We start from the raw sequence: 144,179 nt of genomic DNA on the forward strand, positions 1-144,179 counted from the left end.
CGTGAGGAAATGGCGATATAGGAAACAGGAAAATCGAGGAATCTGTCCTATGCTGTTAAACTAAGTACTAAACAAGTGAACAATCAAACTCAAGTTAATATTGGACTTTTGCCCTCAGAATAAGAAATGGTCCATTGCAACTGATAATCCATTTCCAAACATTATACATTATATTAGATGTGCCTGGAATTTCTACTTAGAGTTTTCAACAGTAACACCATGGAATACAGATTTTAGAAGACGAAACAAACAAAAAAACACGATTACACAGACCTGGGATAAGTAGTATACCATATTTTTTGTCCCATCCCTTTGGAAGTCACAATAGACACAAAGATATTAAAAGCTCAGTGGATTCTTACAGAAAAGAAACCTATTTAATGTTGTTTATACTAGCTTTTCTCAAATCTATTTGACCCTTTGTCCCATTATTGAATTTACACTATTAAGTTCACTGGACAATATTTTAGGAAATGCATCTTCTTATATGTAGAAAGATTGGGACTGGAAATGTAGCAAGTCAGTTAAAGGAGTGAAGGACACTGTCCATCACGTCATTTTATACTTTCTTCTTGTTCTTGATTTTGTAGACAAAGGCAAAGAAATCTGTGGATGCTTTGCTGAGAACTCTCACAATTAATTCTTAGACACTAACATACTCAAGAAAACTTGATCTGGGGAAGACTTTTTAACCTTTTATTATACATACTGTCGGACTTATTTCAATCTACATGGATACAACCAATCGATTAAATAATTAATCAACACACATTTTCTTTGTTTACATTTAACTCTGCAAGACTGACGTGAAATCTGACTCAAAAAACTTGCAATTTAATTGAGATGGCTAGGGCACGGATACACTGGCAAATTATAAAACTATGAAATGTTAAATATACATTATAGGAAATGTCACAAGCAGGAATGATTAATTACCGAGTGAGTGTTATGCTGTGAGTTCGGAAGCAGTGAGATCACAGTGGGCTGGTTGTGACCTGGACTGGTGGTGAGGTTTCTGAGATTCATATATGCTAAACCATATATTTATGGCTAAGTTCAGGCACAGTTTTGCAAAATGGCAGAATGCTAAAAAGCAAGCAAGTATACTTATAGATTTGCATTTTTGAATTAGAAAAGACATTTACTGGTATGAAAAAAAAAAAAAAAGAAGCTAGGAAATTGGCCACTCCGCAGAACTTCAAGAAGATGTTTTTGAATTAAAACAGTAAAACAAATGGAATGAGGGACTAAAACATGTGTATTAATTAGTTGAGCACATTACTCAATCACAGTTCGTCATCTTTGCCCACTGTTAAAGGAAGAAATGCACAAATAGGTCTCCATTTAGATGGTGCTGAGAGTTAGGAAAGGAATGGAAATTTCCCAGTGAGGCAATTCTAAGTTTTGGCTCAAGGATTTTAAGTAAAATTAGACATTAGAAATTCATACAGAGATATTTCTCTGAATCTATAAGTCAGGAATTAATTTGGATAACAAAACTGCTTAGAAAAATAAGGAATGTAGCTAGATGGAATAAATCTAACAATGCAGGATTTGCTATATTGTTTGTATCTGGAAGTTGATACGGGTTTATAATCTCAAATATATAGGTATCATTGCTTGGCATACTTTAATGAAATCTGTATTTTCACAAATATGAATATAGGCCACACAGGTTACTTTCCCCAGAATTTTAAAGCATAAAGGAAATTACATCTTATTGAGTCAACCATCCTTTTCTTCATGTAACATATGAGGGTACTAGGCAGAAATAACTTGGTATATACAAAGAGTTCTCCCAATTCTGCCTCCTACATTATTTTGACAACACTGTAATCCAAAAAAATAGACATTAAGCCCCAGAATAGTGCATTTAAATAAATATTAATATTTAAAACATAAGATATATATATATGTTTTTCTTATATATACTCATATAAGTTTGCTCAAAGAAGCATGCTGAAATGTAGTTTATCATTAGGAAACATGATCTGAAAACTGTTAGTTAAAAACTGAACTACTTAAATGCTCCTCTTTTACTGAATCCCAAACCATATCACAGTTCAAGACATTTTTACAGAACAATTAAAAATGCTAATCCAATAATAATTTGCCAAACCTAACCATGATCTAAACTGTTTCAAATCTTTTCTGAACCAAAATCATCTACAGTGAGTCAGTAGCTCTAATTCCCTTGCTTAGTTCAGACTACTCTGAGCTGTGTTATTTCCAGTCATGAGAATGAGCCAGACTCATCAAGGAACCAGCAACTCATTGAAATAAAAGGACTTAAATTAAGCAGTTGGATGATCTTCTTTTTGCTTCTTCTGAGAAAGCTGATGACATGTCTCATGTATTCATTTGTTCATTAAAAAATATTTATTGAACACCTACTATATGCTCTGTTCTGAACAGGGCACTGGGAAATATAGGGGAAAAGTTGACAATGATGTTGCCCTTGTGGAACTTACTAGTTTAGGGGAAGAAAATAGACACTAAGCAAATATTTTCCCCAAAATTAGGGCATTTGATTGTGATATGCATGCAGAAAAAGAAACAAAAGTACTTATAAGAGTAAATGATACAAGGGTCTCCTAAGCAAGTGTTGCAGTTAGAAACTGGAAGCTGAATCCAAAAGCAATAGTCTGTTAAACTGAATTTGGCTGGTGAGTAAAATTTTTTTGAATGTGTAAGTGATGCAAATCTATGCAAATACTTTATATCCTGACTCTTCACACCCCTTTCCATATAATTTCTGTATTGGGCTCATTGCAGTTAAAATAATGTTTATACTATAGAGAATGGCTTACAACTGCATGAGCTATGGAATGATGAGAAGATCTAGAGCCAAATTTTTGTCTTGGCAGCTTTACAAGCCTGTAATTTTTCAGATTGCTTAAAAATGTGATTATTATGTTTATTTTAGCAAATCTACTATTTTAATCTGACATAATCTCTGGGTCATATTTACGTTTCATATTTAAGTTAAGTCTGACTTAACTTATTTGACAGTGTTTAATTATTGTCTAATTAATTTTACTTCTTAGTTTGACTAGTGGAGATCAAACTATGTATTACGAGAACATTGAAATATTATCATGTTTAGAGAAAAAATACCAAGGGAAACTAAGAAAAGCATAAACCTGAGCATCATTCCATGCTGGAAAAATATAGTAAATTTGAAACCATTTGTCATCTCTAAGTTACAAATTTGAAGAATTTAAAATTATATATAATTTAATATGTTAAAAACATATGGGTATAGACGCATTTCACTGATTTATTTTGCATTTATTTATGTTTCCATTCTTCAGAGCACCTTTCTCTTTGTATTCGTTTCTTGAATGGCAGGCCGTTTTTCATTACACCTTGCTTTGTAAGACTTACCAAAAAAAAAAAAAAAAAAACAGAAAAGAAAAGAACAACTCCTACGCATCACGAATATAAAGGGATGTAATTTGTGAGGTTATAAACGTCATCTTTTTACTGTAATAAAATAAGCAAAGAATAAATAAAACAGAATTAAACTGAAGCTCATTAGTGAGATATGAAACAACACAAAAAGGGACTCAAAGGATTTCATAGCAAATCTTCAAAGAGCGTTCTTTTGTGTAATAAATGTTTGACTAAGGAGGAAAAACTCCTCAAAGTGCCCTTCAGCCTCCCAGGATTTCCACTGCAGGTAGATGGGGGAGAACCGTGTTTTCCACATAAGAAGTAGCGGCTTCCTTGTATCTATTTGAATTCAGAAAAGGGAAATTGGGAAGCACTGAAATAAAGTCTAATTCTAACATAATTTATTTTTAGTTCTGTCAATGACTTAGAAAGTTACTTAACTTTCCAAACCTCAGTTTTCTCATCTTGAATGAGTACAACAATAGTCTACTGCATAAAGTGATTGTGAAGATTTTTTTGAAATGCAGCATGTAAAGTGCATTACACAGTGCAGCATACAGTAAGCTGTCTATTATGAGGAACATTAAAACGAAGACATTATATGCTAAACACAAAAGAAGTAGTAAATACAGATACAGTGATTAAATAGAAGTCAAGCGAAGAGGGGACTGTAAACATAGTAGCGTTTGATATATTTTTGTGGTTTCAACACATAAAGAATGGAACCATATTTAATAGTCTTTTGAAGTCATATTTTGTTTTCAGAATCTATGTAATCCAGAATCTGTCCCTCAACCCCCAGCACCACCCCAAGTTTTATATTATGCTCTCAATTAAAAAATGTGCTTTGTTGTTAAAGAATATCTTATTGGTTAAAAAACTCACATGGGTGTTGCTAGTCACTACCAGGTGCTAGAAATAATGAAGAGGGTTTGAAAGCATCTAATTTGGGATTGAGACTGCAATAGTTTCTTAGTAACTGTATAATATCCTGTGGTGGAACTTTATATTGTAATTGATATTTGAGGAAGAGTCAGACATTCTGGGGCTAAAACTTCTATGCTCAATGATTTATTATGTTAAATATTTTTGAGAGTTTCAGTTCTAAACATTTTAATGCATCGGACAAATTATCATTGCCTAACCCTGTTCTGTCAGTCAGTTAGGTAAATCGGTAGTCATCAATTGGATGATAAGGTACAAATGAATTGTTCTGTTCGCTCTGAACATAAATGCAGCTGACTCTCCTTAGTGACAGAGTATAAATAGATCATGTTATATAAGGCACATTGAGGTTTTTTTTTAACCTTTCAAAAGAATTAGCATTGCACATAGCATTACTATTTAGGAATTTCCTCCACATAGAACATGGTGTTTAAAAGTCTACTCCTACTGACACCCATCAAAACCAAGAGAGCAAACAGAGATTGAGAATCTGTATTTTCAGGAGTCTTTATAGGTGAACATAGATTTATGTAGTCATAGGCACAGATACCTTGCCCAACACTGCAAATTGGAAGCTGGTTAAGTGAAATTTCTATTTAAGAGAGAGACTAGCACAAACTATTTCCTTAGTTGCCTGTCAGGTGGCTATTTTTACTGACTTAGTAAAAAGACAGATGGCTATTTTTACCTACTTAGGAAATAGAGTAGTACACAGTACAGTCCTTAAATTTCATACCTACTTTGAAAGTCCTAACTGCATTGTTATATGCTTCTAGTAGTAGTGACAGCCAAGAGATATAAATCTGTTTAATATGCAGAGGGAAGACCTCAGCCTACTGAGGATGCAATGCTTTAGAAATTCATGATTCACCCGGAAATTCATGAATCATAGTTATACTAGTGGTTCTCCATAATTTGCCCCAATGAGCATTTCTGTAAGTGTCTAGAAAGACACTGTGAAGATCCAGGAGAGTGTAATCCTCCTTTATCCCATGCCAATCAACATGATAATGACAAGACCAAGCTTCTTGAAGAAGACAGAAGCTTTACATGAATCTCTTCGTTCTTTGGCAAGTGGGAACCATATTGGACACTTGAGGATCTGGGCAGTTTTCCCTGCAGACAGAGATGCAGCGTTCCTGTGATCTATGTGTGCTTTGTGTGAGCCAGGTTGTTATCTCACCCACATGAAGGAACATCTGATCATTTCCCTGTATCTATGGTATCTTTCTATCAATCTCTCTCACCACTACATGTAACAAGTTTGTATTATCTGGAAACTTTGGTGGAATCCAGATATTATATTCTGTTCCTATCATCTTACTGCCTTGGCAATACCACTGACATGAGAGACAGGTGGTAATTGTGGATTCAGAAATATTGGAAACTGGAAGAGTTATATTTTCTCACCTGGAGCACATTTTATTAATACTTGGAAATGTCTGGACATATTTTAACTTCATATTTGTCCTTCCAGAAAATAAATTGAATAGTCCTTTAGGAATTATAAGGCCAAAGTGAGGGAAAATAAACCAGAGTACTGAGTGAATCTCGTTTTATTATAGAATCTGGGACTGACTGTCCATATAATTAGGTAACTAATTAGGAAAAATAATTAACATCTGAAGACTCTCAGTTCATCATCTGTACATTGGAGACTATATTTCTCTGGAACATGTTTTAGATAATTTTTAATTTCTAAGAAAATGTATATCAAATAGACATTTGAAGATTATAAAATACTATCTTGTAAGAAATAGTTAGCTACAATTATTTGTACATAAATTAAGAATAAATGGCTAAGAAAGAAGTTAATTACATTATAGTCTGAAATTATTTGATAATTAACCAACTGCAAGTGCATTTATTCATGTATGACGAAATGACATATGAGGATAAAATATAATTGGAATATGTTGATTTGTTTATTAATATTTTTAACTGAACTTATCCTGAGTAAAAACATGATAAGAATGTAACTGTTTTTTGATTACCACAGGGTTAAATTTGTCAATTCCATGACTCTTTCTTTTATTCAAGACCTTGGAATAAAATAGGAAAAAAATGGGTTAAGGTTTAGGAATAAAGTGAGCATACTTTTGAGCTGATGAAAGAAAATATCAGTATAGAGATGAAAATACAAAACAATAGAAAAATAAATTAAAGTCCAAATCATTCAATTCCTTTTGAACAGTCTATTTTAATGGCAATTGTGAGACATTAACCTGAGAAGAAAGGAATTAGTGAAGCAAAGGTGATTAGATAAAGGTGCTTTAACTAGTCATTTTTCAGCTGCCACAAGATATAGCAGTTCACGAACATTAGCAATTCATCTAGTCTTTTTCCTTGCTTTTAACAGTATTCAACATAAAGTCTTTTATCCGTGGATATAAGTTAGAGTCGCAAGATCCAGAGAAGGCTGGGGTTTCAGTAGAATAAATGTTTGGATTCATTCTTGTATCTCTACCAATGATGGGAATGAGGTCCAGAATTGCTCTATGCTTTACCTGAGGCAAGTCTCCTGACAACTGGTGTTTCCTTTCCAATACACTATGCTGATAAGTTTTGAAACTTCTTAATAAAATATTTATCAATGAAGTCTCTGGTGGGTTCACCAGTGATTTTCCTAGAAATTAAGATATGACAATGTAGTTTTCTAAGGAAATAGCGAAAGAGTATACTATTGAAAAAACTTTTTTCTAATACTTCCATTTTTTTACATTTAAACACAAAGCAATACATCTCTACTAAGTGTTCAGAAAGAAGTATATTGAATAAAAAGTAAAGAACTCTCTTATTTTATCCCAATCCCACTTTTTCCATGTTTTCTTTCTTAATTCGGGTATATTCTTCCAATCTTCCTTTAATGAATTGATGTGGCCATACATATATATATCCACATACAAATCCTCAGAAAGACTTTGGCTGCAACAAGCTAAATATGTTAAAGAAGGCAACTTGTGCACTAAGAAGATTCATCAGTTCATTTTATCTAAAAGTTTAGATAAAAGTAGCCTTCGAGGATAAACTAATTCAGTGCCTTGGACTACGTCTCCTCGTGATTTTCTGTTAAGCTCTGCCTCCCCTGCGAATTGAGCTATTAGCAGGATGGTTTCAGCAGTTCTCTGTCTTACAGTCCCATACAGCAACATCCTGAGAAAGAGAGGGTTGCTTTAATAAACTATCCCAGAAGGGAAAGAACTTTCCTAGAAGGTCCCCAAGAAACTTCTTTTTATAACACATAGGCCTATATTGGGGCACTTTCCTGAACCAATCCCTGTCAAGGAAGATGGGCTTGGAGAATTTTGGGTGAGACTACTTTCTACAGAGGCATGTGATACATGAAGAAATGTGAATTCCTCAAGATTATTTGGATGATCAAGAAGGAGAAAGAAAGGTATGGATGATAAGTAGACAATTTATCATGTTCACTACACACATACAAATAAATAGTTCTTTCTCTTTTCCTGTGTCTCTCTGTATATATAAACATGATAACATATCTTGAACACCTTTTGTGCCATTGTATACAACTCTACCTTATTATTTTTAATTACTTTATAGTAGGCTATAGTTCAAATATACCACAATATCTAACCAATCTCCTAGAGATGTGAATCACTTTTTGTATTTATCAAGCCTTTCTCTTAAATTTGAAGGATGCTTGAGTTAAAAACTTCTCAAAATTTGGAAGATGCTCAAGTAAAAATTTTTAAAATGACACTCATTGCCATACTAAAACCAAACGTAAAATACAATCCTAGGTTATCTGCATCTTATAAACATTTATATGAAACTACTGTAAGGAACAGCAATGTGTGCCTGGTCCTGTGAGCTTAAAATGCATACTGTAAACAGTTGTTGACAAAGTTTCAGGCACCATATTTCTCTGGATCTCATGTACAGCAAAATAATAATTCATTGGCAGTGAAAAAAAGGAAAATGAGTGTGGTGAAATGCTTTATTCAAAAAGCATAAAGATCCAGCTGAAGCCAGTCATAGCAGTACACACCTGCGGTCCTAGCTATTTGGGAGGCTGAGTAGGAGCATCCCTTGAGGCCAGCCCAGCCTGAGCAGCAAAGTGAGACCTTGCCTCTGAAAAAGGAGAAAAAGATCTAATTGAGACGTAATTTCTTCCTAGGAATTCATTTTAGATAAAATATTATGAAACCAACTTTGAACTAATTAAATATCTAACTTTCCCAACTAAATGAACAACATTTAATTTATCCCTTATCTAATGTCAATGCCTGGAATTTACTTCCCTTCAATGGACTGTAAGTCTCATGTGATCAAGGACAATGACTGTCTTGTCGATTATTGTATCCCCAGAGTCTAGCACCATGTTTGGCCCTGGAAAACAGTAGTCCCTCAATGAATATTTATTGACCGAATAAATAAAGGAATGAAATCAAGAGCAGTGAAGAATGGTATTGACCTTGTCTTTTCCTGGGGGTGACAGAATAAAAATAGTTGTATATCAAGATCAAATTCTAAGTGCTCTATAAGGAAGGGCTAAAGTCCTATGTAACAAGTTAAATTAATAACAGTTAAAAATTAATAACAGTTAAAATTAATAGAAACAAGGACTCACTAAATGTTTAAATGATCATACTCCTGTATCCTACCTATATGAACTATTACTTATTTTACTTAGGGTTATTTGGTTGCAAGGAATAGTGAAATACTTAAGTAATCTCAAATAAATAGGAGAGAATTTGCTGTAATGGGAGGTGTATTTCAAGGGGATTGAGTTATAGAGACCACTATTCGTCTGGGAATCGCAGAAACAGAGCCAGTTCTCTGTCTAGCCCTACTACTCATGCCCAGTCATCCTCTCTCACACTGACAAATTACTAATTCGGCTTCTTCATGCTCTGAATATATCATGGCTAGAGATTCCTTCTCCCTCCTTGTGTCCTTTTGCCTCTTTCTTTATCAATTTATTTGAGACAAGATCTCACTCTGTCACCCAGGCTGGAGTGCAGTGTCATGATCTTGGCTCACTGTAGCCTCTGCCTCCCGGGTTCAAGCAATTCTCCTGCCTCAGCCTCCCAAGTAGTTGGGATTACAGGCGTGCACCACCAAGCCCAGCTACTGTTTGTATTTTTAGTGGAGACAGGGTTTCGCCATGTCGCTCAAGCTGATCTTGAACTCCTGAGCTCAAGCAATCCACCCGCTTCGGCCTCCTAAAGTTCTGGGATTACAGGCATGAGCCACTGCACCCGGCTGCCTCTTTTTAAAATATAGTAATGGTACTTTGTTCCAAAGTTTCACTGATCAACACCTTCAATATCCTATTTTTAAAATGCAAACTAAAATATATTTTTTACTAAGCTTCTATTTTCTGTTCAAGCAGTAAGTAGCCAGCCACCCTCTGTAGGCTACATCTAGGGCAATGTATGGCTCAGAGTCATGTAACATACTAACCTTTCAGCAGGGTTGTAAACTGACAGCCTTTCTGAAGAGTTCGTGGGAAAGTGAACAGGCACAAAATAGATACGGTGCAAACATTTCCTTATTGGCTATTTTTTCAAATTATAAAATCAATATATGTTTATCTCTATATTTATATTTCATTGTATGTACTTGTATATTTTCTTCCAGTCTGATTTTATTTATATAATTCCAATAGCATATAAAATTTTTAAAAGGAGATGTAGGTTCACACTTTACTTGTTTTTATAGATCTCTCTTTTTCTGGTTGCTTATGTATATTACTTACTCCCTCAGAAAACATTAGTTTAAATGACTGTATAATGGTCTGTCTTATGAATGCATCCCATCTTTATATACTTACCTGCAAATCTCCTACCATCAGACTTGTAGACACAATAACAAAGTAGTAAATATCATTTTACCTTAATATTTCTATGTACTCTCATTAGATTCTTAGGATAGATTCCTAGAAATAAATTTTTGAATAAACTTTCATGAACTTTTTAAAGACCATCAAAATATATTGTCAAATTGCTTTTATAAAAGTTTGTATTTACTTTTGGCAAAAGTGAAAGATGCTGTTATTTCATCTTCAGTAATTATCCCTAGCATGAGGCTAATGACCTTATCTAGTAACTAGACTATTTCTATAAAGTACAAAGAAGGAATTTCTAAATAGTAAAAGAAGGCATTGATAGTGCTTGCAATACTGAAGTCTAGACTTCATTGAGAATGTTTATTATTTTGAAGTTGCTTTCAAATTTACTTTTAGAATTTGTAACTTATGTAGGCTAACTACATAATCAAAATTGTCTTAAAATTTGTATCATGGAATGTGTTAGACCCCAGACCATCAATACAATCCTAATAATTTTAATTAATTAATTAATTAGTTTATATTTTTCAATCTCAAATATTAGATATGCAGGCTAACCCTAGGCAGTGCTAAGGTAGTGGGGATGCAAATATGAATAAAATGTTTTTCCACACCTCCAAATTACAAGGTAGGAAATAGGAAAAAACCATTGCATTGCAAAAAGTCACATAGAAGAAGAATACACACAGAGCTATGGGTGTTGAAAGGAAGAAATGAGTAACTGCCACTAGAGACAAGCAAGAGCGTCTTCCTAGAGAAAATGACATTTCTCTAAGTATTAATACAGAAACTCTTATTAGAAAGCAAACAGTAACTGAGTAAGCCCATGGCTGGAAAAGAGAAAAAAGAGATAGATTTGGCCAGATAGTAAAGTGTCTCTATGTCAAATAGCTTGGAATTTATTGTGAGAGAAAGAACAAGACACTGAAGGCAGAGGCAAATTAGAGGTTGTTGGAACTATCTAGGGAAAGATGAAGAGGTGCTGATAACGCTGAGTCCCTGGAAAGCAGTGAAGAGACTTGGCGATATTCAGGAGATAAAATCAATGATGCTTATCGACCAATTAGATGTGGATGCTAGAGAATGGAGAGCTGAGTCTTTTTCAATGGGTTTATTAGTAGATGGTGAATCTGTGAACATAATACAGAGCCATCTGGGGGCAGTTTGAACTTTATTAAGTTTTCAGTGATCAAAAGATATGGTGTGTGTATAAATTTGGAACGCTTGTGGGGAAGTTGAAACTGGTGAAAAAAATTTCAGAGTCAATTTGAGAAGAAAATCACCTAATGTTTGACAGATCAATAGGATGACTATTGTTTACAATAATCTATCACGTATTTTGAAATAGGTAGAAGAGAATAATTTGAGTGTTTCTAGCATAAAGAAAGGCATATTTAAGGTAATAGATATCTAAATTACACTGATTTGATACTTATGAGTTCTATGAATATATTAAATTATTACATGTACCCCCAAAATATGTACATATGTTTAAATAAAAAATTAAAGTAGATAAGAAATTTGAAAGTCAAAACCAAATACACGGAATATAAATCATATTCAAAAATATCAACTGGAGAGAGTATAAAAGGAAAGAATATAAGATATGAAATGGAACACTGACAAGAATAAATGTCTTAAAAATTATACAGGACAAAGGAACTATTAAAGGGACAGAATCAATGTTTCTAAAATATCAGTGCAGTGTCACTAAGGAAGAGAGTTAGTGTTTCAGAAGCTCAAAGATAGGAAGTGATCAACTTTGTCAAACACAGCAGAGAGAGCAAGTCAAATGAGAGCTAAACTTTGCACAGGGCAGTGTCACAACTAATGAGGTTTATCCAAAGTGCAATTATTGCTAATTAAAAAATTTTCCAATGCCCCACCATGACAGCTTAAAACATACTCAGCATTGACAATTTTTTCTCATTTGGAGAAATAAAAATAAAATATCAGGACTAAAATTGCCCAGTAGACTTTGTAATTATGGACCATTGCTGACCCGAACCATTTACATTAGCTTTTTGAGGAGGAATAAGCCAGATTGTACTAGATGAACTAGAGAATAGTGATATTTAGATAGTGGAAATATAAACTACTATCTCAAGAATTTGATGATGGGATGAAGACTACAATAGATGTAAGAAACTTCATTGTAGACTGAAAATATAGATTGAGAATGCTTCTGAGGGTGAAGAGTTTGAACATAGAGGAAATAAACAGTGATGAGAAATAGGTGAGTCTGGCAACTCAACGCTTTAACCCAAGATGACAATGTGAGAGTGAATTTTTATTCAAAATGGCAGTTATATGTTTTTAAAATTCCATAGAGTTAAGATTTAGTAGTTTTATATGGCATTTCTAGTTGACAAAATGAATTTTCTTTCCTACCTGTTCAAATATACAAACCCCTGCAACTTGCCACCATAGTCAACATGCCCAAAGCATTTGGTGAATCTTTTTTCTTTTTTTCTTTCTTCTTCTTCTTTTTTTTTTTTTTTTTTTTTTTTTTTTTGAGACAGAGTCTTGCTGTCTTGCCCAGGCTGGAGTGCACTGGCGCGATCTTGGCTCACCGCAACCTCCACCTCCCAGGTTCAAGCAATTCTCCTACCTCAGCCTCCCGGGTAGCTGAGACTACAGGTGCATGCTGCCATGCCCGGCTAATTTTTGTATTTTTATTAGAGATGGGGTTTCACCATATTGGCCAGGCTGGTCTTGAACTCCTGACCTTGTGATCTGCCCGCCTTGGCCTCCCAAAGGGCTGAGATTACAGATGTGAGCCACCGTGGCCAGCCCCATTTGGTGAATCTTATCCATGTATACTTTGTACATTTCAAATGCCATGAGTGTGGCCAAGAATAAAATGTAGAAAAGCATAACACTCCATTGGATAAAAATTATCCTAGTACAGCATGCCTCTTGGAGACCTATTAGAATATAAAATCTATGAGTGGAGAAATCCTGTCTATCTTTTTCATTACTTATCTCCATAACCTAGCACAATTTCTGGTACATGCTGGACATAATAAAGTGAATTGAGCAAGTGACTTGGGAGCACTAGATTGGAAACCTTAGATCCATGGAAAACTGAGTTATTCATATGTGTATTGTAACAGGGAACAGGAGAAGAAATGAAAAGGTAAAAGCCAAATAGCTGGTTTCTAAAAGCAAATTAGCACTGGAGAAAAGATAACAATCAAGGATTAAACAGAGGAGAGGTGAAGCAGGCATAGAGACCTTTATATTGTAATCATTCACATGTTTCCTCTGCTTTTCTATATCTGTTTCCTATATTATTTTCTATAATCATAAATTTACTACCCCCTTCCTTTTCTCCTTTCCGTCTTTGCTAGTGAAATTTTAGCATTTAGTTTTGTAAAGTAACAGCTTCTTGGCTGATATCCTTCTGTGTATTAGATAAAGAACAACCAATGTCATTTTTTCCAAATTATAACTTATGTCCTGCTCCACACTGTTTTCAGGAACAAGTCTAAAATCCTTTAGTTTTTTAAGCCCATGCTTAATTTGACCATACCTACTTCCCCAGGATTATTCTATGTCTCTTTTCTCTCTTCCTTATCATGTTTTTCAATTGTTCTCATTTTCCTTACTAGAGTATTTGTAGCAGCCATGCCTAAAATGCTTTGTTCAATCCACTTTCCTTTTTACAATTAACTGCTACTGACCACATACACCATGGCTGTTTCCCTAATTCTAAAACGTTACTCCAGGCTATGCTCTTTGTAACAAATCTTCTACATTTGTTAATTAACTGTGTGTTTTTTCTTGTGTAATATTATTTGCTCCTATAGAATATAAACTTCACAATGTCAAGGGTTTGCTCATTTGTTTATCTCTGTTTTCCCATTGTCTGATATAGTGCCTGAACATAATAGGTACTTAGTAAATAGTTGTTGGAAAAAGAAATAAATTGGCTGGGCATGGTGGCTCATACCTGTACTCCCAATGTTTTGGAAGGCCATGGTGTGTAGATTGCTTGAGCCCAGGAGTTTGAATGCACCTGGGCAACATGGCGAAACCCCGTCTCTACAAAAAACACAAAAATTAGTCTGGCATGGTGGTGCATGCCTGTAGTCCCAGGTACTCAGGAGGCTGAAGTGGGAGGATCGCCTGAACCCAGGAAGTCAAGGCTGCAGTAAGCCAAGATTGGGCCTTAGCACTGCAACCTGGGCAACAGCGTGAGACCCTGTCTTGATTGATAGATGATAGATAGATGATAGATAGATATAGATAGATAGATAGATATATAGATGATTGATAGATACATACATACATACATACATACATACATACATACATACATTTATACATACATTCATACATACATAGATGTTGGGGAAAAACCATGAACCACTAACAATTAGTATAACTTTAAGTGATTCTCAAGGAAAAGTATTTGGGATCATAGTTCAGAGAAGATCCAATGTAGGGCTGATTGTCAATATTGTGGTAAGAAAGTGGGAAAGTTGAAATTTTGATTAATTGAATCTAACCACTTAAAATTTGTAATATTCTCAAGTAAATGATTGCTTAATATCCAATTATAATTAAAGAACTAATTCTGATTTTTAAAATATTGGCAATCATCGTTACTTATGTTACACAATTGCAGGTTTTATCCAGGTTTCAGCATATAATCTATTAAAAATTCTCAGAATTAAATATTTTACATCTTCACCATTTCAATACTAGATAATGATTATTTCTTTCTTTGATGAGTGAAAGTTTTAATCAGCTGCTGAACTATCAATCTGGATGCCAGAAATTACAAACCATGTTGTACTGAAAAAGTCAGGAAAATGGACTAATTAAGTTTCATTTTCAACAATAAGAGCTGGGACAACCCAGAGGTTCCTTTTTAGTAAATTTTAATGATCCAGAAATTCATTGTATCTAAAGTTCCTATTCCACCAACATTTTTTTTATTTTGATAATGTGTATGCAACATAAAATTTACTATTTTATCCCTCAATTTTAAGATTTAATAGAGACAATGAAATAGTAAACACTGGTTAGCTGTTGTTCTCCAGGTCAGTTTCTTCTATTTCCTGTACTCACTGTTATACTGTATTTCCCAGTGGTTCTATTATTTCGGTTGGACCATATGGCTGGGTTGTAGCTCATTGGATGTGGATTGTGAGCCAAAGCTGATATGCACCCCTTCCATACCTGCTCCATAAAATCCTTCCATTGTGAATTCTTCCATTCCTTTTCCTCCTCTAGTAGTTGACTGAGAGGACTCCAGAGAATAATAGACACAAAAGTTGAAATGATGATGGTTTCCAAATGACCATTTTGGTGGTGATCTGCCACAGTGGACCACTTGTGATCACTTAATATGGAGTGTAATTTGGAATTTGGATGTTTAGCACTTACATAAATGGCATTACTCTAACAAATACAACTTTCCACAGCAGATATAAGTATAAACTAATAGCTTTTCCAGGTATCGGACGAGTGAAACATATGGTGGGTGCTTTTTCTTTTGTTTGTTTGTTTTCTCTTAATTGACCAACATCTGGAAGTTGAAGGCAACGATTGAGAAGACTGCTCTACATTATCAGTGGCAGAAATCCTAGCTAGGATATGGTGTCCACCTTTTTGGAGTTGGCACAATTCTACATAGGATGCCAAAGGAAGACCTGAGTTTACATCAGAGTGTAATGATGTTAGCTGTGACAAAAAGGTGGTGGCATTTATTTCTGCTGAAAATATCTGAAGTGGATGCTGCACCTTTTCCAAATGGAACTCTCCACTTAGAGTAATTTGCACATATTCCCAATCCCAAATTGCTGCAACTCTTTACAACAATTTCTTACCTTGCTGAGCTCCATTCCTTACTATTTAGGGAAAAAGGTCTCAGCACAGACTTGCCATGTTGCTGTTGGCTCTCTTTTAATCCCACCAGGAAGGTGAGAGGGGAGTACAGGATTGCTGTGACTGGGGAAACCTGAGCCTTAGCTAAAGAGGATAGGGTAGAAAGTGTTCCTTGTGAGAGAAAGGGAGAAAGTTACTGCCTCTGCTCTGAATCAGTGTATTTGGGTGGTTCTGATAGTGAACTCTGCTAGGGATAACTCAATAGAAAATATAAATAAATTTTCTCTTCCAAAACCATTAAAACGATACTATTAAGATCTGGGAAGTTGGGGAGATATCTCAGTTAGAGAATCTTACTTAGAATGATTTTTTTTTTTTTTTTTTTGGAAAACAGCCAAAATTACCAAGGCGTGATTATCATACTCCCTTTGCTTAAAATAATTTAGTGGCTCCCCATTAGGAAAAATATCCAGATTCTTAAAGAGGCCTACAGGGGTCTGAATAATCTTGCCCCTGCTGACTTCTGTAGATTTGTCTCAGGACAGTCTCCCTTTCTCTGTCTTTATTTCAGGTGATTCCTTTCAATTCTCCAAGACCAGGCTCACTTGTATCACATGACGTTTGTACCTGCTGTTTCTACCACATGGTATGTTTTCTGTGGACCACAGTTTTTAGTTAACTAAATATCATCCCTGAAAACTCTACTGAGACAGTGCTACCTCAGGCTTTCATTGACTCCCAGGCCAGGTCAGGGACCCCTTTCATATGTCCATTCTGAAGCATACTGTTTTATTTGTTTAAAATATGACCTGCTTTTTGGGATCATTTGGGTAGGCACCTCTGTGGTGTCTTTTCCTATAGACGGAATATATTTCCTACTCCATTGTTGCCCAGTTTTACCTTGAGCCTTGCTTTGTACAATAAAATGCTAGTGGAAGCGATGATGTCATATACACAAACCTTTAAGGGTGGGATAGCTAAGGTAGGAGATGCTCTTTTAGCCTGGATCCAGCAAGAAAAAGACATGGAGTGGAATTGCGGCTGGACCTGCACAGGACATTAACATGAGCAATAAATAAATAAGCCTTTATTATTATAAGCCACTAAAATATTGAGTATGTTTGTTAATTCAGCATACTGTAGTGAAAGCTAACTAATGCAGTGTCATAGCATGCTTTGTTTTAACATGCAAGGAAAGATGACATGGTACTATTAGATAGGCTGTAAAGTTCAACTTCCTGTAGTCAATGTCCACTCTGCCACTTGGTACTTTGCATTCTTAGACGACATTATTCAATCTCCCCTAGCCTCAATGACTTTACTTGTAAGATTGTATAATACTATAGAATACTTTCATAGGGTGATGGTAAGGGTTAAATTAGTTAATACTGTTCAAGTATTTTTTTTTAAGATACAAAAATATTTTCATTTAATAAATATCTTTGCACGTCACACATTTAATGGGAAACAAAATATCATGTGAACAGTCTAGTAATACAATTTTCTTATCTTTCAGAATTTTTTTTGTCAGCACGTATTCTTTTTATTTCGTTTTGTTTTTGAGATGGAGTCACTCTGTTGCTCAGGCTGGAGTGCAGTGGCGTGATCTTGGCTCACTGAAACCTCTGCCTCCCGGGTTCAAGCAGTTCTCCCACGTCAGCCTCCTGAATAGCTGAGACTACAGGCATGTGCTACCATGCCCGGCTAATTTTTGTGTTTTCAGTAGAGATGGGGTTTCACCATACTGGCCAGGCTAGTCTTGAACTCCTGACCTCAAATGATCTGCCTGCCTCGGCCTCCCAAAGTACTGAGAATACAGACATGAACCACTGCACCCAGCCAGCACATATTCTTGTTATGTTTTTAAAACTAGTTGTTAAATTAGATTTTACTCATTAGTAGATTCTAGTGCAGAAGCTATAGAACAGCAGTCCCCAGACTTTTTGGCACCAGGCACCAGTTACGTGGCAGATAATTTTTCCACCAGTTTCTGGCACAGAACAAGTCCTCAGTAAATGTTAATTATTAGTATTCACATGACTCAGAAAAATTTTCAACCATATGTTTTCTATGATTATTTGATTAATGTCTGTTTCTGCCACTAGACTGGTAGGATTCTGAGAGTAGAAACTTCACTTACTTTGTCATTTTTATGTAACCAGTGACTAGCAAAAATCTGACACATGTAAGTGCTTAACCAATATTTGTGCAGTGAATAAAGAAAATGAATGAAAGAGTAAATAAATGAAGGTAAAAGCCCAAAGCTGTCATCAGTTATGGTAGTTAGAGTAATTCAAAATAAATACTATTAAAATTTTAAATTACTTATAGAAGGAGTAATTTTTCACGTAATACTAGCTTTATGCATCAAATTTTATAAAATATAGACTTAAGCAAAAACCAGACTTCTGGTTGAACTCTACGGGATGGAAGTTCCTATAGTGGTTTGCACTGCTGGCCTAGTGTCAATAACATTGCTATTTCATAAGGGTCAATGGTGCAAAATGCAAAAAGATAATTATTTGTCAAGATATTTTATATCCTTCCCCAAATCTTTTTATTATCAACTTTTATTTTAGATAAAGCGGATACAGGTTTGTTTGTTTTGCTTTTTACCTGGGTATACTGCACTCAGGTAGTGAGCATAGTACGCAGTAGGTTGTTTTTTACCCTTGTCCCTCTCCCTTCCTGCCTCTGATAGACCACAGTGTCTATTGTTCTCATGTTTATGTCTGTGCATGCTAAATGCTGTGCTACTGTGGTTGAGAACATGCAGTATTTGTTTTTCTGTTCCTCTGTTAGTTGTCTTAGGATTATGTCCTCCAGCTCCATCCATGTTGCTACAAAGGAAATGATTTCATTCTCTCTTTGTGGATGCATAGTATTCCGTGGAGTATATGTATCACATTTTCTTTATCCAGTCCACCACTGATGGGCCCCTAGGTTGATTCCATATGTTTGCCATTGTGAATAGCTTGGCAATGAACAAATGAATGCACATATCTCTTTAATATAATAATCTACTTTGCTTTGAGTATATACCCAGTAGTGAGATTGCTGGGTGGGATGGTAGCTCTGTTCTTAGTTCTTTGAAAAATCTCCAAATTGCTTTCCACAGTGGCTGAACTAATTTACATTCCTACCCACAGTGTGTCCCTTTTCTCCACAGCCTCACCAGCATCTGCTGTTCTTTGACTTTTTAATCATAGCCATTTTGACTAGTGTGAGATGGTATCTCATAGTGGTTTGAAAATATTAATAATTAAGCATCTAATTCTTGAAATTCATGGTGGATAAAACCAGTCCTAATATCATATGACACTTGTTCTCAAATTCTGCCATTGCAATATTCAGCCTCTCATAGGGGACACTTTTTTGGTATAAAATATAAGCCATAGTGTTTCAAATCATCTTCCATGGTTACAAATTAATGCCCATCCTATCTCTGACAGCGCGTCTCTATTTTTCTAGTTCCCAGTTTAGCATTGTGTACTGGGCAATGCCCTCTCTCAGAGGCTAGAAATTGAAGAATTAGATTGCATAGCATGGCATACATGTCTTGATTGGTAAATTAGTTGAGTATTTACTCAGGCATAGACAAGTAGCCTGGGAAGACTCATTGAGAATGGGACGAGTATTAGGTGAGATGAGAGCTGGCAGCAGAGACATGTTGGTGTTGAGGGACATGTGTGATATACTGTACTAACATTCACCAGAGACAGCATTAATACTAGAACCTGGGTAGGGATTGATCTTGAAAGTATAACTCAAGAAAGTGGTTTCAACTATGTTTCAGATAAATCACCCCATTCCCAAATAGTTTTACTTCTACATGACACTATTTGAAAACACTTGTGAGGAGGCAAGTTCTTGCAGTTAGAAAGCTGGAAAGACTCTTGGTGGTAGAAATAAAATATGTTTCACTAGGAGAGAAAGAACCGTAAGAAACACATAACAAGTCATATGTATTTTTTTATTTTGAAAAATATTGTGTTAATTTATGAGGGACAAGTGTAATTTTGTTGAATGCATAGACACATAGTGATAATGTCACAACCTTTAGGGTATTCAACACTCAAATAACATACATTGTACAAATAACGTAATTTCTCATCATCCACCCCCTCATCCTTTCAAGCATCCATTGCCTGACATTCCACTCTCTACGTTCACGTGTACACAATATTTAGTTCCCACTTATGTAAGAACTTGCAGTAATTCTCTTTCTGTGTATGATTTGTTTCACTTAAGATAATGACTTCCAGTTCCATTCATGTTGCTGTAGAAGATGTGATTTTATTGTTTTATGGCTGAACAGTATTTCATTGTGTGTGTGTGTGTATATATATATATATATGTGTGTGTGTGTGTGTGTCACATTTTCTTTATCCAATCTCTTGTTTATGGAAACATAGGTTAATTGCATTACTTTTCTATTGTGAATAGCCTGAAATACACATATGTGTAAAGGTATATTTTTGATACAACGATTTATTTTCCTTTGGGTACATACCCATTAGTAGATTGTTGGATCAAAGGGTAGTTCTTTTAGTTCTTAGAGAAATCTTCATGCTGTTTTCCATAAATGTTGTACTGCTTTACATTCCAGCCAACGGTGTGTAAGATTTCTCCATTCTCTGCATCCTCGCCAGCATCTGTTTTTGTTTTCATTTTTTTTTTTAATAAGAGACATTCTGACTGGGGTAAGATGATATCTCATTATGATTTTAATTAAGTCATGTTTATTCTTGATCTTGTTTTTGTTCACTTCCTTTGCCAGTTGAATGCTTTCTCACTTTCCAAGCATAACAAATGGAGATACCTATAAAGGATGAAATATAGGCATTCTGATTTTCAATTGATGCTGTATTAGAGTATGGCTTCCATCAATTATTCTTTCCCGGATTTGGCAAAACTATTCTAGTGTGAAGGCGTGAGGATAAGAAGTAATAGGTAAGATAAGAAAGCATAGGTAGTAGAAAAATGCTAGCCATTTTTCAATTAATTAAAAAATAATGTACAATAACTAATTGGTCATCAACTGTGCGTTTTTATAGTTACCCAAAAGTAGATATTAATTTATGTTCTTAAATGCGTATACTTTATTTTTTGAAGTCAAGAATATCGAAGAAAAGGTTAAATCACTAAATACAATTATTCACAATAATAAAATTAGATTCATAAAATAATAGAAGACAGTCATGTGATTATAAAAGTATTAATCCCTAATAAACTCCCAGTATTTGAAAGACACTTGATTTTTCTTTCTTTCTTTCTTTTTGAAACGGAGTCTTGCTGTGTCGCCCAGACTGTAGTGCAATGGCACGATCTCGGCTCACTGCAACCTCCACCTCCCGGGTTCAAGCGATTCTCCCGCCTCAGCCTCCCGAGTAGCTGGGACTACAGGCACCCGCCACAACGCCCGGCTATTTTTTGTGTTTTCAGTAGAGACGGGTTTCACCATGTTAGTCAGGATGCACCCAATCTCCCGACCTCATGATTCACCCACCTTGGCCTCCCAAAGTGTTGGGATTACAGGTGCGAGCCACCGCACCTGGCCAACACTTGATTTTTTTTAACATACCAGCCTTCATTTTATTTAAGAGTCGTTCTTTCATTTTTACTTTCATATCTCTCCTTCATTCTCTTTTGTCATGAAGGCGATATGATTAATCATGGTAAAACTACCTAAATGAAAATATATCTATTTTACAATTGTTTTGCCAAAGATAACGGAAAGGCTATATGGAAGTATTTTATTTAAAAAATGAGTAATCAAACTTATTTCTGTTTTAAAATACAGTCACGGAGATAGCTTGGGTAAAAAGCAGAAGCAGTTTAGAATAATAAATGTTCATAATTGATTTAAGCAAAGGAAGTTTAGAGGTGTGATAAGCTTTAGTCTAAATTCCATGCCAGGCAACCCCTATGAATACATACTTGACTTCCTTAGAAAAACTGAAGGTTTTGTTCTCCCCCTAAATAGGTGTTTGCTGTATTATATTTTCATCTCTCTAAAGAAAATTTTGATATCTTGGATACATTATGCAAGCCTCTGGCACTCCTGTGTTTTGTAGGATGCCTCCTCTTAAGTGTTTGGATTGCATTAGACTGTGCTGATTGTGGGCATGCTTCGTCTGGGCAGAATACCAAAGGGACAAAAGCACATTCCTGAGCCTTCAACATAAAGCACTCCATCCATGCAGCCCTGGCACCGGAGGGTGAAATATCAATTATTACAAACATATTCTGGGCACTTTAGAGACATTACTCATTCTTCCATGTGTAATGGGAATTTATGTTTTCAGGATAAGAGAGGGAGTTGGCAGGTGCAATGGGAAGCATTGCAGTAAAATTTTTCTCTACAAAGTGAGATGTTGTCTGTAGAGAGCACGTGCAATACCTCCGGCATTGCTTAATCTATTTCTCTTGGGGTGGGGAAGCCAGTTTACATTTTCCAGTGAACCATATCCATTGACGATTGCTTTGATTTCATTGTACAGGAGGCTTAACAAACAGCCAACGGATTTATGTTTTAGTGGAAAGCACGACATAACCTTCAGCAGAAAAGCTCCTTCAGAAAGAAACTATGTGCTTAGACTGCCAAGTGCATTTAAATGTTGTAAACAGTCTAAGAAAACAGGACATCTGTGTGCCATGTTCACCAGGCTGAGTGTCCTTTGAATTATGCCCTTGGCGATGAATCTATGCACAGTAGCACGTGCTTCTTGACCTCAACTCCTTGAGCATCTCTCTGATTGATGTCATAGAGGCTGGAAAGAAACTATGTAATAGTAAAATTTTCCTGTTCCCCTTTGAGGGATTTATGCGTTTAAGAGATGCTCCTATTTAACCCACACATTTTGTTCTCTGTTGAGGGCAAAAGCAAAGCAATGATGTGGATAACACAACATGTCATTTCAAAAGATCTTTGTCTTTAATTGGAAAATTAAAATTGTGAACTATGTAATTTTGGAAAATGAAGAGTATAAAGAATTACCCCAAAAAGTTACCCATAATTCCTCTGCTGGAGATAACATTTTGTTTTATTTCCTTTATGCATCTGTTTGTATCTGTTGGTACGTTCCCATGTATTTGTTCATATCCAGATATGTAAGTATTTACAAAGACATACCACATTATATCACAGTTCTTCACTTATCCTCGTATCTTGGACATTTTCTCTTGCTAACATAAGTTATTGTAAAATTTAATTTTAAATATTTTTATAATATTATATCATATGATTGGTCCAAATATATTTATCCATGTCTTTCCTAGGAGATTCTGATATCCTCATTCTTTTTTTTTTTTTAGGTGTCTGTGATAAAAGGGAAACAAAACAGCATGGGATTTGGAAATAAATTGTGTTGCTTTTTTCCCCTCAAATTCATTTATTTTTAAAATTGACATATAAAATTGTATGTAGTTACATGAACAACATGATGTTTTGAAGTATATATACAGTGTGGAATGATGAAACCTAGCTAATTAGCATATGTATTATCTCACACAGTTAATCACTTTTGTGGTGAGAACACTTCACATCTATCCTCCTAGCATTTTTCAATAATACAATATACTGATATTAACTATAGTCACCATGCCGTACAATAGACTTCTTGAACTTGTTCCTTCTGTCTAACTGTAAATATGTGAATTTGTGTTGCTTTTGTCCAGAGAGTTGGCTTTTGTTAAGAGTCTAGGGTAGAAAATATAATAGTCAGGTGGTGAAGCTAGCTTGCCTCATAGCTGGCTAGAACAAAGCCTCTACCCTGCAAACTTCTCCTGAAACTGTTCGCTAATATCCAAGAAATTTTAATTCCTACTTTGAGCTTTGACCTCTTTAAAAAATATAAATCCTTAGAAGATATACTATTTGAAGCACTTCATCATTTCATCGTGAATGACTTTTCAAGGGGTAGATTTCAAGGCTTACCTGAAGAATCAGAGTCTGAAGGGACTAAGGGAAAAGTGAGAGGGAGATGCATTCCAAAATTACCAAGAAAGGGGGTTTCCCTGAGAGCTTGTAAGGAGGCTCTAAATTTCGTCTTAACAGAACAGGGTGATCTGGGAACCTGGAGCCTCTTTAGGGATATTTACTAACCTGGATTAGACATATATAGTTTATTCTTTATCAGATGTTGTAACGAGAAGATACAGGAGCAAACAAAAACTTAGGTTTGTTCGTTTTATAGAGCATAACACCTGCCAAGGCAAGGACTTGGCTAAGTTATCTTGACAACTCAGACTTAATGGATTTTTTGTTTGCTTGTATTATAGGGATAACATCATGACAATCTGCTTTATTTTTCAAGCAGAGATACTACATTTGGAACAGTGTCAAGAAAAAAATATGGAATCAAATTTGATGTCTGTGGTTGGTTTCTATGTAGGTCAAATACTGTGAGATTTTATTTTATGTATATGAATGGAGGGAGTTTTAAAACCAAAATCTTTTTGGTCCTATTCAGATTTACAAGGCTTTGTCTCTGACCTAGGTTCTGTGGGCTTAATTCTAGCTTTGTTGCTTAACTGATGGGTGTAATTAGAAAGTAAATGTTCTCTGTTCCTGTGGCATTTCAACACAAAATTTGGAGATAGAAGGACATATGCCTCATTCATATTTATGCAATGTGTGAGAATCTTGAGAATTTTTTTTTAATTCCTTGTTTGAAAGAATCTGAGTCTCTCATTCCTCAATGTGTATTAGAACATTGCCCATGCTGTTCCTTCCACCTGGAACATCCCTCAAACTTCAATGGAACTTTCTTTGTTTTTTTTTTTTTGTTGTTGTTGTTGTTGTTTTGTTTTGTTTTTTGACAGAGTCTTGCTCTGTCACTCAGGCTGATACAGTACACTGGCGATCTTGGCTCACTGCAACCTCTGTCTCCCGGGTTCAAGTGATTCTCGTGCCTCAGCCTCCTGAGTAGCTGGGATTACAGGCGCACACCACCATGCCTGGCTAATTTTTGTATTTTTGGTACAGACTGTGTTTCGACACATTGGCCAGGTTGATCTTGAACTCCAGACTTCAAGTTATCTGCCCGCCTCTGCCTCCCAAAGTGCTGGAACTACAGGCATGAGCCACTGCGCTGAGCCCCCCACAGGAATTTCTTCCTCACTTACGTCAAGATGTTGCTCAGATGTCATCTTCTCAGGAGGGACTTAGATGTGATCACTTTATTTAAAACCTCATCTTACTATCTGCATTTTGTATCCCCCCATCTGGCATTATTTTTCTTTCTAGCACTTAACACTTTACAAGGTGGAATATCATTTTTATATCATTTGTGTGATTGCCTTCCACTAGGATGAAAGCTCCACGAGAGCAGAGATTTGGAGCTGCTGTTTCACTGGTGCTAACTAGCACCTAGAGCACTGCCTTACACATAGTAGGAAAATATACACATTTGTTGAGTGAACGCTATTAGTGCAAGATTTTTTTTATCAATAGATAAATACAGCTATATACAGCTTAGATTGATTTTAGAAAACTACCATGATCAAGGACTCTAATAGCAGCAACAACCCAGAATACCTGTCTGAATACTTATAATATTCTATTTCCAGATTTAAGCAATTATTTTAAAATTAAGTTGGCTGCATTAATTTTAAACTGAATACTTTATCATCGATTTGGGCATCAGCTCCCTAAGTCTCAAAATTTCATTTTTGCAAGATGTGTTTTAACTTAAAGGATATTCTTCCTTTCAAAATATTTTCCAGTAACAAAGGAATTTTTTTTACACTTTAAGAGAATACAAAGGAAATTACAATAGAGTATTACCCAGTTTCAGTCAGTCTTTCACCAAAAACATCTAAAACAGGAAAGAGAAAATCAAACAACAAAAACTGACATTCTGAGAAAAACAACAGCATTGCTGTCTCAGAGTTCATGACTTTCTTTCTTTCTTTCTTTCTTTCTTTCTTTCTTTCTTTCTTTCTTTCTTTCTCTTTCTTTCTTTCCTTCTTTCTTTCTTTCCCATTCTCTCTTTTCTTTTCTTTTTTTTTTTCTTTTATTTTCTTTTTTCTTTCCTTTCTCACCCTCCCTCCCATCTGTGTTTAACTGCATTCATTTACTGGAAGAGGGCACAAATTCATAAAACTTGTTTTCAAAAACACATTATCTATTTCAGCAATCAAACCTGATGCATGAGTTTGTTAGCCACCTTAAATCTGAGTAGGAATTAATTGCCAAATAAAAGATTATGCATTTCACTTATCACTCATTTATTAATCATCATGTACGTATGTACATATTGAGTGAAAGTCCACTATGCAAAAAGCATTTTGCTAGTCTTTGTGTTATCTTCAAGATAAATAGAAGAGTCTTTTTATCCTCCAGCAACTTACAGTCTATGGTAGAAAACCACTTGAAAATCCAGGCTATGTGTGACTGTACTTAGCCAGCTTCCCACAGGGATCTTTCATAGAGTTGCTCTCTCCATGGTAATTCATGAAACTGTGCCTACAGTACACAGTCTCTGTGGTCACAAGTAGCTGCTGTGATGCAAACAACTTGCTAAATAAGGCAGGAGACCATAAGTGCTATTAGAGAGGTGTTATCAGTGTGCTGTGGGAGTAATTAATTCTGACTTAAAGTTTGGTGGGTGGGAAAGGGTGGCAAGAGCTAAAATTGATGTAATGCGATTTAAAGTCAGGAAGGTTATTCGGTTTAAGTAAACTGTTAGGGCTACTGGACGTAAAAGATAGAAAATATTTTATAGATCATTTCTAGTTCAATAAAATTACTGATCAGGAAACTGAAGTTCAGAGGGAGGAAGTGCCATTCCCTAAGTTATAGGAATAGTTAAATGCAGTACAGAATTCTGACATCATTTGTTAGCAACTATTTACTATTAGATATTATTTTCAATTCAGAATTTAGCTTTCCTTTTTTTCAACAAAAGTCATCTTTTTTAAAGGAAGCTCTTGATTACTAACATGATCTTGGTCAAACATAAGGAACTTGCAAGGTGAAGTGTATGTAGTATGAAAAACTTTTAGGTAAAATAATATTTAAAAATCCACTTCAGGGAAAAATTATTAAAAAGAAAATTTTATGCAGTTTTTCTTAACTATATGAACTTAACATTATAATTTTGTATTTTTTTCTTCTCATGCTTAAAAAATAATTTAACCATAGCAGAAATAGCATGTGGTAGCAATAACAAAGGGGACTATTTGAGTTATTTAGAGATTGTAATAATAAATTCTAAATTTAAAAAAATCCTTTAAGTCTACTGTGACAAAAAGAATTAGAGCTGGAAAGGTTTTCCTCCGGAAATATTAGCACATTTATTAGGAGGCCTCAATTTGGTTCAGTTTCTGAATTCACCCCACCCGCTTCCTCCCCACATGGTGGCTTTCTTGGGAAAAATTATTTCGTTTAAAACTTTTTATTTAAAACTGGAAAAAAAATCCATAGTATGAAACAGCATTTAAGTCATCTTTTCACATAAAAAAAAAAATCCAAGTTCTGAGACCTTCAGATAAATAGTCATTGACTCTTGGGGGTTGACCTTTAGCTATGTCTGTAGGCACTGAGAACTCATATTCTCTAGGCACAGACATTTAGGGTAAAATTTCATCAGCTCAATACAAATAATATACATGAATGTTATATATCCATTTTTTTTTAGTGTTTGAATAAATTATAAACGTCACTCATTAACTCATTCAGCAGACATTTTTGAGCACCTACGCTGACAGTAGGCCCAGAATATGCAGTGGTGTACATTTAAGTGGGTTCTTAACTGTAATGTACCTGCATCCTTCCTTCATTTTCATCTGCTTGTCTTTTTGTTTTTGAGCCGGAGTCTCCCTCTGTTGCCCAGGCTTGAGTGCAGTGGTGCGATCTCGGCTCACTGCAACCTCCGCCTCCCGAGTTCAAGCAATTCCCCTGCCTCAGCCTCCCAAGTATCTGGGACTACAGGCACGTGCCACCATGCGCAGCTTTTTTTTTTTTTTTTTTTTTTTTTTTTTTTTTTTTTGGTATTTTTAGTAGAGACGGGTTTTCACCTTGTTAGCCAAGATGGTCTCAATCTCCTGACCTCGTGATTTGCCCACCTCGGCCTCCCAAAGTGCTGGGATTACAGGCGTGAGCCACTGCACCCAGCCTCATCCACTTGTCTTAAATCCAGCTTCAGATCCTTAATAGTAACCAACATCTGTATTGCAAGATTACATTTTCTTTTCCAATTTCTTTCCACGTAGGAATCAAGTGTGACATACGGAGCCATAGAATTACAAATTATGTGAATAATGGCTTTTCTTTTGAGATTATCACTGACTCCATACAAGAAAATTTTCATTCCTACTCTCAGCAATACACAGCAGGTAATGCTGCAGATAAAGGGAGCAACCAGGTTTGTGTTTTGCTTATTTATTTTTTCACTGAATCTAAGCAATTCATATTATTTTACTGCTTTGTCTACATATATCTTGCCTCATCTACAATATTACAGGCTTACAGAAAACAAGACAATGTTTTATACCCAATAGTTTGTATCTGCCTTGGCATGAGGTTGGACTTTACCTATGAAATTGAATTGAAAATACTATTTGAAAGAAAAATTAAATGGAAACACGTTTTAATCAAATATATTCATACACTTGAAAAATTATGAATCTGTCATTCAAATGATAGTAACTAACATATTTGAAAGACTGCAGTTCTAATAGTGTGCTCAAAATTTAGAGACATTATAAAAATATTAGTTAAATAAAATATATTGTCAAATTGCTACAAATCCCAAATATAATTTCATCTAGTTTATGAGATATTGAGTTAACTTTAGAGCCAGATTACTTGTTTACTAAACCTGTTCTGTATTTCCAAAAGGGCTCATTATTTTAAAGCATTTATGAAAAGGAAAAGAGATTTTTTTTGTGTGGATAGTTATTTATTTTTCTATTGACAATAAAGTTAAAGATAGTCAGAAAATATTAATGTCAGACATAGTTGAAAAGTGAGATTATCATTACATTTTCCTCCCATATTTTAGGATTGTAAACTTTTCACTATTTTTGGTTTTGAGTGTATGTTGTATCTATCATTTGAAAAAGCAACCATGACTTAAAAACAGGCAAAACAACAACAAAATTAAAACGTGTGACTTCTTACAAGATTCCTTGGCATATTGTTTACTTATATATAATTTAGAGTTATTTAGAAATGGTCTGAGAATACTGTGTAAAAAATACCCTACAAAATTGAAAATTTAATGAAACAACTGTTAATTAAGGCATTTAATAGCTTAAGAGTACAACTGAAAACATATCAGTGATTTATCATACCTTTGAGTTTTATGGAATACTGAAGTACCCTATGATCTTATTCCAGGTTTCAAAGTTCCTAAATTTTAATCTAGGAGAGATATAGGAAGCGTAAGCAATAATTCAGCAGATGGCACTCATGCCCTTAGGTCTAGAATCAAACTCAATCTAAAGATGTTGGTTTCACACCTAAGTATAGAAATAGCACTTAGATATCTGTAGAAATTATTTATCATAATACCAGAAAGGGCAGCAAGTATATTTGCAGTGGGGTGGTAGAGTGGGATGAGCAAGCTCATATGATTCACAGTAAAGAACTGGTACGGTTGAATCTGTAAGTAACCCTGAGTCTAACTAACAGTGTTCCATACCACTGTCATTGGCTTTTCTGCAAAGTCAGTAATTATCATTTTTGGAGAAACTATCGTTCCTTGTGGTTTAAAACTTTTAAAACTATGTTCACACTTGCAGAGTCACACTTAGTCTTCTTTCTCCTGAGATATTTGACAAATACCCATTAAGGAAAAGCCATGTGAAATGATATTGAAAGGTGTTTCATGGAGGGCAAACATGTTTCCGTTTTTTATATACTTGTTTTGGTGTAGAAAGCAATATGAGATGGAATCCCAATAATGCTTCTTTTTTTATCATCAATCCTATGATACTAACTCAATTTCCCATCAAGTATATGAAAACTATAGAACAACCCTGTGGGAGAAAAATCAGAATTAAGACTATTTTAAAATAAATGTCTTGTCCTGCTAAAGCACAGTAATATATAGTCCTTTCCTTTACCTTTCATAAATTGCATAAAGTTTTGAATTATTTGGTCAGAATCACAATAATGTAAATTTTTCCTATTCACAGTGTGTCATAGTAAAACTGTTAATACACAAAATTTGCCAATAGATTATGTTCTAAAAACAAACCAATAATGCTAAACTTTCAAAGTAGGAAAGCTTAGGAAAAGTAAATTTGATTTCTGTATCTTAATGCCATACAAATTTATTGAATGTTAATGGAATAATTTCAGAAACAGGAGTTAAAACTGCACTTGTAGTCCAACAAAATATCAGTAGCTTTCATTCAAAATTTTCGTCGTCTAAATGTTTAGACTACACAACACCCAATACATTGGGCAGACTGGAGGTCATAGTCAAGATTCATTTTGAATAATAAGAGACATACTCTATCCTCCTCACTCAAGGAAAGAATAAATAGAGGGTCTAAATGGTATCTATATAACTCATGATAGTGTTCCAGAGACTGTGACTTTGTCTGAGATGCTCCTCGGCTGAAGAGATCCATATTTCTAACATTCAGAGATTGCCGCATGAATCCTAAAAGTAATTGGTCCATGACTTATGGAATATGTTACCGAGTACAAGTAAGGCATTATAACATGGGGGTCAAGAGTACATACTCAAGTTCCCTAGTTTAAAATCCTTGTTCTGCCACATAATAACTACGAGACCATGGACAAGTTGCTTATCCACTGTGCCTCCTTTTCCTTAGCTGTCATGTGGAAACATTAATAGTACTTACCTGATAGTAATGACAGAAGAATTAAAGTTATTACTTGTAAAGTTTATAAAATACTGCCTATACATAGCAATTGTTATGTTAAATATGTTAAATAAGATACACTGGGGAAATGTTTGTATTGTAACTTCCTCTTTAAGGTCATGATGCATAATTATATTAAAAGCTCCAATAAAAAATAAACGAAGATATGACTTGGTAACAAACAACTCCAAAATAGCAACAGCTTACAACAAACATTTAATTTTTACTCATATATTATGTAAAATGGTTTCAAATATTGGTTCTGACACTTACCAGCAATGCGACCTTGGGCAATTGACTTAAGTTTCTGCACATCAGGGTCCACATCTGTACAATGAGAACAATAATAGTGCCAATGTACCAGAGGGTAGCTGTGAGAAATAGATATATTAGCGCATGCAACATGCTTAACACAATAACTGGGAGATTGTAAGCATACTATGTTAATTTTATAAATTAAATTCTTTTTCTGTCTTACAAGTGAGGAAACCAAGACTCAAAAGATGAGGTGATTTAAACAAAGGTAACCCTGCTATCAAATCAAATGATGAATCAGAGGCTCTCACTAAGATTGAACTAAATTAAATCCCCTTTGTACTGTTTTGCTTTACATTAATTACTGGGAAATTCTAATTGTTATAAATACCTACAATAATGCTATTGAGATATGTGATCAAGAATTTGTAAAGAAATAACTTTTTCCTAGCATGTTATATTTCGGTGAGACATATAATTTGCTGCATTTATATGCACAGAGACAGAATGTGAGAGAATATGAGATGGCAAAAAGTAAAAATACTGGTCACCGTCATTGTGATTTTATGTATTTCCCAGTTCTCATTAATGTCCCACAGTAGGATAGAAGATGGGAACAGTAGGGAAGGAAACATTTATCGAGTACTGATAAGGCTTCTTGCACTATGCTGCACCACGCCCTACACCTCACTTACTTCCCAGAACAGCAACCATGTAAAATAGGTATAGTGGCTACAAATGTTAATCTTTGATCATGGCAATATTATTCCTAGGCTGATACTTTTTGATGTTCTCTCCGTCACTAATTTCAGCTTGAACCATAGCATAAAGTGGAAAATATTATTTTTCACTTTGTTAATGTCCCATTTTCTAAGAAAGATCTCTCTTGATCAAACTATGGAAAAGAAGTTTCATCCTAGTCATATCACTCATCACTCCTTGAAACTGTAGTGTACATCGATAATCTGCATCCCTCAACATTAATAGAAGTGTCGTACATGCAGGGGAATTGTCTGTCTCGTTCACCATTTAATCCCCAGTGTCTAGGATAGTGCTTGAATGAATGAATTCATCTGAGAATGTAAAATAGAATGAATGAGGCTAAGAGAGTTAAGAAATTTATCCAAGCATTCACAGCTTGTGCATTGTACAACTGGAATTTGCACTACAGATTTGAGTCCAAACCCTGTGGGCATCCCATTGTGCCAACTGTTTCCACCTTGCTTCAACAGTTAGTATCACTGTGGTCATGGAGAGCAGCACAATGTGATATTAGGTTAAACCATATGGGATGTTTTTCTGAATTTAGTGACAGTAAGTCTATTGTGTGAAGTATATAAAAGAGCTACACTGCTAATGGGAAGGATATTTTGTTATAGAAGAATCAGTAAGTTCAAAGGCCCATATGTCAGTGGAGAGCACAGGTTTTTCTAGAAACTGACAGAAGACCAACATGCTTGGAAATTAGTGAGTGACAAGGGGAGGTTTGAAATGAGATTGGAGAAGTAGGCAATGTATAGATTGTACATAGCCCTGCAGGTCATGCAAATAAATTCAAATTTTATTCTACATGCAATAGAGATTTACTGGAGATTGTAAGTAGAACAATATAATCTGATTTGAGTTTTTGCAAAGTCACTTTGGCTGCTATGCAGAGAATGGACTAGGAATGGACAAAATGTAAGTAAAATAAATACATGCACACACATACACCTTCACACCCTATATGCTGCCTTTGAGGAATGTGTCAAATGGGGGAAGAGATTATTTTGCACAGGTCCAGAAACATAGTGACAGTGAAGTTTCTATCCAGATGATAGCATCCCAAACCTATGAACAGTAGAAGGTATTGACTCTCTCCATCACTGTTCAGCTGCCTGCCCTCTGAAGTAGCAAAAATGATCTCACACAAAATGGGATCCTACCCTATTGATAGCAACTATAAACCAAATATAATTTTGTATGCAAAATAGTCAGTGCGTAACAACAACCTATAAATTTCCTATTATCCAAAAGCATTTTATTCTCTATACTATCCAGTTGCTAACAGTCATTTTCTTTCATGTTCTTTTTTATGACCATGTCATTCTTCCATCCAAAACTCCCCACCAGCTCTCCATTTTCTGTTATTTTCTAGGATGAAATTCAAACACTTGAAGTTCCTCATGATCCGATCCCCATAGCCTTCTCCATTCTCAACTTTATCAGCAATCCCCACTCATCTCTCTTTCTCTCTTTCTCTCTCTCTCTCTCGTGCGCACACACACACACATGCACACACACACACACTGTACTGAGGCAGTAGTGAATATATTTATCACATTCTATTATTTTTCCCATGTTTAGTATCTTTTGAGAATTTTCATTTTTAAAATTTTTGGTCTGACAAGCTTCTTTTCGATCTTAAAACCTCAGTTATTGTCGTCTTCCTCAGAAAGCCATCCCTGGTACTTCCTTAATGGGAGGCAGATATACTTTAAAAAATGTTCTATACTTTTGTGCATGGATATATCAATTTATTATTTATTGAATTATTATTTATTTATTACTAGAATTAGTTTTCTGTTGAGGGACTGCATTTCATTTGTTTTATGTTTAATGGGTGTAGTATCATTGGACTCAAGATTGTTTAGCCATTCAACAAATATATTCCAGGTTAAATTATACCTTTCATATATATAGATATTCCAAATAATGAACATGCATGCAGAAATAAAGCAGATTATGCATAAACAGTAGAACCAAGATAACTATTATTAGCCCTTTGTCAATTCCTAGTTACCAAAAAGTATTGCAACTTCACAAAACAAAAGAAAATACAAATCCTCAGTGGAACTGAAAATATTCTTCGAAGTTCTAATATTTGTGTTTGTGGTTTTGGAAATCTACATATCTGGCATATATATTATAATGTAAAAAATAAAATGAAGTCAACTAAAAAGCTTTATTATTTTAAAAAGTAAAACTTGTAAAGAATGTGTTAATGTATTGTGGATACCACCCTCTTTATTGTTTTGATTTAAGCACTTCAAAAACGATGTTTCAATTGGGTGCCACCACCACAATTTATAAGGGTTTTGGTCTTTATTCGTTTATTCAATATGCTACTGAACTTTGAAATTTAAGAAACTGTGAGATGGAACAAAACAATGCACTATTTGTTATTTGAGAAAGCAGTAACTATAAGACTGCTGTCAGTTCTGGCAAACGAGATCACACTTGTGAAGGTACAGGAATAGGTTTTTTAAAGTCTCTATTCATAATTTTGATAATATGCAATACTTCCTGGACTCAGGACCACAGAAGTGAGGAAATAGAATATACATGCAATAAAGAAGAAGCCACAGTGAATATATTTATTTTTTTGTTGAACATTATCATTTCTTTCTCAGAATCCTTTGCTTTCTTTCACAAGGCCACTGGAATGTCTGCAAATAACATACATGAAAATAGTGTTCTAATGAATTAATTACTTCAGGAAAAGGATCACAGACTTCAGAAGTTATGTGAATTCCACTAGAGAGCAGATATTTGTGGGAAGTGTCCTTGTTTGACTTGTTCTCTTCTGTAAACACTGCATCTGAATCAATGGAGCAAGCCAGGGAGAATCTCGGCATTTGTTGGACTAATGAATGATGTATTGAGTATGCAACTTAAATTTAAATGAAAATGATAGCATTATTTTCAATGGTTACCACATTTGTTGCATTTTCCAATCTGTTTTTTTCCTCTGGAAATATATAGCCATATATTTCATTTTTTGGGAACTTTTCATGAATAAGGTGTAGACACATTTTTCCCTCACCCCAAACAGTACGGTATGTATGTTCCACAAATAACACTTTCTTGAATAATTATACTATAACTCTCCAGATCAGAAAATAAAAATTGGTACAGTGTTACCATTTGAACCTAAATTCCCATTCAAATTTTGTCAATTGCTTTAATAATGAGAGCTTTATCTTGTTGGCTTTGGGTCTATCCAGAAAAGCAAGTTACATTAATTAATTGTTGCAACAGATTCTTTCATCCTGAATCAGTTCCTCAGTGTCTTTCTATCTTACATGTCATTGACAAGTTTAAAGGGGACACGCCCTACATTCTGGAGGATGACCCTCGACGCGGATCCATCTAATGCTTCTTCATGTCCTGACTAAGGTCATGCATTTTTGGCAGGAGTGAGTTCCATGGAAATGAGGTGGCACGTTTCTTGGTGCATCACCTTAGGAGACACATGATATAGACCAGTCCTTCCCCTGGTGATTTTAACTTTAACCACTTGGAGACACAGGGTCTACTAAGTTCTTACACCTTACAATCACCATTTTTCCATTTGAATTATTAGTATATTGTAGGGCAGTATTTCACAATCATGCCATAAATTTATTCCTCAGTGAACCACCACTAAATGGCTTTCATATCCACTGACAGTACCTGCTTTAACCAAACATTATCTCTGATGGCTGCCAAGTAGCAATTCTCTTATTCCTATTATTCCTTTAAAATTCAGTGGCATTCCATTGTAAATAAAAATTGTATCTATACATTTGCTTATTTTTATATATAATAGACTAAATATATAATGATTCTAATAATTAACTCATTTATGATGACAGTATAAAATCATGAGCTTCTATTTTATCCGTTAGGGTTGCAATACATTTTTGCCATTGGCTATTTTAATGCCAAAATCATCCCATTCAAACTAGCTTCTATATAGTTTTGACATGTCCCCAACATTCATCGAACATTGCCATAATGTCAGGTGCAACAGAATGTTGCAATCATGCTTTTCCTGCCCTTGTCCTGGAATCAGTCATTTCTCCAAGAAGCTCTGGCTCCTTTTAGTGAGGACAGCAAAGAAGCTAAGATTATGGCCCTTGCCATGCTCATTGTTATGGGGGTGTCATTGCTTCTAGGCCCTTTCAATGGACAGATCTTGTATATAAATGTATGCGAATGCATATACAACTATAAATATTTGTTGAATATGTACATTATAAAATCATAAGCCCATAGTGAAACCTCCAATTTCAATCCAAAACCTCATGCTTGTTTTCATTATTATATTTTCTTTGTCTATTAATAACTTCTTTGGCTTTGAGAGGTTCCATTTTATTCTAAATGCAGTTACTTACTTGCTCAGTATAACCAAACTGTAGCTGTGAAGGCCTCCTTTCTGTCTTTGCCGATCTCCTCCCAGCACTCCCACTGTTGGTCACCAAGCTTCTGGTCAGCTTATCTGTATGGATCTCTAATCCTCCCTAAATTCCCTGCATCCCTGGTCACCATCAATCCTGCCAGCCCACACCTCATGTAGCTCTCCAATCTTCCTCTCTGTCACCACCTCACATTCTAGTTTCCGTGTGTTCTCCTCCACATGGTAAAGATTAACAAAAACTGGGAAACATGTTTTAAAAGTTTTTTGTTCATTGATGATTACTTCGCAAAAGATTCATTAAACATAGCCCATACTGTGCCTTCTTAGAATACCAACTAAAAAAATAAAGAAAAAAAGAAGAAGGAAAAATTCTAGCTCTTTCTTTTTTATTTTTGGGTCACATTATTTGAGTCATCTAAATAAATAATTCTACAGCTGTGCTTAAGACTTTATCTCTTTGCAGGTCTAGCCTCAGAATATTAATTAAATTTAAAACGTGTTTATTGAAGTATTCAAGAAATCTGTCAATTGTAACACCTGGTGTTAGAGTTAAAATGTTGTGATATAAATATTAGTTATATAAGCACTTGTAAGCTGCTATTTTGAGAGCAATCATATAAAATTTTATGATTTTTTAAAAAATAAAATACTTAGTGACCATTTATATTATATGCAAGGTATAGTCCCTACTTAGGGCAGATTTACTGCCCCCATTCAACAAGAGAACATTGAGACCAATGTATCAAATAGTTTCCTAAAGTCTCAGAAGTGTCCAACTCTTACAATTTCACTGCATAATGCTGCTAACTCTAACATGAAACATGTATCTAGAGATTATCTTCTCTTTTCTTCAAAAAATAAATAGTATTGTGATGATATTCAGATAAAATATTTTTATCCATAAATAATAGAACATGCCATTCAAAGAGGGTCTGAGGAAATTTATTACCTCATACAACAGGAAACCCAGTGCCAGTAACGGTGAAGACGCTAAGATTTTACTCTGCTAGATCAGCTTTTGTGTTGATTTTAACTGGACACTGGTTCAGACAATGCCCTTACATGAATGAAGTTGGCTGCATTACAGGAGAGAAACTCGAAACTTAGAAAACAAGTCTTCTTCAATGGACGGTAATCTTGCCTAAAGTTTTTTTTTTTTTTTTTTTTTTAGGTAAACATTATCTTTACCACACTGAAAACAGTAAGCAAAGCCGTTGTTGGTTCCAGAATGAGACACTGTCTGTATCTTTCAAACTCTTTTGCTATACAAACATCCTTGAAAAAAAATGATCAGAATCAAAAGCAGTAAGTGCCTTTGCCTGCACAGAGATTTAAAGATATTCAAGATACCTACAGAAAATTAGACACAAGCTTCAGCTTGATTTTAGAGTTCATATAGCAAATCAGCAATATTATCATGGACCCAGATGCTCAGTACTTTTGTCCTCTTTTCTCCTTAGGATATTGGTAGCTGTTACTTATGTTTGCAAGATGTGTTCATCAGTTTCTTGGTACCATATTGGCATATGCCTATTGTAAGTGAAAAAGAAGGGTGTTCCTACTATTGCATGTTTCCTGTGGGTAAAGCCACATAGATAGATTTTCCTGCATGTCTCTCTTCAGTATTGGGCCATACATTCATTCCTAATCCCCGGGTACCAAAGGGTATGAGACTGATCATGATTGTCACCCTCCATTTTCCGTTCTGAGCCATTTGAGGGCCAATATCCAAATAAATTGAGGTCCTATGGCAAAAAAAAAAAAAAGTAGACAGACGAGGCAACCAGCTGAGACTTTCAGGCTCATGGATTCCAGAAATGTTGCTGCTTCTATGCTCTATAAATTTTAAAAATTTCTTTTGCAGCACAGCAGTAGAAAATGGCCTTTCTTTTCCACACAGATTAATAGAATATGAGCAATTACAGAAACCTTATATTTGGGGCAAACCATAACTAGGGAGCTAGGTGGGTCATGCAGCTTCATCCTAGGGTCTGATAGTTTAAGATTCTTACGCCATTTACAGGGGTTCAATTCTAGATGTTTCCCTCATTTTTACCCTGAAGACAAGTGACAATATATATTAGCATTACTATCTCTTTAAGGAACCTTTCTCAAGCTTCTGTTCTAAAGTGCTTCTTCTTATTTATATCTTTTAAAAATATGAGTAGGACTGCTCCTTCTTATATTCGCTTGTGAGCGTATCAGTATCTTCTTCATCAACAAGTCATCTCTTGAATTACCAGAGAGCCAATTAGTATGATTCTGAGAGCAACTTATGTTTGAATGGTCTCTAAAAATGTGTTTTATGGAAGGAAAGTGAAAAATATCCATTTGATTAATTTAATCACTAAAGATGAAACTTCTTTTTCTTAAAAGTCAATACTTTCCCTCCAGTAGTTTGGCTCTTCTTTTTTGCTAAGCTAAACTTTTATATCCAAGAGTTCTGAAACACATACCCTACTGTGATATAATGGGATCTTATGAAACTGGGTTACTAAGTATTTCTAGAAACCTAAAGAAATTCGTTAATCTTTTAACCAGTAAAGCCTTAGCAGAATACGATAAAGGCCTTTTTTACTACTTGAAAAGAAGAATGTGTTCTCATGTCTCTCTTCCTTAAGAGAAGTAACTACCTAAATTGTTCTATCTGGTTTTAAAATTCTGGTTTGCATTATGTTACATTTAGTTACTAACAGAGGACTTTTTAGTCTTTGATCTTGGACACTGGTTCAAATGTTTCTTTTGCTGTTTTTTTGTTAGAACTCTTTTCAAAATCATGGCCAGAGATAAAAGCCTACACATTGGGTATCATGTATACTGCTTGAGTGATGAGTGCACAAAAATCTCAGAAATCACCACTAAAGAACTTATTCATGTAACCAAACACCACTTGTTCCCCAAAAACCTATTGAAATAATAAACAATAACTAAACAAATTTTTTAAAAATCATAATTTTGCTTTCTACAAAAAAAAAAATCAGAAAGTAAATGTGTCCTGGTTCACATGGTCACCTACTGACTTTGCAGAAGGGAGAAAAATGGAATCCTAAAACAGATCTTTCTCCTAGAATAAGTTGCCTTAGAGTACATCAACTAGTAAATTTTGAAGTAGGGTTCAGAAAGCCCTACTTAGCCTCTATTACTGTGTGACACTGAAAAAGTTACTTAACTTCTCTGGGGTTTTTGTTTCCTCACCTGTGAAGCACAGGCATTACATTAAATGCTCTCTAAGAATCATCATTCCATACACTGACTTATTTCAGAATCTGTGGGACTTTTATGATTTGCATTACTTTTATAAACCAGTAGTCAGTATGTTTCCTAGATATGAGAGAATGCCTCTAATTCTCAAAAAGTTTTGTTTTGTAATGTTTTAATGATTCAGTTCCATGATTTTTTTTCCAGTGTTTTTATCTCCATATGTGCAAAACAAAGACTGAGCTTCCTGACCCACCTTCCTAAAAAACAAGCTATCTATTTCTGCTTTTCTTCTTACTGATCCTGTTGCTCTTTTGAAAATAACAAGTTGAATTTAATTGGAGTAACATTAGATTTATATTCGGTAGTGTTCTTTTCTATTGAATTTGCTGTCTAAGAGACAAGCAAAACTTTTAATAGAATAATGATAGTAGTAATATGCACCACTAGCCACTACAAATTCTCTTTGGAAGCAAGTTGAAGTACAAATAAAAATAAGAAAAAAATATATTTTCTATAAGCAGCCTATTTTAGAGTAATATATTTCTAAAATATCCATTTGTTATTTTCTAATTAACATACGTATTTATTAAGCTCACTAGGTAAGCAAAACCGTCACTCAGCTTTTCCCTCCAGTCTGTTTACTCAGTGTCCGCCATGGTCAGATGAAAACGATGATACTTTCTGCCAAAAATTCTTGTGAGTGGTGGTTCCTGGGTATACTATTTAGCATGAAATGATGCATTTTATGGGCTTGAAAGAAAACAATATTCCTAGAGAAATAATTTCAGAGACAAGAGTCTTTAAAAAAATATATAGATGGTGGTCAAAACCACATGGGTGCACCTGAATACTAATTCCTTCTACGCTGACTGATTTCTCTCAGAAATTTACTTGGCAGAATAGAGGTGATGAGAATTGTGGCTAGGATATAAATGATAGCAACAACCACTATTACAATGAGAAAGACAGTTTACCTCCAACCATCCCAACAAGAAGACCCTGATAAAATCTAATTCCTCAGCTTGGAACCACACTCAGAAGTATTTTACAGCCCTTCCTAAAAGATCACAAAGTAAACGTTCCACAGTGAAATGGGGGATTGTTCAAAAGCTCACAACCTCCTCAGAATTTAGTGTAGTAGGAAGTTGGGCCAGGAGCTAATGAAGAGGGATACGGACTATTAAAAAAAATTAGACATGCTAAAGGATCCTAAGGCTGTTACTGTTTCCGAAAAAATGATTACTTCCCTTGAAATCAGGGCTATACAGATTTTCACTGATGCATAACCACTGGCACTTTAGTGTAAATGGTACTACTTTGATGAAAGTGATCTTGGCTTCAGTCACAATGCCCAAGTGGGCATAGTGATAAATGTCACTGTGTGCTGTCTCTAACCAGCTTCTAAATGCTAGAAAAGGGGAGCCCTGGGAAAACGCAAACTTCCTTGACTACGTAGAATAGACTATGCTCTTGGCTGGGTGCGGTGGCTCACTCCTGTAATCCCAGCACTTTGGGAGGCCGAGGTGGGTGGATCATGAGGTCATGAGATCGAGGCCATCCTGGCCAACATGGTGAAACCCTGTCTCTACTAAAAATACAAAAATGAGCCAGGCGTGGTGGCGTGAGCCTGTAGTCCCAGCTACTCCGGAGGCTGAAGCAGGAGAATCACTTGAACCTGGGAGACAGATGTTGCAGTGAGCCAAGATCGAACCACTGCACTCCAGTCTGGGTGACAGAGTGAGACTTCATCTCAAAAACAAAAAAAACCAAAAACAAACAAACAAAAAAAACACCAAACAAACAACAAACAAACAAAAAAAACACCAAACAAACAAACAAACAAACAAAAAACAAGAATAGACTATGCTCTTATCCTGAGGTACTAAAAGGTCTGCAAAGTGGCAGAGAAACAAAAACTGTCTTCAATGTGGAAGCTGCTGTTAGTGGGAAGATCTGATTAAATCAAAGAGGTGTCTGCAACTTTGTGCACTTATAAAAGGGTTGTTCTTAAATAAAATTGGAAAACGGGAGGATATTTTAAAAATTTTAATTCATGGAAATTATTTCCTCAAATATGGGCTTTCTTTTGGTTTAACAGTGAATGTTCTTAATTTCCTTTGATGTTGGTTATGTTCATGGAATGGGCACTGTTGCATGAATAAACACCAGTGGCTTTTTATTAATAAGTCAGAGAAGTGACTGCTGTAGTAGTTTGGGCTTTCTTATATTTGTTTATTGAATCCCACAAACAAGCTCCCTTATCCATCCTCCATATTGATGCCAGGAGGTCATTCAAGAACACAAATACAATCCTGTTTATCTTTGCCTACAACTGCGTAATAATTCCATGTTGCCTAGTGTACAGTGCCTGTATTCCTTAGATTGCTATAAAAAGCCTTTCAAAATTTGGCCTTTGTTTACCTCTCTACATATGTAACTCTGTTCCAGGACAACATATCCACCCTTGAGACAAATTCACTCCTGTTTTCCAGCTGTATCAAGCATGCTGAAGTTCTTGGGAAACATGATATTTATATCTCTTTTCCTTTATTACACTTTCAATCTGTATTATATTTCCATTTTTCCCTCTAAGAAACTTCTATTCACCCCTCAAAACTTAATTTAGCATCTTCTGAAAAGCCTTCCATGACATAGAATCAATCACTCTTCATCTTCCCACATCCTCAGTATCTAGGGCAATCTCTAGCACATGGCAACTTCTTAGTAGTTATTTTATTTATGTAGATATTATTTATGACAACACTTTTCAGGATTTTTAATCATCAAATGTACCTGCAAAACCTTTAAGAAAAATGTGGAATATGCAAATGTATCAGGAATTATGTCCATTTTCTGTTAAATAGCAGAGACCTGGCTACAATGGCTTAAACCATTACCATTTTACTTTCCTACCAAACATCTAATGAAGATGTCAGTACACCAGGGCTCATATAGTAGTATCACAAAGTAAAATGAAGTTTCATTTATAAGTTTTGTTATGCTAATTTGTGGATTTTATCCTGAAAACAACCCAATGTCACAAAACTGGGCTGTTGGAGTTCCATCATTACACACAATTTCCAAGCAGAAAAATAAAACAGGGAAGTGGCAAAAGGGATGCTCCTCCAAGTTCATTTAGAACCCTTTACAGGACTTTTCTCATAGTACACTCCAAAATTAGACCTACATTTCACTGGCTTCCCCAGTGAAGTAAAGGCTGAGAAATACAGGCACATAGCATAAGATTATAATCCTTCCCCAACTAACTAAATGGGGTTCTGTTACTAAGAAAGAATATCAATTCTTATAATAAATAAATAAATTTTGCTAGAGGTTTTTCAAACTATGAGAACTTATTTTCATAAAATGCTACTATCTCTAGAAACATGCATTCTTTATAACACAGTTATGAAAACACTGGTTTAGTCAATCTCTTTTAGATATATTTTCCCAGTGTAACAACATGTCAACATGTTGGTTGACAAACCAACAACAAATTGGTTTCCAGTTACCCAAGAAGTAAATTTCAGATCACTGTATATTTGATATTCTATTAGATCAAAGCCTACTTTTTCAGATAATTTTATGTGTTCCCTTTGATTATGTGCATTTATGAAACATTTCCTTTGGGATAATAATAATAATCCTTTTTTCTTTAGAGATATTTTCCAGAAACTCATCCTTTTCCTTCCAAAAGACCAAAGTCTAGAAGCACCTGGAATGCAGCATGGATCAGCTATATCCTCATGCTACATGATTGATTTAGGCACTTCTACTCATCGTATTGTGTAGACATGATACATCTGTTGTCTGATGACACCCACTAAAAGAAAAAAAGAGAAAAGAAATGTTATGTGCTGTATTTCAGCCAATGTGTAGAGCGACACTTTTCAAACAATGCAGATAAAAACCACCAATCATTTTGTCCCATGACTGAACTTAACAATCTTTGAAATACTGCAACTCTCTATCAACTGATGACAAAGCCGTATGCTTCATAAGTGAAGGAACATCTGCGGCATAAAGATGCTTCATTACAATATGGGCTGCATATTGCACAAATATCCTGGCTCAGGAGCTGGGTAGTTCCAAGGTTCAACTCCTGGCCCAGGCATTGGCTAGCTGGGAAATCCCAAACAAAGGACTTCACTTCTGTGAGCATTCATTTCTGTCTCTGAAAGGAGCACCGCAGCATTTTATTGAGCACTTTTGAAGTTTAGAAAAAATATGTAAAGCAGTGAGCTTAGTTCTTGGAAGATGAGTCTCTCAATAATTTGTTGGGTTTTTTTGTTTGTTTGTTTTTCTTCTTGTCTTCTGCCTCGTCCTTCTCTTTTTCCTTATATTTATATTTTATTTTAGTAGCATCAGAAGTATCTATGTTTTAGTAGTAATAGAAACAGTGTAATTAGTTGTAATAATACTTAGTTCTATTTCAGAAGTTTCTAAGTAAAGGTATTTTTTTCTCATTCTGTTCTAGAAATCCATACACCTGCATTTTCCAGTGCAAATGTATTCCTTACTTTCAGAATACTCATGGCATCAATAAACTTTAAGACTTTTAAAAATAATGAGGAAAGTGAAAGAATTCATAAAGTTAAAGAGAAAGCAGCTACCCTATTTGATTACCTTACTGTGGTCTATAATTTCCAGTATGATTTTGTGCCAGCACAAAAGGCTAAATTCATTAAATATCCATTTTTTCTCATCCATTATGTCCCAGCCATACTGCTTTTCTTTCTCTTTCTGGAAAAGAAAATCAAATGTATTAAATCCTAGGGTCTCTTCTATTGCTGTTTTGTCTTTTGCTCTCTTTCCTTTCCTCTTCCCCTCTTTCTTCTTTTCCCCTCCCTCTCACTCCTTTTCACTCCCTCTCCTTTTCCTTGTCATCTGACATGTCCTCTCCCAAAAATTCTACATTGAAGACCTTATACCAAATGTTATCACTTCATAAAGACTTTTCCTGACTATTATAATTAAAGAAGTGTTAGTTTATTTCACTGTCCTTCTTATTTAGCTTCATAGTATATATAACCATCTGGAATTTATACAAACACACACACACACACATTCACATATTTGTTCCTGTTTCTGCTCAGTACCAAGAGAAGAAGGAAATTGTCAGTCATAGTCAGAACTGTATTCCTGGTAAGTAGAATAATATCTGTCACATAGAGGGTGCTTACTATATGAATAAATGAGTTAAGGCTAAGTGTGTCTTTATTAAACAGGAAGAAAGGAAATCTCAGGCTACTTTTTAGTTTTCCCTTATTGAGTTATTTTATCTTCTTATCACTTTATCTGTCTGCATTGTATCAAGAGCTATGCAATGTCTAATGCTTTACCCTACTTGCAAGCTAACACTTTCTCTTCCTGCAGTTTCATAACTGCTGGAAGAAGATGCAAGACTTCTGAGTCAGAGACAAAGTGCTTTATTATTCATGGGACAGCAAACAGCATGACATCGTGTTTGCATCAGTGCCCTTTACCCCAATTCCCACAGGGCAACGTGAAGAGGGCCAAGTGACATCTACAGATGAAATTGGGTGAATTACAGTAGATAGATCCTCAATTTAGGAAACCCACCTCTTTCACTATGAGAAGTAAGTGTACCTGCCCCTTGCAGAGAGGAACACTATCTCTGTCTTCCATGGCTATGAGCAAATCTGCTGTTTCTTCAGGAGAGAGACACTACCTCTATCTTCCGAGGCTGTTTATTACAGAGAAATACTTGAAAAGATAATCTGAAATAAAGGCAATCAAAATCTGTGTTCAGAGAATGTGCAGAAATGCAAGATACACACAGTGAATTGTCTCCCAATAAGTCCCTCTAATGCTTACACTTCAGTCCAGAAGTCTATTTTGCACTTCAAGATTAAATCTTATGTATGACTTTTAAAAACCATTTGTTTTCTCTGAATACTCCTGGTCTTCATGGAACTAAGAGTCTTGTATTACTAAATAAGAAAACCCAGATTCTCTGTCTCCAAAAACGTATTCCCAGCCCCACCCCATCCTAGTGATTACAGCCTCATAAGTAGTTTAAGTGCTGCCAGTGTTTTTCAGGCAGATATCCTAAGTAAAGCAGACAGGAGATAATCAAGTAATACTTCCCAATGAGAATGGAAGACTGGTTAATCTTTGAAGCATTTACAAATATGAAACCCAGCAGGAGAAATTAAAGCATGATTGCAGTCAGAAAAATCCTCTCATGTGAATAATTATTATTGGTGTTTGTATTAATCAAAATGCTCCTAATCAGCATGGCTTCAATACTCTGGAGCTAGAAATGTGCTTCTCTTAGTTTGGAATGCAGTCACAATTTACAGTTAGAGTCAGGACTCAAGAAGGGAAGTTGTATTTCACTAGATATCTAAGCACCAGTACTTGAGCTATCAAGTATTTGAAATTGTTCAGTAAAAACTTTTTACTTTATCCATAAAGAAGGTATGAACTGATACATAGGGAAAAATGTTCTTGCTTAATTTCTGCAATAATAGACCTAATCATTAGTATTGAAAGAAGAAATAGAGAAAGAGAGTTACACAGAATTCACAAACTGCAACATTATTTTTACATACACAGAGATTCATGTAGCCTAGGAGTAATCGTGCATTCTAACTGCATCTCCAGTAACGGTACCTACAGTGATGCTTTCCTTGAATTACTGGTTTCTAACCTTAAGATAAATACAAAGTATTAACTTCAATCTATAAATTTAGAAACTGAGTCTCAGAGAGGTTTTTAGTTATAATTTAATAAGAATATACATTATCAGTTAAGGTCTAAAACGTTTTATTGAATATTTATCATGTGCTAGAAACTGTGCTAAGTACTTTAGCTAAGTTATATAATTTAGACCTCATAAGGAAACATTTGAGATGGCTATTATATCTGATCTTCAGGTGAAAAATCAGATATTAGATGGTTAAGTAACTTGTCTCAGCTCAGTACTTAGTTGAGCCACGTTTGCCTGAAACTGGCCTGTTATAACTCCACCCGGATGTTTCTTTCATTGTGTTTGTGTTGAATGAAAATCTCTCTGCCATCTTTCTGCCCACCCAAGCCTGGAAATTTAGCACCTATCTCCACCCTCTACCCTCATTTGATCTCAAGAGATGTAGAAAAATTGCCCACTTTACTGTACCATACTACAGGACAATCAAGTTAATCTTCACTACCTACTCTTCTGAAAGGCAAATATATTTAAGCTGAGTGAGAAACAAGATATGCTAACTTTATCCACCGGGACTCAATAGTAAAATGTAATGATCAAAGTTCTAAACTTAGAAGCATTTCAACAAAATCTTGAAAAAATATTATTGATGACTTAACCTGATTTTTTGTTCATTAGACAGAAACCTATGCTCTCAACTCATAGAATATATCAATGGATGTCCAAAATGTATATTCATATATGGAAAAATTATTGTATTTCTTTTAGAATGATATAAAGAAGAGATACTTTTTTCTTGACCATGAAGTTACCCATTTATGTCTCCAGAAACACTGAATGGATGTGGTACATTATGTAGGGGTGAAAACAAAGGAACTTGAGACATTTAAATTTATTCTCCAGTTTAAAAGTTACTCTCCTTGCTGAGGCTATGTGGGACAAAATATTTGCACATGAGAGAAAGAGCATCCTTGATGGAATTTTGGAGATGATTACTTACATAACTGTTGTGCAAAAGTATAGAGCCAAATGTAAACATCCTTCAACACAGGGGATAAGAGGGGTTCATTTAACAATGAGTCTATGAGAATTACAAAACTAGTGAAGAGTTCCAAAGTGTAGAGACAGCAAAGTAAACAAAGTACTCTGGTTTCCATAAATATGCTACTAACATGCTCAAACATATGTTCCCTAGGGTATGTAGAAACACAAAATGATTTCTCCCTGAAACAACAACAACAACAGAAGCAGAAGCAGCAGAAGATGAAGACAAAGATGAAGATGAAGACAAAGAAGAAGGAAGAAGAAGAAGAAGAAGAAGAAGAAGAAGAAGAAGAAGAAGAGGAGGAGGAGGAGGAGGAAGGAGGAGGAGGAGGAGGAGGACGTAAATCTACATGTAGGTAACATTGCAAAAGTGATTTGGTATTTATAATGTGCATTAGACAGTTTTTCTTACTCAAACATATCTCTTTAGTTGACTGACAGTTTCAATTTCCAATCATTTGTTGTTGAATTTACAGTAGGCCTCTAAGCATGTTATTTGGAAAAATGTTTAAGATTCTGAACTATCTTGTTACCGAAGAGAAGTGTTACTCTTGGATGGCTATATAATTAGGAAGACAAAGAAAGTGAGTATGAGCTTCTAGCACTATGCTTCCACTTACTTCTCAACTTCTAGAAGTGAATGAAATCGCAACAATTTTGAGAACCCAACTCTTCTTCGGTGATAATTATAACAAACCTATCTTTGTAAACCTAGAGTTCAGACTTTGTGATTTTAAGCGAACTCTAGGTGGCATTGATTTATGTCTTCTATATCTAGTAATCTAAATGTCATTATTTTCTTTTTCTTTTGTTATTATTTCCTGAAAAGTTTTTACAAAAGATATATATATATATATATGCTCACAAAAAATCATACCAAATGTAACGGATAAAATAAAAAGAGATAATTCATGTCAATAGTTTTACGTATATGAAATGCATATCATTGCATATTCATTTTAGACCTATACTTTATCTTGTATATTATATATATTTTGTAAAATACGAATAACACTATTTAGATCTTCGCTCATTGAATCAGCTAACCGTGAAAATGTCTTTTTGCATCAATGGATAAATATACACCTCATTTTTTAAATGCTCATTTAATTTCATGATGGGAACATACCAAAATTTATTAAACTATTTTCCTATTCTCAGACATTTAATATGGCTCTGATTTTAAAAGCATTTGCATTAATCCTACATTAAACTTCCATATGCTTATACCCTGCCACACTTGCATTCAAATATCTGTAGAATGGATTTCTAGAACTAGGATACTGATTTAAAATTTGTATACAGTATATTGATAATTTGATAGCCACTAACAGATTGCCATTTTTACTACCAACAACTCAAATAAATACTGAATAGCATCATTTTTTAAAAAAGTTTTCATTAGTCTGATAACTGTGACTGTTTTAGTTTGAGTTTCTATGATCACAATTGCTGCTGAATATCTTCTCTCATGTTTCTTGGCCACTGGTGAAATTTCCTTGTTGACCTATGGTTTTGTCCTGTGTTCTCATTTTTATGTGCATTGTCTGATTTTTTTTAATTGAATTCATTAATGCATAGGATATTTGTAGGTTCCTTCTTTCACCAGTAAATCATTTTTATTTCTATTTGGGGGTGTGAATTTAATTTTAATGTTTTTGTTTACTTGTGTTTTTGTTTTATTTTATTATAATGTCTGTAATCCTTTTCCATGTATTAAATAATAAATTACACTGCTTTGGAAAGCTTCCTTTCCATATACAATTTCTTGATTATCCATGGGTCCTTTCCTGGATTCTTCATTGTAATTATAGCTGTGCAAGTCTTTCTGTGCCAGAATTATTGAGTTTTATTTACTATAGCTTCATGTATATTTTTATATCTGGTAAAATCTCTAAGCCTTGATTTGATGGTTTTGCTCACATTAACTCCTTCAGAGAACTTCTGGATTGATTTAACTAGTTCTAAAAATAATCTGATTGGTTTATTCAGTGTATTTTTAAAGATTATGTATACAATAAGTTTTGGAAACTGCAAGTTAGTGTACACATGTGTAGGTATGAATTCCTCAAATGGGCAGGAGAAAGTTTGCCTGAACAGGCATGTCCTTTTAATATAGTGTGCCGCTAAATGAGGAAATCTCAAATTTGGATTTAGATTTGGAAACCAGATAAAAACAATGATGAGTACAAACGACAGTTACTGCTTCTTCAAATAAAAATGTGATAAAGAAATAACTACTTATATTTTCTAGGAGTCATGTTTATTAAACTGTTATGTAAAATTTTAGTTTTCCTTGACATCTGACATGCTGAACTTTGAGAACTATATTTATTTTTTATGTCTGCATTAATATACTTTAATAGAAGAGCAACCTTAGAGTGAAAATTATCTTTCAAAAGGAAAGAATGAGAACAGAATTTGTGACTACAATTTCAAATTTTACAACCACATTCTCTACCTGTACTCATGCATTGCTGTTGTAGAGGAGTTACTGCAAAGTTTATAAAAATCTTGTACTAAAATGTTCTTCTTTTTCCCTCTACATTTTCCTGGTACTTCACAAGCTCTTATCAAGGGAGATATTAGTTCATCTTTTGTTTTTTGTTTTTTTTAATTTTCTTTTGTTTTTATATACTTTTCAGAGTAAATTACACATTGATTTTAGGAAACATAAGAAATAGCCCCATCTTGTAATGTTTGTTTGTTTGTTTTTGGAATTAATGGGGCCTTCCATGAGCATATATATGGGAAGCAGATTCCCTTCTATCTGAAAACAGGGCTTGTATTTGAGCCCTCTTTAAGACTTTGACAAAAGCTTTCTGAACCTTGACTAACCTTCCCCAACCATGTTCCTCCAAAGCCACAGGGCAATTCTACTGAATTCGCTGACTTGTTTGGGAGCCTGACAAAATTTTCTCCAGGCAATGAAATCATAATTTAAACATATGGCTGTCAGACTGACTTAGGACTGTTCAATCTGTGAAATAGCTAGTTTTCCTAGAGGTATCTAGTCTCCCAAGGTCATACAAAGAGTAACTATAATATTTTAGCATAGTTCACAGAGCTAATAATGAAGGATAAGAACAGAACATCATTCCAGTTCCTAATTCTCAGTCACTGTTTCCAAGTTTTGACTTTATTTCACTTTGATAGTTTAGAAAAAGTACAAACTTTTAACCCAAATTGGTTTATATAGAAATTATAAAACAAAACAAAATGTTTTGTTTTGTTTTGTTTTCAATACAATCATAGTTGATTTTTGTGTTTAATTTGAATTTAAGAACATTGATATGATTCAGTTGATTCATAATAGAGTGAATTTGCTTGCTAGAATATTCTAAAAAATAAATAAAACAAAAATATGGTATAAAAATGAGCCTCTGTGATAGCAATCTCTGATTCTTTCTTTGTCTAGTAAAACTTGGTTTTCATTTCAGAATTTGCTGATTCCAAACTACATGGCTTCTTTTTCGGTATTCCTTTCTGATGTTTTGTAAATGGTTTTTTGCTTCAGCAATACCTACTCCAGTTGTTAATAAACATGTAAAACATGGCAAGCATAGGTTAGTTTCCTTTAATTTCTCATTCATTGTTTTTCATTCAATTTGTTTTGCATTCCATTTTATTTGATTTGAATTTTAAAACCTTCCCTTCCTCCCTCCCTCCCTTCTTTCTTTCTTCTTTCTTTCTTTCTTTCCTTCCTTCGTTCCTTCCTTCTTTCCTTCCTTCGTGCCTGCCTGCCTGCCTGCTTTCTTTCTTTCTTTCCTTCTTTCTTTCCTTCTCACTCTCTTTCCTTCCTTCCTTCCTTTCTTTCCTTCCTTCCGTACTTCTTTCCTTCCCTTCCTCCCTTCCTTCTTCCCTTCCTTCTTTCTTTCTCTTTCCTTCTTTCTTTCTTTCTTTCCTTCCTTCCTTCCTTCCTTCCTTCCTTCCTTCCTTCCCTCCTTCTTTCCTTCCCTTCCTCCCTTCCTTCATTTCTTTCTTTCTGTCTCTTTCTTTCTTTCTTTCTTTCTTTCTTTCTTTCTTTCTTTCTTTCTTTCTTTCTCTTTCTTTCTTTCTTTCTTCCTTTCTTTCTTTTGTCTTTCCTTTCTTTCTGTCTTTCCTTTCTTTCTGTCTTTCCTTTCTTTCTCTCTTTCTTCCTTTCTTCCTTTCTCTAAACCTTATTGTCTTGTTAGTAAAAATACTTTAGCAGAAGTTGGATGGAGAAAGAATATTTTTCTTACTGTTGTGGTGCTAAGGTTGAGTTTAACAATAGCTTGGGCCTTAAGCATTTTGTCTTTGGTCCTACCGCCTGCTGAGTTGAGTTTCTCTAAAATAATGAATTCACTTTCCTTGCAAATGCCAATTCTTCCTTGCTTCAGGCCCCAACCATATGATGAAAAAACCCCAAATGGTTAGTCTGGTATTTGATAAATTTTGGCTGAGTTTGAGTGTGGTGGTTCAACTGCAAAGCCTCAAATGAATTGGTTGCCATAGGCAAAAATCTTAATTTTATTATTCAAAAAGCTAAGAATTATACTAGAAAAAGTTACTTGTTATCATCGACTGTTACACTGTAATGCTTGTGTTAACAATAACCATACATATCAATTGTTGAGAATATTTTAATTTGCTAACTACTTTACAGGTATTATTTCATGAATATTCCATGTAAAATGAAAGTATTAAATCTCTATTACAAATAAAGATACTAAAGTTCAAAGAAGTGGCCCAACTTAACATCCGTAAATAATCTCCCTAGAAAAAAAGGACAGTTGTGCTTCCAAATTTCTTTTTTTAATACTACATTAGGCAGCTTTCCTAAAAAATATATGTATATATTTTTTCTTTTTTTTTGAGATGAAGTTTCCCTTTTGTGGCCCAGGATGGAGTGCAATGGCGGGATCTTGGCTCACTACAACCTCCGCCTCCCAGGTTCAAGTAATTCTCCTGGCTCGGGCTTCTGAGTAGCTGAGATTACAGGCATGTACCACCACGCTTGGCTAATTTTTATATTTTTAGTAGAGGTGGATTTTCGCCATGTTGGCCAGGCTGGTCTTGAACTCCTGACCTCAAGTGATCCACCCACCTAAGCCAGCCAAAGTGCTGGGATTACAGGTGTGAGCCACCGCACCTGGCCTGAATATTTAATTTTTAATAATTCATAATAACTACATTTCATTCCTGCAGATATTTGTGATCAGAAACAGTATCAACAGTCTCTCATTACAGTTATACTCCCAGGCTATGTGGAGGTATTTACCTTCACTGCCTTATAATCAGTAACTTTTGGAAGCCACAAAATCTATTTCTACATTCAAAGCCAGATTCTGACTTATAAGCCATGTGTCTTTAGGAAAGTCTACTAATCTTACTGAACACAGGTTCCCTATCTGTAAACAGCACCTTTATAAGAACGCAATTACGAATATTATGTGAGATACGAGCAACGACAACAACAACAACAAAACTAGTAGAGTGTCAGGTATATTATAGCTACTAAATAATAACTTTTTTTATGAGGAAGGGACTGTTATTTGGGAGTTATTTTTTCTTTTCCCTTAAATAAAATTTAAAGGTGGCCAACTTTATGTTGAAATTCCAATATTGAATGTGGTTAATCACAAGCAGAAAAACTCACTCAATTCTTATTTATTTATTTATTTATTTTTTCTTTTCTTTTCTTTTTTTTTTTTTTTTTTTTTTTTTGAGACAATATTTCTTGCTCTGTCACCCAGGCTGGAGTGAAGTGACGCAATCTCGGCTCACTGCAACCTCCACCCCCCAGGTTCAAGTGATTCTCCTTCTTCAGACTCCTGAGTACCTGGGATTACCAGCATATGCCACCACACCTAGCTAATTTTTGTATTTTTAGTAGAGACGGGTTTTCACCATGTTGGCCAGGCTGGTCTTGAACATCTATTTATTCATCCAGAGCATGCTTTCTGGGCCAAATCCCAAGTTTTCATACGGGTCAGTCCACATTTCTGAGATTTGTATGAGCTTATCATTGATATATAATTACTCAAACGTGAATATTACTCATTTTTAAAACTCTCGATCTCTCCCTACCCAAGCGGACACTCTCTGTCTCTCTGTCTCTCTCTCTCTGTCAAAGTTTATTTAGGTCAAAAAAGAGAGAGAGAGATAGGAGACAGGTAAAGATATCAGTATCAATTTAGAAGTATAGATATCAATATTGATATGGAGATATGGATATTGATAACTAGTAGAGTGTTTATACAGCTATGGAAAAATAGATATCTATATCTATATTTACATATCTATATCTCTCTATATGTAGACATAGAGAGAGAGAAGGGAGAGGCTATGAAATTTTCTCTGCAGAGAAATCTTGGTGAATGTTATTCTAAGCAAAATTGGAAATGAGTTTGGTTAAGAGAGATGCTTTTGTGTAGTTGTAAATTATAGTAAAAATATAATTACATCCATTTTCTACATTTAACACAAGGGCACTAGTTATGTCTGGAGATATTTATGTACAGCCATAATAAAAGTGCATCTATATCCACAAATTTGTTTTCATTTCATTCCACACAACACAATTATTATAAACATCAAGAATTGGGAGCTATTGAACAGATGGTTTATTAGTGTCTTAATTCTTGATCTTTATTCTAGTAAATCCTTCCATTTCATATCCTTTCCACAAATCCTATGGCCATTCAGGGCATGATGAATGATTTTTTAAATGCTGCTTTAATGTTGATGTCATTTTTTTGTGTTTTATGATTTTAAACAAATATGTAAATGCAGCTGTCCAGCAGGATAATGATACCACATTAAACTCTTCAAATATTTAAACTAGACATATCCTAACATGCCAGCAGGTTATGAATAAGCTGAATGCAGTTTCTTGCTACAAATATGCCTAATGGTTTTCATTATTTTTGATATATAATCTCTCTAAGTTGACTCTCTCACTTAGATCTATGTTTCTTTCTGCAAGATAGACACTTAGTCGTTGTTACTGATTGGATATGTATTCATTCTGTTAACTTTAACAATGAAAAACATAAGTAAACATACATTCTTATGGTTTAAAAGGAGTTTACACATAGACTATGTGTGTGCATATATTTATGCACTTTAATTTTACCAAAGGAGACACATAAACATCCTGAATGCCTGATTTTAGCTATAAATTTTTTTAATTGCATGTTTCATCAATCAAGTTATATAGGATACAGCATTTTAAAGTATTTAATCTAGAGAGTTGTGACAGCATTTTAATAAATTATATTTATTTTCTTACCTCCCTCCTGACTTACATTAGTCATCATGTTACCAATTTTATTTGGAGAGTCAAAAAATTCTTCTTCAAGGATTTCAAAAATAATTTATATATTATTTGAACTTTTAAAATAAATAATTGTTTCTAATCATCAGCTTATTATCATTTTTCCTAACTCTGAATAAATCTGCATTTACCTTCTTGGATTGATGGGTTAGACATCTGTGAAAAGAAAAGTCTTTGAAAGAAAATGGGTGAATCTGGGTTACATTTGAGTTGCTGATAAACTGAAAACTGCCAAAAGAGGAAAATTGGATAGTGCCCTACTTACATTACTGTTAAATAGACTCTGATTCTCACATACATATTTTTATTCCTGATGAGTATTTGTTGCATCTTATGGAAAAATAATGTAAATGTATCTTTTGGGAAGCCTGTGGTTGACTGTACTAGCTGTGGTTTGAACATTTGCTGTGGTTGGCTATATCCTGTATTATATTCTCTTCAAATGTTACTGGTTTAACGTGTATGTAAAATACTCTATGCCCAAGGCCCATGTAGGAAAATTTCCCCGACTCAACATCTTAAAAATAAAAACATGGGCCTAGGATTAAGATGGCACAGGAGCTAGCTTTTCCCACTACCTGTCTAAGTGAAAATTTTATTTCAACAGTATGCAAAATGTTGACAGTACTATCAGTATTATTAGTTATTTAAACACGCTGTAGATAATGCACTAAAATGCAGAGAAAAGAATAATTTTATGGCAAGAAAAAAGAGAGAGGAAAATTGGCATTCATTAGATGTCTATTAGGTGTCACACAAGAGGGCTATCTGATTCACACTTGTTTTCCTATGTAATGCCACCACCAGCTTATAAAATATCATTACTTCATTTGAAAACTTCAGAAAAGTTTAGCAATGTGCCCACGGCCTTACAGTTCTGAAACATCTGTGACTTCAAGTATATATTCGTGCATAATCATTTATTGTGCCATGCTAACCTGGGTTCTACTTCTGTAAAGATCATGTGAAAAGTTACGTAAGCTTTGTGACCTGTCAAAGTGGTTGGGGCAAACAATCTCTAAATTCCACTAGAGTGCCAAACACTTATGACTCAAATATACATAAATTTTGTTTTTGCTATATTTACCATGTTTCTCTGTATGCTGAAATACCAAATGAGACTTCCAGCCTGGGAAATATAATTTGTCTAAATAACCCAGATGACAAAGATGTCTAGATTAAGGTACAAAAAAAATAACCTATTACTTAAACCACATTTATTTTCTTTTACTCCTACTGAGCTATTATTTCAATATCACTTATAAAAGAAGAGACATCCCTCTGGATATGCTAGTATAGTCAATTAAACATGGTGGTCTGTATTATATACAGAGGAATTAGAAAAGTGGGACTACATAAATGAGTGTAATGAAATATTCCATATAAATATTCATATATATAATGTATAATGCTAAAACACAATTTCATTGTAGATATCTGAGCCATTCAAATACACTTTAAAAGATCAATTTTTTTCTGAGTTTCAACGAAAGTTTATTTGATATTTTATTATTTTTACTTATTTCTTTTCCTTCACCCTACATTATTTTGTAAACGATAAAAAGACACACTGAATAAATGAGAACACTCTTGCTATTTTTTTCTCATTTGGTTCACATTTAGTTAAAGAAAGTAAAAACGTTTCTCTGTTGAATAGAATCAGCACCACTTCATCAATTAGGTCAGGGCTTCCTGCCATTTAAAATTGACAGGAAAAGCGAAATGTACCAGACTGCAGCACTGGAGATAGAGCGATTAGGCATCCCTAGGATCCCTGGTTCTAGATTTGACCTCAAATTCTTTCTGCCAAGACTTTGTAACTGCTCGGAGGGTCTTGGCCACCGGCCTCATGAGACAAAAGAAAAGTAGCTTAAATCTCTGAAATACTAAAGTAAGCCTGATTCTATGTTGCAGTTGGATGTACTGGATCATCAAAATAAAACTCTTGCCATGAATAAATAATAATAAATATTCAGAGATGAGTTTTATGTGACTGATATAAAGGTGGTCTAGCATGGATATAAAATGAATGAAAAAGATTTTACTATGAGCTCACAGTCTCACAGTAAGGAAAGAGAGTAATGTAGGAGTGTGGTTAGGAGAATAGGCTTTGAAGTCAGAGCATTTGGATTTGCATTTTAGTGTGGATATTCACTAGCTGTGTGACCTTAGGCAAGTCTTTTGACCTCTCTAGTCTACAATTTACTGAATGATTTGTATAACAGAAATATTAAGACCATCTCTCATAGAGACTCATTTTGAGAATCAAATTGAATTATTATGAAAATTACTTTTCACATTACTTGGCACCAAGTAAACACTCTAAGAATATTAAACACCATAGTTATTATCATTTAAAAAACTGACATCATTATATGCACACATAGTTTGAAGTGGTTCATTCTGGCTAAAACAAAACACAAGAATATCAAAAATTATATAAAATATTGAATATAAAAACAATATAAAGTAAGTATTTTCTTGTCATTAATTTATTATATTTTATGGTAGTATGTGCATATATTAATGACATATCAGATGGAACACAATAAACACACCCATAATTAGAGTATCAATTGATGTTTTGGAGTATTAAAATATCAATATTCTTAAACACTCACAATTTATGAAAAATATAGATGTCTTAAAGCAAATTACATGTATGTGTGTATGTATACATACATGCATATATATATTACAAGCTGATATGCATAGAGAATCATCTAGTAAAATCTACCTTGTATTACATTTTAAAGAGAGAATCATAGTATAGGTATTTCCATTTCCATATACACACTATAGCCCCTGAATTATTTAATATTTATTTCTTTAAATGTGTGAAAATGCTGTGCAATTGTATCCTGCTTCATAGTCACATAAAATTTTTTAATCTGAAGCAGAATGTAATTGGCATTGCTCTGAGACTATTGTTCACATGATGAAGCTTCAGTGAATTTGTTTGCAAAACCAAAATCAGTAGAGTGATTTGGTTGTGTTTCATTAGATAAAGGATATAAATTTATTTTCAATTTGTAGAAGATCATAAAAGGACCTGCAACAGTTTAGCCAGGAGAACACTAAAAATTCAGATTTTTATAACTGTTGACTTTCATTAAAACAAGACAAAACTGTGGAATTGCATTGTAGATGAAGTAAAAGAATAATGTTTTCTAATCGTTAACTCAGGATTTCATTATTAATTATAAATCTCATTAAATTCAGTTTTATTCTCAAAACCACTCAATAAATTAATTAATCAATGGATAAGTAAATAAAAATTGGGTAATGACACATAGGGAAGCTGTGATGTTTCTTCAGCGAATATCTTTAAGAATACATTGGCATTTATTATATCTGAACATAACAGGCAATTAACTACTGCCCAGAAACAGGGCTATCTTAACATAATCTTCAAATCTCTCTTCCAAAAGTTTATCTCTAAAATCACTTCCCAGTTGACCCTTGACCACAAAACTCAGAAGGTAACCAAGCCCAACCCCTAATGTGGTCTTCAATTTTATATTCCTTATTATTGCAATCACCTTATTTAAGTTTTAATCATTAAGCTGATTGCATTGCTGCACAAGGTCAAGAGGCACTTGTAGAATCAGAAACCCCAAAGTGGTTATGGACTGGCTACTCAGATTTTTTTCTTCACTTGCTCAGGCTCCGCCCCATCTGAAACGTCTTCTCTGCTAGGAACTCACTAGGAGAAAATGACCAGTGAGCTTACCAAAGCTCAGACCTTATCCACCAGAAACATTGCATGGGGCACCTCACCTTTTCAGCACCTCCTGCCATAACAGGACGGAAGTGCTGAAGGGACAGCTCCCAGTGTTTTAGGTCTTAGTAAGCGCTCCCAGGAAGACAGCACCCATCCCCTCTCTGCTACAAACAGCCATTCACAAAATCCGAGGAGGAAACCAAGTCATCCCTGATTCCTTGGAAATTTAGTTAGACTGATGTTGAAACACACCCCCCTTTCCTAGTGTATAATTATTTGTGGGTGGAGAGCTACCAGGGAGGGTAACAGAAGATGCCGGAGAAGGGGGGGAAAAAGTAGATGCGGATTTCGTCCTGACTTCTAAAAATTCCTCCTCTCCCTCTCCCATTTTCCTAATCCGAGAATGATGGAGCTCGAGGCAAAGGAATGATTCCGGAAATGGAGATATGATTCTCAAACCTAGAAATGATCGGAGTGATTTATTAGTTAAATATTCTTCGTCCAGGAACCCAGCACAATTCAGAGGTAACGGCGCCTGCGTTTTCTCCATGATAACATAGACAAACAGTTGCCTCCAAAGGTAAAAACCCGGTTCCGGAGGGTATTCTTGCTGTCCTCTAAGCTACAGAAGAAGGTGGGGTGGAAAGCGCTCCCAACCTGAGAAAGTGCGAAAGACTCTCTAAATCCAGTAGCCAATTTCCTACCTGCCAGAACTCTTTCCTACCATCCGTCACCATTCGTGACTCTGCAAGACACGGGGACTTAGACATATGTGTGGGAGTGTGTGTGTGAGGGAGAGAGGCGAGACGAGTGCTCTCCCCACACGTGTAACCCTGCATCTCCCTGTTTCAGAGCTTGCGTTCATTCATATGCAGGCAGTGGTTTAATATTTGATCAAAGGTAGAATAGTTGCACTAAATAGTTGTATTTTTAATGGGCTCACCTTAAAATCGGGTGTTCATAAATTGCAAGTATGAAAAGACTCTAAGTGCAGTCCGTATGTCTCTCACCCTTTCTACCCTTCCCTCCCCCATTGCCGCTCCCCCCAAAAAGAGAAGCTTGCAGCAGATTGTAGAAGGATTTGAGCCTGCAGCTAGCGAGAAGGGGATTAGGGCCAGAGTGGTGCAAGTTAAATTGTGCTGCATATAAAAAATGGGCGGATTGGTCTCCAGATCCAGAGGCTGGTACCACCTTCCTTTCTAAAATAAAATCTCTCTGGCATGAAGTCACCGCCTATTTCACATCCGGTTTGCCCTGGGACGTATTACTACTGTCTTGGTAAAGAGAAATCTTTTGTTGTATAGCTGCAGATTGGATATTGGGAAGCAAATTTGGGTGTGAAATCTTCAGCAAAGGAGCACGCAGAGTCCATGATGGCTCAGACCAAGTGAGTGAGAGGCAGAGCGAGGACGCCCCTCTGCTCCGGCGCGCCCGGACTCGGACTCGCAGACTCGCGCTGGCTCCAGTCTCTCCACGATTCTCTCTCCCAGACTTTTCCCCGGTCTTAAGAGATCCTGTGTCCAGAGGCGGCCTTAGGTAAGTGCGACTTTGGACCACGATACACAGACAGAGCTTTGAACGTGGCTTTTCCTAGCTGGAGAGACAGGAATGTTATAGTCGGGGGGGGGGGGGGGCGGGGGGAGACGGGGGGGAGAGAGAGAGAGAGAAGAAGGAGAGCGAGCGAGCGAGCAAGGGAGCGAGCAGGACAGGAGCCTGATCCCACAGCAGGTAGAAACAACGAAATGTTTTTCTTTCAGGGTGAAACCGCAGCAATATAAGAGCATTATTTTTTTTTTCCCCCGCTGTCTTTCTTCTTTTCCTCTCCTCTTTCTTAGGCATATTTGAATGTATTCCGCAGGGTGGGTGGTGGCATGTTGTTTTGGTCTTTTATTTATTTATTTATTTGCAAGGGGGAGCTGGGGTGAGTTGGGGAGGGGCGTCGGGGGCCATCATCTAAAGTTAAGACGCTGGGACGGAAAACCTGTCTCACTGTTCCATCATCCTAGGGAAGGCACGCTCTTGTCCTGGCTGCAAAATTGCCTGTTTTTCCCTTTCCAGTGGACGCTGGTGAAATGCCCTCTGGTGTAGGGGTCTCTCCCATTCTGAACACGAAAACTCAACTTAGTCTTTGATATGGATGGCATGGGATGGTAACGTTTGGAGTGTGTGTCTAGGGGAGGGGGAGGTTGAAGGTAGAAAGCGGTAAGACTGCAGCTTAGCCTTTCTTTTAAACTATTATGTTTGTATTTGCAAGAAACTTTCTTAACAACTGAAGTGCCATGATAGGTTTGTTTTTCTCTTTTAAAAATGTCAGAAGAGGTCAAAAAGCTATGGTGCCTTGTCAAAGGGTTTTGCTGTGTTTTGTTTACCCATTCAGATATTCAATCTTTTTAAAAAGATCAACAAAAATTAATAGGGCTAAGAAAAGTTGTTTCTCCCTTGTAACAAACGATGAAGATTAGTAAAAGGGTAAATTAAAATTTTGCAATTTAGATGTAGCATTTTAACATAATATTTATCCAAGATTTCTTGTCATAGTCAACTAATCTGTTTCAAAACCAGTCACTAAATTACTAAATTAAGGAAAAGCTATGATGAGGCTCAGAGTTCTTATCTCTAGACCATTTCGCTCTAAACATATTATGTTTCATTGCTTACATGCCTGTTTGTAATGGTTTTTAGTGATTTAAATGATTTCCCGAGACTGCAGAAAGCATTTTGTAGATGTATTTAAAGGCATACCACATTAAACTATAGAGGGTTTAATGAAAAAGAAGCTTTAAAAGATTGCAGTCTATTAATCACTTACCCTACAAAGAAATATAGATTAAATACTTTGAACATTCCTTATATTATGACTGGAATTAATTACAGAACATTAAAATGTTACCATAGCTGCTCCTTATCCAGGTAGTGCATTGAATTTCGAAAACTGACTCCACACATAGACTATATACATTTTTAATTCTCTAAGCTTTCTGTACTCTTCCAGTTCTCCAACATTCCACTACCAAGTCTAAATTCAACAATCAGATGGTGATTGATTGCACTTTACCTAAGAGGTAAAAAGATCCCTTTATTCATGCAAAGCGAAGCACTCCAGCTTCCATCTGTTTGAGATGAAACATTTTCTAGCAGCAACCTGGCAGAATTTGAGAGGGCTTGAAAGATATGTGTGGGCATGTTTGTGTGCATTTGTGTGTGTGTGTGTGTGTGGTTTGTATGTGAGAGAGATCAGCACATGGCTTGACTATAAATTGTGTCCTTTAGCTTCACAGAAACATTAGGAAACATGTTTAACAAAGCAGTCACAGGAACAGAATAAAAGCACGACTCCGGCATTCAACAGTGTGTTTCCTATGTTTTAAAATAGAAATAAATACAGTTGCTTCTGAAATCAAGGTACCTGCAGAATTCAAAGAGGAATTCAGCCATCACAACATGTTAACCTATCCCATCCAATCCCTAAATATGTTCTTCCTGTTAGAGACACCAGCTTAAAAATTTTAATGCACAGTTCACTGTGGAAACTGAAATCATAAAAGTCCAAATTTTTAGATGATAAACAACAAGAAGAGAATAAACCAAACTATATTCTAAATATAAAACCTAGAGGTAAACAACTCACAGTTTTTATGTTGAGCAATACTGTCACCTGAAAGCGTTTCAGCTTGTATTCTTTTACAGGAGAATAAGGACACTGATATATTTCTGAATGGAGAAATGGAAGGGAAAGTGGAGAATGGATGGTCCAGGTTTCCATTGCTTCCAATGAGGTGTCATATCCCAGTGAGGTCATTTCCTGACTTCAAAGCATTCATCTAAACTGCCTCAGTCAGCCCTGGTGGTTATAACCTGATGTTTCTTGCTAGAGACATTGATCTCTACTTATTCTACTTTTCAGCTGCTCCAGCCCGCGATGAGGAAAAGTCCAGGTCTGTCTGACTGTCTTTGGGCCTGGATCCTCCTTCTGAGCACACTGACTGGAAGAAGGTGGGGACACTTTTTTAAAAATCTGCATGAAAATTTCTGTAACTTTTCATTTATTTTATCGGGGGAAGAAAATTGTCCTCAAATGAATTTATGACTAAGGGAATTCAGAAAACTTAACTGCAATAATTTCCAGCTAAGAATAAAGAGGAGCAGTATGAAACAAATCATTATGTTTGCACGTTAGTTAGAATACAATTAACAAGCCATTGTTAAGACATGTATTAATTCAACATTTAAGTCTTAGATTGAACTTCTCACTGTTCAGTTGGAACTGAACAAAACGTGCGGTTTCCTAATTCATAGAAAAAGTTACCCCAATTAGTGGTTGCATACTGTGTAACCTGATTTTACAACAAGAAAATTTCTAGCCTATTGTAAAGATCATAGAGTAACTTTTGTGTTTATAGAAATGGAAAGTTTTAAATAATATCTGTTATTTGAAAATCATGTCTCTCTAAATGCATATGCATATCATGTTTTGAAATCGTTATCTATATAACTAATAAAAGTGGACTATATGAGACAAATATTTAAGAACTTTGGTAAAATCAAATTTCCCTATTAAAAAAACAATTACTAATTGTTTATAAAGCTTAATCATAGTCAAAATATGTTCTAATGATCCAATCAAGCATGTGAAATTAATATAATAGAAACTATTTACATGACTAAGTATTACAGATTTTTCTTTATCTGCTTTTGTATTTCTTGTGTAGCCTATTCCTGTGACCCATAAGAAGGTCAGACATACAATAAAAACATGAGTTTATTCAAAATGTAATGGCAAGGGAACTCTTAAGAGTTAAGATAGGGAGATGGAATAGTCTGGAAAGACATATGAATTTAGGAAGATTTATTTTAATTCAGAAGTTTTCTGTTGTTGTTTTTTGCTATTGTGTATGGTAAACACTGACAGACAGGCATTATTATCAGATATCCTTAATGAGAGAAGTTAAATGTCTTTACTGCTTTTGAAAAATTATATGAAGTGTTACTATTGCAATGACCTGTAGATGGAGTTAGTGCACAGTGTTTTATTATATAGTGGTTCATATGGAATCAAAATCAGGTACTGTAACTGGCATTTCTCTTCAAAATATATATTCAGTTTAGGAAACACTACATTGGGATGAGTGTTTAATACAAAATGAATAAGCATCTTATTCGTAGGGTTTTTTTCTGGCAATTAAAACTTGACATAGTAAGTTAGAAGTAAAGATGAAATGTCATTAAAAAATCACGTAAAATAAAGATTTCCATTCCAGCTGGGAAAGCAGAACTGGTCTTGGGGAAAAGGCAGTGGTCTCTTTGGGCATCTGCATTCCAATGCAAACAATTGGTGAAAACATTTGTAAGATAAAACCAGGAAGAAAAGCATTTTCTGAATTTCATATAAGCTGTAAAAACTTAGAGGGTGTAGATAAAGGTAATAAACACTCTATATTGTAAGAATTGTTTTAATAATTTAAGTTTATTTAGTCATGTTACCCCATTTCATCTTTATTTCTTCTTATTGTATTGCTTTCTTCCTCAGAGTTCCCGATCAGGGCCTCCTCACAACTTAGGGTGTTCTAGCATTTATTTTCCATCTTTATCAAGATGACCTTCCAGCATCCTTGAAAGATGCAGGGATGGCAGTTGATTTTGTGACAATGAGTTTTTATAAATAATTGCATTCACAAAACTATTTTTGCCTTACTGTTGTCTTCTGCCAATGAGACATACTGGAAGACACTTAGCTTGTTGAAAATTTGATTTAAAAAAACAGCAGGATGTTTAATTTTGCCAAAAGAGAGTAAGCCCTCAATCTGCATGGCATCAATGTTGAAATTAGGAGAATGAAAAATTGTTTCAAAGAGACACATTACATATATCCAATATTATGGATAGCCTTTAGTTTTAGTAACTTTATCAAATTAAAACTTTATCAGAATAATAGCCATTGCATTTTGCCGATACGAAATTAATTACCTGCAAAACAGTGTTTGTTTTTGAAATGATTTTTTGATCATATATCTTGCTGCTGTCAAATAAGTGAATTCTGGTTTCAAATGTTACTATTTTTCTTATATTTATCAGTAACATCAACACACAGGAATGAAGCCCAAAGCATATTAAGTAGAAAATACAAAAGTGATATATTTGTGGCAGTTTCTTAGTTTACACCCTATATTCATTTTGCTTTTGTACTCAAGGTCAGAACTATGATTGAAATATATCAGTAAATGTGATCCATCCTAAGATAGAAAACAATTCTCTCAAAGGATTTTGGAGTTGTCATGCTAATCATCACATAAAATATGATTCAAGGAGCATAGATAGCAATGTGATTGATGTAGGAAATACACAATTTTTGAACTGAGGTCACTATGTGGTCGAAACACAAAGACTAATAATGGTAAGGGATACAAGCTACATCTCCAACTAGCAACGTTTAAATATAAATAATTATCCCAATATAGAAGAAGAAAATAAAGTTTCAGACTAGAATTTGAAGAAAGCTAGGTTCTAGGTCAAGGTTTGCTCACAAATAGGTGTGCCTTCTTAAACAAAACACTAAAACTGTGCTGCAGCTTAGTCAACCACAAATTAAGATTATTGAACTTGATCTTTCTAAAGGTTCTTTTTACATCTGAGACTAGAAATAATAAAAATTAATTAGATGTTTGAACAGACAAATTTTAATCATTGGGTCATGAATCTTAAGAGGAATGGAAATTTGCACACTGACGTAAAAATATAATTGTCCTAAGAAATGTTTTACCTAAATCTCTTAAAAGAACATCAAGAAAATCCCACCAAAACACAGACCTATATGAAGTGAATGAAGGAAAGGATGTTGGTAGGTAAAAACTTAGGCTTTTGCTGCATGTTAAATAAAAAAGAAAATCAGTTGTTTTGGTAACTCTTTTTAATTTGGAAAGAACTTTCCTAGGTTTGTTTTCTCTATTTTTTTTTATGTGCATTAGCATTCTTGCTTGCTCAGAGAAGACGTGCATTGCAACGTAATAAACATGATGAGAATTCAAAAAGTAAACAGACAGAAGTCATTTCTTACAATTTTCCTTTCACATTTAAAAACTGAAAATTAAAAATATAATTAAATGCCCAGAGTTTAAAAATAACATTCTTTTTTACCTTGTGAAAAAATAATTTTCAAGTTAAGGTTCAGTAGAAACCAAAGTAGAAAAACTGAGAAAGGATTTATTTGGAAAGAGGTTTTAGTAGAAATGTATAATTTAGCTATTGCTTCTCTTTATGTTTTTTTTCAGCTATGGACAGCCATCATTACAAGATGAACTTAAAGACAATACCACTGTCTTCACCAGGATTTTGGACAGACTCCTAGATGGTTATGACAATCGCCTGAGACCAGGATTGGGAGGTAGATTGCATTATTGTATTTTTGTTTTAGAGAATAATATGAGATCTTTACTATCACAGCCTTAATTTACCTCTAAATGGTCAAATAATAAAAATGGTGACATGTAATTTAATGACAAATCTATTTTTAATACATCACTCTATGTTAATTCAAGTTACTCTGTAGTTTCATATCCATACGTAGTAAAAGGCAGACACAAACTTCTAATAATGACACGAAGCAGATGCTACATTTATATGATAAGCACAGTACTTTCTGTGTAACGATTTTATCATATAGGTAAAAACTGGGATAATATTCTATCTTCCAGCACAATGACTGCAGCTATCTCACCTGGTACTGCTATGTCTGCATTTAATTCCAACAGGATATCTTTGATTCTATTGGTTCAAACATTTATTTTGGAATATTTCATATTGATCCACTATTATGTGTTAAATTGCCACCACCTCTAGGATAATAGGGGAATGAGATAGATGGTAGTGTTGTGGTTTAACTGTGCATTTGAACTTATACCCTAATTTTCTGTAATACAATTTTATTTTACTTGGTATATCAATTACTCGGTTATATTGATACATTTCTGCTTAGGAAGAAGACAGCACTTAATAACATAATATATATAACAATAAGAGTAAATAGTTCTAGGAATTGCACACATTTGAATAACACTTGAATAAGATAATCAAGCTATCTTATTTGGTTAAACAAAGACTGATGAAGCCAAATCAAAATATTGATCTCAGAGTAAAACAAGTGAAGCAAGGAAATAAATTTTCTTTCAAAGTCACACAGAAAACCAAGGTTAGAATCCATGATTCCCAACTATAGCTGATACTGAACCTTTCCTAAAGCATTTGTAGTAGCTATTTAATAGCAATATTTAAATAGTGATTAAATGGCAATATTAAGAAAGCCACTTTTTCTTCATTTAGACAGCACAGATAAGCAAAGAATAAAAAGCTTACAAATTCAAACAATGATTTTTCAACTAAATGGTTGCATGGATTTACAGTTACTTTTAAATAAATATTTTTCACAGTATAATGACATGGATGTGTATTATGGGTCTATTTTGAAGCTGCCAAATGTCATTAGTGTCTCAGAGGTTTAAGGGAAACTGCCTTGGCAAAGACACAACCCAAATATATGTCAAAGGTCTTACCAGGTGTCCTTTCTAATCAATTTCAAACATTCATTTTAGGACATACTATACAAATTTCCCCAGGTTTAGACTTCACCAAGTTTATATTGAAGTTTTTAGAAAAAATTCTTTAAGTCAAAATAGAGTGGTCACAAAATGGGGAGCCTAATTTTGTATATGATATGTTAAAATACTGCTTGTGTATATTTAAACATCTCAATTGGCTTCAAATTTTTTTTATTTATAAAATTTGCGATAAATTACAAAACTAGCTAGATGAGGAATGTATGAAAAGAAGAAATAGCCAGGCTAGTGATATAAATTTTACATAGCAAGACTTTTGAAAATACTGGTTGTAATGTACCTGATTACTTTACCTAATCTCCTCCCTACCCTATGATCTCATTCCCTAAAAAGTCAGCAGAATTTTACAACATATTTAAAAAATTTCTCTTCATCCTAGTTTAGAAAATTCTATTTAATATTTTGGCATGTAAATATGAGTATTATTTGACAGATTTGTGCATCATCTTCAATTTATTAAATAATTTTACACACAAACTGTTAAAATATTAGCCATGTGGTTATATTATTGTTCAGAGTACACGTAGCAAGCTGTGACTGTTCATTTCCTTTTAATTCATTTCCTTTTAATTGCATAGAACAACTCTTTAATAAACGTATACTTTAACCCATTCATCAAATAAATTTTAGGTGAAATTATTTTAACTAATTCTCATATGCACTCCTAGACCCTGGAGAGCCATAGACCTTGGAGATATAAAGATTAGACTGAGAGTACATTGAAAAGCTAATTTTCAATACTGGTGATACTGGTAGATTTGCTTACAGGAATAACTACATTAATTCATACTGCCACACTGCTATTTTTGTAGAATCTACTTTTATCATCCAGTTAATCCCAGAAAATAACAAAAATAGATATGTATTTAAAGAGCAGAAATAGTAGTTGTCCAAGTATAGACAAGCTATCTTCCTTTTAGTGAAATGAGCCTAATATGCTACAATAATTCCAGGACTTGAGAAAATTAACAGTGGATGTGCTTTTATCTTTACTAAAGATGGTTTTTCTGATATTTCTGATTCCTGGTAACAATGACTTTTGAGGGCATGATAGAAATTAAAACAAACAAAAAAGTAGCTCAAATATTTTCTCTATTTTTATTCTAAACATCCTATTGGAATTTAGTACACTTAAATGTGATGGATTTGAGATTTATGAAAAAACTTTGATACTGATTAAACTTTTTTTTAAATATTCTTTTTTTGGAATTTTTTTAATCCTTAAGGAATAAAATGGCACATGTTTATTACTTATATCTACAGAGTCATCAACATTTTAAAGTACATTTTGAGAAGGTATCTGTCATTAGAGAACTATAGTTTAAAATACTAAGTACAGTTTTAAGACATCTTGAAAAACATAACCAGCCATAGACTTAGAGAAATGTGATAATACCATGATAGCTGGCTGCTATTAAGTTGACATTATTGTGGCTTTTTTTTTATTTTTGCAGATTTGAAGTACTTAATTTTATTCATCTACCATGAATTTTTGGTACTTTAAGTATGACATGCATCCCAGTAGATCCCAATTGCAAAACAGACACTCCCTTTTTACTTTTTTTTATAGGAGCCATTTGCCTCCAGATGAAAAGACTATGTAAAGGAAATACGTGAGATTATCATTAGCTTCTAAGGGAGTAAAAGTTTTCCCTTAGTAATTTTATGATCACAGCTAGGATGATTTCCTCTTGCAACATAAAGGTGCCCACTGTCTTCTTTATTATGACAAAAGTCTTTTTTTATATAAAAGTAACAACATTATGCAAAAAATGGGGATTTTTGCTTCTGAATGTCCTCAGGAAATAGAAAAATGTGATAAGCTGAGACTTGAGACTAATACAAGAAACTCCTGTATTTGCAAATCCATCATGACCTGTTTTTTAGAAACACACACTGCATCAGAAGGTATAGCACTGTTCTTAGTTTATATGTACCTTGGATTCAATAATTAGAAAACAAAATATATAACTTGGTTAATCTAGATGATAGGAATCAGTTTGCAAATACTGTAAAACTATTTTAAAAGACTGCCTTTTCAGGGATAAGAGCAACCATGCAGAACTGCAAATAAAAGGATGACTAATAAAGAGGTATCTCCAGGAAGGGATTTTTAAAGGTAGGAGAGCTACAAAGGATTAGAATACGTGGAATTCTAAAAATTTAATATGGTCTATTTGGGATTGTAAAGAGAAAAATAAGATAGCTATGTTCATAATTTAAGTGCAATGTCAATGAAGACACTTTTAAATAGACTTGGGTTAAAATAATCAGTATCCAGAAAATACAAATAAAAATTATCAGTAATTACTGAATTCATTCTTGTCCATAATCGCTTTATTTGGTGGCAAGGTGTTGGGGGCTGCTACTTTCTTACAACTAGAAGCTGAGCAATGTATTTGAAAGAACTCTCACCTAAAGCATGGTCAGTGTAGAAGAATAAAATGAGGCAGAAAGGATAAAAGTCAGAAAAAATGGGAAGATGTGAAAGAAAAAAGTTAAAAAAAAGGAAAGCAAAAGAGGATAGAAAATAAAGAGAGAACAGAGGGGAGGGAGAGGAATTGAGGAAGCGAAGGGAGCAACACAGAGGAAATGAAAAATGAGAGGAATTAATCTCATGAGACTGGGGAGACTCAAGTGTCCCTTGATCAGTTTATATGGCTCTTTTAGTTTTAAATCAGGACGAAACCAAAATTTTCCCAGGAAATTCATTTTCCCAAGTTTTCTCCTCTTTGCCCGTATTATAATAAACGAAGGAAGCCTGGATGTTCTCCAGCTTCCTAAAAAATTAAATAATGCTCCTGCTGTACTGCACCCATCTGCGTGAAATTTCAGTCACTTTCATATTGGCTTCCCCTGCACTTTGGGCATAAGACAAAAATAATCCATAAACAGAGATTTGAAGCTGAATTTTGAAGGAAGATAATCAGCCTTTTATGGATACTTAATACTCTTCCAGTGATATGTTTCTCCTCCCTTTTGCCCCACCATATATACAGGCTACACTTTATTTACAATAAGCCAAAATCCCAGGTGAGCCACAATGATGTACAGTTTATCACTAAGAGGTGATGCCACCAAGCTAAGGGTTTTTTGTTCTTCTGTACATATGCTCATTTTCACACATCTAACTTACAAAGATGTATTATTCTATAAACACATTCATTTCACTTCTTGGAAAACAAATTAGGGCAGATACTTCTTTAACTAGAACACAAACATGCTATAGCTGAAGGAATGAGGTCTTGAGTGACATTTTGAATTTCAGAAGAAAGACCTTTTCATCCTCTCTCTCCCTGTTAATGGTAGTTCCTGGAAATATTGTTATAATATCTGAATCAGTCTTCAACTTAATATCAGTGTATACTAACTTGGATGATAAATGCCCCTCAAAAGTTTTGTCCTCAAACCACATAGATAAAGACAGCAAAGGAAACAGAGATGATTGTGTATTCCTAAAACGACAAACCCTGAGAGAAGAGTGGAGAGGCAGATGATAGAGAAGTAAGATTGTAGGTAGAGAATGGCCTACCTTTATCCCTGCTACACATTTAACAGATATTTAGTTAACATTTTCTTTTTTCTGTAAATGTTGTAGATTTGGATTTTTTTGGTTTTGGGGGTTTTGTTTTGTTTTCATTTATAGAGTTTCTTTGACAGCGTCAATTAGAAGAGCGTTAGTAACTGGAGCTGTCTCTGAATGTATTTTAACAGTAACATATTATTTTACAAATCATTTATGCCTCAAAGCAGACTTTCTCCTTACCATCATATTTTTTCCTAATCTCGAATTATTTATGCCAATATAAAACCTTTAAGACTAACCTTTAGCCTAGTTGTTGCAAGAGATCTCAGCTTTAAGATGTAAGAATTCCCAACTCCCAATGCAAGGCAGCTGGGTTGGAAATTCCCTGCAGTTGGCAAGATGCTGTTGGCTTCTTAGGGAATTGGCTTGGGTCTTGGGTTCCATTTCTTTATGTAAAAGTAAGAAAAAATGGAAAACTAAGAGTGCTCTAAAAAGATCAAAGTATTTTTTGTGCAACTTTGTAAAATTTAGGTGACTCGAGGATAGGGAAAGCAGCACAGTTTAATTCTTTTAAAATTCAACTTTGAGCTGTCCCGGGATGATAAGATACCTGATATTCATGTGATCTTTTGTTTTTTTAATATCCCTTGTAACATTGAGATCAGAGAGAAACATTTTGTTCATGTTCAACTAATGTCAAAATATCTATTTTGTATTTATATTAAGAAAACAAAATTTCAAAAAATAGGACAAAATAATTTCTGTCACAAAGTGATAGCATTAGATAAAATAATCTAAATTACTGACAATTTCCAAATAAAATTAAAAGATGGTTAGGTTTATCCAATCTCTTGTTGTTGTTTTCGTTGTGTTTACTTTACCAGAGAATAGCCTTTAGTATTACGTTTTGAAATTCTACTCTGGAAACCTTCCTTTTGAATTTGCTGTCGTTTTCTCTGTGGCTTTTAATGCAAGGTATGGAGCAGATGCTCAGACTTTGGCAAAAGTATTTGGCAAAGGTATTTGGCAAAATGCAATACCTTTCCACAGAAATACTGTACCTAGACATTTCATAATTCAACAAATTATAGAGAGAAGGTAGTTACCAAAACCCCAAGAAGAATTGTTAAAATGAACAGAGAATACGTTTTAACATTTACTCTCCGAGGTCTACCATCAGCTCATGAAGCCACATTGTCTGATGAATTTAACCGAGCTACCCAAAGGAATGTTCTAGCGTGTTTAGACAACTTGCTACTTTCATCTTTTCTGTGGTATATAAACCATCTACCTGATCAGTGCCAATATTTTCCTGAGATAAAATGAAACTACTGCCATGTTTGTCTTTCTGTGCCCACCTTATTTCACTCAGCATAATCACCTCCAGTTGCATCCATGTCACATGTTCTCACTTATTAGTGGAAATTAAAAATCAGAGAAATTAAACCCATGGAGACAGAGAGTAGAAGGATGGTTATCAGGCAGGGTAGGGTAATGGGGGGAGGGAGGTGGGGATGGTTAATGGGTACAAAAGAAAGTACAAAAAAGTAGGAAAAATGACTAAGACCTAGTATTTAATAGCACAACAGGGTGACTATAATCAATAGCAATGTAACTGGACATTTTAAAATAACTAAAAGAGTATAATTTGATTGTTTTTAACATGAAGAATAAATGCTTGAGGTGATGGATACCCTGTTTTCTATGATGTGATTGTGATGCATTGCATGCTTGTATCAAAACATCTCATGTACCACATAGATATATACACCTATTAGGTATCCACAAAAAATTAAAAATGAAACATTTACAAAAAAGTAACCACTGCAACTATGTCCAAGTTATAAGATGCACAGTATTAGTAAACAGCTATTTTTTGTGCAGCTACTCTTGACCTTTTTATATAGTTTCAATTCCCGTGTTGATTCCAGATGCAATGTGGGATTTTAACAAAATGTTTTCTATAGATCATTGCTTTTTTTTTCTGGCAGGATCAGAATTCTGTACTTGAAAAATAATGTAGTGTTCCTGAGATGAGAATCTCATTTGCTATATGTCACAGAATGCCATTTTTGGAAAACTTAAGAGAAAGCAAGGCCCTAAGTATTGGCATATTTCCATAAGATTGTTAATAGTATTATTCTTGTATAACTAAAATGCTACCCTGTGAATGTGAAATAGGGTGCCTGAGAGTTATGACAGTTTGTACAGTTTTGATCAAGACTTATACTGATTACTCACTGCATGCTTGTATCCAAACATCTCAGGTATTCCGTAAATGCATACACCTACTATGTTCTCACAACAATTAAAAATTATAAAAATTTTAAAAAGACTTCTACTGACCAAAAGAAACCCATTGCTCCAACAGCAAAATATACATTTTTTTCTAAAGATTGGCCCTATGTCCATAGAAACTGCTCATATTACAGCATATGGAGGTAATTTATCAGTGGAAATAAGATAAATAGCTCCTGAAATAATATCAACCTTTCTTCCTAGGACATGCTTGTATCATCTGAGTTCTTGGAATCCCAAAACACTGAAGAATCAGGGACTGGTCAAATGCCTTGAAACTTGGGTGTCTACCCCCATATCTAGACTTAGTAGCTGAATACAGCCAAAATTAAGTAGCTCTACATATCATCTAGGGGATAGTTTCCAGTTTTTCTGAGGTATTAATTGAATGGAGATGAAGGACAGGGGACAAAAATGTTGCTCCAATCAATCAGGTCAGCAGGGATCTGGAACATTGCTTTATCCAGGAGTATACATTGATGTTTATGTAGGAGCCCAGGATATTTTCAGTTTCCAAACAGGACCATTTTAAAGTAGGGTTTTCAGATACATTTTATTATAATGACTAATATTAGTCCATTTAGTCTCCATGTGGTGCCTACCTCTGTGAATCAATAGACACAAAACAGCTTAAATAAGGCAATAGACCTCCATCATCAGTTATGAACCCATGGAACTGTATTACTCTGAGTTCCTCAGCAGACAGGATTTCCAGGGAAAATATGGCCAATATCATATTAAATAAATGGTTGTGATAGCATTACTAACAAAATACCACCTACAATTCTTTCTTATTCATTCCCTCCTCCATTTTTTTTATTACAGTCACTCTTGCATTTCACTATTCACACAGCATCAGCTATCTTCTTAGACTGCAAGTTACATCATTTCATTTCATTACCCAAAGGCTTCCTATTGCATCAAAATAAAGGTCAACTGCTAGCTGAAATGCACAGGGCTCTTCAGATATGGTCCCACCTACCTCTAGATTGTCATCTTGTGCCATGATCTTCAGCATCACCAGGATCCAGATATACTGCACTTTCTGTTTCTTAAACATAACACATTTAACACATTTATTTTCACCTCAGATCCTTTGCCTCCTTCTTTTCTTAATTTTTTTCCTCTCCTTAATGTATTTCCCTGGATCTTACTAAATTTTTCCCATCTTTAAAGTCTCATTTCAAGTTTTATCTCTTCAAATGACATTTTTTCAGAGCATTTATAATCTGAATTTAATTAGCAGAATGTGTATATATGTGTTTTTGCATAACTCTGTAGGTACTCACATCTCTATCCATCCCCTAATCGACCTAAAATACGTTTTTCCTAAAATAAGTATGTGGTTTGCTACAGAGGAACAGAAGCATTTACAGTTTTACTCATCATTGTATTACTGTTACCTAGAAGAGTGCCTAAGTGGCACATAGAAAATGTTTAATAAACTTTTATTACTAAATTAATGTACTCAATAGATGCCTCTCAAAGTGTTTTGGCACCACAGTGTTATTTGAACATCACTCCAATGCTATGTAGTCATTTGAGCAGGTATTATTTCTTCATCCAAAATGTAAGAATAGAGACTCAGAGAGATTAAAGTATTGCACCTAAAATCACATAGCTTGTTCTCAAGAAAAATCAGTTTAAATCTGAGTGTTTAGATGCTTAATCTATTGTGCTTACTACTTATTTTACTACTCTGCTTTTCTTATTTTTGCCTCCAGTACTAATCTCATCTTTTTGAATTATCGCTTCAAAACATATGTTATTTCAAAACTTACCAGCAAGATATCAATATTGTAGAAAATTCCCAGGAAAAACAGATGACTTGTTGTCTGGGAGTTAGGGGATGTAATATAGTGTTTGTGTGTGTGTGTGTATATATATATATATATATATATATATATATATATATACACACACACATATACAGTGTGTATATGTAAAAGTGAGGATGTGGTTTGAGGAAAATGATTAAGTTTATATTTGAATAGAAAGTGGATGTGTTAGACTATTCTTGAATTGCTATAGAGAAATAACTGAGACGGGTAATTTATAAAGAAAACAGGATTTATTGGCTCAGTATTCTGCAGGCTGTAAAAGCATGACACTGGCATCTGCTTGGCTTTTGATGAGGGCCTCAGGAAGTTCCAATCATGGTGGAAGGTGAAAGGGGAGCAGATGTATCACATGGCAAAAGCAGAAGTGAGAGAGCCACACACTTTTAAATGACCAGATCTCAGGTGAACTCAGAGATAGAGAGCTCAATTATCACCAAGGAGATGGCCCAAGCCATTCATGGGGATCCACCCCCAAAATCCAAACACTTCCCACCAGGCCCCAGCTCCAAAATTGAGAATTAAAGGTCCACATGAGATTTGGGTGGGGACAAATATCCAAACCATATGAGTGGATTTATGTGGATGGTGGCATTCCAGGAAAGGAAATTTTACTTGTTTTCATGTCTTTCTGAGTTTTTTAAACTTATATTTTGAAGCTTTTTCTTTCTAACAACACAATGTATTATATTGTTATATACGCCTCAAGCGTACCCTACAGCTTTTGAAATATCTTAGAGTAGCAGCCCCAAATAATTTGGGGAAACATGGGTAAACAAGGTTGACCATATTTATTTAAGACATGATTTCGCAGAGACCTTAGGATGTTAATGTTTTCAACAGTGTTAGAAAATTAGCAGAGTTTTTCAGCCACATAAACTTCCCCCCTTGCTGCCCCGCCACTAGACACTTGCCAAGAGCTGATGACAAATCAAATGAAAGAATTTCTTGGGTATGTGGCAAAGGAGATATATTAGAGAGGAAAGTATAAGGAGGGGTTTATTTTCATTGTCATAAGCTATGTTCTCATTTTGAACTTTTAAAAGGGTAAACTGCAGATAATTCCTACATCAAGGGGCTCATTTAAGCAGTTTGAAGTAAATTAATTTTTTTTCTTTTATTATTATATTTTAAGTTTTAGGGTACATGTGCACATTGTGCAGGTTAGTTACATATGTATACATGTGCCACGCTGGTGCGCTGCACCCACTAACTCATCATCTAGCATTAGGTGTATCTCCCAAAGCTATCCCTCCAAAAATATTGTATTGTTATTGAAGGGAACATCTCTGATTCAAAATTATTTTTTTAGCTGACTTACACATTATGTGTAGGGTATAACATGACCTTCTAGGGATAAATTTATACTGACAGTCTTAACTCTTCACAAGTAAAGTGCTAAGGGAAAAGGGCCAGCTCTTGATTTCTAAAGGAAATCATCATTTTATAAATTCAAAGGAATTTATAAAAGGTGAATCACCTTTTTTATGTTATATGCCAGAGATACAAATACCCTGGCATATAAATATTTGTACATGGCTAGAAAGATCCTCCAGGTGTTTAAGATACTCTTGGGAAATATATAGTGTACTTTAGCAAGACTTATTAACTCTTTAAGGACTCAAGAGTACGTTTTATAAATGTTTGTTTTCTTGCACTAAATCATAACTGAGTTATCCAAATTATTCCCCGGGAAAAATATAAATTAAAAATAATTTAAAAAGTAAATAAAATAAAATAAAAATAAATTTAAAAAAATAAAAAAGTAAATGAACTGTTAGAGATACTGGACTGCATTTTTCAGGGCTAGAGACGAAAATTATAAAGTCATATTTTTCGTTTTCACCCCTCAACAAATTGTTCCTTTTCTGAAAACATTGTTTTTCTATTTCTTGGAGAATGGCGGTATTTCTCTGGAAATGTCTGTGTTCAGTTGTCATAGCACTATAATTAATATGCTTTATTGGTTGATATATGTGCTATCAGAGAACAATAGAATAAAATCACATGGAATGTGAAACAGAATATATTAAGTGAACTTTTTCTGTGCCATAATATGTTCTTCTCATCCTGAAAATTGAAGAGACTTATATAGGATGTCATATTTTCCCCAGGGAATAATTGGATAACTCAGTTATGATTTAGTGCAAGAAAGCAAACATTTATAAAACATACTCTTGAGTTCTTAAAGAGTTAATAACGCTTGCTAAAGTACACTATATATTTCCCAAGAGGAGCCTAAATACCTGGAGGATCTGTCTAGCCATGTAAAAATACTTAAGCTTAAGCTATACCAACATGCTAATGTGTTTTCATTACAATGTGAAGCAGTTGAGTATCATTTAGGCAAGTATGTCCACTCTTGAAGAATTCATTAGGCAGCAGCTGAGTTTTCCATAAAGTCTGCCTCCCAAAGTGGCATATTTAGGCTTCATTCTCCATAGAAAATATTAACTGTGAAATTTTATGTGTAAGCAGTAAATTATCAGGACTACACAGTGGACCAATTTTAGAAATAGCTAATCAAAGACAATCAATTTCCCATTTGGGTGTCAGTATGTGGTGGTGAGATCTAATAAGGACGGTTGGTAGACACTCACTAGCCCAATTTCCTGCTTCAACAGAGCGTGTAACCGAAGTGAAGACTGATATCTTCGTCACCAGTTTCGGACCCGTTTCAGACCATGATATGGTAAGTGGACACTTTATCTTTGCTTTTCTTGAAGAATTTTTAAAATTTAACTTTTCAAAGAAAAATATAAACTAAGTTTTTAGGGAGCAACCTGAAAAGTCTTGGCTATACTTTTGTGTCTTTCTGTGTGTAATATGTAATATAATATTTATAAAATAGAAAAATACTCATTTGCATTCCAGATCAGACCTATTTCCATGATTTTCAACCACTGCAGTCATCTTTTTTTAAAAAATATTTTAAATGATTGGTTTGCCTTGGTTAATACCCCGCAAGCCATACAGTATGAGTTATGTTTCATTTTAGTTAGCAGGCCATGTTGATTCAAGGATGCTGTTTTCAGGCAACCAGAACTGTTATAGAATGGCCATAAACATTATGATTTCTAAATTATTTTTGGCTACTAAAAACTAAAAGGAAATGAGTGTAAAAGTTGGCCAGAATTAGACAAAAATACTTAAAACACACCACTAGGAAACATTCTGCTTCATTGCAAAAAGCATTCATTAAAGTATTATCCAGAGTGGAAATACAATGAATCTATACCCGCTCTTTTTTTCTAGTTCAAATAAATTAACATGAATTTCTCTTCTGTCTGATGGTAGTTATAGAGCTCTACAGAAATTATATAATATTCCTGAACTAATAACAGCCAAGGTTCTATATAAGCAAAACATCATAAAGTGGTCATGGAAACATACCATTATGAATATTTCAAAGATACATTAATTGAATACTATTTTTGAAATGCCTCATGTTAGCACCAGCTTACTGTAAAAGTATTTTGATTTCAAAATAGCTCACAGAGGGTCAGAATAAAACTTACAGAAACTATGAATTGCAGAGTAAAAGCCCTGACAAGTTCTGAGGTAAAACAAACAAAACTATATTTTATCTGGTGTTTTCACAATTGTATTTGCCCAAGACCTTTTTTGTCATTTGACCCCTGTTTATATTCTGTAGAACTAATATTCTGTGAAGTGAACATTGGGAAATTCTGGCCAAGAGGATAATCAGATATTTTAGATTTTAAGACAAGTTTTGAAATATGCCAACTGGACAAAGAAAAATATGTGGAGTATATAAGAGGTAACAGAGTGGTAACTAAGAATGCAGATTTCTGAACCAGATGGCCTGGTTTATAATGCCAGCTACTTCACATAGAAGGGTATATCCTTAGGGAAGTTACTTAATATCTCTCCGGATCAGTTTCTTCATGTATAAGGTGGGATTAATAATGCCACTTAACAAATTTTAGCCATTACTAATATGCAAGAAATATAATATGAAAGTCAATCATACTTGTGAATGTATGCATCTTATGATTTATTTTGTAATTATGGTCAGTCTGTAGACCACTTTATTGAAATAACATGTGATACAATGTGTTTTACTAAATTGACAACTCTCTGAGGACTCATGATTCTCTCATGTTGGAACTCAGTCTTCCCACACTATTCTCTCATGGTACTTTTATAGTTAAGAATGCTTATTAGGTCCCAGTCATGTTTAAGGTCAAATAAAAACTGTTCTGCCTGTATTCCCATAAATGATTTTGCCACTCTCTGTCACTTGTTCCCAATATTAACTATTTTTTTTAGTCCTGCTTTCTGCAAGGCAGTACAGCGTGGGGGTTAGCAGGGCTGGCTCTGGGATTCAAGCTGGTTGAATCCAAATCTCACCATCAGCAGCAGCATGACCTTGAACAAATTGCTTAAGCTTCTAAGGCTCAAAGTCTTTCAAATGTATATATTATTATAGTTGCCTATTCCTGCAACATTTTTATAAGTTTTAAATGAGATGTGCAAATAAAGTGTCTATCAATAGTGCTCAATAAATGATAGCTATTATTATTTTTACCTCTGAGCTCCTTATCATGCCATGCAGACCTCATGGAAATTTCTTCTACTCTACCCATCTAAATCAAATACTTCCACAGAGGCCCAAATCAAGACCCAAACGCTTTATGAAATCATTTTTATTAGTCCAATAAAAAATTGACTTTCCGTTTTTGTATTCTAATCACATGTATTGACTATAAAATACCTTTTAGCTTTCGGCCACATATATAGCACTGCTTTGTAAACTTATTTCTCTTATTTATAAATAAATATCTTATTTTCTTAAATTGTTGCCAAACATGTAAAGGCACATGTGTTTCACATCTTTCACAGTATTAGTTCATTGTTATTTTAGAGTAAATGTTAAATTACTCTTTTCTTGGTGATAGGTTTAGGAGCCTATAATATTAAAAAAAATGAGGTCTTGTGGGACCTAATAAGTTATGCCCTCTTTCTTATCTGTGTTCTGAAACTTTGAAATATAAGACAATAGAGTAGAAGGCATGGGGAATTAAAATGTCATATATATTGCTAATAATGATGATATTACAGAATGTGACTTATATCTGTAGACAAGTAGATTTGCAGAGATTAGGCACCAGAATCAACCAGATTAACCCACCCAGTCATAGGCAGTGTTGACTTTCCTTTGCTGGGGTGTACATTATGCATGTTAAACCTCCAGCATGGAAGAGCACAGGGGAATTTTTCACTCTTATAGGCAGCCAGCAGCCAAATGGAAAAGACAAGAGAAAAGGACTGAAATAGGTAAAATTGACATCTTTTTCCAAATTAACCTATCAGATTAAATCCCCTTCCTTCCTTCTTTTTTCCCCAGTAGAAGAATTGGGGAATTGGGAGCATACAGAAATTTCCTTTTTCTCATTGATGAAAACATCAAGAGAGGGCATGCAACATTCAAAAACATCACACACTGATGGCAATACTCATCTTACTACTTATAATAATGTAAAATTTGCTTAATGGCCATTCTATCTCAGTCTCTGGCACCAGGCATGGTGCATCACAGAGTCAATGTCCAATAGGAGTTGTTAAAGGACAATGCCCAACTGAAGCCACAGGAGATCAAAAGCTTTTCTCTTTTCTTAAAAAATAGGTGGCATGCCTTTGAGTTATTGCTTCAGATTAATTGTGATTCCATAAACCAATGTTGGAGTTTTTAAATCTTAGAATAGGCTTTTTGATACACCTTCAAACCTGTGATTATAATCTACATTTTATATTTTACATTTGGTCAAATATCAGGAAAAAGGAACAGCGTGTCCAACCAACAATATTCCCTATTGCCTAAAACCTCTGAACAAGACAATGTTTCAATTGCTCTGTCAAAGAATCAGATTAGCCATAGGTCTTCCACTGGTTTGCTAGTAGCTGGTAGAAATTGTACCTGACCATCTTGCTTTAGAAGATTAATCATTTAAATTACATTATAGGAGAATTGTGTACAAGAAGAAGCAGCATGATTTAGAAGCAATCAAAATTAGAAGGCAGAAAGACAAAGCTATTTTTCAAAATGGGAAAATTTTGTAGTTTTTAAAGTGAGAACTAATACATTAATCTATATTAATAACATAACAAGATTTAATGCTATTGAATGCTTACAACACATTAGGCACCATGCTAAATGCTTTCTAGATATTTCATCTAATCCTCGTGCAAACCTTTTAGCTAAGTATTATTCTTGTCTACATTTCCTGGAGAAGGAAAGTGACCTGCTAGCTAAGTGTAGCAACTTGAACCTAGGTTATTTAGCCCTAGAGACTCCATAGCTCCCAAGGCATCTGACTTCATCTGGAATAGCAAACAAAATTAGGACAATTCTCTAACTTTATTTTAAAAACCATTAATTGGCAATCAAACAGAACATTCCCAGGGCACTACGTTCTGACAGAAATATCCAGGCAGTACAATCACAGAGCCTTGTTTTCCATAGTGCTTAAAATGTATTAAGTCAAAATACACACAGATGGTAATAAATGGCACAGGCAGGAACACTTCAATACAATATTTATTTAGGAACATAGTGGATGTTTTGTCCCAGATCTTCAGACTAAGACTCACATTCTCCAGGGACCTACACTATTGAACAGAGCAACTCATACTTTTCACTTGAGTGGTGGGGGCTGGAGCCTGGAAACTTGAGCAAATTATTTAGGAGAGGTTTACCTTTGTCCAACCTCTCTTCCACGGAGTCCCCTCTTTTGCATTTTGTTTTTAGTTAACTTGGTTTCGGCCACCTTCTTACTTTCCTTAGATTTCCTTTCCTACAGTCCTTCTAAAGAGAAACACATTTTCATGACCAGCTACATAAAAACCTAATATAAATTTGTGTTGATAAAATAATAAAATGGGAGACAGATAATAATTTCTAACTTTTACTAACAGCTTCCTATGTTCTAGGCACTCTTAAAAGATATTCTCACAAGTATCAACTCACTTCTCACGATTGCAGGGTGAATTATCCCACTTTATAGATTAAGAAACTGGGGACTTAGCAAGAGTAAAATAATTACCTAAGGCCACTCAGCAGGTAGGTTCAGAACTTACATCCATAGTCATTATGCTATAGTTCTGCTGCTCGCCTCTCTCGTTTTCTAGCTTCCTTAAGAAGGGGCTTTGGCCAGGCACAGTGGCTCACTCCTATAATCCCAGCACTTTGGGAGGCCCAGGCGGGCGGATCACCTGAGGTCAGGAGTTCAAGACCAGCCTGACCAACATGGCGAAACCCCATCTCTACTAAAAATACAAAATTAGCCAGGCCTGGTGGCGCATGCCTGTAAATCCCAGCTACTCGGGAGGCTGAGACTGAGCCAGGAGAATAGCTTGACTCAGGAGGTGGAGGTTGCAGTGAGCTATGACCATGTTATTGCAGTCCAGCCTGGGCAACAAAGAGTGAAACTCCTTCAGAAAAAAAAAAAAAAAAAAAGGAAAAAGAAAAAAAGAAAGAAAGAAAAGAAAGAAAGAAAGAAAGAAAGAAAGAAAGAAAGAAAGAAAGAAAGAAAGAAAGAGAAAGAAAGAAAAAACAGAAAAAGAAGGGGCTCTGGCCAATCTTCATCCAGAAGCCCACTCTTGGTCTAATGAACTGTGCCCATGGGGCAAGGTCATCTTATAGGACTAGCTTCTGGGAACTACCTGCTGCTACCACAACAATCACACAGGGAGAGTTCTCAGAAATGGGAGACCAAATATTTACACTGTTGGTTAGGCAGAAACTAATTTTCATCAACTGCTTTTATTTCATTTTGTATTTCAACTTCTAACAGTGCAGAAAATGGAAATGAAGATTACCCAGCGAGTGTTGCTCTGTGTGTGTGTGTGTGTGTGTGTGTGTGTGTGTGTGTGACTGGTACAGTATTTGAAGGAAGAATGTCCTAAATGAATTTGGGGATTCCATCGTCTGTCATTAGCACAAATAAAGCTGGTGACAAACACAATAAACATGTGAACATCAGGATGTTGGCAAGTCTTGACATAATTTTTTGAAATTATTGCCTTTGGGATACATCTTGTCAAAGATTTGGTAATACATCTAGTTTCAGTTTAGTTTATACTTAACATTTATTTTATTTTCATAAAACCTCTTTGGAGCAAGCAAATAAAATGAACCAAAGGCTCGATTCATGGGAACGTGGTCACCTTCAGCATCCTTGGAACTTTGATTTGCAGGTGGCCATTCATTCCTTCTGCTGTTGACCAATCTAAAGTCATTCAGTTGGACAGAAACTAGAGCTTATATGGCTAAGTCCTGAGTAACAGAAAATTTCGTCATATATTATATCCCTACCTCACAAACTTGTCTGTCATCCAGAGAGGAAAACCTGCACATCCTGAGGTAGATCCATCCACCCAGTTTTCCTGACAGGCATTGGCACATTGTATCACTTGCTGATATCATCCACAGTCTCCCTTCCCATGGAAAATACTATTCTATGCCCATCGTACACCTTCATGAGTTTTTCTTACAGTGCCCAAGCCTAAACAGTCCCTCCTTTGCTGAATTTATTAGGTGCTTAAGAGATATTTGTTGGTGAGTAAATTCCCTTCATGTATTTATCACAGTGCCTTTCATCTGACACTTCCAGACACAAAATCCTAACCAGGAAACGAGGTAACTTGTCTTGTGTACAAAGACAGTCTGTCACAGGATTACACTTCCTTGTTTCTATCTCAGTAAGCAATTAGTACTATATCTGGTGCATTATAATACATTTAATAATAATTGTTAGTTACTTGATCTGTAAGGGCTCAGTAATGCCAAACATGTGCCAGAGAACACACCTTCATTCAGCCTTCACCCAGTATTGCTTAAGCCCTTGGAAGGAGACATGTAGTTAAGTTCGTACACAAAACTCCTAAGCACATACATTTTATTTTGTAGTTCCTAATGACGATATGTTTAACATTTAAAAAACACAACTGCCTTGTGATGTAAAAGGGCTTAAAGGATTAGGAAAATGTAGTATGATGTTTTCAAGTTAGTTCTCTTTCTGGTTTGGAGTATACTTAGATTAACGGAGAATGTGGTAATCTCTATTTCAAACCATTGAGCTCCAAATTTAGTGCCAGTGTGGCAAGTACTGCAAGAAAGATGGATATTACCCTTTTCAATTTTAGGAGCTGGTAAGTCACATTGCTTGTTTTCAGATTAGCAGATGTTTGTCTCTGGGTATTGCCATAAGGAATGCTGTGTTTATTCAAATAAATAGATTCCCTGGCTGTGAATGATGATGAGCTTCAAACATTTCTCATGTGGCTTATACACATGTCCAATCACAAACACATACTCACACACACCGACACACTCTGCATTCTTATTTTTGTTCTTTTTCCTTTTGAAAAGGATTCAAATTACCAGTAGAAGCAGTTTCTTTGTTTTCATAATCTTCTTTAATGTGTAGGATAATTGAAAGTCTATATACATTATCTGTGAAAAAAATGTTTATTTCGCCAAAAAAAGATGGAATTTTTACATCCATATTGGAATCACAATTTACTTGGGTGTGGGCATGAGGTTTTCAGAGACAATGAGAGGGCCCCCAAAACACTAGGCTTTATCTTTGTGGCTGGAATTGTCTAATTTAAACATTTTTTTTCTGTGCATAATACCCTCTAACATGAGTTTGTTTTAAAATTGTGATATATTCTATTTCTTCTAGTGCTGCTGTGATAGGGTGGAGGTGGGGTGTTACTTTCCTTTTACATATCTGAGCAGATAATTGGAAAAATTTTTCTGACCAAAAAAATATGTCAGGCATTTTAGATATTTTTTTTTAAAAATCATTACACCAACCAGTGATTCTCCTGACATCAACATGTACATGCTATCACACGTTTACTTCTAAAAACATCACCTAGCTAACATTATACTTCCAAAGTTGCAAAAATTATGCACTGTCTGTGTTAGATATTTGCATTGCAAAATACAGCACAGTGAACTCTTCGTCATTTTCCAAAATTACCTAGGAATATACAATAGATGTATTTTTCCGTCAAAGCTGGAAGGATGAAAGGTTAAAATTTAAAGGACCCATGACAGTCCTCCGGTTAAATAACCTAATGGCAAGTAAAATCTGGACTCCGGACACATTTTTCCACAATGGAAAGAAGTCAGTGGCCCACAACATGACCATGCCCAACAAACTCCTGCGGATCACAGAGGATGGCACCTTGCTGTACACCATGAGGTAAGGATGGCTGCACTGCCATTCATGAATGTTTCTGTACTTCATTCCCTTCCACTTGTAGGCAATCATCAGGCTGATGAGCCATGGTGGAATATTTGCTTCCTTGTTTTTCAACCTTAACAATCTTAAAAATCTCTCCAACCTGTTCTAATTCCCTCAGTCAAGGATGAAGTATTATTTATGCAAATGTTTATTTGCTTACATCTAGTTTTATTCTTAAATCATTTTCTGTAGCTAGGTGGATTCAATATAAGGAACTTCCTCTCCCTACTATAAAACTCATATATTCCCTCATTCCAGTAAGACCTAAATTTCTAGAAGCCGTCTAATGATCTACATCTGAAAACATTCCTACTAAAAATGAAGTAATAAAAAACAAAAAATATGGAAAGTTACAAAATTCATAAAACACAGATTCATGTAGACATAGGTATTTTAAGAAGTATTTGAATTCACAATGGCGTTGATAGCTAGACGAGAATATAGATACTATTAATTTTGCTCAAACTAAAGACTACGTATACATTTCTGTTTTATAAACATTTCCCTCTCTTTAAGATTGCTGTAAAGCCTAGCATCTATTAAGTGTTGAATACCTTATGACTGAATGAAGGAAACATGAATCAAATAAAATTTTGAATTTTATGTAGAAAAAAAGAGATGTTTAAAAGTATTCCTCATTTATGAGAAATTAAGAATTGTCTGGAACTTATTCTTGAGAGCAGCAGTAATTTATTCCCAGATGACTTGTTAGATACGAGTTTTTTACATTTGGTCAATACACAGTAATTCAGATTTTTCAATTATTTCTTTGGTACAAAAAGGTAATAAAGGCAAAATCCTCAATTTATGGATTGTATGCAAGTCCAGTAATATTTTGCCTTTGGAGAAAGCTGCCAGAATGCCTAGCTTTTCAAATGCAAACATCCAAAAGAAAAGAAAAGAAAAAATTCTTCAAGAGACACTTTGGATATTGAGCCAACTAATTAAAATGTATTAGGACTTAAAAAAATCTAAAAGATAGAAATAGAGGACCAATGGACACATGTGTTGAGAACTTTCTAGATTATCTAAGCAGGACCTATTCATAATTGAAATTTGAAATATTCCCCCCCCCGATGAAACACCATACACTTGGCTTTGAGCCTAAATCCAGTACTCATTCCTCTTAGATGGCAATTTTCTGAGGAGAGACTTGAATATCCTAAGTGGTTTATTGATTAATGGTTTCTGATGTATACAGTGTTCTTCATCTGTATCTTTCATCTCCTAAAATTTTCCTTTGCTAATGTGTTTTTACTTTCTTTAATAATTTAATTTAAGAATGCAATTTAATCATAAATTTATACTTTGTATATTTGCTTTAGTTGGTATTCTAATCATTTAATGATTGGCTATAAATCTATCTTACTACGTTTCTTGAGCTACTTAATAATATGGGTAAATATGCTTGCTAAAAATCATATGAAGGACATGAATATCAATTTCCTTATAATTCTACAAACTGAAAGCAAATATATTTCAGTGAACTTCTTTCTTAGCAATCCAAAACAAAACAAAACAAAACAAGAATAGATTTCACATCCACAGAACATCCCAGGGACTAGAGAGAAGCACAGCAGAGTCCTAGCTTCAATTAGATGGTGGGTTTGTAAATAAAACCAAATGGTTTGCAAGTAGTGAGATCATATATGGAGATGTTGTATTAATCTTAATCTCACAAAGCCTGAGGACACATCCCCCTTCAGCTTTTCCTACCTTCTTTTATGCATTTGGTGCTATTTTAGAGAAAGAAGCAGAGAGAGATGCACTTAGAACAGGAGAAATTCTCTTCTCTTCCATGCTATCCATGTCTTCCTCTCAAGCAAGGATAAAGTAGTATTTACGCAAGTGTTTATTTGCTTACATCTAGTGTTATTCTCAAACAATTTGCTATAGCTGAGTGGATTAGTTAACGGTCGTTTTGGAAAATATTAACAAGGCTTGCCCATTGTACAATATCAGGGGTTGCCTTGTTTCTTAAAGCAAACAAACAAAAGGATAGAATCCACTCATTATTGTAAATATGTATTTTTAGATCATTTGATTATTAACAGCTCAGCATAACCCTGCAATTATGCCTTCTTTGTTAATATATTTGCTACAGTTAATAACATTCCACTTGTACTTATCAAGAAGTATCTAATCTATATGGCTCTTGTTTGTATTCTATGTTTCCCTTAAGGCTGACAGTGAGAGCTGAATGTCCGATGCATTTGGAGGACTTCCCTATGGATGCCCATGCTTGCCCACTAAAATTTGGAAGTTGTGAGTAAATTTATATGGACTTTTCTTGATTGTAAGTCATTAAGCAAGAGATCTCTAGCTATATCTGTGAGAAAAACGCATAGATAAGGGAATCAAGAAAATTTAAACAGCAATATACCACATGGACTTTCCATAAGTAGTGCTCTGTGACTTCACTTTTTAATGTTGCTTCGAGAGAGGTTATTCTTTATCTACTGAACTAGAAAGCATGGATTAAACTAGTTATTGAAATAATTCTATTTATGCTGAATTTGTATTTATAGAAAAAGAAGTGAAGTATGGATGCTTCTACCTCATGGATAATATTTTCCTCTCAATTAATGGAGATCATTGTGTCTATTTTATATCTTTACTGACACTTGTTTGATCTTAAAAATAATTAAATTCGTTTACCAGATTAAAGTGTTGGTAAATGGCAAAGGACAGTAAGTGTTTCTTAATAATGAAGCCTACACCAAACTGATGTTGCAAAAAACACAAATACCCTAATCATAGTCTTAGAAAATTAGCTGATATGTGTGTGTATCTCATGGCATTCATATATATATATATATATATATATATATATATATATATATATATATATATATATATTAGTGCTCTTGAAAGTATCCTGGATAAATGCCCTTCATAATAACTTCCTGGGTTTCAGCTGTTTGAAAATATTCAGAAACACCTTGGAGCAGCCAAGAGAAAAATGACTGTGAGAGTCAGGTTCTCCGGTCTTTTCTTTACCCTTCTGCTTTCAACTGGTTTACATGCATGGAGTGAGTGGGAATAATGTATTCTTGGTTTCCTGCAGGGGAGTTATGTACAAGGACTGAGTCAACTCCTGGACTACCTAACCGATTTTCTGTTCTCACTGGACAGGCAGTCTAAATGACTATTTTGGTGAAGATATGATTCATAGAAAAATAACAGTGGTAGTGTAGGAAGACAGAAAGTAAAGAAAATAGCAAAAGGCCTTCGGGCTCCTAGCAGCATCAGTCCTGGAGAGAGAATTTTATTTATAAATCCCATTTTGTACTGAAACTGGAAGATAAACTGCTTCAAAAACTCTAGGTTAAACAGGCATTTGGTGATAACTCCCTTCTCCCTGCTTTTTTCCCAATTTAATATACATTCCTTAATATGAACGATTATGTTTTCTCCTGAATAACAGATCCATTTGTAATAATGACAATATGTGCTACATGTTACTTGCATGTCAGATAGTATATTAAATATTTGTATATTTATAAGTTCATCTAAATCACAACCTAATCTTACAGTTAGGAAGATCATACGCCATAGTTTGCCTGGGACAGTATCGGTTTATGCCTAATATACTGGTATACTTTTTTTTAAGAGACAAGGTCTTGCTCTGTTGCCATGGCTGGAGTCCAGTGGCACAATCATGGCTCACTGCAGGCTTGACCCCCTGGGCTCAGGCAATTGTTCTGCTTTAGGCTTTTGAGTACCCAGGACTACCTACATGTGCCACCACGCCTGGCTGATTTGTAACTTTTTTGTATGGTTGTGGTATAGACAGGGTCTAGCTATGTTGCCCAGTCTGTCTCATACTCCTGGTCTCAAGTAAACCTTCCACCTTGGCCTCCCTAATTTTTGGGATTACAGGCATAAGCCACAGTGCCCAGCCTGGTATAAATACTAATAATTCCCCCTTTTATCTTAAAAAATCCTAATTTGGAAAATGAACTGCATATTTTTAAAAATTAGTCAGTAATGCTTTCAGCAGTGAGAATAGCTGAAAAAAGGAGAGTTTATCATTTTATATAAGATGTGTGAAAGTGAGTGCTGATAGATTTCTGATTGGTTCAGCATCCTAACAAGGCCACTGTCTTAAGTTGTCTTTAGATATTCTTTCTCATCACAAGATGGCTGCTGTAACTCCAGTCAATGCAATTCTGTTTGTGATAGAAGGTAATAGTTGGTAAAAATGAAAGGAGTAGTGCCTATATGAAAAAGATAAAAGCTTTCCCTAAAATCCTAGTGGAAATCTACTTACATCTCATTAATCAAATGTCTCACATTGCCAATGATATTTGCAAAGAAGGCTGGAAGTAAATATTTTTAATTGGACACATAGTCAACCTGAAGAATATTAGAGGTATTTTAAGAAGAGGTAAATGTATAGTGAGTAGAAAACAGTGTCTCATATAAGAAAATTGATGCTAAAGAAAAATAAGTAAGCTGTTTTCCACCTCAGAGCCATATGCTCTTTTCTTTGCTTGGATTACTCTTCCCTTGGTTCTTAGCATGGCTGACTTCTATCTCTCCACATGTCAGCATAAATGTCATCTCCCAGGGCCTTCCCTGATGACCTTATCGAAATTTGCTTACAGTCTCACCAGTCTTGTTGATCACAATGCACATTTATTTTATACCATTTATCACAGCAATGATGATTCATTTTACTTATTGGTTAACTTTTTTATTGCCTGGAGACTGCAACGTCGTGAGAGAAGGACATACTTTGTTCAGCTTTTCCTAGCACAAAGGCAAATACACTGTAGGTTCTCAGTAAATATTTATTGAATGGATAAAGGTTACAAGACTCAGGCTTTAAATGCCCCTTCACTGTTTAAGCTTCAGAAAAGAGAGTGTAAGACCTGTGGGGAATGAAACAGAGCAGACTAGACATTGAAGTGCAGGCTTTGACGGTCATGCTTAGCGGAAAAGAACACCATGGCTAATTACCACTGCCTGGCATTGGCACAAGAAGAGGCAGGGGCGGTCCATTTGTTGTCCAGTCATTTCTCTGACCTGGCCTACTTAGCATATTTCAAAGGTGAAGAAACTGAGGCAAGAGTGGGCTAAAAATATTTTGACTCACTTTTTGAAGTAATCATCTTGCCGAAATATCAGAGAAAAGAATAGACAAGAGGAGTTTTCAATAATTTAGTGGAACAGTCTGTAATAAATGTTTATGAATATTCTGAAGCAATCTTATCCATATGGTGATAAAATCTAAAGTTGAGAAGCAGTCTTTCTTACCGTTCTCTATTAGATTCTGATTGTTAAGGCTAACTTAAACTTTCTACTAGTTATGGATAAAGCTCTCTTTATAAAGTCAGCTAACCCGAGGGCAATGTGCGTGATACAACTGTGATCGTTTCACTGCTTTTGAGAAATATACCAAATAAGGCTTTGCTTCCAAAAGAAGAGACTTGGGTTGCAGATTCTGACATAAAGACCTAGGCAAAAGCTGAATCTATTAAGGCCTTAATATATGATTGTCTGTTGGCTAATTATCAAAAAACAATGCATTGCAAACACACTGAGAGGAATGAGTCAAAATTTGAATGAATTCTGAACAATGTACAACTTTAGAAATCATTTTGTTCATGTGGCTCATACAAATGGAAACACAGAGACTCATAAAAGTGAAATGATAGTGTCAATTAGCAACTCTCCTGATACTAAGTAATATATGTTCCCAGTGTTTTACCACCACAGAGTTCTTTCATAACACCAACCAAAACCTTCTTGTCTTTTTTATTTTATTAATTAATGTTTTTGAGACAGGGTCTCTCTCTGTTGCCCAGGCTGGAGTGCAGTGGCACAATCAGGGCTCACTGCTGGCTCAACCTTTTGGGCTCAAGTGGTCCTCGTACCTCAGCCTCCTGAGTAGCTGGGACTACAGGCACATGCCATCACACCTGGCTAATTTTCAAATAAATTTTTGTAGAGACAGAATTTTGCCATTTTGCCCACACTGGTCTCAAACCCCTGGGCTCTATAGATCTGCCCATGTTGGCCTTAAAAAATCCTGTGACTGCAGAAATAAGCCACCGTGCCCAGCCACCTTGTGGTCTTATTTCTAAAACATTTTTGGGGGCATTATAATTTATTTGAAATTGTAACTTAAAATTTTTGGCTAAGTAGCTGAAGACTCTTTTTAATCTCACTTTTCTTATGCTGATGTCTCTGGTCAAGTACATTTTCATAGGAACTATTTTCTGGTTACTAAAATTTAAGGAAACAATAGGATGTATCATCTTTGCTAAGGCCTTAAGTATATCTGTATTCTCCATCTTAAAATACCAACTTGCATCATGTGAATCTACCCTTCATTTTGGAAGATTCTCATGGAGAGACATGGATAATGAGTCATCTGCACCTTCACAATGATGTCATGTTTGTAGTAGATGGCCTACACATTTTCATATGCAATGGTGCTTCTATGAAATTGCAAGAAATGAGACACCAAAATTATATAAAATGAAAAGTCAATGGTAACACATTTTTCCCCCTCTACAACTATATTAGCAGCTCCATAACAACACATGACAAAGGATAAAAAGATAGGGTGCAGACACTTTTGCTAACAGCAGTGCAATATAAAAGCAAGAATCTTAGTTTGTTGTGAAATGACACAAGATCTAGACTTCGTTTCATCACTAATTGCACGACCACCAAATATCTTTGCTTGGCTTATGCAAACCTATCTAATATACAGTTTTGCCTAGAAAAACACTTACAAAACACAGTAAAGTCAAATGAACGGCATCCTAAGTCTTTATCTTGGTTTTCCCAGTTATTAGTAATGTCTGCTTAAACAAGTCATTTTATTTTTTTCCCTCAGTTTACCATCCGTAAAATGCAATTAAACTCTATGACTTTTGAGGCATTTGCAAATTGAACATTCAATCACTCCATGTTACCATAAACTCATTATGTCTTCTTAGGTAAGATGCTTCCATTAAAAAACAATAATTTATCATATTAAAAAAATTAGTAAATGCAGTTATCTACAAATTGTAAGCGATAGGGTCCTTCTCAAACTAGTGTGCTCTGCCTTCTTCTAAGAGATTTGTAAATCACATTTTACATCCCTCCTAATAGACACAGTACTCCTGCTATACACAATGGTGAAATGCTTTCATTTTTAAGACCATGAGGATAACCACAATTAAAAAGGAAAAACAAAGATAAATTCAAAATTATCCATTTCATACTTTTACATGTCCCATGAACCACTAAATTAAGTTTTAGTTCATTCTCTTAAACTTATGGAAAATTTTGTTTTTAAAAACCATCTGATTATAAATTGATGCAGAAGTGATATTGGAACTGGCAGGCTACCCTTATAAAATCAGGGAACACTGGCTACATTTTTCTGCATCACTCACCTCAGTGAAAAGTAATCACATTAGAAGCTTTGTTTTAGGGACTGAAAGGCATGGCTCACATCTTTTTTCAGGCAACCTTATTTTCATGTAAAAAAGCAACTATAGTTTTACACCTCACTATATCTTATCTGGGGAAAATGTGTATTGGACAGAACACAAAAGCCTGGTTATTTAAGTGGGGATTGGGTCAAACAGAGGTGCATTATGACTTTTATGAGCCCTAGGCACTTTTGCCTTTGGAGGCCATTCCTCCAAGAAGAAAATTAAAATTATTTCATGACCAGGTTGCTACAAAGATGAATATAATCCAGATTATATTATATTCACTTTATCTTTGGATTTCAAAAGAAATTAAAATATTTTTGTGGCCTCCTAAAAGTATTAAGGGCCTCGGGCCCTGTGCCTAATAGAGAAGTTGACTGTTGGTCAATGAGTCAAGCTCTTGTCATAGGCCAACATTTACTATCATGCCTCCCCCTCAAAAACACTGGAAACAGCTTGCTTTTTCTAATGTGATATTTTCTTTAATGTTTAACCTCATTCGGCATCTAAATAGAAGAGAGTATGTACTATCATTCCAACCTATGTGAAGTGGGTGTTATAGGACTAGAAATCAGAAAAGGTATGGAATTCCTTTTCCTTCTCTTTCTCTCTCAGTCTATACAATCTCTCCCTCTAAACTGTGTAAATTATCCATCAGAATTATGACCTAACCTCTTATTAGGAGACGGCCAAGTTCAAAGTGACATGGCAAATAAAAATGATTGAGAAGAGTGATAGAATGTAACTCATCATCATGGAAAATATCTATAAGAATGATAATCAGTAGAAAAGAGGAGAGTAAACTCAGACTTGCTAATGGACATGCAGCAAAATTTCCAGTGATTTTTACATTTATCATGACCTTCGCATTTAACATGACCTTTTCCTGGCTTAACAATAATTAGGACCAAAGCTACTGCCTCTAACCTCATTTCATCTCTCATATGCTTCACTCTAGTCAAACTGGTCTTCCTCAAACTAGTCAAGCTTTTGCCTGCAATAGAAGAAAACACTTGGGAGGCTGAGACACAGGAGGATTACTTGAACCCGGGAGGCGGAAATTGCAGTGAGTTGAGATGGTGCCACTGCACTCCAGCCTGGGTGACAAGAGTGAAACTGCATCAAAAAAAGAAAAAAAAAGAAGAAGAAGAAGGAGAAGGAGAGGAGAAGGAGGGGCAGGGGGAGGGGGAGGAGGAGGAGAAGGAGAAGGAGAAGGAGAAGGAGAAGCAGAAGAAGACACTTGTTAGTTTGTCTGTTGGACAAACTCTTCCCCAAGATTTTCACATGTATCTGCCATGTATTTGTATAAATGTTACTTCCTCAGAGACGACTGTGTCTGAGCCCCTTACCTTACTTAGGATAAGTCTCCATCCCTTCATTCTCTATCTTTTTACTCGGTTGTGTATGACTCTATCACACTTATCTCTACTTGAAATTACATACGTATTTGCTTATATGTTTTTGTCCCCACTGCTACAATGCATATTCCATAAGATAATGAACATTTGTTCTTATGTTCACTACTGTATCCCCAGCACAGTATTTTGTCCTTTGTAGATCCTTATAACCATTTGTTGGAAGAGTGAATAAATGATTTAAAAAAAAATCAGAAAAAGTGTCTTAGTTTTTGTAAATTAAGGGATATGAGCTCATCTTTCCTAGCCTGCCCTCTGGAACCATGATATAGAAAATATGAAGCTGATAAAAGGTACCGACTAAATAAGAGAATTAAAGTGGTAAAATATATGGATCATTTGCTACTGTTTCCTTTTAGATGCTTATACAAGAGCAGAAGTTGTTTATGAATGGACCAGAGAGCCAGCACGTTCAGTGGTTGTAGCAGAAGATGGATCACGTCTAAACCAGTATGACCTTCTTGGACAAACAGTAGACTCTGGAATTGTCCAGTCAAGTACAGGTAAGTACGATTTTGTTACTTCAGTTATGGAGGAAGAAGCAGAACAATATTTTGTGAGAACTCAATAAATCATTCAGTAACACAAGTCTAGGAGAGAGAACATTTCACTAAATTGGGCATCAGTTGAGCTGGGAACTAATGTAAACTCAGTAGACCTGTGACCTTGGACATGTCATTTAATGCCTCTTGGCCTCTGTTTCTGTTTGTCTGTTTGCAAATTGAGAAACTGGCTATATGTAATTACTGTAGCACAACAGGTAGCTATGTGAACTCTTAGAGATGAACATCTGGGTTAAATCCTTATTCCCCAACCTTGTCAGTTTTTTGTAGTCCCCTTGCAGGGTGGTTGGAAGAAATACATTAAATTCTTAAAGAGTACTTATCACAATTCCTGACACATCAAAAGCTTTTCATAAATAACTATTTATATAGTCTAGGCTCCACATATTACCATTAGTTAATGAATTTTGCTAAATTTGTAGCAGTGATTATTACACACAGAACATCAAAAAGCCAATTCCTTCTACAAATTCGTTTGTATCTCTAACCAAGCATCTTCCGCAGCTAAAGCCAACAGAGTCATAACCACATTATTGATCACTCCATGTAGGAATTAAAAGTAGGTAGCATGCCATCCTTTTTAGTGTAGTAACTGATTTACTAATTCTATACTCAGAACTAGACCTGACACTGTGGAAAAGCTGGACCCACATCTTTAAAGCTGTTTCGAACAATAAGATAAAAGTTTTGTTATTCAAGTATCCATTTTGTACTATCTGAAATGTGATCATCAGACCAGATAATTATAAATAAAAACTGGACTCAAACAATTAGAAAAATACATGCCCCACAAAGCCCATTATTTACTGAAAGCTTTAACAAGGGTCAAGAATTATTTTTTCAAAATTATGTCTTTCAAAATTTAAGTTGACTTTATTCACTCATTTTTTATTTCTAAGGAAATATGATTTAGTAATAAATAAGAGGAGTGGTGCTAAAAAAACTTCTTCTGATTTCATGCTTTATATTGGGACCCTCACAAGCATAATACATTCCAATAATAGGTCAACCTCTCTTGCTATGATTATTAGATAAGTTCTGACTAACAGGATCTGTCTCTTGCTTGCTTAGGAGCCCCCATTGCTAGCCCAGAAGCTTAAATGTTTACGTGTTTTATTTTTTTAAAAAAATGGAAACTGTTTCTCTTTTTTTCTTATTTCAAATCCAAGTGGCATAGTGGAAAGGTCATAGGCTTTGTAGTGAGGGAGATGTGAACTCAAGTTCTGATCTTGTCGCTTAGAAGCTTTGTGACTTTGGGCAAGTCATTTGTTCAGTTGGAAACTCTAGTATTGCCTAAGTAATGATAGTCCTGTATTTTGTATTAAAGATGAAATAATATAAAATATTGCAGAGTGTTATATAATAGGTACTCAAACGGTAAGTAAGAGCTGTTACTATGGTCCTGAAATATCCCAGAACATGAAAAATGCTCAAGATTTTTCCTTCTTACAACATATTATGTTGGAAAAGATATGAAACTAAGCTGTGTTTACTTTTTAAAACTTGAATGTCATTATAAGCTGGATATAATGGCAGTCACTACAGATTAAATGATAGACAAGCTCAGATCTTGCTGTCATGGAACTTGAAGTCTAAAAGAAATTGAACACATAAACTGTAATTATCAAAATAGGTAGTTTAAGTGCTGTGATTAACATTTTTTTGTGATGGAAGAGACCACATCTGTCTTCTCTATCCCTATTATTTTCTGTAGTAGTTGAGACATAGGAGGCATTGAACAAATGTTCTGAATTAATGAATAAAAAGTAAATCCAGCTTAAGATGATCTAGGAAGGATTGTTGCAGGAATTGATTTTTCATTTTGTTAGTCTGAATATATTGGGGGATAAATAATCACTTTCTAGGCTCCAGGCAGACCAAATAATGCACACATAACTTTTCCTCAAGGAACTCTTCATCTATTTTTGTTAGAAAGGAAGTTGGAGAATGTTGGGAAACAAATCAAATGCAGTAGTATGCAGGCATATATGTATGAAGTCTCAAAGGTTGCTTAGAGGAGGGAATATTCCTACTCTAATTTTAGCTTTAACAACCTTAGTCATGTTACTATAACCCTCTTATGCCTGAGATCCCATGTGTTCAAAATTAGAGGCTTAGTCAAAATAATGGAGGCCTTCCTCACCTTTGGCTTTCAAGGGATTCAACCTGTCTACATTCTGGATACTCAGAAAAAATACGCAGTCATTTAGTAGAATGAGAGACAGTGGCCCAACCCATTGACACCTATGAGGGTAGACCTCATGGGCTGGGTCCACCAGAAGTAATCATTCTGTGCTAGAGCAGTAAGTTCACCTACATAAAATAAAAGCTTTTTCCTGTCACCACATAATGAATATTAGGGGGTAAGAAGAATAATGAGCAAATTCTCAAATGGAAGCTCAGTTTGATGTACGTTTCAACTCCACAGTAACACTGAATTATACTTCCTCTGGGACCACTTTAGCTCACCAAGAATCCACCTTGATAGATTTCAGTAGAAAGAAACAGAGACCTTTGTGTAAGGTCTGCAATGCTGTATTTTACGTCTCTTTGTGGAGCCCTGAAAACATCAAAATAAATGACCTTGGGTACCATTACCTCCCTGTTTCTGTCAGAAGACTAGAGAATAATGGTGAGAGAGAACACACACATTGAGAATGACTAGATAAAAGGCATCTTCTTCTACTTTAAAATTCTCCCTGGAGAGAGAATCATTCAATCCCCTTGGTAGTTTAGAAAGTGCTGTCCTACTTACCTGCCACCAACACATGGGAAAACATAAACACACAATCCTACTGACCTCTTTGAGTCAAAATATTTTCTAAATCACTTCATTAACGTAAGAGGCAAGAAGATGGAAATCCTAGCACAATATTTGAATTTCTAGTTCAGTACAAATACGTTAGATGTACAATTCCTTCCTTGGATACTACCATTAAGTTTAGGAAAAGAATATTTAATTACAGCCTTAGTTTTAAGTGCACTTACTCACCTGGCAGAAAAATACTACTGGACAGAGTATATGGCAGAGAAATAGGCAAACGGGAAAGATGATCCAGTTAGTTTTCAAATCCAATATGTCTTTATTATTCATTCATTTATCCATGTAATCCTTAAATCACTTGTTCATTTACTGTGTCTGACACTGTGACTGGGCTTGAAGAAGAGAGATGAAAGGCACAAAACCCCTGCCCTTCAGAAGTTCTTAGTTGAGTGAGATAAATAGCTAACATGCATTGGCACTGTTCTATTCTTCACATCTAATACTCACAAAAATCCTAGAATTGAGGTAATATTATTATTCCCATTTTATAGATGGGATATATGGGGGCCCAGAGAAGTTTAAACATTATTCCAAGGTCATACAGCTGGGAAGTGGCAGAACTGGGATTTGAACCTGGGTTGTCGACCTGCAGGGTATGTACTCTCAACTACATGTCATACCAATAACAGGCATCAGAGACACATAAGATGTGGAAGCATAGTTGTTAAGAGTATGAACCCTGAAGTTATACTACAAAGATTTCAATGATGGTTTTGCAACTTATTTACTGTGTGACTTTAGACAAGTGTTTTAATTTTTATGGGTTTTTTTTTGTATGTATCTTTTTCATGAGCTATTGTGAGATGGAAATAAGAAAATGCATGTAAACTGCCTAGAAGAGTATCTGGTTTGTAAAATGTATGCAGTAAGTGTCCGATATTACTATTAATAATAAGAGTAGGCCTGGGTGCAGTGAGTCATGCCTGTAATCTCAGCACTTTGGGAGGCTGAGACAAGCAGATCAGATCACTTGAGCCCAGGTGTTCCAAACCAGCCTGGGAAACGTGGAGAAACCCCATCTCTACAAAAAATTAAAAAATTAGCTGGCCATGGTGTTGCATGTTTGTAGTCCCAGCCACTTGGGAGGCTAAGGTGGGAGGATCACCTGAACCCGGGGAGGTAGAAGCTTCACTGAGTCGAGACTACACCACTGCACTCCAACCTGGGTGACAGAGTGAGACCCTGTCTCAAAATAATAATAATAAAAATAATACTAATAGTAAAGCTAGTGTAAGGGAACTACATGATGGCATAAAGGAGGAAGAGGGGTCATTTCTACTTGATGTGTCAAGGGTGGCATAACCCCTTGTCTCTTCCCACCCTCACCACATTATGCTTTCTAAGTAAGTCTTCAAGGAGAGCCCATGCAAAAATTACTACAATGACTTAAGGACATGAAATATAACTTATAAAGAAAAACAAAATAATGAAATTGATCATGAAGCATAATAATATCAGTGTCCAGAAAACATTAATAATGTAATGCCATGCAATGTTTTAAAAACACACAGTGATGACTGCAAGTTCTCCATATTTACCTAAATAAATTTGATTATAAGAAAATTTGATAAGTTTGGTGAAAAAGAAAGTTTCTTCTGAATGACTATTGTTAATCCTTAAAAGAGATGACTAAGAAACGTTGTAGGATTCTCTTTTTTGGACACAGAGTCATCTTTGCATGAGTTGATGTAGTGATGACCCAGAAGGGTCAAGATAATAAGAAAAGCAACTGTCTTCTTTGACTATGGAGTAACATTGGTGATCATCATTCATCCAAAGAGCCTAGGGGCTTCCATTTATGAAGCCTAGTACATGGTCTCCAGAGAAATAATTATAACTATAGAATATAAGTCCTGGGGAAAAAAAAAGACTTCTGTGGTCATTTGGTCAAACCATTTATATTTCAAATGAGGACATGGTCCCAGAGAGGCTAAATGATCTAGAACTATAATCAGTGTTCCCTTATCTCTATTTAGAATCTCTGAAGCAATTAAAAAACATAACCACCACTTTCTCAATAACATTTTTGATAGAAAATTCCTTTTGCAATATTAGTATCCATAGAAAACACCAAGTTTAGAATACTTGGAAGGAAAATGACAGCTTCACATGGAATCAATGTTCAATACAATTTTGTTGAATGACCAAGTGGTTGATCTCTGAGTTAGAGAGAGAATGCATGTCTGTGTTTTTAATCTTCACACTGTAAATGTCCATAGAAATAGAGTTTTTAAAAAGTGCTTTCACTCAGATTATGTAATTTTATCCTCACATCCTCCTAGGAGACAGTTAAATTAAAAACTATTATATTAATTGGACAAATAGGGAAACTGTAGCCAAATGAACCTATGCAAGGTATTTACCTCCAAGTAACTAATATTTGAGAAGGCAAAGATTGAAAGCCAGGTCTAAACAAATCTTTAATGCTGTTTTGAAAAATTATATTAGTTTCTTTTCTTCCACTCTCCTTACTTTTGTATTGCAATATATCAGAAATATTGTCACATCTAATTTGCAAGCTTCCTTCAGGGTTAAATAAACTGCAAGAATATTTGAATTACAATTCCCCTAGACTGTTGAAGGAGGGGAAAATAATTTGACATGCTTTGTGCATAAGCACTTGATGTCTAGACGTATTATTTCAATCCAATTTAGGTGACTGGGTTTTTTGTTTTTGTTGTGTTTTTCTTTCATTTTAAAGCTATTACAACATGATTCTGATGTTGCTGCCCTTTTCTTCCTTATTTGAAAGTTTTGTGCCAACACTCTTAAAATTGTATTTAATTTAGGAAAAGGTTTCAAAACATTGGAATTTCTTCTGTTAGGGAAAATCTGTTAGGGAAAAAGTTGTTTATAAAACAAAAATAATGTCAAATAATAGCTCTTCAGATCTCCAAACATTATATTCTTTTCAGGATCTTTGCAAAAATGTCATGTTGAGAACAACAAAAGATAATGGAATGTATACAGACACTCATTTTTCTGACATTATATACAGATGAATTTTTTTTCTTTGAACTGGTGACATTTTGCAGGCTGCAGTTGAATGAATTCTTAGGAATAATAATGCATGCCCCTGAGATGGTGAAGTGTAGCATGGGTATGTCCACATGAGACTATATTTTAGTAGTGTTTTGGGAAAATTGTTTTTCTACATTTTTCTTAAATTTGGATCACTTCCTTCTTTTCAAATGACCTTAAAGATATCACTAGAGGAACACACAGAAAATAATAAGAAATTAATCTGGTAACATTCCATTTGTCCTTTAAAAGAAAGATTCTTATGAATTTTGTTTTGATTGAGTGACCGTAAGCCTCAGTGCATCCATTTTCACTATATGAAGGTATTAAATACTGAGGATATGGCCGGTCATGCTACATAACCAAATAACTATTCTTCTTTTAATTAACTTTCAGTTTGGTGGGAGGAATGTATGTATGTAGTTAAATAACTAAAATGCAAAGTATGATATATTATAAATATAAATAAGAGATATAAAGTTGAACACAGTAAGCGTTTAGTAAAGGGCCGGTGCTATTATCAATAACAGTTAATAATGAAAGCAGGCATAAGTGCATAGATAATTTCCTGCTACAGAAAGCAGGATGTGTTATTCTACCAACACTTCTACCAATTCTGATTGAGGAGAAGTGTGAAGAAAATGGAGAAACAAACTAAAATTTATTTTAACATTATAATGTGTTTACATAGTATCATCTTAATTAGAGCCATTCTTCTTTATTATCCCCATATTGTGCTTCTGACTATTTTGTAGACAAGAAAACTAAGGGTAAGAGAGTTTAAGTGACTTACCAAAAGCTACACAGCAAGAAAATAGCAGATCTGGGTTTTGAAGTCAAATTCATTTGCTTCCAAATATTAATACATTTTCTTCCATAGGACAATAATTTCTATTCCACTGAGGACCTGGTACTTGGGCTGGAACCAACATATAGATGAGCAAAATATTCAACTGCAGAAGATAGGTAGAGTTTTGTAGGCCAATATATTGAGATGTTGAAATGTTCGAAGAGACAAGAGAATTCAGTGCATATTAGAACTATGCTATGCATACTCTTAAATACAGATTAGGAAGTTTGCTTGTTACTTTGTAGAGCTTGAGTCAGTTTATATTGTCACACAAGAGAGGGGCAGCTGTTTGCTACTGGCCTCTAGTAAGTAGAGTCCAGGAATGCTGCTAAACATTCTGCAATATATAGGACAGCCACCTTCAATAAATGATTATCTGTTCAAAAATGTCAATAGTGCTGAGGTTGAGAAAGCCTAATGCTGCTAATCAGTCTCCATTAAGATATTTTAAGTTAAAAAAAAAAAGAGTGGCAGAATCGCACATGTGAAAGATCACTCTACATCAAAATTTAGGAAAAATTGGAGTTAGGATGTGACTAGAGCCTATATTAACCCTATATTTTGAGTGAATAAGGCTAAACAATCCTAAGATTTTTAACTGAGAAAGTATAAGGCAAAAAGAGAAACAATAAGACTCTCCTGCAATTTGGGTTGTGTGTCTACTGCTTTATACCTCTAACTGAAGTCAGAATTTGAAGTGTTTAAGGACCTTGGAGAGCACCTAACTAGACCACTGTTTCCCAGATCAATCTAGGAATTGGGATAAACTCAAAATCTGGTTATTAATACAGATTTTCCTGACCTTTCAAAGAATGGTTTGTAAATCTAGTTGGGATTTGAAGAACTGCATTCTTCAAAAGTTTCCCAGGTGATCCTGGAAAATAAATTTTGAGAAACAAAAGATTCTAGATTTTGTTTTGTAGATCAGGCCATGCTAAATTACTCATCTGATGTCAAAGAGATATTTAATGCAGTTTTGGAGCTAAAATTAAACTGTCCTGATGTACACGCCAAAGCTTCTTCAGTAGGTATTGTGGATATGCTCTGTAATGGACACACTAGAGATCTGATCTGTTTCTGACCCATTGGTCTATGTCACAGGGTTTAGCATATTGCCTTCTCAGTCAATTTAAGGATTGGAGCCAATCCTTAAATATAAACCCAGATTTGTTCCTCCAATATGTGATGTATTTGAATTAAGAGGTAAGAATATCTTTAAAGACTCTGGCACCTCAGTCTCATCCTCAGAGTCATTTTACTGTGTATTAAGTATGTCTCTTTTATTTTCTGGATAAAAACTTTTTCCTCCAAGAACTGGATGTCACATGGAGAAAGGATGTGTCTAATTCCCAGACCTTTGGTACTCATAGTAAATCTCAGAGATTACCTTTTTCCAAAGTCAAATTGCTCATCTTTCTTCTCTGTTTTACTTCTCAGGAGAATATGTTGTTATGACCACTCATTTCCACTTGAAGAGAAAGATTGGCTACTTTGTTATTCAAACATACCTGCCATGCATAATGACAGTGATTCTCTCACAAGTCTCCTTCTGGCTCAACAGAGAGTCTGTACCAGCAAGAACTGTCTTTGGTAAGTCCCAATCAAGATACATACGCAAGGAAGGGTGTGGAAGACAAGTTATATCATATCTGTGACACTGCAAAGAGAAATAAAAAAAATTATACACTCAAATATTAAGTTCATACAACAGAAAGTTTCAAGGAATTGCCACTCTCATTATGGTATGTATTTTTAAAACTATTTAACTAGCAAGCTGTTTTAGTATTTGTGAATAGATGGCATTAATGAATATTTGATTTGATATTTTTAGATAAAAATGAAGTGAAGCAGGCATAAAATGCATAATATTAAAAACTCATAAATAAAAACTTAATATTTAAATAATATATTTAGAATATATAACATGAATCACTGAGTTGTTTGAGAAGCTTAGAAAATATCAGCAGAACTACTTATTTACATTTATAAAAAGCAGAGCTTCTTTAAGTAGGGAGAGCCAATTAATGACCACCATATCACTACAGGAATAAGTCACTTTACCTGATGTGTGCACTTCTGTAGAGTTACATGCATTCATTTTTTCTATTACAATATTTTTAATGACCTACATGCTTCAAGTTAAGAAATCTAATTGAGTATTGTTTAAAGGGTAAACAACCTTTTACTAATAGGAAAATTTATTTCCTCATGTATTATTTTAGAGGGTGCATTTGATATAAAAAGGTATTTCCTGCCTATATCCCCGTATACTATTTCAACTGTATTTTTCAGGCTGATAAAAATGAAAGATTCCAATACAATATCTTCTAGACACAGAACGCAGTAGTGAACTGAACACAAATCACCACTCTCGTTATGAAAATTGCATTCTGAAGCTTAAAATTGAGTAATCATAAAATCAAATGCTTTTATACTAGGCGCTATTCTATACAATTAGCCTGTATTACTTAACTATAAAACAAATTCTATCCACTATTATTATTTCCATTTTTAAAAGTGAAATCTAAGGAACAACAGATTAAGTAATCTGCCCATAGTTAGAAGCTATTAGATGGAGCCAGGACGAAGACCCTAGCATTTAGCTCTGGAGTCTGTTCGCCTAATGACAATGCTGTATCGTCACCTCTGAGCTATCCTGCTGCAATGAAAATAATTGAAATGGGAGTATTGTGGTTAACTTCATTTGGAAATCACCACTACATATTTATTGGTGAGAGGTGCAATTATCAAGGTTCATTCCACAAATATCAACTAGGCACCTGCTGTTTTTAAGAGCTGTGCTAAAGGATAAAAGCCTTAAGAAGCTTATAGTCTAAACTGAGGATTATTCACCTGAAGAGATTCCTATGGTATCATTTTTCAATAATATGTAGTGTATGAAAAATCAGTTATCTCAGAAAAAAAGCAAGACTCTGCTACAAGTACCAGAAACGTGTATTTTCTTCTGAACTTGGCAATATGCTTCTAGATTGGCAAACACCAAATCATTGCTCTGACAATAGCCTAAGCATATAGCTAAATTAATATTCAGAATAATTGCAGCTGCAGAACAAAAGAGCAGTTCATTGCATACTCATTCTTTCCCATTACCACGTGTCGATATTAATTAGCAATGAACTCACTAAAGACTAAGTCTTGTTAAGATGCTTATATCTGTATGAGTATGCCTTTTTCTCATTAGGAAATTAAAACAAACAAACAACAACAACAAAAAAACAAACAAAAAACACAGGACAGGCCGGGCACGGGGCCCACGTCTGTAATCCCAGCACTTTGGGAGGCCGAGGCGGGTGGATCACGAGGTCAGGAGATCGAGACCATCCTGGCCAACATGGTGAAACCCCGTCTCTACTAAAAATACAAAAAATTAGCCGGGTGTAGTGGTGGGTGCCTGTAGTCCCAGCTACTCGGGAGGCTGAGGCAGGAGAATGGCTTGAACCCTGGAGGTGCAGCTAGCAGTGAGCCAAGATCGTGCCACTGCACTCCAGCCTGGAGCAACAGAGCGAGACTCCTTCTCAAAATAATAATAATAATAATAATAATAATAAAATAAATAAACACAGGACATATTTATGTTTTATTTATTTTTTGTAGTATGAGTACAACACTATATTGGAAAAGGTTCTTTTAAAAGGTGATTTTCCCCTTCCCACACCAACGAATTCTAATCTTTTGATTTGAAAATCATTTACAGCATTTCAGATGGTGTATGTCAAAAAACATTGCTCTTAACTTTTTCAGCAATCTTATATCTCAACAGACTCATGGCCTTTGATAAACATAACTATATGTCTGTAAACTTAGTTGTGACAAGTATTTTTGTGTTTCAAGTTTTATGTTTCTAATATTTTAAGTTCACTAGAATCACAAATACAATTTTCTAGACTTTTAACCTTTTAACATTTATTTTGTACACATGTTTCTATGCTTTTTAGTTTGAATTCAGCACATTTTTTTTCTGAGCTCTGTGAGAAGCCTAAAAGGATCATGTAGATTCAAAAAGAAAAAAACAAAAGAACCAACCAAACAAAGTTGTACTTTATAACCATTTATTAAAAGACATCCAGAATGAAAGAAGGTTGCAGTCTATCTTATGCCTTAGAAGACCATATTCTTGGTTTTCTATGCTGTGTCTCATTTGGAGGCAGTGTGGTCACTTAATTTTGCTGTCAAATACATCCAAGTTTGAGATTCAGTCTCGCCGCCTACCAGCTGCATGGCATTGGCAAATTTACTTCCTCTTATGGAGCTTCGGTTGTCTGTTAAATGAAAGTACAAGGAAAGTAAAGTAATGCTGTTTTTTAAAAATTGAAGCAAATAAAAAAATGTACATTTTCAGGTTCAGTACTTGTAACTTAAAAGCTGTTCAACAAATCTGTGTTCTTTTCTCTTTTCCTATAACAGGAATTGTATTTTCCTATGGCACAAATTGTATCTTCATGTTAATCTTCTCAACTGCTCTTAATTTATGGACACACTTGGTTTAAAAATACCCATTACCACATTACTTCTGAGAACTGACTACATAAACGAAGATTTTTTTAAAAAATTGAATTTATTGTAGTAGGGATTTATCAAAAAGGACTAAAGTTGTCAATTATAATAGTCATTAGTTTTGCCCTTATTATCAGGCTAAGAGCTAAACACTTCATTGCATTACCTTACTTAATATTCATAATAGCCTTCTGAGTTAAACTTATTAAATCAACTTACAAGAAAAAAATTTTATAAACCCCAGAAGCTCGTGATTTTAAGTCAATTTTCTCAAGGTCATTCAGCAGTTATAGAACAGGGATTTGAAACTCGGTTGCCCTGGACTTTTAATTACCCTAATATTTGCTCAAGTTAATACTGACATGTAATTTCAGGAGCCTGAATTTACAAATCATTGCATTTAACCCTCATGATAGTCTTTTGAGTGAGTGAGCAAAAATGTCCTTCTCCTAGAATTTCAACAATGGTATAGACAGTGGAGAGAATGAAAGACAAGTCATCCCTTTTACAGATATGGGCACAGAGTTCCTACAGGTTAAATCACTTAGCAGAGGTCATAGAGCTAATAAGTGGTAGGGTTGAGACTAGTCACTGGAAGAGGTCAGAATTATTTCTACAATATGTAGCCTGATCCACCCTGAATGGGTCACGGTGACTGTTTTTTTTAACATTTTTATATGGCTTAAAGGGAACCTGACAGCATTATACTTTTATACTGAGTATAGTGCATTACAAATAGTAGGCTGATAGTATTTGGTAAATGAACATTAGAGGGTATCATCTTTCTCATACTAACTTATATAATTGTGTAAGTAAACTAAAATGTGCTAACTTGAAAACTTTTTTTGAATAGAGGGCATTTTAATCACTAGGGATGGATTTGCAGGGTAGGAAAGATGAGGCAGGCTTATCAGAAAGAAAACAAGATTCTAACATTTGAATCAGAAAAACTGGTGTTCAGATGTTGGTACTGCTACTTCTTAGCTATGTATTCTCTAGCAAGTTACATAAAATATATTATTATATATATGTGTATATATATATGTGAGTGTGTGTCTATATGTATATGAGACACACATGTTTCTATCTATCTATATAGGTCAAATTTAGGAATTTCTTTAAAAGTGTAGCTATTTTTGAATCAGGAAAGATAGTGTAAAACCATGAGTCAATAAAGTGGCAATTTTCCCTGAATAGTTCAATTATCTATAAATTATCAAAAAGTCATTCACTTTCTGGTTTATATATTTGGGGTACATAGAATATTAAACAGAGCTGAGTATCCAGAAGTTACCTGTGGATCACAGGCAAGTGAAGATCTGTGATTTCTATATCAAGAACTAGATACAGTGAGGAATGTTATTTCTTGTTTTACCCAGGACACCCATGTTCAAAGCGCCAATTTAAAGGAGCTTACTATCTTCTGAAGAGCACCTCAATAGCAGAGCAATTTATTCCTACAAGATATCCCCCTCAATGCTGCCATTCCATGAATCACAGACTACACTGGGGTTAAATTAAGATTCATCAATTCTAAACAAAAATAAGATGGTCTAGAAACCACATTCTGTCATGATACTGTTGATTTCCTTTTGTTCAAGTAGGCTGTCTTATCATGATGAAATTTCACAGTATGAACTGGCATCACGTATGTTTTTTTTTCTTTACAGGAGTAACAACTGTGCTCACCATGACAACATTGAGCATCAGTGCCAGAAACTCCCTCCCTAAAGTGGCTTATGCAACAGCTATGGATTGGTTTATTGCCGTGTGCTATGCCTTTGTGTTCTCAGCTCTGATTGAGTTTGCCACAGTAAACTATTTCACTAAGAGAGGTTATGCATGGGATGGCAAAAGTGTGGTTCCAGAAAAGGTAAATGCTTTAATAGTCACTGTAGTACATCAATATTATGTCTCTTTAAACCTATGAAATGAGATGTTTTGGCCTGTGGTATTGGATGGAGTATGCAGAATAATAAGGATTCTTTTTTTCTTATGTCGTAAACAATTAAGTGCCATGATAATTTAGTTATTGATAAAGGGAGAGGTCATTTAGGTGAATAGATGTACAAAGTGGAGGAGATAAAGGAGAGACAGGAAGGCAAACATTTCTAGTCAAATAGGCTTTCCTGTGGTTTCTATTGATTTGAGAACAGTTTTAATGAACCTGATATTAGGAGCAAATAAACTTAGTCAAATCCTTTATTTACCAAGTGCGTTATAATTTTGTAACTTGAAAGTTATATTCTTTTGGTTGTTTTCTGAGCCTAATCATTTGGTCATAAATGTATAACCATAATGCCTCAATTAAATTAAGTTTGCCACATGAACCATCCCTAGTTCTCTGCAAAGTCAAGGGCAGGCACATTTTCTCTTTCCAAAATAGACATATGCTTTAGGGATCATAACACACAGAAATTACCAAGAAATGCCTCATGGTAGAAAATGTTCAAGTTAAGAATACTGCTGCTTCCCTCAGTTAGAACCTATTACACAGTATGGATTTTATGTCACAGCTTGGGAGGATAGCTGTGTTTGTGGGGTTTGAAGAACAAGCGTGACAAAATGCAAGTAAGCTTTGGGATGCTGTGATGAAGAGCAAAGACAGAGACAAAGAGATTTTAAGATGTTTAGAAATAATCTAGAAGGAGTCACTTGACATAAGCTTTTCTGAAACTTTATTCTATAGAATATTAATTTCTTAAGATACTCCCTGAAAATTTAGTTCTTTGTTGATGCCCACTTGAATATTGCTGCATACTGTATTTCCTGGTCACAGCATATTAAAGGGGTTAAGAAGTTCTGTAGTAAATAAATTGGTTTAACTGTGTTTATCCCATAGTTACACAAATGCATTAGATAAGAAAATCCTCTGTAGTGGTAACATTTACCATATTTAATAAAATCTAAGGTGTTGCACTTCTTGATGGCAAAAGGCTATTAAATACTGCCTGCATTTTTAATTTATTATAATAAGACAGGCATAAATTATGTTTTTAAATTCTTAAATAAGGCACAGATTTAGGCTGCAAAATAAGGGCCACCTTGCTCAGCAACTTATAATTTTGCTTCTCACTGTTTACTAAACAAAATGCATTGCTCTTTCTTTCTACAGCCAAAGAAAGTAAAGGATCCTCTTATTAAGAAAAACAACACGTACGCTCCAACAGCCACCAGCTACACCCCTAATTTGGCCAGGGGCGACCCAGGCTTAGCCACCATTGCTAAAAGTGCAACCATAGAACCTAAAGAGGTCAAGCCCGAAACAAAACCACCAGAACCCAAGAAAACCTTTAACAGTGTCAGCAAAATTGACCGACTGTCAAGAATAGCCTTCCCGCTGCTATTTGGAATCTTTAACTTAGTCTACTGGGCTACATATTTAAACAGAGAGCCTCAGCTAAAAGCCCCCACACCACATCAATAGATCTTTTACTCACATTCTGTTGTTCAGTCCTCTGCACTGGGAATTTATTTATGTTCTCAACGCAGTAATTCCCATCTGCTTTATTGCCTCTGTCTTAAAGAATTTGAAAGTTTCCTTATTTTCATAATTCATTTAAGAACAAGAGACCCCTGTCTGGCAGTCTGGAGCAAAGCAGACTATGCAGCTTGGAGACAGGATTCTGACAGAGCAAGTGAAAGAGCAAAGTCATGTCAGAAGGAGACAGAATGAGAGAGAAAAGAGGGGGAAGACGGTTCAAAGATACAAGAAAAAGTAGAAAAAAAAAATGACACTTAACTAAAACCCCTAGGTCATTTGTAGATATATATTTCCAAATATTCTAAAAAAGATACTGTATATGTCAAAAATATTTTTATGTGAAGGTGTTTCAAAGGATAAATTATAAATGTTTCATGAAGAAAAAATTTAAAAAATCTATGTCTTTATTACACAAACTATGGTGTGCTTATGTTTTTGTTTTGCTTTTTAAACTGATGTATAGCTTTAACATTTTGTTTCCAAAGCTGAAGATCCCCATTCTTTCTCTTTGAAAAAAAAAGCCTAATGCATTATTTTGTCATAAAATGCTATTTTAAAATTCATGGAACTTTCATAGGTAAAGGTGCAGTTGCTCATTGTAGAGCACATTTAGTCCAATGAAGATAAATGCTTTAAATAGTTTACTTCACTTTCATCTGAGCTTTTACCACTAGACTCAAGGAAGAATAATTTTAACAGACATGTATACTCCATAGAAACTAAACCAAAATAGTTTAAAAATATTCCCTTTTTCACCCTATTTTCAGATAGCACATGAGCCCAACACTCAATTCTCATTATGAAGATGTTTTTAGAGGGGCAAAAATATTTTGCAAGCTCTGGAATTGTTGAATGTATTCTTTTATATAACTACATTAAAAGCTTTAGATTGAAATTTATGACTAGCAAACAAAAATAGAATATATAAACGATATATGTAAATATACAGCATGAGATTGTACTTTTTTACTTTTTTAAAATTGTGTTCTTAAAATATTGTGTAAGAATCACTGCACTTGGCTGTTAGAATGTTGTTAAATGCTATGGAAATACATTTAGAACCTGCATTTAAGAACAGAACAGCAAGTATGGACCACATGGAACTTAAAACATATGGGTGTGAAGTCCACTTATGTAGACAAAACTTATAATTTCCAAACTGTTGTCTAGTATACAGTGATCAGTTGCTCTCTGTTCAAGTCATTCCACACATTTCCCTATTTTAGGCTATTATAATATAGAAAGAAAGTGGGAAGCATTAGTTGGAGCTAGAAAATGAACTGTATATTATTGCTATATTTGCTAATACCAACTATTTCAATAAGTGTTGTACCATATGTAGCATTAAATATAAAATACATAAAAGAATGTACAGAAAATAGCTTTTATTGAGTAATATTATTACATTTCATTTATACTGTAGCAATATATTTGTAGGTATACTATGTAAGGGCTTTAAATAAAAGAGGTCCATTAATACTTCCTTATAAAAATTCTAGTCTGTTTCATTACTGCCCAGATGTTTTAGAGATAAATATTTATGCAGAAGGTATTTTTGAAGTCTCCTTTTGTCTGATAGAGTTTAACAGATATTTAAATTTAGTGTTCAGAATCCACAAGTCATGGTCTAAACACACTTAGAATACTACAGCATAAATCTGTTAGCATTATTGCCAAATAAGACAGTTGGGATCCAAACCCAAGTCTTGAGCAATGTTTTTCTCAAAAAGCTGCTATCCAATGATACAGGAAAATACATTGTGTTTTCCTAAACACACTTTTCTTTTTAAATGTGCTTCATTGTTTGATTTGGTCCTGCCTAAATTTCACAAGCTAGGCCAATGAAGGCTGAATCAAAGACATTTCATCCACCAATATCATGTGTAGATATTATGTATAGAAAATAAAATAAATTATGGCTCTAACTTCTGTGTTGCTGTTTATCTTGTTATTTTTCGGCGTTATACTAATGTGTTTATTGAGAGCATTTTACCTTCCAGACTTCTCATGGCTAACTTTTGGTCTGTATTTTGCTCCTTAGATGTGAATATTTCTTATTAGTCTGCTTCCTGCTACGCAATGACTGCATTTCTATCATTTCTCAGTTTGTTAGTATATGTGGATAGTATTCTACTGTATAAATGATTGCAAAGTTTATCAAAAACAAATTATTATATGTAGCTTTTCTACAGTGCTTTGCTAAACCATGTAGTACTAGTTAAGTCTTCCTTGAAAATAAAGATACACTCTTATAGGGGACAGTTCCTGTTTACTCCCAGGAAACTTTTTTAAAAGATGACACTGAATGTTTATTGCACTTTAGTGCAGTGAAGTGGCAATAAAACCTAACATGAATCAAGGTTGTTTATGGCAGATGCATGTGTTGCTTTACAGAGTTTAGCAAAAGCTCTTAATTTTATGTCATACTGTATTCTACTCAATAATAAAGCTAACATTATTCAATAATAAAATGGAATACTTGACTCTCTTTTCATGTTTTGAAAGGACTTTTCATTGCTCTGTTTTAATGCATTTTTACATTAGAAGCACCTGAAAGTACCAAGTGCTAGCAGGAATCTGCTAGCCACTAGAAAGATACTAAAAAATGTCAATAGTATGATCCTAAACTATGATTTTCAAAAAATTATTTCTAATATAAAAATGAATTAAACACCAGATTTCTGGTATTACTAGTAGCACTTTGAAATTTATGAAATATAAACATAAGAGAGTGAAAATGCTGAAATGATAATGGAATTTGTTCATATGTATTGATAGCATAGGAAACTCATTTTTCATTCAATCCTGAGACTCTGATTTAATTGTTTTGAGGTTGCATCTGAGCACTGTAGTTTTATAAGCTATCCTGGTGACTCTCAGTATGTAGCCAAAGTTGTTACATTGTTAATACTTTTCATTTTAACTTAAACTCCTTAAGGTTTCTGTAATCAGTCACATCAAGGTAAAAAAATTTATAATCACATGCAAGACAATAGAAAAATCATTTCAATGATAGACATAAAACCATAATTGGATTCTACACACCAGACCACATGAGACAAAATTTCTGCTTTAGATGATGGTCTTGCCAGAACAACGTAAATTGTACCTTCAACAAATAAAACCTACATATTCCCTAGTAATGACTCACAACTTTATAAAAACTCACAATTAAAAATCCTCCGACGGCTGGGTGCGGTGGCTCATGCCTTTAATCCCAGCACTTTGGGAGGCCAAGGTGGGCAGATCACGAGGTCAGGAGATCCAGACCATCCTGGCTAACACGGTGAAACCAGGTCTCTACTAAAAATACAAAAAATTAGCTGGGTGTGGTGGCGGGTGCCTGTAGTCCCAGCTACTCGGGAGGCTGAGGCAGGGGAATGGCCTGAACTCGGGAGGCGGAGCTTGCAGTGAGCCGAGATCACGCCATTGCACTCCAGCCTTGGCGACAGAGCGAGACTCTACCTCAAAAAAAAAAAAAAAAGTCTTCCAACTAAATTATTTATTCAAATAAAACTGTCAATGTAAACTAGCTGAACCATCATATTTGTTGATTTCTGGGTTCTCATAAAAAAGAATGTGGTGAATGATGAATATTTTGTCTATCAAACCAAATTCATGTCAAGGCTCACCACATAATTATCAAAGAAATCACAATAAGAAAGGGCTTGGCATTATTGCTGACCATCTGTTTGAAATTCATTGTACCAGTTAGTTATAACCTTCTGTTGGATTTTTCTGAAATCTATCCAGCTCTTATGACCAACAATAATAAACATCTAACTTGACTATATTATACCCACAATCCAGCAAAATAGTTTAACTTCAAATGTTGATTTAATTTAATTAAACTAAATTCTACTAACATTGGCTGAGTCTTTTCCCTGTACTAAATACTGTACTTGATGATGGGGATGAAGACTTAAATATCGCCATTTTCCTTACAAAAATAATGGTTAGGAAAACAATCAGACAAAGATAATAAAATAAGTATTATGATAAAGTAGAGGATGCTAACCAGTATGTAAAAGAAGTGCCTTGCCACTTTTCATAAGGCTAGCAAATTGGATTTGTAGAAACTAATGTTGTTCAAGTTGAAACTTGAAGTATAAGAGGAATTGAAACCATCCTGGACCTGGACTATGAGTGAGTGGACTTCTGATCTAATGCCAGTTTTGTGAGTTGTTAGCCATTAAGCCACAAACCAAACATTTGAAACCTCTAAGATCCCTTTAGCTACTGGAATAGATACTGAGCTTGCAGAAATGAAGATGACAATATAATCTTGGAAAGCTCATAAGTTCATAGAGATTCAGAATGAATCTAAAATTACAATACTTCCTATATTACATATAATTACTGAAAAATGTGCAAGTGTAGGAGACTTACCTGGGGAGTGGTATGAGGGAAGTCTTTAAATGAACATGTTAGCCAAGCTAGCTTTTGTTTTGCTTTAGGAATATAAACTTTATTTTTTCAATACCAGCTCCATCAATTCAAGACACTTCTGTAAGCAATGATACCAGCCGTTCAGTCCATTCCTAAATAACTGAGGGTCCTGGGAATATAACCATGTAAATGAAGTATTTTTTACATTAAGTGAAGAAAATGAGTGTCTTTTAAAAATTGTTAAGATCAGAAAACAAAAAATGTCAGAAAGAGACAAATCAGGACTGTAATGATTTCCAGTCAAAACTCTTGCAAAATTGCCCTAGTTTGATGAGATGCCCAAGCAGCATTGTTGGGGTGGAGAAGGACTCTCTGATGAAGGTTTCTTGGGCATTTTTCTGCAAAAGCTTTGGCTAACTTTTTCAGAATACTCCCATATAAGCAGATGTTATCATTCCTTGGCATTCCAGAAAGTCAACAAGCACATTGTTTTTAGTATCGCAAAAAAACTGTTGTCATGATCTTTGCCTTTGACCAGTCCGCTTTTGCTTTGATTGGACCACTTTGATATCTTGGTAGCATTGTTTTCAGGATTGTGTTGGTAGAGCCCATTCCATCTTCTGTTACAATTCTTAGAAGAAATGCTTCAGGCTTGGACACATTTATTTAAATTTCCACTGAAAGGTTTGCTATTGTCTGCAACTGATCTGCGCATAATAGTTTTGGCACCTATTAAGTGGAAACTTTGCTCAACTTTGATTTTCAGTAAAATTGTGTAAGCTGAACCAATTGAAATGTCTATGGTGTTGGCTGTTTGTTCTGCTATTAGTTGTCTTCAATTAGAGCATGAACAAGATTAAAAATTTTATATTTGCAAGTTGATGTAGATGGTTTGCTGCTGTGGGCTTCATCTTCAACATTATCTTGGCCCTTCTTAAAAATAGTTATCCATTTATGAAGTGTCTATTCATACCCTTTGCCCACTTTTTGATGGGCTTGTTTGTTTTTTTCTTGTAAATGTATTTAAGTTCTTTGTAGATTCTGGATATTAGCCCTTTGTCAGATGGGTAGATTGTGAAAATTTTCTCCCATTCTGTAGGTTGCCTCTTCATGCTGATGGTAGCTTCTTTTGCTGTGCAGAAGCTCTTTAGTTTAATTAGATCCCATTGATCTATTTTGGGTTTTGTTGCCATTGCTTTTGGTGTTTTAGTCATGGAGTCTTTGCCCATGCCTATGTCCTGAATGGTATTGCCTAGGTTTTCTTTTACTTTTTATGGTTTTAGGTCTTATGTTAAGTCTTTAATCCATCTTGAGTTAATTTTTGTATAAGGTGTAAGGAAGGGATCCAGTTTCAGTTTCCTACAGATGGCTAGCCAATTTTCCCAGCACCATTTATTAAATAGGGAATCCTTTCCCTATTGCTTGTTTTTGTCCGGTTTGTTAAAGATCAGATGGTTGTAGATGTGTGGTGTTATTTCTGAGGCCTCTGTTCTGTTCCAGTGGTCTATATATCTGTTTTGGTACCAGTACCATACTGTTTTGGTTACTGTAGCCTTATACTATTGTTTGAAGTCAGGTAGCATGATGCCTCCCGCTTTGTACTTTTTGCTTAGGATTGTCTTGGCTATTGTCTTGGCTATGTCTTTTTTGGTTCCATATGAACTTTAAAGTAGTTTTTTCCAATTCTGTGAAGAAAGTCATTGGTAGCTTGATGGCGATGGCATTGAATCTACAAATTACCTCGGGCAGTATGGCCATTTTCATGATATTGATTATTCCTATCTCTGAGCATGGAATATTCTTTCATTTGTTTGTGTCCTCTTTTATTTTGTTGAGCAGTGGTTTGTAGTTCTCCTTGAAGAGTCCTTCACATCCCTTGTAAGTTGGATTCCTAGGTGTTTTATTCTCTTTGTAGCAATTGTGAATGGGAGTTCACTCATGATTGGGTTCTCTTTCTGTTATTGGTGTATAGGAATGCTTGTGATTTTTGCACATTGATTTTGTATCCTGAGACTTTGCTGAAGTTGCTTATCAGCTTAAGGAGATTTTGGGCTGAGACAATGGGGTTGTCTAAATATACAATCATGTCATCTGCAAACAGAGACAATTTGACTTACTCTTTTCCTAAATGAATATCCTTTATTTCTTTCTCTTGCCTGATTGTCCTGGCCAGAACTTCCAACACTATGTTGAATAGGAGTAGTGAGAGAGAGCATTCTTGTCTTGTCCTGGTTTTCAAAGGGAATGCTTCCAGTTTTTGCCCATTCAGTATGATATTGGCTGTGGGTTTGTCATAAATATCTCTTATTATTTTGAGATACATTCCATCGATACCTAGTTTATTGAGAGTTTTTAGCATGAAGGCTGTTGAATTTTGTGGAAGGTCTTTTCTGCATCTATTGAGATAATCATGTGGCTTTTGTCGTTGGTGCTGTTTATGTGATGGATTATGTTTATTGATTTGTGTATATTGAAGCAGCCTTGCATTCCAGGGATGAACCCGACTTGATCGTGGTGGATAAGCTTTTTGATGTGCTGCTGGATTCAGTTTGCCACTATTTTATTGAGGATTTTCTCATCGATGTTCATCAGGGATATTGGTCTAAAATTTTCTTTTTCTGTTGTGTCTCTGCCAGGCTTTGGTATCAGGATGATGCTGGCCTCATAAAATGAGTTAGGGAGGATTCCTTCTTTGTCTATTGATTGGAATAGTTTCAGAAGGAATGGTACCAGCTCCTCTTTGTACCTCTGGTAGAATTCGGCTCTGAATCCATCTGGTCCTGGACTTTTTTTGGTTGGTAGGATATTAATTATTGCCTCAATTTAAGAACCGGTTATTGGTCTATTCACAGATTCGACTTCTTCCTGGTTTAGTCTTGGGAGGGTTTATGTGTCCAGGAATGTATCCATTTCTTCTAGATTTTCTACTTTATTTGCGTAGAGGTGTTTATAGTATTCCCTGAAGGTAGTTTGTATTTCTGTGGGAATGGTGGTGATGTTCCCTTTAAAATTTTTTATTGCATCTATTTGATTCTTCTCTCTTTTCTTCTTTTTTAGTCTTGTTAGTGGTCTATCATTTTTGTTGATCTTTTCAAAAAACCAGTTCCTGGATTCATTGATTTTTTTGAAGGGTTTTTTTTGTGTGTCTCTATCTCCTTCAGTTCTGCTCTGATCTTTTTTATTTCTTGCCTTCTGCTAGCTTTTGAATGTGTTTGCTCTTGCTTCTCTAGTTCTTTTAATTGTGATGTTAGGGTGTCGATTTTAGATCTTTCCTGCTTTCTCTTGTGGGCATTTAGTGCTATAAATTTCCCTCTACGCACTGCTTTAAATGTGTTCCAGAGATTCTGGTACGTTGTGTATTTGTTCTCACTGGTTTCAAAGAACATCTTTATTTCTGCATTTGTGCAGCCAACAGACACATGAAAAAATGCTCATCATCACGGGTCATCAGAGAAATGCAAATCAAAACCAAAATGAAATACCATCTCGTGCTTGTTAGAATGGCAATAATTAAAAAGTCAGGAAACAAAAGATGCTGAAGAGGATGTTGGTGGGAGTGTAAATTAATTCAACCATTGGGGAAGACAGTGTGGTGATTCCTCAAGGATCTAGAACCATAAATACCATTTGACCCAGCGATCCCATTATTGGATATATACCCAAAGGACCATGCTACTATAAAGACACATGCACAAGTATGTTTTCTGCAGCACTATTCACAATAGCAAAGACTTGGAACCAACCCAAATGTCCATCAATGAATTACTGGATTAAGAAAATTTGGCACATATACACCATGGAATTATATGCAGCCATAAAATAGGATGAGTTCATATCCTTTGCAGGGACATGGATGAAGCTGGAAACCATCATTCTCAGCAAACTATCACAATGACAGAAAACCAAACACTGCATGTTCTCACTCATAGGTGGGAACTAAACACTGAGAACACTTGGGCACAGGGTGGGGAACATCACACACTGTGGCCTGTTGGGGGATGGCGGCTGGAGGAGGGATAGCATTAGGAGAAATACCTAATGTAAATGAAATTGATGGGTGCAGAAAACCAAAATGGCACATGTATACCTATTAACAAACCTGCGCCTTGTGCACATGTACCCTAGAACTTAAAGTATAATAATAATAAAAAATAGTTATCCATTCGTAAAGTGCTACTGATTTCTTTGGGACATTGTCCCCATAAAATTTCTGTAATGTATCAGTGATTTCACCATTCTTCCACACAAGCTTCACCATAAATTTGATGTTTGTTCTTGCTTCAATTTTAGCACAATTGATGTTGTCCTTCTTAGTGCCTCAAACTAGATCCAGAAACAGAATTTTCAACATAGATTTCAGATCCAGGTTTTAAAAACTGGAACACATTGCTTAATTTTCCCACAAAATCAGTCTTATTCTCAGTAATACTTTGGGATATTTGTCACTGAGATGTACTGTTTCCTTCAGCAAAAAATTTTTAATTTTTTTTCAATTTTTTAAATTTAAATTTTATTTTCTTCCATCAAAGTATCCTCTACTACCAAGTTCCAACAGATGACTCAACTGGTTCTTTATAAACAAAAGACAACCCAACAAGAACATAGACTTATATTTTTCAAAGGAAACAAGAATGTATCTTCTTTCCTTGAACAAGGATGAGGGCTGACAAAGATTCTTTGCTTGACTAAATTGTCATCAGGTTAGTGAGCCTTCTTCTAGGCCCATCAGTGCACTTCCTTGTAAGAACTAGGTTTAACAAAGAACACTGCTAAATCAGTTTATTAACAAAGAACACTGCTAAGTAAGTGTAAAGAACTCCAACCCTTGACTTGTCTTATCAGGTTTCTAAACCTCCACCATCTCCCAGGTCTGATCGCCCTGTCCTGAATCCATTCCAGCTGGCTTAGCAAGACTTCCCCTTTACCCCAATACTTCCTTTTAGCAATTTCCATCCTCCGACCCCATCCAGCTTCTTGGCTGCAAACCCCCATTGACCCATGCTATGTTTAGTGTTGATCCCAGCCTCTCACTCCCACTGCAAGACCCCATGGCAGTGGTCCCTACAACTGTTGTGATAGTGCTTAATAAAGTCTGCCTTACCATGCTTCAAGCTAGGATTTGAAGGACGACTAGACACTTATCAGACACTTTGGTGACGGAGATGGCAGTTGATGATAAGAAATAGAGCCTTTATTAAAAGATAATGTTAACCAACCTAGGTGTACACCAAAAAGTGAATTTATAAAGAAAATGTGACATAAATACAATGTTAGAATAGTATTTTACTTTTTCTTAAAAGGAAATTTTTTCATTTATGGAAACATAAATGATCCTGGAGAACATTGTGTTACATGAAATAAGCCAGGCACAGAAAGACAAATACCACATGATCTCACTTGTATGTGAAACCTACAAGAGCTGAACTCATCGAAGTAGAGGGGGAATGATGATTACCAGGAGCTGGGGAGGTGGGTGTGGTTGGGGAGATGTTGGCCAAGTGAATATAAAATTTCAGTTAGAAAAAATAAATTGAAGAGATTTGTTGTAAAATGTGGTGACAATAGTTAATAACAGTGTATTGTATTCTTGAAAAAATGCCGTGAGGAGTTTTAAATATTCTTACCACAAAAAGTGATATGTGAGGTAACACCTATGTTAATTAGCTCGATTTAGCCATTGTATACATATCCACAATATATACATCTTTCAAAAAACAACATACTGTACATGATAAGTATATACAATTTTATTTCTATTAAAAATAACTTTTAAAAAGGATATAACCTAAAATATTAAACACAAAACAAATCAAAACAATGAAACAAGAAAACATCAAAGGAATTAAAAATAGTACACTAGAAAAATTCTACTTAACCCACAAGAAATAATAAAACAAGACTAGAAGATTACAAAAGAATTAGACACACAGAAAGCAAATAGACTGTCACCTGGCAGCATATACAAAAATAATTCAAATTAAATCATAGATCCAAATATAAGCACCCAAACTATAAACTTTCCAGAAGAAAACATGAAGGGAAATCTTCATGATTTGGGATTAGCCAACAGTTTTTGGACACACTAAAATCAAAATCTATAAAAGAATGGTCATGGTTAAATTACACTTTATCAAAATTAAAAACTCTAGTGCTTCTAAAGACCACATTGGAAAATTAAAAATAACACAATCTGTTACAAAATATTTGTAAAAATTATATCTGATAATGAACATTTATCCAAACTGTATAAATAACTTATAGAACTATATAATGAGAAAAACAACAACCCATTCTAAAAATAGGCTAAATATTTATTTGTTTTTTGTTTTTGAGACCGAGTCTGGCTCTGTCGCCCAGGCTGGAGGGCAGTGGCCCGATCTCCGCTCTCTGCAAGCTCTGCCTCCCGAGTAAAAATAGGCTAAATATTTAAGTAGGCATAAGCAAATGACTAATGAACCTATGAAATGTTCATTACCATTAGTCATTAGGAAAATGCAAATTAAAGCCACCATGATAACTTTATATCCATAGAATGGCTATAATCAAATTATAGACTATAGAAAGTGTTGAAGACAATGTGGAGAAATTGAAACATATATACATTGCTGGTGAGAATGTACAGCCACCTTGGAAAATGGTTTGGCAGTTTCTTATGAAGTTAGACATAAACTTACGATATATCTCAACAGCTCTACTATTCAAACAAATTAAAAATTATGTATTCTTACAGAATTGTATGTAAATATTCATAGATACATTATTCATAAGAACCTAAAACTGAAAATATCCCAAATGTCTGTACATTAATTAATGGATAAATAAAATGTTATTCAACAAAAAAGAAGGAACAAAAGCTTGATACGAGCTACATGGATAAACTTCAAAAACATAATAAGTGAAAGAAGCCAGACACAAAGACCACATATTGTATAATTGTTTTTACACTAAATGTCCTGAAATGTAAAGACAGCAGATTGTCGTGTCTGATACTGGGGGTGGCAGTGGGAACTGGTTGGAATTGAGCATGAGGGATCTTTTTGACACAATGGAAATGTGTTAAAATTGCACTGTGGTCATGGCTTCACAACTTTATTAATTTACTGAAAATTTTTGAGTTGTACATTTTAAGTAGGTGGCTTTTATACTAAGTAAGTTTTAACGCATTAAAGCTACAAAAATAATGATAGTTAACGTGAAGAACTGTTTTGAGGCATCACTGATATCAAATTTATGTAAAAGAATCAGGCATACTTCCTGTCCTATAGTATATCTTGCAAATTTAAATAAACTATTAAGATAAGGCTTCCATTTTTAGATTGCAACAAATAGTTAAAATTGAGTCTAAGGAGAGAAAAAAAATTACCAATGGGCCAAACACAACACATAATAAAATAGGGTAGGGATTTCTTATCTGTAAATCAGAAGTAGGGTTAAGGGTCAGTATGGATCCAAATATCTAAATAATCTAGTCCACATATATGAGGCAGGTGACTTATTTAAAACATTTGTAGAAAGATTCAACCCACCTCCTTACACACTGTGTGCATACTTCCACACTTGAACAAAGGTATTCCCTGTAGGGAATAAGATAATACAGCACCTGAGTATCCTGGAAAGCCACAGACCAGTGGTTCTCAAACTTCAGCATGCATTAGAGTTGCCCAGAAGGGCTTGTTGAAAGACATATTGCTAAACCGTACCAACAGACTTTTTGTTTCAATAGGCCTGGGGTGGGATACATTTGCAAATTTTATTTTATTTTATTTTTATTATTATTTTTAAGACAGAGTCTCGCTCTTTTGCCCAGGCTGGAGTGCAGTGGCACGATCTCGGTCACTCCAACCTCCACCTCCCAGGTTCAAGCGATTCTCCTGCCTCAGCCTCCTGAGTAGCTGGGACTACAGGCACATGCCACCTCGTAAGTCCCCAGCTAATGCTGATGCTATTGGGTCCACAAAACACACACTGAGAAATTTACACGTAATATCAACATTATCCACAGTCCATGTTTATGGATTAATTGGTTTTATTTCAGAATTTAAATTAACAATCCATGTGCTTGAGAAAGAGGAAAAACAGGTTTTAAACAATAAAGTATGGCCTTATTAGAGAAAGCATATACATTTTATTATTAATGACAAGGAATTTAAAGTTTTATTAAATCTGTGAGATTTTTGTTTCATTCAGTATAAAACTGGTAATTATAATAAATTCCACCCACAAATGGAAAAGTGAATACAAACACAATAAAGAAATACAATTCAATAAGCCAGTTAAAACAGAGATTTTTTTACACAGAATAATACTCAAATATTTTTGAAAATTACTTTGTCCTTTAAAGAGGGAAACTCAATTTCAGACACTATAAGTGAGACTATATTTTCCTCTCTACATTATTGCACAGCTATTTGTAGGTCAGCCAGAAATATTTTCTCCCACTGTTTGTAGCTGTATCTACTTTGCCTATTAGCTCTAGTGATTTGAGAGCAGGGAAACGTCCGTGAATATTATGATTATTATAAATGTTTATAATCTTGAATGATGAAGTATAATTTATGCTTAGAATAATCTCATTTTAGAGGATGGCAAATGCGCAAACAATAGACACTGCCTAGATGTTTATAATATTGATGGTTGAAAAACCATATTGTTGAATATAAATTTGAATTTCTGGCATCACAATTATCTCCAGGTAAGGAGTACAATAAGAGTCTCTTCATAGTATTCTTGAGTACGTCTCTTTAACAAAGCTATTCAAATACTAAAAGGTAAACACTTAAAATTGCTTTTATTAATACTGGTGATTTTCTGTTCTCCAGTAGCCATATCTCTTCAGACTACCAGTGGGAGTGGGTAAATTGACATACGGAAACTGAATCCACATATTGGGAGGCCAGTTGTCCTCATCAATTTTCTTTATGGCCCCTGCAAAAATAGAAATAACAAAACATAATATACCAAAACTGTTCTCCAATTCAAACTGTTAAAGCAAGCTAAATATGGCCTGAGAAGGATTCCGTTCATCTATATTTGGGTCCTTGTGGATGAACTGTAACCTAGCTTAATAGACAAAATTGAAAACCTAATTTAGGAATAGGTATCTGTAACAATAGCTGAGTTTTGGGCAATCCCAATGGCCATACTTCAACCATTCATAGACTGTTAGGTGTTCAAACTGTGTTCAAATAAGGCTAATGCCAACCTGTAACCAATCCACCTATTTCTGTACGTCACTGCTGATTTCTGTACTTCATTTCCCTTTGTCTATAAATCTTCTTCCACCACGTGGCTGTGCTGGAGTCTCTGTGAATCTGCTGTGATTCTGGGGGCTGCCCAATTCACAAATCGTTCATTCCTCAATTAAACACCTTTAAATTTAATTCAGCTGAAGTTTTTCTTTTATCAAACCTTAGGTAATACTTATGAAAGAATCAGGAACGTACTTTGATTCAAAAACTATTTTCTTGAAGAAGGCACTATATAAAGGTAAGATGGAGGTGAGGAAAATGGGCAGATGTTGGTCAAAGGGTACAATCTTTAATCATAAGATGAACAAGTTCAGGGGATCTAACAAACAGCATAGGTAGTGATGTGGTAATTAATTTGATATGCATCATTACACAAAGTATATTAAATCATCACATTGCATACCTTAAATCTATACAATATTTTGTCAATTAAACATTTCAAAATTAATTCAAATAAACTTTTGATATGTGGCCCAAAAAAGGGGACTTTATCCCCTTAACAAATTTTAGCTAGTGACCAGAAAGAAGTTAAATATTGATGTACAATTATATCTCTGAACTCCATGTATCCTAAATATAACTTTCTATCAGAAAATAAGCTATTGTATGACAGTGATAACAATCATTATTAGAAGCTCACGATAATGTGTTGCTTTTTAGTGTCAGGGATTACGCTATATATATATATACACACATTATTTAATTCTTACATCACTACTTCATAGGGATGACAATCTCCATTTTATGGATGAGAAAACTGAGACTTAAAAAGGTTATAAAACTTGCCCGTTGTTATGTAGATAAAAAGTGCCAAACCAGGCTTAGAAACTTAGAATTGAAACTAGGTCATTTTTTATGAGTTTAAGTGGATTGAAAAAGTTATCTAGATTAATTCTTTTATTTTATAAATAAAATAAGAAGCCACAATGGATAAGCCCCCAGCTAAAGGTAGATTCAGGATTATAATACACTAATACACATTTCTCAAATTCTAACAACAAATAAAAATATGAATTGGTTCCTTTACGTTAAACTTTTTACTGTGTTGTCTTAACCCTTAACTATTGCAGTTTACAGACAGAGAGAGAACCGGCGATGGGGGGGAGAGAGAGAGAAAGAGAAAGAGAGAGAGAGAGAGAGAGAGATTTAACCCAAGATGTAACTTTCAGGCTATGGGTACTACAAGAAATTAATTCATTGAGTAGATACATGTTATGAATTGCTTATGTGTCAGGAAATGTTCTAGACACTAGGAATACAAATATGATTATAATTTGTATATATTCTCTCTCTCAGAATACCTCTCCCTTTAAGAAAACACAGGTAGCATAATAGGCCAAAGGTTCTTTGGGACACATATGAGCAGAACTATAGGGGGCTGAATGGTAGCTCTTCAAAATATATGTCCATGTTCTAACCTCGTAACCTGTGAATGTGACCTCATTTGGAAAAAGGATGTTTGCAGATGTAATTAAGGATTTTGAGATGAGATCATCCTGAATTATCTGGCCCTAAATTAAATGCCAACCCCTTAAAAGTCATTATAAGAAGGAAGAGAGAGATAACACAGACCAGAGACAACACACACGGAGGAGAAAGCCCTGAAGAGCGGAGTGATGCAGCCACAGGAGATTCCTGATGCCACTAGAAGATGGAAGAGACAAGCAAAGACCCTCCCCATGGAGCCTTCGGAGGGAGGCTTAACTGAGGGAGGCTTAACTTTTAAGCCTTCAGAGGGAGACTTAACTTTTGACCAACATCTTAACTTTTGACCATTGGCCCCCGGAAAATTGAGAAAATAAATTTCTGCTGTTTTAAGCCAGGAAGTTGTGATAATTTGATACAACAGTCCTAAGAAACAAATATAGGAACATATATGGATTTTCCTAGCCCTAGAAGAAGAGGTGCTCTAAGCAACAATTTTTGAAATAGATCTGTCATTAAGCTTCCTCTAATGTGGCCGTGACCTAAATAGCAACAGATATTTATGTTAAATGTCTGTATCAAGGAAGTTTCCTATAATAAGCAATTAAGAGTTAAAACTTTGGGTCTGGCATTGTGGCTCATGCCTGTAATCCCAGCACTTTGGGAGGCAGAGGTGGGTGGATCACCTGAGGTCAGGAGTTCGAGACCAGCCTTGCCAACATGGTGAAACCCCGCCTCTACTAAAATACAAAAATTAGCCAGGTGTGGTGGCAGGCACCTGTAATCCCAGCTTGGAAGGCTGAGGCATGAGAATCGCTTGAACCTGGGTGGAGGAGATTGCAGTGAGCCAAGATCCTGCCACTGCACTCCAGCCTGGGCAACAGAGGGAGACTCCATCTCAAAATAAATAAATAAATAAATAAATAAATATAAAACAACTTTGAATTTAAGAAATCTACTAATTATCTTATTTATTAAACAACAGGCTCTGAGTCTTGAAGTACCAAAATCTGTGACTATAAAACATGGTACATTTCTAAGATTTTCCCACTGTACTACATAATGGTTTAATAATCTATTTAATGGTATTCAACAGCTCTTCCACATTTGGAACCAAATAATTAATTCTCACAAGTTTGAAAACATAAGCAAGCATTATTTATCATGAATTTAAACATTTAACAAGAATGCAGCAGAAATAAAAGCACTATTTTCTTTATAAAACTCTGTCTCACTGGGATAAAATATAATCTTTGGACCAAACTAGCATCGTCATCATCCTACTCATCTTCATAATTTAATCTTCATCCAAAAAGCCTGCATCTACTAAAATACTAGGTCATAAGTGGTGTTGAATAAAAATACCAAAACACAAAAGTACTGTTCACTTGAAAGGAAAAAAGATGAAGGTTTAGAACCCAAATGGATCATTTGTAAACATTTAAATACTAGGAATCAGAATCACTTATTTTCTGAATGAAAATTCAGGTTATGGAACTTGAAAAGTACATCCAGGGCAGTAACTTCACATCATAGATGAGGTCACTACATCACAGAGAAGTGAATTACCGAATTTGCACAGTCTATGGCAAAGGTGATATCTGAAATGTGATCTCGATTCCCTAGCCAATGCTATTTCCAAGATTCCTTATTCACATTTTTATATCTAAATAATGCATTACTATCAATGTTACCAAGACAAGTGAAGGGTTTTTTGTAGGTAGGTGTTGGATTAGGGAGAAGAAGAAGCTTGAGATGATCATTCTATTGTATGAACATCAATAAATTTCATATAATTATACTTCCCACACAAAGAGTAACCCAACTTAGATTTAATGATCATGAACTGTTATTTTGTTGGCTTAAAACATATGTTGTCTCAGTAAGTAATATATTCTAACAGGTGGCATTCAGCTATTACTAAATTCCTACCTCTACCCATTGAAAGGTTTTAGAAGGGTTTCTACTCGAAAGCCCTAGTCCTCAAATGCCCGCCAGGCTATTATGAGATTATTTATTTAAACCACACAGGCTTTTCAAGTGTACAGACATTTATAATTCTTTTATATACTCTGACAAAAGTAAAAGTTGCAATTCTAACAATAACCTTAACATTTAACCAAAATACACTTAAACTACACTTGTTAGAATATAAATATTACACTCATCCATAGACACGGTTAGGCTATTTTCCTCATGTAAGGTCAATGTACTAGAGCAGGTGGTAGGATGGACAGACTAAATTAAAAGAAATAAATTTCTCTTCCTTATTCCACTTATGTGTGGTATTGAACACAGTCAAACTCATAGAAGCAAAGAATAGAATGATGGTTGCCCGAGACTTGGGGTGAAGGTTGATGGAAATGGAGAACTGCTCCTCAGTGGGTAAAAAGCTTCTGTTTTGCAAAATGCGTTCGTTCTAGAGACCTACTGTACAACATAGTACCTATAGATAACAACACAATATTGTACACTGTAATATATCTTAAAAGGATAGATCTCATGTGAAGTGTTCTTACAAAAATGAAGCATGGAAATATTTTGGGGGTGATGAATATATTTAGTATCTTGGTTGTGGTGATGCTATCACTGGTATATGCATATGAAGTAATTCATCAAGATGTGTATGTTAAATGTGTACAAATTTTTTTTTTTTTTTAGATGGAGTTTTGCTCTTGTCCCCAAGGCTGGAGTGCAATGGCGCGATCTTGGCTCACTGCAACCTCCGCTTCCCAGGTTCAAGGGATTATCCTGCCCCCACCTCCCAAGTAGCTGGGATTACAGGCACATGCCACCACATCCAGCTAATTTTTGTATTTTTAGTACAGACGAGGTTTCGCCATGTTGGCCAGGCTGGTCTCGAACTCCTGACCTCAAACGATATGCCTGCCTTGGCCTCCTAAAGTGCTAGGATTACAGGCCTGAGCCACCAGGCCTGGCCAAATGTGTACAATATTTGTATATCAATTATACTTTAATGCAGCTAAAACAGAACAAATGCCTTTTTTTTTTTCTTTTGGGTAAAGGGATGGTTTCTGGTGATTATTTGAAACGGAGTGTGCAAAGAGTTAAGTCTCACGTAACTTTTACCTACCTTATTTTCTTCTCCCGTTATCTTTGCCAGTGAGTCATTAGGCATGAGCTTGTGACATAACTTTGAACATGAGGTGAAGGTGAAGTTTCCTATTGGGCTATGGAAAAGATTTCTTATTCCCTTGAAGAGGCACAGAGGAAAAGGCAGGCTCTTTTCTCCCCGGATGTGGTTGTGTAAGACTGCGTTTCCTAGAATTGCAGCAGCTGTCTTGGGACCCTGATAAGAAACTCACCTCAGGAGAAAATTGACAATGCAAATGTAGAAAGGGGTGATGGAAAGAACCTGAATGAAGACTTTAACATAGATGATCTGCTGAATTAACCAAATGCATGGCTCTACTACTCCTGGGTTTCTTGTTAGGTAAGATAACATATGCCCTTATTATTTAAGCCATTTTGACGTAGAAGTTTTTTGTTAAAGCCAACAGCTTTCTAAAAGATATCCAGAAGCAGATTATTGGGGCAATCAGGCAGAAAGGCAACCTGCCTAACAGATGTGCTTTTAACTCCGTTTTCTTATGCCTAAACTATTCCAGGTGTCTCTCATTCTTTAGACTTCAAGGCTCCCTCATGATTTTACATTAAGTTAGAGGTACTCATTGAAGATTATTTGCTTTTGTTTGATTAGGGCAGGGTGTGTTTACAGCTGAAAATACAGAGATAATAAGTATTAAATGTAAATGACTCCTGCAAAAAAAAAATCATAAAGAAGCAGGTTTTTCCACTCCAATCAGACAATAGAGAGGATGCCACCTAGCATTGCTATTTGCATAGCAATATTCAGGAGACAGTTTATTGTCTAAATAGTTCAGACTCTCACAACTCAAGTACTCTTTTTTTTTAGCAAACTATTTTCTCCAATGAATATACACCTCAAACATTTTTAAATGTTTTTTATATATAGGTGAATATTTATTTTGACATAAAATAGAACTTATATTTGAAACTTACATTCATTTTTGCAATGAGCAAGTGACCTAGATATCTTTTTTAACTTGTACGAATTCAGTGACTCAATCTTGACTCACATTTACCTTTACCTGAAGGGTCTTGTTTCACTAGTTTGTAAGTTGAGAAATTGAGACAAGAAATTTTTATGGAGTTTCATAACATGATTAAAAATTGTTTCAAGAACACTGTTTTTCATGTGAATTATGTAAAAGATAATGTTCCCTTTTATAGAGATGGGTGGCATGACTACCTCTTAGTATAGCCATAAATGTAGGTTTACCCATAAAATATTAAACATTCACATCCAGCATTCCAGAATCAAGATACTTTATTACCTCAAAATTTTAGGTAGTTAATATGGTAGATAGTGTTGAAGAACTGCTTGTTCACTTTCTTCAATATGGCCCAACTGAGTTAATAAAGTGACATTTTATTTGGAACGTAAGCTGAATTCAGATATGATTATTCTTGTTTCTTTCATATTATAATTTTATGTATTCCAATGGGAAATCGAGCTTTGTTTGAATGAGTAAAAATGAATTGAGGATTAAGCTGTCTGTCTGGATATGTGTTCAAATGTTTGGCAATAATATAATGTGCTACGTAGACCTCTTGTATCCTTGTGATCTTTATAGGGGATCCACACGGTCAAGTCTATTTTTTTCTAATAATACTAAGACCTTTTGTTTTGTTTCACTCAATTGACATTTGCACTGATGGGACAATAGCATGGTGGGTAAAACGTCTTGAACGTTAGAATAGATCAAGACACTCAAACCCAAAATTACAGTAGTCATTATGTTGTTTACCACCCAGCCATCACAGGAAAACAAAAACAAAAACAAAAAAAGTCGGTTTTACTTAAAAGTATACGCAGTAAAGAAGTAAAACTATTGATTTTATTATATCTCAACCATTAAATCCACAACTCCTTGGTATTCTGTGTGATGAAATGGAAAGTATTGATAAAACACTTTTGCTGAAAGCTGAATGATTATGTTATTTTAAGGAGAAGTTCTTAAACAATTGCATGAATTCTTATCTGGGGCCTTGTTTCACAGAACACCATCTGTACTTAAAAAACAACTGGCACTATCAAATTTGGGTATTGGCCAGACATTTTCTCAAAATGAATGAAGTCATCTTATCACGTTGAAGAAAACAATGAATAGTATTTTTTGCCAGTAATAGGATTTGAGCTTTCAAGTAAAGATTTATATAACTCAGTGATTGAAACAACATTTTCTAAATGACTAGTGAATATTTTTTTTTAAATGCGTATGGGTAGAATATCCATTCATGTCCCAGACGGACTATTGGATTTTATTGTAACACAGTAAGAAAATTTTATAAATAGAATTTCAGCTTCTATATTAACACTACCTTTTAAAAAACAATCATTTGTCAAATTTTTGTGTAATATCAGATAATATTCATGATTATCTTAAAAGAATATTTAAATATTTCTCTGCTTTCAACTACATATTTATTTGAGACCAGCTTTTATTCATATATTCAAACCAAAACAATGTATTGCAGCAGAATGAATAAGAATTAGATATAAGCATCTAGCTGTCTTCTATTAAGCTGGACATTAAGGAAGTTTGCAAAAATATAAATCAGTATCACTCTTTTTTTGTAAAAATAATTTTCATTGAAATTATTTTTGGTATTTAATCAGTTTAATTATTTTATGTTTAAATAACATGCATGTTTACCTTTTAATTTGTGTGTGTGTGTGTGTGTGTGTGTGTGTGTGTGTGTGTGTGGTGACGGAGTTTCACTTTGTTACCCAGGCTGGATGGAGTGCAGTGTTGTGATATCTTGGCTCACTGCAACCTCCGCTGCCTGAGTTCAAGCGATTCTCCTGCCTCAGTCTCCCAAGTAGCTGGGATTACAGGCATGTGCCACCACACCTGGCTACTTTTTGTATTTTTAGTAGTGATGGTGTTTCACCATGTTGGCCAGGCTAATCTCCAATTCCTGACCTCAGGTGATCCGTCCACCTTGGCCTCCCAAAATTATCTTTCAAATTTTAAAACAGCAAATACTGATAGGTACAAAAAATATACAAAAGTCTTTGGGGTCCTCAATAATTTATTATACGGCAAAAGGGTCATGAAACTAAAATATTTGAGAACTAGTGGTATAAGGTAACAGATAACAGTTACTTTGATTATATGCTGCGTTAGAGACATGCCCAATACAAAAATAGACTATGGGGACTCCAGAGGGGGAAGGGTGGAAAGGGTGTAAGAGCTGAAAAATTACGCACTGGGTACAATATCTGGTATTTGAGTGATGGATATACTAGAAGCCCAACTCCCACAATTACACATGTAATGCCCATGCAACAGACAAGCACATTTACCTAGCTGAATCTAAAATAAAATTCTAAAAAGACTAAAAAAAAAAAGATGAAAAAGAAAAATGCTGAATACTATCTCCATAATCTAAGAATGAGAAACTCTGTTTTCTTACTTAGAATTTGTTACATGTTCCTATAGGTTTTAAAGACACTGACCAGAAATTTTCTGGAGGTCTTTCATTCATATCTTTGGCAACATGTTGAAAATAACTACGGCAGCTATTACTTATTTACCTAATGCACTGCCAGACACTCTGGTAAGTGCTTCACATGCATGACCTCACTAACTCTTACAACTTCATGAATTTAGAATTATTTATGCTTGTTAGGAATTTTTTATAAAAGAAACTCAGGTAGAATTATTTTATCAGTCGTCATGTTTCTTATATGAGAGAGAGAAAGGGAGTATTTTTCTCTAAGCGCCAGACACTGTCTTAAGCACTGGAAATGCCAAAGTGAACAAGACAATACAGGTTCCTGATCTCATAGACTTTACATTCCAGTGGTTTAGACGAATGATAGAAATGTAATTAAATCATTAAGATAAGTACAACAAACAATATAAACCTATTTATAAATAGCACCTATGGTGGTCAAGGATGATCTCCGTGGGAAATCAACACAAGTTCTAAGATATGAAAGCCAGCAACTGACAATATACATGAGCCAGAGAGAAAAGTAAGAGCAAAGGACCTGTGGCTGGGATACATTTGTTAAAATTCTAGAAGAGAAATAAAGTACACATAGCTCAAGTGTTGTGGCTGAGATAGAGAATTGGAGGAGATGCTGGATAGATATGCAGGGGATATCCTGGAGGGGGTTTTAGACCATAGTTGAAAGACTGGATTTAATGCTAAGTTTTATTAGAAGCCCTTATACTTAATCAAATGCTAGTGGCCACAGTGCTCTGCTGCTTTTTTAACATGAATTAAAAATTCATGTTTTTTCAACTCTGCCAACAACTGTAACATCATAACTGTTTCAAAAGAGAGCCAGAGAGATAGAGTTGATTTTAAAATAGATAAGAATTGCTTTGTAGGAACAAAAATATTTGTACATCCCAGGTGGTTTTTAGAAGAAGGAAAATAAAACCTATTTCTCTAAATGGTAGGAGAAGTTGGAAAACCCAACCATGAGCTTAGTGAGTCAACCAAGTGAAATCTCATTTCCAGGAACCAAAACAGTATATCTTCTCTTTGGGTATGTATTCACATGTGAGTTTTATTTGTTTCCTATTGATTGACTAATGCCTGGGGGGAAATGGTAATGTAGAAAATTGCAAGTACAAATTTGGAATTTGTTGTAAACTTGTAATGGATATATAAAGAAAAACTACAACCAGAAAATTAGAAAGGGCCAATTGAATGAGAAATAGATTAAGCTGATGTTGGGCTTGGAAAATTAGAGAACCATATTTTTTTAAGTTTAAATAAATAGTATCAGGATTCTCCCACTCCCCAAGATAGGCTGAAAACTATAAATTTCAATACCCTAAAAGAGAGATTGCATAAAAATGAAATGAGCTTTGTAAGGGGAATTTCAGAAGTTGGCATACCAGTTTTTTCTACCAAGTAGCTTTAGCTGAACCCCCCAAAAAGGGAAAATTTTGTTTATAACAGATGAAGAAGGTAGTTAAACCTCAGTAAATAGGTTCTGGAATTTTAAGAGAGAAAACCCAGATTCACAGTTGATGAATACATAAACACTCTATTATATACACTTTAAAGAGACAATGAATAAAAAATATTATTCTTCCATCACAGAGAGTAATTATCACTCTAAAATATATTTTCTATGTGTATTGACCCTGAATTGAGAGAAAATGTATAACACTCATATCTTTTAATATTATGCTTGTTTTAATCTATCTCTATACTAAAGTAATAACTGAAGGCATATTAAAAATAATTAGTTTTAAAATTTTAGAGATTCTTACTGTAGAAGAGAAATGGAAAAGAGTTAGAGTCACTTGAACAATTCGGCCATGAAGGCACAGGCTATAATAAGACCCATCGGCAAGCTTCAGCCTTCTGGTGTGTTTTTGTTAAAAACAAAATAGAATCATTAATTCTAACTCAGGAGAAATTGTATACACACCGGTTTGTGGGCTTCTTTGGAATCAAAAGAAAAGCTGGCAACATTAGACCTGCATTCTGCAAGAAAATAGTGGCTACTTCCCCTTCCAGATTGGGCATGAATGTCTCTGCTCTTCTTGTTTCTTTCCCAACACCCCTGATGGGCCCCAACACCCCTGTTGGGCCCCAAAACCCAGCAGCCAGGTCTGGCTTCATTTATTGATACAATCTTTCTGAACCTTGCAGGCATTTGGAGCCCCTAAGTCTGTAACATTATGCAGATCTCAATGGAAACTAAACAGTTAGGATTTCTTACCTAGTGCCTTCTTCATATATCTGGATATTTGACTATTTATCTTTCTTATACTTGAGGAAATAACTACACATTTATGAAAGTATGTATGTATGTGTGTATTTGTGTATGTCTCTATCTCTCTCTCTCTCTCTCAATACATACAGCGAGAGGGAGAGAGAAAGAAGCATATACTTACACGTAATTATGCAGTTATCTCCACAAATATTTAAATGTTGCCTTCTACACTCAGATCCTGGTGAAGACAGAGTAAAAAGCATAGCAAAAACAGCAACCACACATTCTTTGATGCAGAAAAATTACAAGCCCATAGGTGATCTTGATTCTAAATGAAACTTCGCAATAACTTCTTATGGTACGGATGACACAATTTTTTTAAATAAAGGACAATTTGTCTAACTTGGAATCCCTCAGCCTTTAGGTACCTGTTTGCTTTTGTTGTTGCCAAAGGTTATTGGGACACAGCAGAAATGACAGATTGTCTGGAGACCATAAGGCTGCTAGAAGTCCAAGGCAGTCCAGGCAGCACCAGGGAGCAAACTTCCACAGACTGCCAGGCCCTGTGCTCTTTAATCAGGACTGCTAAATGATCCAGGTGGCATGGATTTCGGGCCCCTTAGAATAATGCAGAAAAAAATAGTGAATATTCCCTTCCCAACTGTCCCTTTTGGCTCTTCTTCACTCAATACAAAATCCTTGGGGGCAAAGGAGACCTGCTTTTAAGGAGGGGCCAAATATCCTCTGTTCATCTATGAGAATACAAAGAAATTACAAACCTAAGGAAAAGCAAAACAAAACAACAACAACACAAGAAGAACCTGTTTATCAGACCCAGAAAAGGGCAGAAATAGCCACAAGTCTAAAGAGTTCTAAAGGCACTTCAAATAGAATGTATGATTTTAACCTCTTATTGTACTTCAGATGATTGTTCCCTGCATGAACTAGGTCAGGTCCCTGGACTAAAACTCGGCTCCCTCTGAATGTCTGCCTTAGGGGTATACTTCCGCCACCCCAATGTCTTTTGCAAACTCTAGAATTCCCATTTGAGGTTGATTTCTAATTCTTAGTGCCTCCATTAAATTGAAGGTTTATCTTTCTTTATTCCCCTTATTCTCTTCACTGGCAACCAGGCCCTCATTTGCCTTGCCTGGTACCCAAAGTCTCAGGTCCTATCTGCCCCTTCTCACACCCATCACTGGCTCTCAAGACTCTCACTGGTCAAGTGGTTCACCAGAGAGACATGTGTCAAACATAAAATCAACATCACGTTAGAGGCAAAGTTAATATGGTGTTGAGTCACTTACAAACCTAGCTTTGATTCACTCCAAGGACTGTACTCTTAATAGCAATAAAAATTTTACTAAATCCACAAGAAAGGGGGTGAATGGAAGGGACAGAATGCACTGGTGAGTTCAGAGGTGAATGCACCCTCATGAGCTTGAAAATCAAGAAAAAATGCTCCTCCGTGTACTCCAAATGGACAGGTAAAGTTTGAATATAAAGTCCAGAAGTAGTGAGTATCCTGGTATGGAGAACAAAAAGACAAAGGTGACAGTTTAGAATCTACTGGGGCACATTGTTAGAACAATGAGGAAATGGTCTGTTTAAGCCATTTTGTTTCCAACAGGAGAGCAGCTGTGGAAGCTAAGACCATGTTCTAAAATAACATGTCTTAATGTACGCATTATTCCCATTCACAAAAACATCTACTAAAGTGCAGTGCTTAGGAGTATGAATTCTACTTTAAAGAGACAAATTTGAAATGTCCACTGACATTAACGCTCGGTGTGAACAACATTAAATCCTATATCCTGTCTATGCCTTATTTTCCTACTATTTAGAGTAGGAATATTATTATTTAGTTTCTAGACAGATTGGGTAAATTGAATGAGGTAATGCATGGAAAAATTAAATAAAATATCTTGCACATAGAATTATTCAATAATTATATCATTAATTATTCAATCATTTGATATTTTTGAATCATCTATTTGGTTATATTTGCTGTGCTTGACACAAGTACTAGAAGTATGAGTAACATTGAGTTCCTGGACTTATCTCATCGTCTGTGAAGAAAGAGAGAAGTTAACCAATCATATGTAATGTGTTGAAGGTAAATACAAAAGGTCTCACCCCAATGCAGTGGAGTGAGTAACACCTGAGGCCAAAGGGTTTGCGGTGCTAAGGAGCAATACCTGATTCAGGACTAGGAGGTCAGATCAGTTTTCCACAACACGGAAGTAAGAGCTGACAAAACAGAAAGGATCTTCCAAGCAGAAGGAAACGTAGGTACAAAGGTCTCCCAAATAGTTCAAATTGACTTAGCCGAATGGTGCACCAGGAGCACACCCGGCCAGGACAGGAGACAGGATTGGAGAATTTCCCAAGGACCTGACATTCGTTCAGTACTGATTCAAGTAGTGTTGGTGGAGGTTGTTACTTTCTGCATGAAAATCACAAGAAAAAAAGAAGGAAGGCGAGTGACTTCATAGAGTCTGTTATGATGATTAAAAGCATTGGCTTTGGAGACAGGGAGGCTTTGCATTTTTAAACACGGTTGTTACCTTCATAGCTTCAGGTAAGTTAACTGGTGCAAATCTCATCTTCCTTATCCATAAAATGGGGACATTTTCCCCATGGAATTACAATGGTGATTAAATAAGGTAATGTTAACAAAACAATTAGATCAGTGCCCGGCCTATAACCCAGATTCTGTATTTGCTATCCCCATTTACCACTGATTATTTTATTAATGGAAAGGCTTTGTTAGAGAAGTCACAATGAAAGGGGTGGCCCTTTATAACATGTGGCCCTACTCCTGTAAACATAGCTGGTTTTACCAAGGCTTCAAAAGTGACACAAAATTCTTTCAAGTAATGTGAAAGTTGAGTCACTTAAACGTTATGCTTGAACTAAGATGTCACAATGGAAATATGAGAGAACACTTACTAGTTTCTTACTATGTGTCAGGTATATAGTTACTATGTTATCCAATTATCAACCATACTTTATAAATTTAAAAAGAGAAGGACTGAAGTAAATTAGTCATCATAAATAATCAATAATTTATTAATTCAGTGTTTGATTTAAAAGGAAAGTTTGAATTGGATTATGTAAGCTGAAAGCTCTTGCATAGAAAATAGGAAAAAAAATGTAAATTTTATTGTTGATTGATTGGTGGCAATCTTGGACACGCTCTTTTACCCTCTCCAGCCCTTGTCTTCCACATCCGTAAAGTGAATAGATATGTTTGAGGCATGCTAAAAATTTTATGTTTTTATAATTTTATGTTAGTTTTCTATAGATTTATCAGTCAAGCTGGACTTTTCTATATCTTCTTGGGAAATTTCTGAAATAATTTAATTCAAAAAGCTACTAGAAGTTAATACATTATCCCATCATAGAATTAAAAATTCCTAACATTGTTATTCACACTTCCTCACTTCTTTTCCCAGGCAGGCATTGCAAATCAATCACCACACTCATTCTTGCCAAGACTGGATGAGGCCTGATTATCTCAGTGAAATCAGAAATGACAGATGAAGTAAAACTTATTTGTCAAGACATCTGCATAGTGATGTCTTGAAAAAGAAAAAAAAAACTCTAGATTTCACAAGAACCATTTTGAATACAAAGTTTGCTATGTTGGGGCCAAAATACGCTCATTTTTTTTACAGCTCCTTGAATTCTGCCTGCCATCAACAAAATCAAGCACCATGTACTTCTTACAGCCTTTCCAGTTATCCAACCTAACACTAATACCTCTCATTTTGTTTAGTAACCAGAGGACCAGCTTCCTGGGACTTGATTATATCAATTTGGAGCATGATTATATAATGTCTTATAGAGTTAAACGAGTTTTTCTTACATTTATTCATTCGTTATTCAACAAATATTAGCTAATTTGTTTTTATAGATGAGGCAGTGATCTAGGCACTATAAATAAAACATGAAGATGATAGACACAGATTCTACAACTGAAGTTCCTTTTTCACAGTAGATAGGCAAAAACTATAAAATGTAATTAACGGGTTATAGGAACACAGAGTAGGAGTGTCTGAGGCATGAAGGAAGTCTTCCTGGAAAACATGAATTTGAGTTCTAGAGGATGTGTAGTAATTAGAGAAATACAGATAAAAGCAATGGGGTTCCATGATAAGGGGACATGAGGAACAAACGTCTAGAGCCAAATGAGAGGATGATAAATTAGTGAAGGAGGGAGAATTCAGTAAGTCTCAGGTACAAAGTGAAAAATGGTAAGAGATAAAGTTGAAGAACAATAGAGGGATCTATTAATAAATGTTCTTGGAAACAAATAAATTCAACTATGGATAACTTTTTAGAAATAAAAATAATTTAAACTGGCTGATATGGTTGGGCTGTGGGCTGGGCCCAGGCCCCCCTTGCTGTGTGCAGTCTAGTGACTCGGTGCTCTGCATCACTGCTGCTCTAGCAGTCGCTAAAAGGGGCCAAGGTAGAGCTCAGGCCATGGCTCCAGAGGGTGCAAGCCCCAATCCTTGGCAACTTCTACATGGTGTTGAGCCTGCAGGTGCACAGAGGTCAAGAATTGAAGTTTGGGAACCTCCACCTGGATTTCAGAGGAGGTACTGAAATGCCTGGATGTCCAGGTAGAAGTTTGCTGCAGGGATGGGGTCCTCATGGCAAACCTCTGCTAGGGCAGTGTGGAAGGGAAATGTCAAGTTGGAGTCGCCACACAGAGTCCCTACTGGGGCACCCCCTAGTGGAGCTGTGAGAGAGGGCCACCATCCTCCAGACCCTAGAATGGTTGATCCACTGACAGCTTGCACCATGCACCTGGAAAAGCCGCAGACACTCAATACCAGCCTGTGAAAGGAGCCAGAGGGAGGCTGTATCCTGCAAATCCACGTGGGTGGAGCTGTCCAAGACTATGGGAAACCGACTCTTGCGTCAGTGTGACCTGGATGTGAGATATGGAGTCAAATGAGATCATTTTGGAGCTTTAAGATTTGACTGCCGTGCTGGATTTCAGACTTGCATGGGGCCTGTACCCTTTTGTTTTGGCTAATTTCTCTCATTTGGAATGGGTATATTTACCCAATACCAGTACACGAATTGTAGCTAGGAAATAACTAACTTCCTTCTGATTTTACAGGCTTATAGGCGGAAGGGACTTGCCTTGTCTCAGATGAGACTTTGTACTGTGGACTCTTGAGTTAATGTTGAAATGAGTTAAGACTTTGGGGGACTGTTGGGAAGACATAATTATTTTTTAAATGTGAGAACATGAGATTTGAGAAGGTCCAGGGGTGGACTGATATGGTTTGGCAGTGTCTCCATCCATATCTCATCTTGAATTGTAGCTCCCATAATTCCTACGTGTTGTGGGAGGGACCCAGTGGGAGGTAATTGAGTCATGGGGTGGGTCTTTCCCATGCTGTTCTCACGATTGTTAATAAGTCTCATGTGATCTGATGGTTTTATAAAGGGGAGTTCTCCTGCACATGTCCTCTTGCCTGCCACCATATTAGACTTGTCTTGCTTCCCCTTCAACCTCTGCCATGATTGTGAGGCCTCCTCAGCTATGTGGAACTGTGAGTCAATTAAATTTCCTTTCTTTATAAATTACCCAGTCTTGGGTATGTCTTTATTAGCAGCATAGGAACAGACTAATACACTGGCTAAACCACATAATTGAGATAGAAGCTGTGTAGTCAGATCACAAGAAATGTAGAAACAAAGCGGTTCCCAGAGATCTCAGTAGCAGAGATTCATGACATCTTCGTTAGGGCACAGTCATTGCATTGCATTGACTCAGTTCTGACCAACTTTGGTCCTTTTTGGCACTCTACTATGTATTCAATTCTTGGAAAAGATCGATTGATCTCATTTGGTTCATGTCCTCATTCTCTAGAGCAACACTGTTGTTGACAGTCCTAACAGAACACTATGAAATGGGAGAGGTAATTTCTTCTGAAACAAATATGCGTAGGTGCACTATGTAGGCAAAAGGAGCTGCAAAGGACAAAGAGCAACAGACTCAAGACATGCATACCACATCATCATGATAAATCTGGATGCTAAACTAAAGAAAATAGCGTGACACTGGGCAATTCATACAGGAGAATGACATAAGCAGGTCTGCACTAAAGATAGACACAATGAGGTATGAATTACAGGTAGATCATCCTGAAGGCCTAAGGTTATAGAAGTGAGAGATTATGAATGGAGATCTGAATAAGATAGTAGTAGGAGGAACAGAGAGAAGAAAACTGGTTCAAGAGATATTAACCTGTAGAAGGAAAAAGGCAAGGAGAAGCCATATGTATTAGAGCAGCTAGCACATTTTCAGGAACAAAGCAATAACTCAGCAAATATCTATTGATATGACATAAACACAGAACCCTATGTCTTAGAAGGTGCTTAGTAAATTTTGGCATTTATAGACATTCTATGCATTACAACACCTGAATTTTTTCAAGTTGCTCTTCATTTTCTTTACATAATTCATAATAATTTCTTTAATCCCTCAATCTTCATAGTTGTATTGCCTAATTATAAGTAAGGATGCTTGCATTTTTAGGGAAAAAGCATTTGTTTCATTTGAAGAAGAATCTTTATGTTAGAATTAAATTGAACATTGATTTTAGATTTTTTTAAATGTTCCATAATATGCGTTCAATGCCACAAATGTTTCCCTAAGTACTGTTCCCATTGTATCCATACATTTTCAAATATTATTTTTTAAATTTTCATTCAGTACAACTTTTTTAAATGTCTCTTGTGACTTTGTCTGTGACACATTTGGTATTAGAATTTGTGGTTTAATCTCTACATATTTTGGAAATTCCTATCTTTTTGTTATTGATTTCTAGATTAATTTCATTGCAGTCCCAGAACATACTCTGTATGATTTTTGTTCTTTTAAATTTGTAGGTAAGTTTTATGCCAAGAATATGATCTGTTTTGATGAAGTTTTGTTTGAGTTTGAGCATAATATATATTCTGTCTGTTGCTGTATTTTATATACAGCAATTAGATATCATTGTTTGACGATACTATTTATTTAAACTATGTATTTGTTCATTTACTACCTGTTGAATCTTTCAATTACTAATAGGTAGTGAAATCTCCAACTATAAAAATGAGTTTATTTACTCCTCTTTGGAATTATAACAGTTTTTCCTTCATGTATTTTGATGCTCCATCTGAGATGAATGCAAATTAATGATTAGTATGTCACCTTGGAAAATCAACTCTTTTATGCAGTCCACCTCTATATCCCGATAATTATCTTTGTAATATTTTGTAATTCTTGGTAATTCTCTCTAATTCTCTCTGTAAATTTCAGATACAGAGGCCACTCAATGTATCTGAAATTAATAAGCTACTCCAGCTTTTTCTACTTTTGTGTTAATATGGTGTACCCTTCACCATAAATGTTCTTTTAATTTGTATCTTTATATTTAAAATAGATTTCTTATAGACAACATAAAGTTGGGTCCTCTTTTTTTATCCATTCTGTCAGTCTGTATTTTAATTCGTGTATTTAGAACATTCACTTCTAATGTGATTATTGATATATACATAATTGAATAATATCTACTATATTTGTAACTCTTCAATTGATTGCACTTAATATTTGCTTACTTTCTAAATCTTGTCCTCTTTTTCTGCCTTCTTTGGATTTAATTGAGCTTTATATATCATTTATATCATTTTATTTTTGTCTTATATCATTTGTGTCATTTCATTTTTGTCTTTATTTTTGTTTTAAATTAATATTTTATATATAGTGTATATATGTGTATATATATAGTGTGCATATGCATATATATGTGTGTATATATATAGTGTATATATATATATAGTGTGTATATATATATGTGTATATATATAGTGTGTGTGTGTATATATATATATAGTCTCACTATGTTCCCTAGGCTTGTCTTGAACTCTTGGCCTCAAGTGATTCTTGCACTTCAACCTCTCAAGTAGCTGGGACTACAGGCCACCGTACCCAGCTAATATTTTGTTTAGAAAAGAATTATTTATAGATAGGGTCTTACTATATTGTCCAGGCTACTTGTCTCTTAACAGGTAATTGTGTTTCCTTTTTATTTTCCTTTATTGACTATCCTAGGTTTGAAGTATGCATTTAAGACTATTTTAAGCTCACTTTCAAATAACATTATACCACTTAACAGATAATACAAGTAACTTATAACAGACTATCCCCAATTCTACCCTTTTCCTTATAACATTGCTACTATTTATTTTATGTACTCATAAGCTGTAATTACCCCACATATCCTGCCATTACTATTTTGAACAGTTATTTATTCAATTTGTTGAGTAAGAGAAAGTAAATGTTCTATTTTACTTTTATTTATGCCTTATCTAATGATTTTTGTTTTTATGTAAATCTGAGTTTATAACACATATTATTTTCCTTCTCTCTGAAGAATTTCTCTACCATTTTTTTGCAAAGCAGGTCTATTGGTAACAAATTCTCAGTTTTTATTTGTCTGAGAAAATCTTACTTTTCTTTCACTTCTGAAGAATGACTGTTGGATATGGAATTGTAGGCTAGTAGTTTGTTTCCTTTAGCACTATAAATATTTCATTCCACCATTTGCCTTGCTTGAATGTTTTATGAAAAATTCTGATGTAATTCTTCTTCTTTTGTTCTGTAGGTAAAATTTGTTATTTCCTTTAAAATCTTTCAACATTTTCTCTCTAATTATCTGCATTTTGAGTATGATGTACTCAGGTGTGGATTTTTTGGTATTTATCCTGCTTGGTGTTCTCTGAGTTTGCTGTATCTGTGGCATAGAGTCTATCATCAATTTAGAGAAATTTTCATTCATATTGCTTTACTACTTCTTTCCGTTTTTCTCTTTCTTTTGGTAGTTCCATTACACATGTTACATCTTTTATAATTGTTCCATAGTTCTTGGATATTATGTTGTTGTTGTTGTTTACTCTTGTTATTTTCCTTTTTACATTTCAGTTTGCAATGTTTCTATTGACATATCTGCAAGCTTACTGATTCTTTCCTTGTCCGTGTACAATCTACTGGTAAGCTGATCAAAAACATTCTTCATTTTTGATACATTATTTCTATTTTTTCAATTTGCTTTGATTCTTTATTAGTGTTTTTCTTCCACTTATTAGATTACCATGTGTTCTTGCATGTTATCTACCTTTTGCATGACAGACCTAAGCATATTAATCATAGTTATCTTATTTTATTTATTTTTTTGAGACAGAGTCTCACTGTGCCTCCCAGGCTAGGGTGCAGTGGCATGATCTTGGCTCACTGCTACCTCCTTCTCCTGGGTTCAAGAGATTCTCGTGCTTCAGCCTCCTGAGTAGCTGGGATTACAGGCACGCACCATCATGCCCAGCCAGTTTTTTTTTTGTATTTTTAGTAGAGAAGGGGTTTCCCCATGTTGGTCAGGCTGGTCTCGAACTCCTGACTTCAAATGATCTGCCCACCTTGGCCTCCCAAAGTGCTGGGATTACAGGCTTGAGGCTCCATGGCCAGCCAATTATAGTCATTTTAAATTTCTATCTGATTACTCCAATATTTTTGCCATATGCAAGTCTAATTTTATATTTACTTTATTTAGATAGCGGTTTCTTTCTTGCCTTTTAGCATAACCTTTTTGAATGCTGGACATGACATTTTGGGTAAGAGGAACTTGAAGTCCATAGGTCTTTACTGTGAGATTTTTTAATTTATTTATTTGAATGGAATTTAGGCCTAGTTCAATGTGTGCGTCAGCTGTAGGTGTCAAGGGCTTCCACTTCTTCTAGTGTCCTTGTTTTGTCTCTGCTATTGACTTTGGGCTCCCCTAGAAACTCCTTAAATGGAATGTGTATCTGGCAGCTCTCTAAGTTGTTATTTACTGTTACTCAGTATATGAAGCTCTGTTGATGTGGTGGTAAGATACCAGGAAAGGAAAACATTCTATAATCTATGCTATTTATTTATTACTGGTGAGTCATAGTTCTTGTGCTGTGACTTTCATAATAGTTTCTTAGTTTTTTTTTTCCCTCTCCTTGTGTAAAACAGGAGAGATAAAAGTTCACTAATTGATCTTTTCCAGGTTAAATATGGCATTCTGAATGTAGTTCTTTGAGAGTTAGCCTTTATTAAAATAAATAAATAAATAAAAAGAACACATGCTCTGGATGTATTTCAAAACGATGACTTTTCTTCTTTGCATATGTTACAATGGTTACCTTTTCCCATCTTCTTACAAAAAGTGTGATCAGATTTTTCTCAGATACTCACAGTGAGAACCTGATGGGGGTCCTGATAGTAAAACTCGTGAACGTGTGGGAACTACCTAGGACTGCACCCTCCATAGTTTTTAACTCTCCAGTTAGTTCATAGTGAGCCTCCAGCAACTCATTAGTCAGGGTGTTGGTATTCATGGTTGTATTGGTTCTGTCACTGGGCTTCTGCTCCTGGCAAGGTGTGATTCTCTATTTCTGCTTCTTTTTCAATTTTTCAGGTCATCAGTTTGCACTGACACTCCCATTCTCTGATGAATCTAAGAATAGTTGTTCCTTTTCAGTGTGTTTAGATTTTTTTCTTGTTGTAACAGGGGAGTGATGACTTCCAAGCCCTGCAAAAATCAAGAATCTAGAAGTTTGACAATGATTACTCTTTTTAAGGGAAATCTAAATAAGGCAAGTGGTTTTGATGGTTTAAATTAAATGCCATAATTTCCATCATAATAAAGAGTTTCTTTTAATAAAAGGGGAAATATCCTGACTTAGCTAACACCCTTATTGACTTTCATCATCATTTCTCAAGCTCCAATTAAGGGTATAAAGTTCAATTATATAAATATTAAAAATAACAGTTAAAGAATATTAATGAATTGGTTTCTATGTGCCTGCTTTTGTAATAAGAACTTTGCATTCAGCACTTTACTAAGTCCACACAGCAGTTCTGAAAGATGTTAACAGCATCCTTAATTTTCAGGTGAGAAGAAAAGCCATACAGAGTTTACATTATTTAATGAAGGTCTCACAGGTCAGAGGTAATACAGATAGAGTTTGCATTAGATGAATCTTACTTCAAAGCCAGCTGTCTGATAATGCCTTTATGCCTTTTAAGTTTTATTTCCTCAATGTAAGATTAATCTATTGTTTACCTATTGATAAAGTTTACTACATATATAGATAGATAGATAGATAGATATAAAATTATAAATGAAACTAAGAAATATCCTGGGTGAAAGAAGCCAGGCAGAATAGACTACATACTTTATGGATTCATTTGTATGAGATTCTAGTTGGTAGTACCAGAAAGCGGATCAATGTTTACCTGGGCTGGTGAATGCAAGGATTGATAGAAAAGGGGCTTTATTGAGGTTATACAAGACAGTAATCTCCCATAGTTCATTGAAACTATATACTCACATTTTGGGCATTTTGTTATTTGTAAATTATACCAT

General features: G+C 35.0%; 1 protein-coding gene, 1 long non-coding RNA gene and 1 other non-coding gene across 6 annotated transcripts; 2 read left to right on the plus strand and 1 right to left on the minus strand.

The window, feature by feature from the left end:
• The first annotated feature begins 11,958 nt into the window (after nt 1–11,958).
• Nucleotides 11,959–12,096, plus strand: LOC129144187 (U4 spliceosomal RNA). Its single transcript, XR_008548334.1, has one exon. It is a non-coding gene; the product is annotated as a U4 spliceosomal RNA (small nuclear RNA).
• A 7,896-nt stretch (nt 12,097–19,992) lies between these two features.
• On the minus strand, nt 19,993–62,159 carry LOC134810126 (uncharacterized). Its single transcript, XR_010157399.1, has 5 exons — nt 61,828–62,159; nt 44,085–44,201; nt 43,174–43,281; nt 31,115–31,168; nt 19,993–20,816 (listed from the first exon to the last, which is right to left on the minus strand). It is a non-coding gene; the product is annotated as an uncharacterized LOC134810126 (long non-coding RNA).
• Nucleotides 57,836–111,349, plus strand: GABRA1 (gamma-aminobutyric acid type A receptor subunit alpha1). 4 transcript variants are annotated; one of them, XM_001144938.6, is made up of 11 exons: nt 57,836–58,724; nt 59,504–59,735; nt 62,104–62,192; nt 65,465–65,577; nt 77,092–77,159; nt 84,485–84,705; nt 86,930–87,012; nt 93,964–94,107; nt 102,300–102,452; nt 107,048–107,250; nt 108,493–111,349. In XM_001144938.6, the coding sequence occupies exons 3-11, from the start codon at nt 62,119–62,121 to the stop codon at nt 108,802–108,804; spliced, it is 1,371 nt and encodes a 456-aa protein (XP_001144938.1). In that variant the 5' UTR covers nt 57,836–58,724; nt 59,504–59,735; nt 62,104–62,118; the 3' UTR covers nt 108,805–111,349. The 4 variants fall into 4 exon arrangements, with proteins under 4 accessions (XP_001144938.1, XP_009448358.1, XP_054540735.1 ...); XM_009450083.3 differs by lacking the exon at nt 57,836–58,724 and adding an exon at nt 59,044–59,099; XM_054684760.1 differs by lacking the exon at nt 57,836–58,724 and having other exon boundaries at nt 59,279–59,735.
• Nucleotides 111,350–144,179: the final 32,830 nt, after the last annotated feature.

The sequence above is a fragment of the Pan troglodytes genome, chromosome 4 (assembly GCF_028858775.2).
Source record: "Pan troglodytes isolate AG18354 chromosome 4, NHGRI_mPanTro3-v2.0_pri, whole genome shotgun sequence".
Classification (NCBI taxonomy): Eukaryota; Metazoa; Chordata; class Mammalia; order Primates; family Hominidae; genus Pan; species Pan troglodytes.

Excerpts from the sequence above, each read along its gene's own strand:
- GABRA1 (XM_001144938.6), top strand. The coding sequence starts at position 62,119 with ATGAGGAAAAGTCCAGGTCTGTCTGACTGTCTTTGGGCCTGGATCCTC. Across the intron at positions 62,193-65,464 it reads AGCACACTGACTGGAAGAAG|CTATGGACAGCCATCATTAC; the intron begins GTGGGGACACTT and ends GTTTTTTTTCAG. Across the intron at positions 84,706-86,929 it reads ACCTTGCTGTACACCATGAG|GCTGACAGTGAGAGCTGAAT; the intron begins GTAAGGATGGCT and ends GTTTCCCTTAAG.